Below are 144,179 nucleotides of genomic sequence, written 5' to 3'. Positions count from 1 at the left end.
GCTTATCTTGGAAAACTTCAGGATAGTTTGGTGCATATCTGAATGTGTAACTAGTTATTACAGCTCAGATTTAACTCTAGTCAAGAACAAAAATGTTCTCCTTAAATTACTTCCTGTATAAAGAAAGGGTAATCAAAGTTGGAGAATTGAATTACAGGTACATAAGATAACTGTGGCCATTCTCTCTCCTTCTGCATGTTGAGCCCTAAGACTTATTTATCAATAAAATACCTCTTTGGTAGTTTACTCTGAAACTATATTATTTGTCTCAGATTAATTAGAAGCCCATATAACAGAAGTCCAATGGGAAGAGCTTTTTCAAACTTGGTATTTGATGAAATTCTCAAATACTGTCACCTGAATGAGATGTCTCTCTCTCTCTCTCTCTCTCTCTCTCTCTCTTTCTCCCAAATGCCTTAGTAATTATCCCTGGGTGTTTTACTATATGTATAGTTCATTTCTTTATATCTAATATATGCACTTTTGCAAACAAAATCAAAGTTTATTCCAATTTTTCCAGCATAAGAAAAATGCACTTTTCCCTTTTTTATAATTAATCCATTTTTTGGTTTTCATAACCTTCTTAAAAGAAAAATCATAAAGTATCTTCCACAGTATTTCTATGTATGAAATTCCAATACATGAAATTATCAGAATGCCTTACCAACCATATCAAATAGGAGTTTTTCATCTTTATTAGGATCACTTATAAGATCTTGAATTTTTTATGAGTGTTCTGTTTTCCTCTTTTCAGATGTTGTAATTACCTATCTTTACTACTGCACCTTTTCCAGGTTGTGTCTATATCGATCTTTTCCAAACAATTTGTCTGCCTTGTATGTCCCATTAAGTAACCTTAATTTCATGTTATTGATGTATTATGAAGTTAAAATGTAAAAATATGATTTCATGGAACATTAAAGGTCTTAATAGCTCCATTAAAAGGAAAAAAAGAATCCTTACATTTCTTAGAACATTTAGTTTCATTATGGTTTTCCCTCAAGAAATCTACCTTTTGGAAAAAGTATTTCAGAAATTAGTAGGACATAGATTTTCAAGATGATATGTCCTTTTTCATTCAGTAAAAAGACTATTATACCAGACAGTCCTTTTGGAAAACCTCAAAAAGTAACTACCTTTTCAGGAAGGAAGGAAGGAAGAATGGGAGGGAGGAAGAAAGGAAAGTTTAAATAGAATACACAAATGTATATGAATTAAACTTTTAGGCTTTAACAAAAGAAGCTTTCTCCTTCTTACTACTACAGATGAGAGAAAGAAAGCCTTTGTAATATACTGGATTTTATTGTTGTCATCAGGGGGGCTGACAGAATTGCCAAGCCTCTGGACAACATGGCAAGGGCAGCTCCATACCACAGAAAGGAGTGGGGATTTGGGCAGAAGGGGTGGGGCTGGCACACCACCTCGCAGATTACATGATGCCCACCGGGCAGCCCTTAGTGCACCTGGATTGCACCACCTGGAGTTCCAGAGGCAATTTACAGAGCCCAGGGCTCCGGCCACCATCGTTGATGCAATACTAGCAGAGGCAGCCAGGAGCCCCAGGCTCTTTTGAATTACCAAGCTCTGGGGCAGTTTCCCCCTTTACCCCTGTACCCCTGGCAGTATGACCAATTGTCATAAATTTCACAGATTATTGGACTGGATCTTATTCTTGACTAGAAATCTAAAACAAACTGAGAAATCCTTATTATCCCTGTAACAGGAGCTAAATTAATCAAACACATAGAAGTTAGTCAGTGCCAAATGCATGCATTTCCTACCTCCACTAGCATATGTCAGAAAAGTACAGAGACAAGGTGGGTGAAGCATCCTGGAACCAACATGGCTACAACTATACCGCATATTTGTAGCCACACAGGAACCCCCCCCTGTAACATCCATTTTTGCTTGCCTGGAGCATACAGGGCACACAGAGCAGTAAAAGCCTTGAAGCAGAAGGCCCGGATATGCAGGCAGCTGTGACCCTGAATGGCTGTAAACAGGGATACGCCAATTGCTGACCAAGAGGCTGCCGAGGAGTGCCCTTGACTGAAATCTATATTGATACGAACACACAGCCGTCCTCAGGGGGAGGAATCTCTCGCCCAGTAAAAAAAATGTCCAGTACTCACAATTTAGTTATCGCTCTTGCAAGTGTAAATTAAGTTGAAACTTGCTTGTAAGAACTGGCGCCACAAAGACAGACCAGAACAATTTGGCGTCTTAGATAAGAAAGAGGATACGGGCCCCTATGGGTATAAAGATGGGTCCAGTGACACACTTACTTTGAGTATAAATCTACCATCTATCTGCTGGTCGGGTTAGGTGTTTGACCTGCCTAGGTTCCACAGGGACGCCCACCTCATATTCCTCTTTACTAGGAATTGAGGGACCGGCCCTGGCTTGACCCGCTGGAGTCGAGAGGCACAGAAGGGGGTAAAAATTGTACCTGGATGCGGTCCTTTGTCTTAAGTGTACACATAGATTTAGAGCTCTTTAAAGATTAAGCTGTCACTTGGTACCATTATGTCTATTTTCTATCTTTATTTTCTTTGTAACCAGTTTTAAGATCTATATTTGCTAACAGTTAAGAAATAGAACAATAGCCATTGTAATCATATGATTTATAAGCTTATTTAGTAAACCTGTAACTGTTTAAGCTTTAACCTGACTCCTTCAGTTGCTGTAACAGAACCAAGCACAATTTAAAAGAACTTCAGCCGGTCATAAGGGACAGATATAGGAAGAGCTGGGACATTTGGATCATGTCACTTCCAGAGGACAGATCTGTTGGGGCATCTCTCAGCCTTCCCTAGGCTGCCTACTGCGAAGGGATCCTGTATCTTAGCAGTTAAAATCTGAGTTGTAATAAGCTCTTCCTATAAATTCTGGGGCGTCTGTCAGCCTGTTGGCTGCCCTCCGCGATGGGACCCCGGTCCTAGCGGTAAAGACACAGACGTTAAACCTTTTCTCGGTAACATACACACACACACTGCCCTGACCGTCAGCTGACAATATTCCAAAATTTCTATTTTCTTTATTACCAAAGGTATACTTGAAAGTTGATTAGATATCTCTATTAGACATACAGTGCTGGCGTACTGGTCCATGCCAGTCGAGTTCTACCCATTATAAGTGAATAGCAACCCATGAGTTCCAACTTCCAGGGTTTGGTTTGATATTTTTTTTTCTGAGTGACAATAGGATTTGCCCTTCTATGGAAAATGTTAGGGTCTGAGATTCCAACCCCATCTTAAGTGGTGCAGGTTACCTCAAGAAACAGGCTGAGATATAGTGGATAGAAAATATCAACCAAAAAATAGGAAGTAGATAGTTTAAAGAAAAAAACAGCCTCTTTCTTTATGCTTGATAAAACTCCTTTTAAAGCTAACTCCTTTTAAAGAAGGAACCAACCTCAATAGCCCAATAGTTTGGAGGTGGTAGAAGAGTTAAAAGACAAATACAGACTTGATATTCACCATGTGTGATCCCAGTGAAACCAATGGGTTTTCTTGGGGTAAAATTGAGGGTATTATTGGTTATAATGGGACTACTGGTTCTCAAAGTTAAGGCACACGCTTAAGTGCCTTGCTGAATTGAGGCTTACTAGTAAATTGCTTCTGTACTACTTGGTTGTCTTTAGATCGTGTAATAAGCACAGCTCTGAAGTACAAGAGGAGGCCAGGCTATGAAAAATCCATACAACAGTAATCTGCAAGCCCTTTATTCATGGCTCTATGGTGGTTCTCTCCACAGCAACACAGAGGGTAGTCTGGACCCTGACAGGAATGAAGGAGTGAGGAATTGGTTGTACAAGCAAAAGGAAAGATCCGTAGATAGTGTAAATCATCATAACTTCATAGAAGTCAAAGAGTACAAACTCTGCTGGTTTCTTTCTCTACAAAACAACACCAGGATTCATACTGGACCATACAATAGTCACTGGTTAACTTCCATTTTCAGTACTGAAGTCATTTAAAGTTACAGAAGTAAAAAAACCCAAAAAATCAAAGTTCAGTAGCTTGTGCTATTTGAATATTTTTATAACTATGAAAACTAATTTAAAAATCAAAACATGGCTGCCTACTTAAATTTCCTTCTGATTTTTTTTTAAATCATAGGATTATTAGTAAATGTACCAGGTTTCATTTTAGAAAGAATCAGACTGTACTCTGGAGAGTCAGATTTTTGGTGGAAGCATTTAGAGATCATTAACTACAAGACCATGAGGAGGACAACCTTAATTACGCAGACAATTGTTCAGTAAAAAGTTGATTATTTTGTTGATAAAAATGAGCATTAGGTCCTAGGCGTACTATTTATTTTAGACGTGTGTCTGTCTCTCTGTCTGTGAGTCTGTTTGTTCAAGAACGCCTCCTAAACAGTAGCAGCTAGGACCACCAAATTTGGTATGCAGCTTCCTCTTATCGTAACTTAAAGCAAGGTCAGGATTTGATTCTTCCAAGACAATGGGTTGTGCCTGGAAATTGATTGTTTCTCATAAAATTGAAATGGAGGGGTCATGTAGAAGAGGGGCAACATGGGCCAGAGATGGGGACAGCTATAAACACATTGGGCTGGCAGAGGTGGAGAAAGGGACAGCTATGTACTATATATTTTAGAGAATACGTCTGTGTGTGTATCTGTTTGTCTGTATGTCTGTCTGTCCCCCAGCCAGGGCAGACATGCACCCCTCCTCCAGCTCTGCCACTGCAGATGCAGTAGCCGTGGACAAGTGCTTTTCACCTGGCCACAAGCTGCTGTCGTGAGAGAAGGCTGGGATTGTCCTCTCTCCCTGGAGCAGCCTGCGTACTGAACCTCTCATCCCTAGCTCCAGCCCAGAACAATGATTTAAATTAAGAAAAAAAATATTTAAGTTAAGGTCCCAGGCAACGCTGGGTAAATCTTCTTGTATTTTATATCTGAGAAAAGTGGTATTTATTTCTAGTCAGTTCTAGAACAGAATTTAGCAGAAAACAAGTCTCTAGAGCAAAGGGGAGAATGAGAATGTTAGCTGCAAGGGAGTTCTGAGATTAAACTGGTCATCAGTGCTATAATTTTGTATTTAATTTTATTTGAAAACAGAATCCATAGAATCATAGATGTTACAGATGACTGATACGTTGTCTATTTTTGTTAGCTGATCACCTGTTGTGCTTTCAACACTGTACAATGCTCCACATACTTTATATTCTAAGACATCATTAATTATTTTGTGAACATTCTCTTCTTTCCAGGGCAAGATTTTTCATTACATTGCAATCCATGTCCTATATGAAATAATCAACAATTTCCAACTCATGCCAAATTTTCTTTAGACTTTGATTTAGGAACTTTTTCATTCTCTTAAGATAGCCCATAGAAGTTCTATAATTAGACCATTATCACCATCAGTGGACCTTACTAAATTGAGTCAGTTTATTTATCTGAGTAGTGTACTGCCAAGTGATGTTTTCAAAGACTGTATTGCTTCAGAAGGTCTACTGTGGATTCAGAATCCAGAAACAAATTTGGAGCTAAAATAGAAGCAAGCTGAAAACCAAGTGAAAAGTGTTTATAACTATTGTTCAGAAATGAATCTTGGATGAGATGCTGCTCTCATGCCTGGAAATAGGCAAGATTCCATAAGCAATACCTGATATTTACATTTCTCTTACACAAAGGGAAAAAATACACAAATCAAACTGTGGGGATATCCCAAGTGTTCTTTTTCTGTGAGTTCATAGCATTTGAATGGAAAAAATGAGAAAGCCTTAAAAAAGCTTTTTCCAATTAATTAAATAGGATGTGCGCGCTCATACCCAGAAGACAAAGAATACAAGGACACTTGAGTATACACTTATGCGGTGCTGCTACCTTGTATGAACCAGTGAAGTAAGCTGTTGAAGAAGGGATATGCATGCAAACAAGACCACTGGCAACCATCTGACTCCAGATGGATGTCTGTTTAGAAATTATAGGAACTTAACTCTGTTTCATTGAACTAAAAAGACACATAATGGACAAAAATTACAGATGAAAAGATCTCATCTGTGCCCCCTCACCCACCACCCACATAAAAACAAAACAAAACCAAATATATGTATGAAGTCTAGAATAGCATAACAAACCAATATTCTAACAAAAACTAAATGTGGAGAAGGAGTATTGGCCAACATCTGGAGTTTCCGTATCCCTACCCAATATTAGCCATGACCACTGGTGCTTTTATTTATAATTTTTATAATAACAAAATGCCTTTTTGACTGTCTTTCTCAATATTTAAAGGACATTAGTTCCAATCTTTTTTTCCTCCCTACCAGGTACTTTATTTTTCCTGCATACTTTACAGTCACTTCTTCACCACTACAAATAGAAGTTTCCTACCGCTGACATGTCCTAACATCTAAATTAAAACGTAAACCTGGAAAATACCAATAAAACTGACATAAAACTTTTTTGATCTCTTGGATGTAAGGCAAAAAGAGTGTGGCTTCAGGGCAATATATTGTGCCTCAAGGCTCACACCACTCTTTATGTAGGGATACTATTACATTTTGTCTATTGACATAGCACCCTTGGGATTTTACAGGTCTTTGAACATGAATTGTAAGATTGTGCACATTTTAGCTAATGCAGACTAATATATTTTTGCTCTAATACTTAAGGGTAGGCCAAAAATACCAAGTCTTGTTTTGCATTGGCTACTGTGAGTATCAAATTAACAGCCTAAACCATGCAAAAGGGAATGCTAATTAAAAGGGCAGGATGTGTTCCAGTTGTTCTAATCAAAGAGAGCTTAATCCCTACATAAGCTGGCTGGCTTTGTTGTAGGAAATTCTGTACAACCTTGTTACTTTTGATAACTGTAAGCCACTGACTCATGGCCCCTTGACAGCTAGCTGAGCATGTAATAACATTTCTCTGTATTTGGGGACTGGCTTAGCTGGCTTTATAATAGATTATTGTGGATGTTAAAGTGAAATGTTAGTCTTTCTTTAAAGCTCGGTATTCCCTAGTAATTAAGGTTATAAAAAGGGCACTAAACACGATGCAGTTTCAAGGTCACCAGACATGGATGTAAAACTCTTCATTTTGTGTAAATAAGATATTAACTATTGGTAATGCTGCAGTGTCAGTAACCAAAGGGTGGTTCTTCCTTTACTAGTACAACATGATTTCACAGAAAGTCTTTTCTTTTTGCTTTTTTGTATGTTTATTTTTAAGAATGAACATGTGCATTTTGTTTTAATTACATTTCTAAGAAGACAGAAAAATGAAAGGAAACATGTGGACAAATTGTAGAAGGTCCAGAGACAAGCAGCAAAAATTATTAAAGGTCTAGAAACCGTGACCTATGAGTGAAGATTGAAAGAATTTAATTTGTTTAGTCTAGAAAAGAGAAGACTAAGAGTGGACATGATAACAGCTTTCAAGTACCTAAAAGGTTGTTACTGGGAGGAGAGAAAATAATTATTTTCCTTAAACTCTGATAATAGGACAAGAAGCAATGGGCTAAAATTGTGGTAAGGGAGGATTAGGCTGGAAGTTTGGAAAAACTTCCTGTCAGTGTGGTTAAGCACTGGAATAAATTTCCTAGGGAGTTTGTGGAGATTGGAGATTTTTAAGAGCAGGATAGATAAACAGTGGTCATGGATGATCTAGATGGTGCTGAGCCCTGCCATGAGTGCTGGGGACTAGACTTTGTTGTCCTTTTGAATCTCTTTCCATTTCTATGATTCTATGATTCAATGAAGTAAGAAGAATATTACTACATAAGGAGTACAACCAGACGACAGCACACAATTGCAGAGTATAACAAGAACCTTAGAGAAATCTCAACCTTTGGCACAGCAAATCGAGAGGGGCAGAATGGAGGAGAATCTCATTTTCCCTTCTCAGTTAATGACAGTTATTGATTGTTGGTGTTATTTACTCTGGGTATGTCTACACAGAAAAGTTATTTTGAAAAAACAGCTGTTATTTCTAAATAACTTTACCAGCATCTACACAGCCAAAACGCTATTTCAAAATTAATTTGAATAGCGGAGGGCTTATTTCGAAATTGGTAAACCTCATTCCATGAGGAATAGCGCCAATTTTGAAATTGCTATTTCGAAATAAGTGCTGTGTAGACACTTATATCAAAATAGGGGGCCTCCAGACCTTCCCAAGATGCCCTGGTGGCCACTGTGGGCACAACCAAGAAAACTCCTCTCCCTCCCAACCTCTCTGGAGTCCTTAAAGGGGTAGACTCTGGCCAGCTCCAAGCCTGCCAGCCCAGAGCCAGCAGTCACTGCACCTGACCCAGTGGCCCCAGCATGAGCAAGGCATCCAGTGCCAGCCAGCCCTCCACCACTCCCCAGGATCAGTCTGCCATATCCAAGGAGCCTGCCAGGGGCCAGAAAAGGCGGGCGTCTGCTTGGTCCAGTGTGGAAATCAGGGACCTAATTCAGGTTTGAGGGGATGCTTCCAACATCCATGATCTCCACACTAAATGGAGGAACACAACCATCTACAGGCGGATGGCTGCAATCCTGGCCACCAAAGCCACATGCAAACCCAGGATCAGGTTTGCATGAAAATCAAGGAGCTGCGGCAGGTGTATGCCAGGGCCCCAGGGGGCAGCTCCCAACCAGGGAAAGACCCAGATCCCTGCCTCTATTTTGATGCCATGGACCACATCCTGGGGGGCAGGACAGTCCATGCACCCCAGATGGTCATCGACCCTGGAGCAGAGCTTGCTGCCTCCTGCTGCTCCAGCCCCTGCTGCCCCCCAGCTACCGTTCCTCCTCTCCCTTCACATGTCCCCTCTACACGGAGGCAGGGGACATCTCCCCCCCCCGCCACCCCGGCCACACTATACATGGCACAGGGACATGGGTGCGGTCTTGGGGTAGCTCCCAGTCCCGGGGAGAGCCAGACATCCTGACCATGGCCTCTGTACAAGCACAGCGGCTCTGACGGTGCAGGGCATGGTCGCCCTCACGTCATGGGGGGGGGGGGAGGGGAAGAGGGCTGGGCATCATCCGCTGCGTCCCCAGGGAGAACTGACCACTTCTCTTCTTTCTCTACAGCTGCACCAGCTGCTCATGCAGGGCGCACCACCCCGCCCGGGACATGCTCCCGCACTCGTGGCCTGCTCCGGACCACCACCACGGAGCAGGAGTACTGGGACCAGCACCTGGGATCCTTGCGAGCCGGGCACCACACAGTGGAGGCCTGGATGCGGGCAGACCTCCAGCTCCACCAGGAGCAGCTGGCTGAGGTCTGAGGGCTGAACTCAAACCTTCAGGCCCTGCTGCAGAGCATGGTGCCCCGTGCTGGTCCTGCGCCTGCTGCCCCCCCAACTACTGTCCCTCCTCCCACTCCTGCCCCCCTCCCACCTATTCCTCCTCAACCCCCACACCCTCTTCCTCAATTTCCACACCCCCCACCTCAACCTCTGCACCCTCCACCCCGGGGATGCTGAGGCCCCCTTCCTTGCTGTGCTGGGAGGCGGTTGGCCCGGCGAGACCCCCACCCCAATCCCTGAGTTTCCCCTCCCCCTCCTTTCCCTTGCCTCCCTCTTCCAGCTCCCTCCTCCCAGTTTTCCCCCTCCCCTCTCCCACACTCTCTCCTGCCCTTTCCCACCTCCTCTCCCCCATCTTCCCACAGTTTTATTCGCCCCCCCATTTTTGTGAAATAAAGAGAGTTTCTATTTTTGAACTCGTGTCCTTTATTTTTTACATCAGGAAGGGGGGCTAGGGAGGGGTAAGTGGAAGGAGGTGAGGGAGGAATGGGGTACGAGCCCCCAATGGGGAGGACTGGGTTGGCTCTGCGGGCTCCTCGGGGTGGAAGCTCTCCTGAAGCCCCTCGATTGACCCCCCCTCCGGATGGCAGCCTGCGGCAAGTGCAGCCGGGCTGATGGCCGAGTGCTGTGATGTGCCAAGTGTGGGCACTCAGGGCACTCCAAGCCAGGACTGCTTTGCAAGCGGGGAACCCCTGAGAACTGTCTGTCTGGGGTGGGGGTCGGGTCCCTTTAAGCACAGCCCTCGGCTAGCCTGAGACAACAGCTCCACGCTCTAAGTCCTAACCTGATGCCCTGCCGGCACTGCTTCCGGCCATCCTTAACCTCAGTTCAGGGTCCACTCAGTGTGGACATGCTAGTTCGAATTAGCAAAACACTAATTCGAACTAGTTTTTACATCTAGATGCACTAATTCGAATTAGCTTAGTTCGAATTAACTAATTCGAATTAAGTTAGTTCGAATTAGTGCTGTAGTGTAGACATACCCTCAGATACTGCCTTAGTACAGAGTTGTTGCACCATTGCAAACCAAATCAATTTTACACTAGTTCTCTGCAACTACACAGAGGATTTCCATTTCTGCAGTTCCATCAGTGCAAAAGAAACCAAGTACTGAGGCTTTTCAAGTGAACGTTATGATGGTGAAGGAGGTTTATAAAGCTTTAAGTTACAGACAAGAGCAATGTGTCAATAACCTTCTTTAAACCTTAGCTACCTGCTAAGTAAAGATAAAAATTACATGTCTTGCAGATTTGGCAATGCTATCAATACATTTAAAACTTAATTACTACCTTAGTTCAGAAGACAAAAATAATCATGAATGGAACTCAATACACTCCCACTGTAGCATGTAATCATCCAAAGTGCAGTTAAAATAAAGGATGAACATCCTGCCAACACAGAAAATCTATTCCTTTTGTAACAAATCTGGTGCTTTGCTCTCACAGTTTCTGTAAGGCCTGATTCTTGTGTTCATGCCAGGTAAAGCAGGATTGGATCCAAGCTAATGGTTAATAAGAATAGGACCCAAGGTGGATTATATTTTATTTCAACTTTAAGTGGTTTAATATAGTAGCAGCAGACTTTTTAAGTAAATAGGTATCAGAAACATACTGGACTTAATAAGGTTAGAGTTCAGATTGTATCCGGTTTTGAAAATAATGGGTATATGCATTGTAGATAGTTTCTGTCTCATTTCTGTGTGGTTTTATGAGAAGCAATCCCATTCTAGGCACATCCCATTTTCCTAGAACAACCAAACCCTTACTTTGCTTTCATTTATGATAAGAGTGAACTGAATACCGAATCTGGTGGCTCTAGCTCTTACCACTTAGGAGGGGTTCCTGAATAAACAGACAGAAGGATGGATGGACAGACACACAGCCAGTCTCCCTCAAATATATAGTAGATGTTTCTGGAGGACCAATCACTGTAGTTTCCTATAAAAAGAACAATTATTTCCCCCATCTTACTATCTAAAGCCACTATATGTTCCTAACGGTGTATGTATGAGTATTTTATTTATAACTGTGTAGAGTATTCTAAGTGAGAACCCTATTTCCTATTAGCATTTCAATGAGGAATTCCTAGCTTGATTTACCTGCAGCAGAACTTCTATGCTCTAGGGCTGTAGCTATCTGCAGATAGACAGGGTATGTCTACACTACCCCGCTAGTTCGAACTAGCGGGGTAATGTATGCATACCGAACTTGCTAATGAAGCCCGGGATTTGAATTTCTCGGGCTTCATTAGCATAAAGCCGGCGCCGCCATTTTTAAAAGCCGGCTAGTGCGAACCCCGTGCCGTGCGGCTACACGCTGCACGGGCTAGATAGTTCGAACTACGTAGCCATTCCGAACTATCTGTACTCCTCGTGGAACGTGCCCGTGCCGCATCTAGCCCGTGCCGTGTGTAGCCGCGCGGCACGGGGTTCGCACTAGCCGGCTTTTAAAAATGGCGTGCCGGCTTTATGCTAATGAAGCCCGGGAAATTCAAATCCCGGGCTTCATTAGCAAGTTCGGTATTCATACATTACCCCGCTAGTTCGAACTAGCGGGGTAGTGTAGACATACCCACAGTGTCTTGTAATGTGTAACCAAAACAGGACAGGGAAGTACTCCTGAAATATATGAAGGGCCTGATCCCCAGCTAGTGTAAATTGGAATCTCTCAGTTGACTACAGTGGAGCTGTATTCATATCAAAGCTATTCTCATAGGCCTTTGTTTAGTTTTTATAGCTGTTGTGATACCTTCTTAGAAAGTATAAGCATTAAATTAAATGTATTAATAGAACACATTTGTTGAGATAATTAAATATTTACTCTAAGAAGTTAATGGTGAAGTCTTACATAAGAGTTTTCTATAGAATCGATGTATTTTCTATTTGACACACTGGTATTTCTATTACTTAATAATGGTTGGGTGTTTTTTCCCCCTCAGAATTTCATCAAGAAAGAAAATAAGCAGGAAAATATTAGTAGCAAGTTTCAAAGACTAGAAGAGTATGTTGGATAATTATAAATTATTTCCATCATTCATGTATATGCAATTGTTACAAGAAGAAGGTATGTAATTTAGCAGAAGAATCCAATGACAAAAAAAATCGTAGAGCTTTATTTATCCATTTCCTTAAGCTCTTATGAAAGCTTTCAGGACCCTGACCTATTTCACTTTTCCTCTCCCTTTTTTTACTAGGTTGAAGCTCAATCCACACCTTAAGGCCTAATCACTGTAACTCAAGTTCATGATCTCATTGTTCCCCTCAGATTGGTACCTGTACCCGTCTCCAGGAATATGATTGCAATTCCTGATGCTTTTGCTAAAAAGCATAGAAATAAAACATTTGGCTCTCTCTGGGATGGGTTTTTACGGATTATTTCTACCATTTTGCCATGTATTGCAGTGTACCTCAAAACAGTGCTGTTCTGATACAGAAGATGATCAGTGTGGGAGGGGACAAGGAATATGTAAAATTACTGGGTTTATTATGCAGGGAAAAGAATAAGAACAAAAGCACATTTTACTTCCTCATGACCTGATACTACTGTCCTCCCAGTTCAGAGGAAGACAGTCCTGGTTCAAGGAATTCAAGCAGAGTATAAATATATTGATCTTGACAGTTTATTAATATCAACATCTCCATCATTGGTGGGGAACCCACCGTTTCTTTCTCTCATTTGTGGAAAATGACCAATTATTCCTATCTTTTATTTCCTATCTTTGAACTACTTACTGATCACTTAGAGGACCTTGCCGCTTCTCCCATGACTGCTTACAAGGCTTTTGGTGAGATATCTCAGTGAAGGCTTTCTTGAAATATATATATCCCACATCAGTTGGATCAGCTTTGTCTAACTCTCTGCTGACATCTTCAGGTGAGTATGGGTGCAGGAATAGAGGGGGTCTCAGCGCTGGATCTGGCCTACAGGGAGCTGAAGGCAGGATCCAGGCATAAGAGCCTGCCTTCATAATTCTCCACAGAAACCCAACTTGGAGCAAGATGGCCCTCAGCTGCACAAGGGGCCCCTATGTAACAGGAAAGAGGGCAATACAAGCATTGCCTCAGGAGTAGTATCCTCTCGTAAATTAAAGCACAAAGTTCCCTAATTTGGGGGCTTTCCATAAATTAAGCCATCCAGTTACCCAATCTGCTGCCGTAAAATAAGGTTTCAAAATGCACCATATAAGGAATCAATAGATAGGGTCTGGGAAAAGGTAGCTTCTCCATATTAGGAAGCAAAGTGGTCGGGTCCAGGAAGGGGTGAACCTCACCATATTAGGAAACAAAAGGATGATTCGGAAAGAAAGGGATAGGGTGGGTACCAAGAGAAGGGTAGGAATAAAAGATGCTGTAACCATAACTCAGGGCTCACTTCATTGGTCGTGAGGCAGAGGGGAACAAGCGGTCTGGATGCTGTAACTGAATAAATCGCATCTTACCACTCCACCCAGCTTTGTCCACCATTCGGCCCTGAAACAGTGAGGTATGATTTGCCATTGCAAAAGCTGTGTTGATTCTTCCCCAGAATATCATATTCACCTATGTGTTTGATAACTCTGTTGTTTATTATGGTTTCAGCCCATTTGCCTTCTACTGAAAATAGGTATCATCAAAAGAAAAAAGCCAGTGCTATATTAGCTATCCTCCAGTCATAAATCAGCTGATCTATGCTGATTAATTTTTGTAATATTCTTGTAATCCTGTGATCAAAAGGGGTAGTTAAAAGCCCTGCTTTAACCCATCCATTGTTGGTAAAAGTCAGCCAGGTCCTGGAGTAGCCGATAAGACCATGTTTTGTGCCTGTGCTTTTCCAACAATGAGGCTGTATGTGAGAGTCAGCACATGAGACAGAACCTGCATTTTCTATCTTTGCTGGGGTGGGGGGTCTCTCCATTTGCATGTGCCTTGTTTTCTATTCTATGAAAAGGGATCAGTTTTTCACAGTAATAATGATAACTCCTGCCAATCACAACTAATATTTCCTATTTTTTCTTAGAAGGACAATTATTGCCAACATTAATACCATCTAAGAGACTTTCAGATGTGGAAGAGAGGAGGAGTTCTTTCTACAAACACTCTCTGGCTAATGGGAACAATGAAAGTTGTTAGAATGAAAGCCTTACTTAATGCTTAATAACATTTCAAATTCTTTAACAGTTTTTTTCTTCTTTTCTTCTTTTATGTCTATCAGATAAAAGATTAAAATGTTTAATAATATGTTTACCATGCAGCTAAGCAGGATTAGAACTCCATATATCAAACACCAAACCTTGTTTAAAACTGTTTAATGTCACACAATGAGTGGGTCATGTTAGCACTTTTCACTAGGTTCCCGAGCTTCCTATGCAATGAATTGGGAGAGATAAGTACCTAAGAATGTGATCCACAAAAGCCAGACAGCTAGGTGGGAAACGCCAAAGGCAGTCAATAGGACAGGGGTGAGCAAGAGGCAGCTAGCAGGCTGGATATGGCCAGCCAAGATGCCGGATCCAGCCCATGGCTGCCTCACTGGCACTCTTACAACAGAGCAGCTATAGCTGATTTGAACAGCAAGTTATTAATTGCTAAGTAGTCTGGGCAGGGAGGAGACTTTGTGCACTGTTCCCGCCCCCTAGAAAAATCTCTCAGCTCCCATTGGCCAGTTTCTAGCCAATAGGAGCTGAGAAATGTTGTTGAAGGCAGGGGCAGTGAATGAAGCCTACTCACTTCTTCCCTCCCTCCCTGTGCTGGATCAGAGCCATGTGGAGCAGCCACACAGGCAGGGAGCCTTTCTCAGGTTCTGGGGCACTATCACAAGGGGGGAATCATTCTGATATTTTATAAATTAAATTGTGCCTTCTATTTAAGTATTTTTGATCAAGAAGATGGTGTAGTGACAGTAGGTCTGAGGACCCAGTTAACTAGATTATATGCAACTTTTACAATTTGATTGAGAAATAAATCTTTATCTCTGAAATCCATTAAGCTGCCACATGGAGCTCTATTCTCACCCTTTGCTTAGTATCCCTCAGTTGGCTTAGAAGCTAAGTAACATACACCCCACCGGTGGACACCCTGAAGTCCCAGGGATACACAGTTGAGATTCAAGCCCTGCTGGAGCGGGCCTTGGGTGCATGGGACTCCCACAATGAGGAGGTACTGAAGGCCTGTGGCATCAGACATCATAACACACACCTCATGCGTCAGCTGATGGAGTCCGAAGCCAGCCGGTGGTCCCATGACATCTAAATGGAGCATGTCATGGACCACCACCAATACCTGGAGAAGTAACATTTCTTGATACACCTACACCCACCACAAAGGCTACCCACCCCAGAGACTCACAGGACTTTGACAGTTTGAATTAACTGTTACTCTTCATGGAATGAGGTTTAACAGTTAATTTGAACTAAGGGGTTTATCTCGGAATCCTGCTTCTCTGCCACGTATAGATGCGGGCAGTTACTTCAAGCTAGTCAGTTTCCAAAATGGCGACCAGCCGGGAATATGCTAATCAAGCGTGGGATATTTAAATCCCACGCTTCGTTAGCAATTTCGGTCGTCCTCATTAGCCTCCTTAGTTCGAACTAGTGGGCTAGTGTAGATATACCCTTAGAGTACGTCTAGACTACATGCCTCTGCTGACAGAGGCATGTAGATTAGACTACCCGGCATAGGAAAATGAAGCGGCGAGGTATACCTGGGAGGTCAACATCCCACGAGGCATACCTGGGAGGTCAACAAATGCCTTTGATGTCGACTGCAGAGCGTCCAGACTACCGCACTGAGCCGACAAACAGCTGATCGGCTCAGCGCAGCAGCCATGTAAATTTAAATGAAGCGGCAATTATTTAAATTGCTGCTTCATTTTCCTATGCCAGGTAGTCTAATCTACATGCCTCTGTCGCCAGAGGAATGTTGTATAGACGTATCCTTAGAGACTAAGATTCAGCCTTGCTCTATGGATCACACCCCCAAGGACACTGAGGGTATGTCTACACTACCACCCTCGTTCGAACTAGGGTGGTAATGTAGGCAACTGGAGTTGTAAATGAAGCCCGGGATTTGAATTTCCCGGGCTTCATTTGCATAAAGTCGGGCGCCGCCATTTTTAAATGTCCGCTAGTGCGGACTCCGTGCCGCGCGGCTACACGCGGCACGGACTAGGTAGTTCGGACTAGGCTTCCTAGTAAAACAAGGAGTAACTAGGCTTCCTAGTCTGAACAACCTAGTCCATGCCGCGTGTAGCCGCGCGACACAGAGTCCGCACTAGCGGACATTTAAAAATGGCGGTGCCCGACTTTATGCAAATGAAGCCCGGGAAATTCAAATCCCGGGCTTCATTTGCAACTCCCGTTGCCTACATTACCAGCCTAGTTCGAACTAGGGTGGTAGTGTAGACATACCCTTATTGACTGAGCTTTAAAAACCCGTCATCTACCCAGATGGACAACAAGGGGCAATGGTGCAGATGGACCATGCAGACTGACGATGGACCAGGTCGTGGGAAGCTTTGGCTTCTTTTACCTGATGGACTATGATCACTTCTTTGTCGTTTCAGTAAGACCACTGGATGGAAGAGGACGCAGGATGGACTGCACCGTGGAACCCCCTCAACCCATAGAATTATGGAGTATGCCAGAGACAAAGACACTGTTTTGCTTTATAGATGTTGCTCCCAATGACACATATGGACTACACTTTTAAATACCCCTTATCTTTATCTGGGACAAGACGGATTACAACTATAGCTTTTAAGCCTTGTTTGTTTCGTTGTCTTCATTTGAAACCCACCCTCAACACCCGGATTCACTGGTTTTGTTTTCAATTTGTTTCAAACGTTCACTTAATACAATGTTTCAATCTGTTCTTCTCTTTGGAGGGAGCTGTCCCTAATTATGTACTCCTTTAATCAAGCAAAATTCACTGCTGGTGCAAGAATTGGGATTTGCAGAGACAATTCTCAGTGGAGATCAGAGGTTACTCACCTGGAATCCTCTGGGGGTTTTAAGCCTGCAAATCTCCATACTCATCTCATCCATTGTCCTTCCTCTCTTTTCAAAGTCCTTAGCTGGTATTTCATATTCTGATGGCAGCTGAGGGTGAATGGGTGCTCTGTATCTTATGTATTCTAACACAATGCTGTCTGATTTGAGACAGGCATCCATCAGTCACTGCTTTCTAGATGTCTCTTTACTGTGGGTGCTGAGATGTATACTCTTCACTCGGAGCCAATATTCTAGGAGAACCCCAGCGCAGGACAGCAACTTCTCCAGGACATGAATTGGGAATCTTAAAAGAAGAACTACCAGCTCTACTTAACATTCACCTTTAGGCTATGACTCCACTACAGGTACAGACCTTACAGCGATAAAGCTGTTCTGCTGCAACTGCACCCTGTAAAGTCTCCTGTGTAGTCAAACCAGGCCAAAGCGCGGTGGTAGCAATGTCGATGGGAGAGAGTCTTTCACTGACATAGCACTGTCCACACTAGCATCTGTGTCAGTGAAGCTTATGTCGATCAAGGTTTGTTGTTTTTTTCACTGAGAACTTGAAGGAGTATAAATAGCAGTATAGCCAAGGTAGTAGAGGTAGCAGCAGTGGTGGCGTGGTTGAGAATTAATGTGCTTGAAACCTGCTTGAACTCTATGGCACAGCCACAGTGACTACACTATGATTTATGGTTGAAGTTGCTCTCTTCATGTATGCGTTTGTGAGATGGGAATCACCTCCCTAGCTCACAGCTGAAACAAAGCTTAAGATTGCATTGAAGTGCAGAATACTGGGAAGATTTCTTCACTATTCACTTTTGTGCCCCTTGGAGCATGTGCGGGCTTGTCCACGTTTTATCTGCACCGGGACTTGTTCCTTCCAGTAAAATTTTCATTGTTGCAGAACTGGCTTTCGTGAAACTGCAGTTTGGGAAAACGGATAGTCCAGAAGTAAAGTAGGTGTTTGGTATACTCATACTAATGAAGTTTAGCCCAAAGGTATTTCATGACAATACTAGTGTCTGGGTTCTGAGATCAAATAGAAAAGTTCTTCCTTGTGTTTTTGTTTTTGTCATTTTTGCATTGAGAATAACAGCAGGAGGTAAGCATTAAAACACTATGTATTGGAATACTTATAGAATTACAGGGGGTGATACTGACTAAGAGTAATGAATTGTCATCCATTATTGCAAGTAATGATGAGTCCCTTTGAAATTTCTTTTCACCACCGTCTCTTTCAGTTGAACTCTTTTTCTTTCCCTAGCAGTTACACAGTGGAAACCAGATGAGTGTAAGTTCAATTGATATCAATTTCAATTGATTAACTGTCTAGCAGATTTGATTTTCAGAACAGATACCCAAGAGAATGCCAATTCATTAGTGGTTGTCCACATGTGATTAGAAGCTGTGGGTGGGCTAGCCCCCTCCTTTCATTGATTCAATTTCATATTCCTTGTGGTCATTAAGTGTGTTAATGGCAGCTTAGCACCTGCATTAAGAAACCAAACTAACAACATCCTATAAATGACTTTAAGTCAGCAGGAGCCAAATTTGCAGGAAAAAAATTGACATGATTGCTGCTGTAATGTTACTGCAGGAGGGATGTAAAGTAATAAAATGTTGCAATTGTTTAATCCATCACAATCAAGCAGTCATCATTTGATGATTACATGATTGTGATATTATTACAGCTCTTTGGTCCTGATTGCCCCTTTTCCGCTCAAGGATTTTATCCCTTCTTTATGTTCATAACTGTGCTTTCATAAATACTGTTCAGGAAAAAAAAAACGAGATTCTCCCCTCCTTTTATTCATCCTAATGAACATACCATATGCAAATCACAGTCTGCATTAGAGGTAGGCTGAGCCAAAATTTTCTATGCTCATATGAAGTATGCTGAATTTATCCAGACCTTCTTGGTTGAAATTTTTATCTGTAAATCATCTGAAATGAAACTCAGTCTCGAACATGCACAAGATTTCCTATGGTTTGCTTTACAAATCCAGCTGGCTTGGCCATACTGTCAGAACAGATTAAGATTATAAAACAGTCCAGAATTTCTTTTGATTGTCCTGAACTCTAGCACTCTTTTCCTAAACTGAAGTTTTGGTGACACCAATATGTTGCCAGTTTCTGGGAAGCTACTTTTTGCTTCTTAAAATATATTTTAATGCAATATCTGATACTATGCTTTTTCATGGTCACAGTGACAAATACAGAGTTTGCTTTACTACAAAGCATGCAATGACTTTTGTGTTAATGCAGCTGGACAAAATTGGCTCCAATGGCTTTGTGGCTCACAGGATTTGTGGATCACAATGTTATTCTTATGTTATTTGCTGAACACTGCAATATCTAGGTCTCTTTGTGGATCCCACCCTTATCTCTGAAGCCAATGATGAAAAATTTAAGTTTGTGAATGTACACACACTAATGCTCATTCCTGTAGTGAACAGAAGAGAGGTTGGTTTTAACATCATTATATGTTCACAATCATTTTTCTTTCCTTTCCAGACCACCAGTTTACTGACTGCGGATTAATAATTGTTTACTTTGAACGTTTTTCATTTGACTTTCCTATGGCAAGTCCTCCTCTGGCATTCTCATCACGTTCCTCTTGTCCTCCTTTCTGTATTGGCTTAACCTAATTAGTGTTCACAGCTAATGTAATAGCCATTGGTTGTGATGGGCTGAAGCAGCCTACAAAACCTATGGCAGTCTCATCTTGTCAGTCTCTGATATCAATCCAGTTGAGCGTGGCAATCACACCAGAAAGGTGACCTTCATTTTGGTTTGTCCATTCTTTGAGGAACTTCTTTTCTAAGCTCCTTCTCTGATGAGCATCTTCTGGAATCTAACATAGGAGCAGACACAGTGAGAGACACAGAGTTAGAAATGAGGGAGGGGGGAAGTCTTTTCAAAAACATATTGTTGTATGAAGAGTGGGTTGGAAGAAAGAATCTGATAAGAGTTTCAAATACTCTACCAACATTATTTCCTTCCTGCTCTTCTAACCTGCCTATAAAAGAGACCAATGCACACAATGCTGTCATAATGAAAGCAGAAATGGTGGCTTCTAAAATGTCTGTTTTCAGGACTTTTGAAGGTCACAGCTAAGATAATGAAAAAGAGTGCCTAACAGGAGGAGATTGAAAAACACTGATCAGAAAGGACAAAGTCTCAAAAACACAGCAAAAAGGTTTAAAGAGACCCCCCCAAGCATGTTAGCACCAGGAAAAATATGCCATCATTAATTATTTTAAATACCAGATGATGGTTACAGAGAAGAAAGGGAATCTTAAAAAGGGGTTGAACATACTCTAAAATGGTAATCCACACTCTACAATAGTAATTATCTGTGGTTAGCAGTACCCTGAAGAAATGCAATTAGTTTATAATGAATGCTGCACTTTTAAAATATACATTTTAATGTCTTTATTTATTATTTATATTGACGATTAATAGTTCATTGTCCACTTAAACTAATGCCTAGTCCCCAGAAACAATCTGTTGGCTACATCCATAACAGGCAAGAGCTAAACCCTTAGAGATTAAAATAAAGAGATGATGTTTACTAGAAAACATATTCATTAGTTCCATTAATGGCCTATACAGTATAGCAAAAATGGAATATAGCCTTTCTATGAAAAAAGGTTCTCCCCAACAAATCAAATGTTCATAACAGCACAATAGAAAAGTAGTCTTTTCTAACAGGAGCAATGCTGAATTTCTTCCAAATGACTTTAATCACAATTACTTTATTATACTAGGAAAACGGAAATAGAGTTTAGCAACAAATATTGGGTTTGTGAATGCCTTTTAAAAATATAGGCAGCTCCATTCTTCAGTTTTGCTGTTACCATGTCATAACATTCACTATCATTATAGCATCAGTACCATGCTATAATGACCCCAATTTTTGATTGTGGCTTAGGAGATATCAGAGCAACTCAGGGGCAGCGGCGGATTTAGGGCAGGACGAGCGGGGTGGCTGCCCCAGTCCCCGCGCTTCCCGAGGCCCCGCGCATGCGCTTTAGCACCACGGCGCATGCGCTGTGTCAAAGGGGGGGCCCCGCGAAATTTTGCTGCCCGGGGCCCCGCGGCACTCTCATCCGCCCCTGCTCAGGGGAAAGGGGCAAAAGAAGCTTAAAGACTTCTCTGTGCTTTCTGGAGCCTGCTCCAGCTCTGGGATGGCCTCAGATCATATGTTAGAGCTGCACAGAGTGCAAAACAGATACAAAATGCTACTAATTCAGAATAAGAATTAGAGAATCAAGATTGTCAAGAAAGAGACAGTGAATCCTGCAAGAGACTCTCCAGAACAACAACATGCCCTATACAACTACATTTTATTTTATCTTAGGACTTTCTCACTACAAACTTAAGTCAACTTCACTGAATCTTAGGGAAGCTTTGAAAACCACTGTTAATACTGGCCTGCAATAATATGTGCTACTTTTCTGTATTGTGCCTTCCAATAATGAGAGCCTTTCTGTGACTGCTGGATTTTTGTCCCCTGCACATCCACTCAGTTGCATCTGTTTCTTTAACCCTCTCCTCCTTCTCATTTTATATTAATAAGGATTAATTCATTCTTAAAGCATGGACATTTGTTGCTCAAAAATACTGAAACTTAACGATCTCAAATAGAATATAACCTTGGAGAGACAGTTAAATATAATTCATAAGGAAAAACACATTCATGTAGTCTTTAAAAGCATAGTATCCTTGCCTGTAACACATTATTGTATATGTGGCTCTTATTCTTATGAACCTCCCTGAGGTTGAGTGGAAGGCATTTAGCCTCTCTGGAACATTTGGGCTGGAGGGGAGGGCAGATAGATAAATATTGGTGGCCATACAAGGGTTGCAGAAGGAGTCAAGCCTCAAGGTGGTTTCCCTGAAGGTCAACCAGACACCTAAACATATCTGTTTGTTCCTTCAGAATCCTCAGCATCTGGTATGCCTCCAGCAGTCCCTTGATTTCTATGTAGCACTGCTATGTGTCCCTGGTCTACCCTTCTCCTCAATGCCCTGGGCAATCTGCTCTTAGCTATCTATGATTCTATGGCTGGATCAGAGCTGTGCCTATAAAATCTGTTCTCCACAAAAAGGGAAGGGGCTATTTACTGATTTGAAAATATTAGAACAGTAACAGTGGAGCATTGGAGGCCACCTCCTGGAGGCCACGTAGGTCAACCTAAGGAGTGGAGTGGCTGCACTGCCTCTATGTTAACCTAACAACGTCGACCTAACAACATCAAATTAAGTACTGTGCTTCTTCCGAAGGTGGCATAATTAAGTTAACATAGCAGATAAGTTATGTCAGCAGAAAGGACCTGGTGGTATCAACATATCTATTATTAGATTAATGTAAGGCAGCTTATGTCAACCTAACTACATAGTTTAAACTAGGTCTAACTCTCCTGCAATATCCAAAAGCAAAGCATATGTACTTTAACGTAGGAGATCTACATTTGAGCTTAAACATCCCCTTTCACCTCATGATGATCCTCTTATATAAAGAGGCAGCTGTTCCAACATTACTCATACTAGGCCTATCTCAATCTCTCCGAACCAGCACATTCATCCCAGGCCCTCTTTTCCCATATCTGTCTAGCAAATCAATATTCAAAAGTTTAACAGCACAAAAGTTCTGATCACAAGGAAATAATAGAGAATTTCCAGGAGTCTCTCTGGAAGATGTTAATCAAAATATCTATATCATATCCACCAAACCAAAACCATTAACACTACCATCCTGCCTCACCAAAACATTCACCAAACAATCACTTATAATTTTAGAGAGAGGGAAGGTCCATCTTACCATTGCCATTGTACCTGATAGACTTAAAACATGGTTCTGATGACAAATTCTGTGCTTTCTTCCTAGGCACGGCATCTCTACTCACACCTGTAATTAAAGTTAATTGAGGCATCAGTTGATCCCAGTACTGATTAGTTTATAAATCAGTGTTCTACAAAAATACCTTGAACAGACCTGTGCCTGGAAGTTTGCCAAAGGACATCTCAGCAGAACACTAAGGGTATGTCTACACTACCCCCCAGTTCGAACTAGGGGGGGTAATGTAGTCATACGGAGTTGCAAATGAAGCCCAGAATTTGAATTTACCGGGCTTCATTTGCATAAAGCCGGCCGGCGCCATTTTTAAATGCTGGCTAGGTAGGACCCCGTGCCGCGCGGCTACATGCGGCACGGACTAGCTAGTTTGGATTAGGCTTCCTAATCCGAACTAGCTGTACACCTCATTCCACGAGGCGTACAGATAGTTCGGATAGGAAATCTAATCCGAACTAGCTAGTCCGTGCCACGTGTAGCCGCGCGGCACGGGGTCCGACCTAGCCCGCATTTAAAAATGGTGCCGGCCGGCTTTATGCAAATGAAGCCCGGGAAATTCAAATTCCGGGCTTCATTTCCAACTCCGTATGACTACATTACCCCCCCTACTTCGAACTAGGGGGGTAGTGTAGACATACCCTAAAAGATTAGGGTCTGTTATACAATGGTGTTTTGTTTTTAAGTGTGTTGAGTGTAATTACAAAGGGACTGGAAAATCTTAGTCATTCCTTTATTACCCAGAAACATGGATAGAGCTAGAGAGAGCACCCAAAACCATGTTGTGGTAACCTATATGGAATCAATTGTAAATCTGCAGAATCATTTTAAAAATATATATTTACATTCAGTGCCCTATTTCACTGCAATATATGATGAGTTATGCAGAAAATCATGGAAACTTTTATTGCAACATATTTTATACCTGCTCTAGGAAATATATAAATCTGTGGAAAGGTAGCAACACTGTTCAGCTATCTCCATTTACTTTTCTTTTAAGCAATATATTCATTTGGTTCAGATATTACATATGCTGCATGTTAGTATTTTACTACATGAACATATATGTATAAATACATAATTCACACAAGAGATGAGGGATAGATAGAAGATAGAAGACTGAAGATAGAAGATAGATAGAAGACAGATAGATAGAAAGAATCTGAAATGTTATCCTTGGAGCTAGATTCACTCTAAGGTACGCTCAAACTCTAAAATCATAGACTCTTCTAGACAGTGAAAAGTCAGCCCAGAGAAGAGGTTGCATTGACTGAAAATGAGGATAGGAAAATGACACACCAAGAGTACAGTGAGGAACAAGTATTACTGTAAAACGCAACACTGATTGTCAGGTAGGGGAAGTGAGTAATGCTACTATTGAGCTAGACCATATCTTGTAAAAAGAAATCCAAACTTGATGTAAAGACTTCAGATGATGAAGAATCAACCACGTCTCTAGATAAGTTGTCCTAATTGTTAATTACCCTCCTTGGTAAATTCTCGCACCATAATTTCTAGTTTGAATTAATCCACCTTCAGCTACCATCCACTAAATCTTTTTATGACTTTGTTAGATTCAAGAACCATCACTCTTAGGAACCTTTACCCTATGTAGGCAATAATAGACCAACCTTCTCTTTTATAAGCTAAAGGTATATCTATACTACGGGATAAAGTTGAATTAAGATATGCAACTTCAGCTACATTAATTACATAGCTGAAGTTGAAGTACCTTAACTCGAATTTTGGGGCTGTCCACACTGCAGGAAGTTTAAGGGAGAACACTCTCCCTTTGACTTCCCTTACTCATCATGGAAGCAGGACTACCAGCATTGACCGGAGCACTTCTCTCCGGTTCACTAGGTTTACTAGACCTGCTAATTCAAACCCTGAAAGAGCGACAGTGGCAGTAGTGTAGACAGCAGCAGTGTAAACATACCCCATATGTACCATATTTCAGGATCTGAGGGCTCAAAATCATTCTTGCTGCATTTTTTTAAACATTTCTTTTTAACATGTGGCCACCAGAGCTGGATTCAGTATTTTAAAAAATCTTCTCACTAATGTCATATGCAATGGGTTCATCTCAGGAACTGCTTCCGAATAAATGACTTCTTTAACAAAGGGAGTCATCAATATCACATCTATTTCACTCCCTCCCCACTTGACTCCAGCTTTGGATCTATCTTTTGGGGCCAAGTGTGCTTGTGGATACAGAGAGGTGTCATTTGTATTTCAAATTTAGTGTATCTGACTCTCAGGCCATGTCCAGACTCAGGGTTTTTTTCGGGAAAAGTAGCCTTTTCCTGAAAAAACTTCCCCTGCGTCCAGACTCAAGCCACGTTCTTTCGAAATTATTTCAAAAGAACGCGGCTTTTCTTTCGATGGCGGTAAACCTCGTTTCACGAGGAAGAACGCCTTCTTTCGAAAGTTCCTCTTTCGAAAGAAGGCGTTCTACAATGTAAAGAGGCCGTCTTCGAAAGAGAGCATCCAGACTCGCTGGGTGCTCTTTCGAAAAAGTGGATTTCCTCTATCGAAAGATCCGCCTGCAGTCTAGACGCGATCTTTCGAAAGAGCCTCTTTCGAAAGAAGCCTGCAGTCTAGACATAGCCTCAGTGTCTTGTGAAGATAGTTTTAAAAGACTTAAACTATAACAGACTAAAAGCAAAATGATTAATATAAATATAAAATCACAAATGAAACTAAAGTGCTATAACAATAGCTTTCTTTAAAACCTCCTTTCAATTAGGGCTTTTAATGCTTCATACCAACATGAAGTAGAACTCACATATCACATAATGTGTGTGTGTGTGTATGTTCTGAAAAGTTTCAGTTTTCTGAAACTTTTCACTATCATAAAACATACATACAGCTAATAAATTTTGAAACATTGAGAGGCATATTCCAAAAGTTCAATGAATCGTTCAAATTCCAGGCATACTTTCTCCATGTATCTGTAGATTCCCAGTGTCATGCTGTCAAATTCAGAAAGGTTGTGCTAGAATTAAATACTCTGGCTCAAGCTTTAACACAGGGATGAGAGTTGATCTAACCTGACAGTCCTCTAGAAATAATCATTCTGACTTGTCAAAGATGGTACATGCCAGGATATCTACATTTTTCAAAAATGAAGGAAGCAAGAGTAAAAAAATAGAAGCGATCTTAGAAAGCTCTATGGTCAAAAAATAAATTTGGCAAGGAAGAGAGACAAAACAAAACTGGAGCAAAAGAAATACAAAGAAGGTTATATTATGCATTGGTTCTGACACACTGGTTAGCTTTTAACCTTTAACTGTATCCAGAATGCTCTTCAAAAAGAAGAAGAGATACATGTCAAACAAGCATGATCATAGAATCATAGAACTAGAAGGAAATTCGAGATGTTATCAAGAACCATCTAGATAGTCTCTCACAAGTGTTTATGTAAATTGCTCTTTTAAATCTCTAATGATAGTGATTCCAGAACCACCTTAGGCAACTTATTCCAGTGCTTACCCACCTTCACAGGAATTTTTTTTCTAATGTCCAATATAAACCTTCCTTGCTGCAATTTAAGCCCATTGCTTCATGTCCTATCATCAAAGGTTAAGGTGAATATTTTTCTCTGTCCTCCTTGTAACAACTTTTAGGTACTTGAAAGCTGTTATCATGTCCCCTCTCCATCTTAACAAACAAACTCATTTGTTTTTCAATCTTTCCTTATCTGTCATGTTTTCTAGACCACTAATCCTTTTTGTTGATCTTCTCTTGACTTCTTCTAATTTATCCACATCTACCCTGAAATACAGTGCCTAGCACTGGACGCAATACTTCAGATGAAGCCTAATCAGTGCAGAGTAAATCGGAAGACTGCCTTCTCATGTCTTGCTCATTATGCTTCTGCTAATGCATCCCAGAATGATGTTTGCTTTTTTTGTAATAGTGTTATACTGTTGACTCACGACTAGCTTGTGGTCCGCTATGCCCCCTATATCTCTTTCTGCAATACTCCTTACTGGGATGCATTAACAGGAGTGTTGTGAGGAAGACCTGAGAAGTCATTCTTTTGTATATGTGTATTGGATTGTTTCTTCCTAAATTGAGTACTTTGCATTTGAATTTCATCTTATTTATCTCAGACCATTTCTCCAATTTGTCCAGATCATATTGAATTTTGATCTTACCCTCCAAAACACTTGTAATCCCTTCCAGCTTGGTATCAACAGTAAAGTTTATCAGTGTATTTTCTATTCCATTATCTAAAGTGCTGATAAAGGTATGGAACGGAACTGGTCCCAAAACTGATCTCGGTGGAACGCAACTTTTTATGCCCTTTCATCATGACTGTGAACCATTGATAACTATTCTCTGGGAATGGTTGTCAAACCAACTATTCACCCACCTTATAGTAGTCAATATGCAATCACCATCTGGGTTATATTTTCCCAGTTTATTAAGGAGAAGGTTGTGTGAGACTGTATCAAATGCTTTACTAACATATAGGTAAAGCACATCTACAACTTCCCCTAGCCACAAGCGTTGTTATCTTATCAGAGAAAGCTATCAGGTGGATGTGACATGATTTGTTCTTTACCAATCCATGCTGACTGTTATTTATCACCTAATTATCTTCCAGATGCTTGCAAATGGATTCCTTAATAATTTGCTCCATTTTCTTTCCTGGTATAGAAGTTAAGCTTATTGGTCTGTAGTTTTCTGATTTCCCTTTTTATAGATGGGCACTATATTTTTCCTTTTTGAGTCTTCTGGAATCCATCCCTTCTTCCATAACTTTTCAAAGATTATAGCTAATGGCTCATATATTACCTCAATCAGTTTCATGAATATTATAAGATGCATTTCATCAGGCTCTGTTGACTAAAGGCATTTAACTTGTCTAAGTAACTTTTAATTTGTTCTTTTCCTGTTTTAGCTTCTAAACCTAACTGATTTCATTGGCATTCACTGTGTTAGGAATCCAACACCAACAACCTTCTTTATGAAAACATTCATAAGAAATCATACAAAGAAATCATTAATCACATCTATGCTTTCCTCATTTTCTGTCATTGTTTTTCCCTCTTCACTGAATAATTGTTCTACCTTGTCCTTGGCCTTCCTCTTGCTTCTATATTTGTAGAATATATATATATATATATATATATCTTTTTTTTTACGAATTATGTATCTAGCTAATTTGAACTCATTTTGTGCCTTGGCATTTCTAATTTTGTTCCTACATATTTTTGTTGTGTGTGTTCATCCTTTGTCAGTTAAGCTAGTTACCACTTTTTGAAGGACTCCTTTTTGGTGTTTAGATCATTCAGGATCTCTTGACATACTTCCTATCGTTTCTACACAATGGAATAGTTTCCTTTTGTGCCTTTAATAATGTCTCTTTGAAAAACTGCCAACTGTCTTCATTTTTCTTCCTCTTAGACTTGCTTCTCATAGGATTTTACCTACCAAGTCTCTGAGTTTGCTAAACTCTGTCTTCTTGAAATCCTTCAACTTTATTTTGCTTTTCTCCCTCCTCCCATTCCTTACAATCATGAAATCTGTCTTACATTATCACTTTTATCCAAGCTGCTTTCCACTTTCCAATTCTCAACCAATTCCTTCATATTTATCAAAATCAAATCTAGAACAGCCTCATCTCTAGTAACTTTCTCCACCTTCTCAAATAAAAGCAAAATTGTCTCCACTATATTACAAGAATCTGTTGTATACTCTGTGTCCTGCTGTATTTCTTTCCCAACAGATGTTTGGATAGCTGAAATCCCACATTATCGCAAAATCCTGTATTTCAGATTATTTTGTTAGTGGTTTAAAAAAAGTATTATCCACTTCTTCCTCCTGGTTAGGTGGTCTGTCGTAGACTCTTACCATGACATCACCCTTGTTTTTATCCCAGAGCCTCTCAACAAGTCTGTCTTCTATTTCTATCTCAACCTCAGTCCAAGTGTATACTTTTAAATAAATAGGGCAACATCTTCTCCCTTTTTTCTCAGCCTATTTTCCTAAGCAAGCTATACCCTTCTATGCCAATATTCCGGTAAATTGTATTATCACACCAAGTCTCTGTGATGCCTCTTATGTCATCGTTGTGTTTATTTACTAGCAAATTCAAGTTATTTCTACTTATTCCCCATACTTCTTGCATTAGTATACAAACAAACGAGGTTCAGAGGGGTAGTCATGTTAGTCTGAATCTGCAAAAGCGACGAGGAGTCCTGTGGCACCTTATAGACTAACTGAAGTGTAGGAGCATAAGCTTTCGTGGGCAAAGACCCACTTCGTCAGATGCAAGACGAGGGTATGTCTACACTACAGAGCTAATTCAAACTAACTTAGTTCGAATTAGTTAATTCGAACTAAGCTAATTCGAACTAATGCATCCAGACTAAAAAACTAGTTCGAATTAGCGTTTTGCTAATTCAAACTAGCATGTCCACACAGAGTGGACCCTGAACCAGGGTTAAGGATGGCCGGAAGCAGTGCTGGCAGGGCATCAGATGAGGAGTTAGAGCGTGGAGCTGCTGTCTTAGGCTAGCCAAGGGCTGTGCTTAAAGGGACCCGACCCCCACCCCGGACAGACAATTCTCAGGGGTGCCCTGCTTGCAAAGCAGTCCTGGCTTGGAGTGCCCGGAGTACCCACACTGGGCACATCACAGCACTCGGCCATCAGACTGGCTGCACTTGCTGCAGGCTGCCATCTGGGGAGATGGGGCAATTGGGGGGCTGCAGGAGATCTTCCACTCCCAGAAGCCCACAGAGCCAGCCCAGTCCTCCCCATCAGGGGCTCGTACCCCATTCCTCCCTCACCTCCTTCCACTTACCCCTCCCTAGCCCCCCTTCCTGATGTACAAAATAAAGAAAACGTGTGTTCAAAAATAGAATCTCTCTTTATTGAACAAAACTGGGGGAGACTGGGAAAAGGAGGTGGGAGAGGGAAAGAGAGAGGGTGGGAGAGGGGAGGGCAACTACAATGATGAGAGGTTTAGAACAGGTCCCATATGAAGAGAGGCTAAACAGATTGGGACTTTTCAGCTTAGAAAAGAGGAGATGGAGGGGGGATATGGTAGAGGTCTATAAAAGCACAAGTGTGGTGAAGAGGGTGCATACAGAAAAGTTCTTCATTAGTTCCCATAATAGAAGGACTAGAGGACACCAAAGGAGAGGAATGGGTAGCAGGCTTCAAACTAGTAACAGAAAGTTGTTCTTCACAAAGCAAAGAGTCAGCCTGTGGAACTCCTTGCTGCAGGAGGCTGTGAATGCTAGAACTAGAACAGAGTTTAAAGAGAAGTGAGATAAAGTGATGGAGGTTGGGTCCATGGAGTGGTATTAGCCAGGGGGCAGGAGTGGTGTCCCTGCCCAAAGTTTGTGTAAGACTGGAGATGGATGGCACGAGACAAATGGCTTGGTCACTGTCTTTGGTCCATCCCCTCCAGGGTACCTAGGGTTGGCCGCTGTCGGCAGACAGACAACTGGGCTAGATGGACCTTTTGGTCTGACCCAGTACGGCCATTGTAAGCTCAGGGCTCAGGGTCGGGGGTCTCAGTGGACCACCTTGATTTTCATGCACACCTGCTCCTGGGTGGCCAGGCTGGTAGTTCTCCTGCCCTAGACGGCCACTTTCCTGTGCCTAGTATGGAGGTCGTGGACGAGGTCCACGATGTCAACACTAGACCAGGCGGGTGCTCGCCTCTTGTGGTCCCGGGCAAGCTCCCGGGAGCCGCCAGCCTGATCCCGGGAAGAGGAGGAGGGCTGGGGGGCATCGGGTGGCTGGCTCGAGCCCTGCTAGGAGCAGGGTCTGCTGGCTGGGTGTTGTCAGGCTTGCACCTGGCACGGGCATCGTAGCCAGCCCGTGCCCCTTTAAGGGCTCCGGGGTTGGGAGGGAGGCAGACGAGTTTCCCTGGTGTTGGCCAGAGTGGCCACCAGGGAAAGCTGGGGAGTGCTAGCCTCCCACTAGTTCGAATTAAGGGGCTTAGTCCTCGTAGAATGAGGTTTACCTAGTTCGAACTAAGCGCTCCGCTAGGTCAAATTAAGTTCGAACTAGCGGAGCGCTTGTGTAGCACCTATCAAAGTTAATTCGAACTAACGTCTGTTAGTTTGAATTAACTTTGTAGTGTAGACATACCTTGAGATACTGATTTGATTTTGCCCCTCAGTTCTATCTTATTTCTCCCTTATTCATGCTATTAAAGCCTCTGACTTTCTCATCCATCTCCCAGGTCACCATGGTTTTGATATATGTGGGCTTTGGCTAAGTGCCCCTTTAAACACTATTTAAAGACCTCCTCACTAGACTAGCCAGTCTATACCAAATACTCTCTTTTCCTTCCTTGATAGGTGGACTTCAACTCTGCTTAGCAGTCCTTCTTTCTGACTCAACATCCTGTGGTAAAGGAAGCCAAAGCCCTGAAAAGTACACCAGTTGCACTCCAAATTCCTTCACCTGTACTTCCTGTAGTCACTATTGATCTGTGCAAGCCATTCCTCACAGTATCATTTGTGCCCGCATGAATGAGTATCATAGGTGTAGTGTTAGTGCCTTGTTGGTTACTATCCTTGGGCTGTGGGCTGTGGGGGACCCCCACTGGCAGCTGTCTGTAAGCATGGCCCAGCAGGGGGTGCCTTACCATCCCAGGGCAGTGGCTAAAACCAGTTCTACAAGTTAAGGAAAGAGGCTGGACAAAGGAAGTGTGTGCAAGGCGAAGGGGAGTTTTTCAGGCTGAAGCCATGAAAGAGAGAGACTGAGGAAGAAGCTGGGGTAGTAGGGGCCCAGTCACCCCCATCTCAAGGGGGCCTGAGGCATCCTGGCCCTAATTCCTATAACCAGATTACATCTATGCTGTGCTGTACCCTGGAGAAGCAATAAACTCCATCTATTCTACTGGCTGGTGGAGTCTGCCTGCGGCTACGGGGGTGCAGGTTTGGATGGAACCCTAACTCGCCATCTCAATAGGCGAGAGTCAGATGATACTTGACAATCCCTCCATAACATCTCTGATACAGATCTCTGGCAGGCAGCATATCTCCTGAGATTACATGTCAGAGTGACAGAGGTGTGCCTCCATCCCCCTCAGAAGAGAGTCGCCAATCACCACCAGCCTACATTTCCTCTTCGGAGTAGTGGCTGCTGACCTTCCAGCATAAATGGCTTCTCCGCTTTTGTGCTAAGTCCTCGGGAAAATGGCCTTTCTTTTCTGCTCTTTGTATTTATGTATTTGTATATGTATATTCTTTTGAATGGGGGTGTGAGCAATGGGTGAGTAATGATTTACAACTATGTGTTAGCTGATTGCTGTTGACCCTAGGAAGGAGCCTAGAGATGAACAACTAAGTAGTTGATTCATAGAAACATAGGCCTGGAAGGGATCTCCACAAGTCATTTAATCCATTTCACTTTTCCAAGTCTAGACGTGTCCACTTTGCTACCATTCCATATGTAGCTGATAAGGTAAAATAATCAAATGGGCCATTTTGGTGAAGATTACATTGCCTGCCCCTCCAAACCAAGATGTCTTGCTGTGACTGCTCTGGTTTTTTCCTAAATATTTTAGAATACGTTTAGTGCTCCATTTCTACTCTATTCCAGCTTGAAAAACCCCATTGTTCCTGTTGTTGGTCTGCTTGTGTCACTGCTTGCATTCATTTTATTTTCACCATCAGTTACTGTTCAGAAATGCTGGAGGTGCGTGTCGGGGTGCCATTTAAAAAAATAACTAGTGCTTATGAAAAGTAGCAAATTGACATCCCTGAAGATTTCATCTCATTCAGCTAAATTAATTCAGGTGAGTTCTGGACACTTGTATATTGAGAATTAAGTGAGACCTATTCACGTGTTTTCTTAGAGAGGTATCAGACAGTAATAACTTTCTGTCATTTCAAGACCAAGGTATCATAGTTATGGCAGAGCTATGACATGCAATTAGTTCAATACATTTTAAAAATATAATTGCTTATTTTTCTATATATAGAATACTCAAGAGGATTTTGCAAGAAAAAAAGGGCTAAAAAGAAAAGCCATTTTCCTAAGGACTGAGCACAACGTTGAAAAAAGATCCTCTCTCCCCCAATGATCTGTGACCTATTTTTACCCCAGTAAACTTTGTCACTCTACCTAACTTATCTTTGCAACCTATTCAATTATAATTTATCTCAAATGAGTTAGCCCTTAGCGCCACCCAGAGTGCACAGCACCTCCAACGACTACCCTCAGAGCTGCTTGGAGCACATAAAGCACAGCTCTGCCAGCAATTTAAAGGGCCCGGAGCCCTGGCTGGTGACACAATAGTGGCATCAGCAGCCAAGAGCCCCGGGTCCTTTTCAATTGCCAGGCCCTCTTTGCCTCCTCATCTATCCCCATACGTGGGCCTGCAGCAGTGTAGCTGAAAAGAGAACAAAGTCCTATGCATGAAAATTTCTCTTCCAAAGTATTTATTTTCATAATAATGGCAGTGTCAATGCACTATGCATTTAATGGATTATTTTTGTTTTCCTTTAGAGACAGGTACATCAGACTACAGGCAGTCCCCGACTTACGCGGATCCGACTTACGTCGGATCCACACTTACGAACGGGGCTTTCTCGCCCCGGAGGTCGAGGTAGTGGATTGCTACCTGCGAGCTCCGGGGCGAGAAAGCCCCGTTCGTAAGCTGCTCCGGTGCCCCTGGTCTGCTGGAGACCGTCTCCAGCAGACCAGAGGCACCGGGCAGGTTCCCGTGCTTCTGAGGCTTTGCCAGAGCAAAGCCTCAGAAGCGCGGGGAACCGCCGCTGCTGCCGCTTGAGTCCAGGTGCCTGTGGTCTGCTGGGGACCGTCCGCAGCAGACCACAGGCACCGGGACTCAAGCGGCAGCAGCGGGCGGGTTCCCACGCCTCTGAGACTTTGCCAGAGCAAAGCCTTAGAGGCGCGGCACCCCGATGCCGCTGCGGCTCTGCTCCCCGTGTCCCTGGTCTGCTGGGGGGGGGGCGCGGCTAGTGTGCCCCCCCCCAGCAGACCAGGCTTTTGTTTTGGATCCTGGAGCAGAGCAGCTGGGGCTCTGCGGATTGGTCCTGCAGCGCCCGCTCTGGGCACTACTGGACCAACCCGGCAGCACCCCAGCTGCTCTGCCCCAGGTCCTGATTCAGCCGCTGCTGGTCAGTTTCAGCAGTGGCTGAATCAGGACGCCTGGGGCAGAGCAGCTGGGGTGCTGCTGGGTTGGTCCAGTAGCGCCAAGGAGTGGTGCTACTGGAGCAACCCAGCAGCACCCCAGCTGCTCTGCCCCAGGCGTCCCCAAGTCAGCCGCTGCTGAAACTGACCAGCGCTGACTACAGGAAGCCCGAGGCAGAGTTGCTCTGCCCCAGGCTTCCTGGAATCAGCGTGATCAGTTTCAGCAGCAGCTGACTTGGGGAAGCTTGGGGTTCTTAAGTTGAATCTGTATGTAAGTCAGAACTGGCGGTCAGTTTCAGCAGCGGCTGAATCTGGACGCCAGTTCCGACTTACATACAGATTCAACTTAAGAACAAACCTACAGTCCCTATCTTGTACGTAACCCGGGGACTGCCTGTATTTATATATTTTTCCACATTGGACCAAAATGTCAAAATGAATGGGAATATTAATGTCTAAAACAGAAAGTAAAATTATTGACAAATTTAGTCCTTATTTCAGTTCACAACTTGCTCCTAATTTCTGCTGTATTTCATTATTTCAAACTATTTGTAGCATTGTTTGGATGAGCCTTTTCTACCCAAGAATTGCTTGCAAACAGTTTCTTTGACTATTTGCTATCCTTTAATCAGGGTGGGTGAATGATCACCTATCCAATTAGGCACACTTTCTGAGCATTTTCCCAACAGTATTTAAGGCTCCATCTATTGCATTTATGATTTTGTCCCTTCGTTGATCACATGGATTCACCAAGGGTAAGTTATGCCTGACCAATCTGATTAGCTTCTCTGATAACTGGCTCTGTGGATATGGGACAGTTGGTGATATACTTATGATATACTTTGACTTTAGCAAAGCTTTTGATACGGTCTCCCACAATATTCTTGCCAGCAAGTTAAGGGAATATGAATTGGATAAATGGACTGTAAGGGTGCCTCATAGGATGAGCTTTACCGGGGAGATCGATAAAGGGCTTTCATGTCAGCAGGGGAGCATCCAGACTAGCGCGCTGAGCCGACAAACAGCTAATCAGCTGTTTGTCGGCTCAGCGTGGCAGCCATTTAAATTTAAATGAAGCCGCGATTATTTAAATCACGGCTTCATTTCCCTTTGCCAAACAAACAAATCTACATGGCTCCGTTAACGGAGCCATGTAGGTTAGACATACCCTTTCATGGATAGAAAGCTGGCTAAACTGTCGAGCCAAAGGGTAGAGATTAATGGCTCGATGTCAGATTGGTGGTCAGTTTCTAGAGGATGCCCCAAGGATTGGCTCTAGGGCCAGTTTTGATCAACATCTTTGTTAATGACCTAGATGAGGGGACAGATTGCACCCTCAGCAAGATTTCAGATGAACTAAGATAGGGAGAGAGATAGATACATTGGAGGACAGGGTTCGGGTCCAGAGTGACCTAGACAGATTAGAGGACTGGACCAAAAGAAATCTGATGCGATTCGATGAGGACAAGTGCAGAATCCTTCACTTGGGATGGAAGAATCCCAAGCATTGTTACAGGCTGGGGACCAAATGACTAGGTAGCAGTTCGGCAGAAAAGGACCTGGGGTTTACAGTAGATGAGAAGCTGGATATGAGTCAACAATATGCCCTTGTAGCCAAGAAGGCAAATGGAATTGAAGGAACAGAATCTGCATACCGTATGTGAAGCAAACAGGAGAGTTTATTACACACACAGCACTGTCGGACTGTCATGTCGCTTGTTAGAGCTCAGTGAACACTGCCAAACAATAGGTTACAACTAATTTTATAGGATACTCAACAGTCAGATCAAAGTGATGGGCAGATCAAATGGGCCGATCAAAGTAAGATCCTGGACCCCTGGACAGGTGCTAATTGTGAGACAAAATAAAAGTAGTAATATAAAGTTACATAGTGTTTCCAGTAAACAAAGCAGACATCAATTATTAATTATGTGTTAAGTGGTAATATGTCTGTCAGCGTCAAGAAGAGTGATAGAAACCAGACAACTCTCCAACACCACATTTTACAAACCTCTCTCCTCTGATCCTACCTCGGAATACCAAAAGAAATTACTCTGTCTCCTTAAAAGCCTCCCTACAGCTACTCCGGAACAAATCCACACAGAAACACCTTCTGACCCCCGACCAGGATTTTTCTATCTGCTTCCCAAGATCCATAAACCTGGACACCCCGGACGCCCCATCATCTCTGGTATTGGCACACTCACTACTGGTCTATCCAGCTATGTAGACTCTCTCCTCAAACCCTACGCAACCAACACCCCCAGCTCTCTCCAAGACACTACTGACTTCCTAAGGAAACTACAAAACATCGATTACCTCCCCAATAACACCATCCTTGCCACCATGGATGTAGAAGCACTATAAACCAACATCCCACATGAAGACGGATTACAAGCTATTAGAAACACTATCCCAGAGCACACCACTGCCAACCTGATAGCAGACCTATGTAACTTTGTTCTCACCCACAATTATTTCCAGTTTGAGAACAACTTATACCTCCAGATCAGTGGCACAGCCATGGGTACACGCATGGCCCCACAGTATGCTAATATCTTTATGGCTGACCTAGAACAATGTTTCCTCAACTCCCGTCCCCTTTTACCCCTTCTCTACTTACACTACATCGATGACATCTTTATGATCTGGACGCATGGCCAAGAAACACTGGAGACATTCCACAGAGATTTCAACAATCTACACCCCACCATCAACCTCAGCCTGGACCATTCCACACGGGAGATCCATTTCCTGGACACCACAGTACAAATCAACAATGGAAAATTAGACACCACCCTCTACAGAAAACCCACTGACTCATACAGTTACCTACATGCTTCCAGCTCCCATCCAGCACACACCATACGATCCATCATCTATAACCAAGCCCTTCGATACAACCGCATATGCTCTAATCCCACTGACAGAGACCAGAAACTTCAGGATCTCTACCAAGCATTTATAAATCTCAACTACCCACCCGGAGAAATAAAAAAGCAAATTGAAAGAGCCAAACGAATACCTAGAAACCATCTACTACAAGACAGACCCAAGAAAACCAACAATAGAACACCACTTGTCATCACCTACAGCTCCCAACTTAAACCTGTCCAACACATTATCAATCAATTACAGCCTATACTGGAACAGGACACTAAACTCCAAGAAGCTCTGGGAGACAGACCCATAGTCTCCTAGGGTATGTCTACACTACAGAGTTAGTTCGAACTAACGGACGTTAGTTCGAACTAACTTTAATAGGCGCTACACTAGCGCTCCGCTAGTTCGAATTTAATTCGAACTAGCGGAGCGCTTAGTTCGAACTAGGTAAACCTCATTTTACGAGGAGTAAGCCTAGTTCGAAATAGCTAGTCCGAATTAAGGGCTGTGTAGACCCTTAATTCGAACTAGTGGGAGGCTAAGGCTTCCCAGGTTTCCCTGGTGGCCACTCTGGCCAACACCAGGGAAACTCTATGCCCCCCTCCCGGCCCCAGACCCCTTAAAGGGGCACGGGCTGGCTACGGTGCCCGTGCCAGGTGCAAGCCTGCCAGCACCCAGCCAGCAGACCCTGCACCTGGCACGGATCGAGCCAGCCACCCGATGCCCCCTAGCCCTCCCCCTCTTCCCGGGACCAGGCTGACGGGGCTTTCTTACACAAAAAATTCCTGTCCTGTCTACACTGGCCCTCTTGCACAAGTATTCTTGCACAAGAGGGCTTATCCCTGAATGGGAGCATCATAGTATTTGCACAAGAACACTGACAATCTTACGTTAGATCGTCAGTGTTCTTACACAAATTCAAGCGGCCAGTGTAGACAGCTGATGCTTTTGCGCAAAAACTTGCCAGTCTAGATGTGAATCTATATGTGATTCCTGAAGCACTCAACCCACAGAGACAGCACAGTTGCTAGAAGAAGGTGGTTTATATTATTAAAATAGAGGGCACTGTGGGATTAATTTAAGAGGACTGAATGAATTGCCAGTGTTGCAATGATAGAGCCTTTGTCCACACTCACAAGAAATCATTGTTGTTACCATGGGTCAGCCAGGTCTGACCAAAAGACTTCCTTCCAAGTGCTGCAACAAACTATTACAAGCAAAACTAATAAAATGTCTAAAATAGCAGTGGCAAAATAGTTCATGTATTAAATCTTTCAGTTTTGTCTGCAACTGTCAGCTAGTGATAATTAACTTGGTGAAAGGGAAGAGGTGCCTGTCTATAACAAAATGGAGTGTCTTTCAATTCTCCTCCTAAAATAACCTCCAGAGGCCTTCCTTTTATAACTTCCCGTTCCCTTTGTCAGGAGACTTCCTGATCAAGCTTCTCAGGTGATCACAATTCCCCATTGGGTGATCTGTTGCTTAGTTACCATCCTGCATGGGCAAAAAGAGTTTTCTTGATTTGGCCTGGCACACTTAAAATGCCAGTGAGTCTGGATATTGTCAAACTTTATGTGGTTAACACAGAGTGCCTTATTCTGATAACGTTTACTGGAAGATGTTCTTGATAACCTGGCATTGAAGAGCAACTTTGTAAAATGAATGAACTACAAGAAACCTTGCCTACAAATGGTCTACAGTGAAAAAAAATGCTTGAATATTCCTTCCATGGGATATGTTATGTGACTTCTCTCTTGGTCTTTCAGTGTTCCTTCTAATATTTTCCATCCATGTATAGATTTTTTTGTTCCTTCCATGGGTAGATTTTTTCCATCCATGTGCAGAATAAATTTGTATGTGCACAGAGGTATGTGCAAATGTACACCACCAGTAGAAACAAAAAACCTAGGCATGGGTGCTCTGCTAATCAGCTGGATGGCATATGAATCTCTCCTGAGCGACCACAGAAGTACATAGCTTGCAGGGAACACTGGGCTTATGCTGAACACTCTTCTTTTTCTGCCCCTTCCATTTTCCTACCAGTACCTCCAAAAACCTTGTTTTACAATTATGCTTCCTCTGGCTGAGTATCTATAAATTACACACAGTGCATCAGCCTTCCTTGAAAAAAGTAAGACATTCCCTTCCAACCTTGAGGAGCAAGGGATGACCTGGCCACCAAATTTCAACCCCACAGATCTGTGTGATGCTGCTCATCTTTTACAACAGTTTTTGTCTACTGTTGAATGACAATTAGAAAACATGGTGCTGAATATGATTTATCCTTCTCCACACTCACCAGAAAGTCAGGGCCATAGTCATAACTCATAATATAACTCACATGCTCCCAATCATATTTAGACATGATCAGATATTTTTAGTGTAGAAAAGAGAATTAGGAACTACCTATTGAATATGGCCATTCCTTTCTACTAGGAATTTGTTTGACATATGAGCATGTAACCGCTAAAGCTTTTCCTAGGAGGAATAGCTCAATCCGAAGCATACCAAAGTAAATACCTGTTAACAGATCAGTTAAAGCTAATGCTTTACAATTAACAACTGTCATTTCTAACAATTGCTTAGAGAAAAAATGATGAAACTGTTGAAGAAATAAAATAGGAGGGAAGGGACTGGAATTCCCATAGCATTTTGGTGATGAATTCCACATCCATGTATCATACCGACATTTCATGTGCTCAAATATTCCATTGCATAGTGATATGAAATCTGAGTGAAGTTAGCACTCTATTAGAATTCTGGTGCAAGATTAATAATTCACATTATTAGCAGCTATTATGCCATTAACTTTTGCTAACACTATACAAAATTCACTAGCACCTTTTCTTGAGTTACTTTAACAAGTATTTCTTTTTTATTATTTCAGGGTGGTTGCTTTATTTACACTGTGTTCCTACACCTTTTTTTTAACAAAATGACTCTTAGAGCTTTAATTATCCCATGATGTAATTTGCTTTTCTAGTTTTAACCATGACAGTTCCCCCCCCCCCACACACACACACACTTTTCCTCTACTGCTGTGATATGTTTTTAAACAATTATTTTCCCCCATATAATCTTGGGAACCATTTCCTTCAATTAATTGTGTATAGGGTTTAAATGTCCTAATATTCTGTTTTGGAGATAAACATTTAGGAAAGCTGTTTTTGAGGTGAGTATTTGTTGTTATTAATTATTATTATTAATAATAATAATAATAATAATAATAATAATAATAATAATAATAATAATTGTAAGTGTCCTTTTTAAGCACATTTGCTATCTGTCTAGTTCTTGTCATGGTACTGTAGCTGGTCATTTTGAAGTCTTTTTATGTGTTTCTTTTCTATATTAATAGAAACAAAAGTTCTATACACTTTTTCTTCATTCTCCGTAACTATTCTTTAATGTTATCTGTTCTTAATACCACCAATATATGTAAAATCTAGATACAAGCTGGTTCTAGCAAAAAAACCAACAACCTTTTCTCCCTTAAATATAATATAAAAGCACAGATGATAAATTCTGGAGCTCAATGATGTTAAAAGATAAAACAGCTAAGAACTTTGTTCAAAGGCTAGAACTAGTTAGAAAGAGGAACATTCATTATAAGATATACAGTTCCTTAAAGGAAACCTATCTGAGGGTATGTCAACACTATAGAGCTTTTTCAGAAAAATGGCCGTTTTTCAAAAAAACCCTTCTTTTGCATCTACACTGCAATTGCATTCTTTCAAAAGAAAATTGAAAGAACAAAGGGGTTTTTCTGGCATTGATAATCCTCTTTCTACAACGAAGAAGCCTTTTTCTGAAAGAGCCCTATGAGGCCACCACCCCAGCAGCAAGGCTCTGTGTGGGTGGGACAGCACAACCCCCCGGGGATGGGGCTTCTCTCCACCCCAACTCCAACCCCACCCTTGGCCTCTTTCCTGAGTGTCCTCCTTTCCAGTACTTCCCCCACCGTTGGGCAGGGACTGCAGCCCAAGAGTGCCATACCTCCATGAGGATGGCACTGACTTCCCCACACCAAACTTCCATACGGCGATTGCGACCCACTTCACCAGGGGGATGGCAGGCCACAGGGGTGTTGCATCATTGGAGGGCAGGGGTGAGCCAGGCACACAGCTCCAAAAATGTGGCCTTCCACATTGCAGACGTCTTGAAGCCACTGCTGGTCATACCACTGTTCCATGACCAGCTGGTCCCACCAGTAAGAACTGGTGTCCAGCTTCCAGAAACACCTCTCCACAGTGGGTTGTCGTTGCAACTGTGTTGCTCCCACACCCTTGGAGAGGACCCCCAGAATGAATTTGGGGTCAAGCTTGTACAGGACCAGGAAGGCAGCTGGCACAAAGTACTGCAGAAACTGCAGCATGGCCCTGTGGGGCCATCGCATGCCCAGGGACAGCTCCGGCTTCATGGCACCAAGAGTAAAGCTGTGGCATCCAAAAAAGCAGGGCAACGACAGCACGCAGTGTGAGAGCTTTGCTGTCCCACAAAGAGGTAGGCAAGCATGCAGCAGAAGGAGATAAATGGCTTTCCAGGGAGGTCCCTTTAAGCGTGTGTCACTGTAAGGCTCCGGCACCAGCACTAGGGAGCAACTGGTGACGTAAAGACCTGCCTGAAGTGATTCCAGGTGGTCTTTTTGCGAGATAGCATCCGATCATCCTGGATGCTATCTTTAAAAAAAGCAGATCCCTTTTTGCGATCCATTTGACCAGTGTGGACACGCTCTTTCAAAAGACATTTTTTCGGAACATCTCTTCCGGAAAAGTTTCTTCCGAAAGAAGCCTGCAGTCTAGACGTAGCCTGAGAGATTTATCCTATCTATGGGCTTAAATGTGCCAAAATGAATATTGTTAATGTAAGACTATCATTGTAATGAAATGACTAAATAATAATATACTTCAAACGTATTAGAGTTAAAAATTGTGGAGACTGGGGAAATTTGTTTGGTCTTAGCAGAGTACTGATCTGTAAAGTTTGCGGCTGTTGTTAAAACTCTCAACAAAGCTTGCTAACAAGTAGTAAGGCTTTAAAAATATGTTGTATTGTGTGGACAAGCAATTTCCTTTGAAATCTCTTCAGTATCTTCCAGCCTGCTGTGCTTAATTTCAGAATTCAGCGTTATCATAAAATAAAGAAAATGGTTCATCCTTTCACTTGTACATCAGACTGCATCAATTTGCATCCAACATCAAAAATAATTGCGAGGAGAGCATGCTCACAGGCTTTTTAGAATTTCAGAGCATTGGCCCCTGCTGTAATTTTTTATCCTTTGTTATGTACTTCCTTGTCATTAAAGTATTATGCTGCTGTGGGCATTTAAATTCGTGACAGGTAAGGATTAAGGAATTGTGGCTGAAGGAATCTACCCAAAGGATGTCCATCCCAGGTGTCTGAATGAAAAAAATGAAAGGGGGGAAATATGATCATAATCATATCTTAAAGCAATTTAGGAAAGTGTTTTAAACAAGGTTCTGTTGAGATACAGATTGTTGAAGCATCAGAATCAAGAAAAATAATAAAAAGACAGGTTATTTCCCTGTGTGGTTCAGAGTTTAGTCAAGCCTGTAGCATAAATGAGAGCAAGTTAGCTGAAGCTCAACCCAGGTCAGACTGAGGTGTTGATGGGCAATTGAGAGGAATTAGCCAATGGAGTTGGGGGAAGTAAGAGTACCCCATTTAACTGAGGGAGTTATTCACTATGGTTCTCAATTTAGGAATGATCCTAGACCTCCAGCTGCTGTTGGATAGTCAAGCTATATCTAAACTACACCCCTTTGTCGGCAGAGGGATGTAAGTTAGATGTATCCAAAGTGCAAATGATTAAATTAAATCCAGGATTTAAATATCTTGCACTTCATTTGCATAATGGTGGCTGCTACTTTTTTTCGAAATGGGGCTTTTCGAAAAAAAGCCAGCAAATTAGGTGGGGCATTTTAGACAGATTTTTGAGGAGTACAGGATCTTTCAAAACGGGGCATTTCTGTTGAAAATGCCGCATCTAAACTGCCTGTTTTTTTCAAAAAGCCCCATTTTGAAAACAAGCGGCAGCCGCCATTATGCAAATGAAGTGCAGGATATTTAAATCCCGGCTTCATTTGCACTTTCAATACGTCTAATTTACATCCCTCTGCCTCATATTACAGCAGCATCCAGGTCAGATTTTTGCCATCTGAAGGCAGGTAGGTTGAGACCTTTTGCTTTCTGATGCAAATCCTGCCACAGTTATTCATGCTTTTGTCACCACAGAACCAGACTATTGCAATACACTGTACATAAGAATACATTTTGAAATTATTCAAATACTGAAGCTGGTGCAGAATGCAGCAGTTTGGTTGCAGAGCGGGCCTCCTCACTGGGAGCAAACTATACCACTGTCCTTGGATCTACGCTGAATGCCTGTCTGTCGCCTGGTAGAGTTTGATGTGTTGTTTGTGATCTTAAACCACTGAGTGGCCTGGAACTGGAGTAATTTAGGATTGCCTCTCTCATCAGGCCATACTATTGAAGATGAGGTGTCAGGGCTGTTCCCCACTCTGGTACTCCCCATGCAGAAGGTGAGCACCTGCAAGAGAGCTTAAAAACCTTGTCTCTACAGGCACTGGTTACCAAAAAACTTCCCCCTGGAATCACAATACACAGATTTGGGGGAATTACTGTCACCATCAAGTGATTTTATTCCTAAAACAGGGGTGAATATTGAACCCACCCCCAGGGGTACCCCAAGCTTTTTTGCCCCAAAAGAGCTTGAAAAAAGAAAAGAGAAAAACAAACGGCAGTCTCTGGTAACAGACTCCTCAATCTGAGGTATGCAGATACACACAGATAGACTTTCCAGAACACAAGAACCAAATCCTCCCCTTAAAAAAGTGATTTTATTACACAACAAAAGATAAAGTTGATAAAGCATACTTGGTTGCTAAATGTTACAGAGCAACAAAGGAAAACAAATTAAAACACAAACAAAAGTCTCTGGGCACAATGCAAGGTAGTAAATGGTGGGAGGGCATAGATTCACACAGAGCAGTTCAAACCAAACCAAAAAACAAAGAAAGAATACCCTGAATGCAACTAGATTCACATTTTTCCCTATACTTATTTCTAATCTTTTCTTGGTTTAGTCTACTTCCATGCCCTTGAATTCCTTGGAGACATGGTAGTCCTTCCTGGGTTTAAATCATTCTCTGTCTCGAAACTCCTGGGCTGCGTCTAGACTGGCATGATTTTGCGGAAATGCTTTTAACAGAAAAGTTTTTCCGTTAAAAGTATTTCCACAAAAGCGCGTCTAGATTGGCACGGATGCTTTTGCGCAAAAAGTGCTTTTGCGCAAAAGCATCCATGGCCAGTCTAGATGTGATTTTACGCAAGAAAGCCCCGATCGCCATTTAAGCTATCGGGGCTTTTTTGTGCAAAACAGTTCTTCCCTGTCTACTCTGGCCCTCTTACACAAGTATTCTTGCACAAGAGGGCTTTTTCCCGAGCGGGAGTGTGAAAGTATTTGAGCAAGAAGCACTGATTTTGTACGTTACAAAGTCAGTGCTCTTGCACAAATTCAAGCAGCCAGTGTAGACAGCTGGCAAGTTTTTGCAAAATCTTGCCAGTCTAGATGCACCCCTGGTTTATCTCTCCCACATAAATAAAGCTGACAAGGAATCTATATCCAATTCAAATTTCAACACCCTATCTTGATTGGTTCTCCTGGCCCTCTGGTCAACACCTTTGCTAGCTACCCAAGTTTAACCCCTTTGTCACTGGGTAATGGTCAACACTCCTCTGTCCATTACATGGATTTAGCAAGAAACACTCAAGCTTAATACCCTTAATTATAAAAGAGAGGAAGATGCCAGTGTGAGGGTCTCTCTCTGAGGTCTCTTTGACTTTGTTCCCCACTTTTTCTCACTTCCCTTAATTTTGACCCTGTCTCACTTGGACTGAAATACACTAGTTTTTATGATCTCCTAGGCATGCTGTTTGGGTGTGGTGGTAAAATGGTTATATTGCTTTTTTAATTACGATTTTTGTTTTCTGGTGTTCTGTTGCAGTAGCAATTATGAGTTAGCCGTGGTAGCTAGATCCTTATTTTAAACTTATTTACATTGAAGTAATTAATTAAATAAATGGGTGAATAATCAATAACATTCTCCATATGTGCCATGCTTTATATGTCATCAGCCCATGGAAAAGTCACAAAGCAACTACGTCGTATTTAACTCATCAACTAAGGATCATCCAAATGTACCAGCCTCCAACAAATGTCTATTCAACCCTGCCTCAAAGAAGCCTAACTGAAACTTGGAATAGAGATGTAGCAGACATTTTTAATTTGATCAATTTTAGTGCTCTTACTAAGAAGACGAGATTGAGAACTGTTGGTGAGTGAGCTAATAAGAAAAGAAGCTAAAACATACAGTCTGTCATTGAAGAGACCAGAATTCAATTTCCTGCACTGGCACAAACTTCCTGTGTGTGTTTGGGCAACTCATGTAATCCCCATGTGCCTCAGTTCCCCATCTGTAAAGTATGAATATGACATGTAGTAGGGACACTGTGAGGCTAAACACATTAAAGACTGTGAAGTCCTCAGATCCTATGTGAATGTAAGTACATAAAATAGATAATTACAACACTGTCATATTAACCATGAGAATTACATTAGAAGAAAATTCCTGAGAATTAGCTATATCTTGTGAAGTTCCAAAATATTAAGTCTGTGGTCTCTAGAGTAACAACTGACCCAAGCAGACAACCCACCCGCTAATGAAAGTGTCCTTTTTATTAATGGAAAAATAACTGGTGGAGTGAGCAGGATTCCCTTGAGGACATTGCAATGCAACCCTTCTGCCAGGTAGTGCCAGCAGCAGACACATCCAAGTACAGTATATAGGAATTCCTCTCTATCTATCCAACACAGAACTGGCTCGAGCCACCACCCAGTAACCCGGGAAATTCACACAACACTCCTGGGTGCCTCTGAGAGGCAATGTTTCCCCACTCGCAAATACAGAGTTTGAGTGTAGAAAATAAACCTTTAATAAAAAAGGGGAAGGAAGTAACATGGCATTAATTTGGGAAAACACCACAAACAAAGTTCATAACCAAAACCATAAGTAACATCCCCACCCGAAGTAGGTTGGGTAATGTCCTTTTCCTCTCCGTTTCCTCCAGCAACGTAAACATCCCCTTCACATGCCCAGCCCTTCTCTGCACCCAACTCATAATTACTGTCCTTGGTCAGGGCAAACCTAGAGTTCAGAGGTGCATCTTCAGAGTTCATCTCCCATCCTGAGCGTGGGGAGGTGGGGAAGGAAGGAGGCATCTAACTGTCTTGATCACTCGCCATTCACCTGCTCACTGCTTTCTGCCACTCTCTGCTGCTGCTTTGTTGGTCATTCACCTCTCCTGACTGCTGCTGCTCTGCTAGCTGCTCATCATGTCACTGCCGCTCTGCTGACTCCTCATTGCACCTCTCAATCACTGCCCTGCTGGCTGCTTATCATGCTGCTGCCGGCCACTCATTGCACCTTTGCTGGCTTATGGCGAATTTGGCTCCGTGCCAAATCTAGTGATTTCAGCTCTCAGTGTTTCTTGGCCAAAACAGTCCAGCCACAAGAAATTCTGGCATCCATTGGAGTAAATTTAAAAATCATAAAAAGACTCCTTGTGGAGTCTGCTCTAGTTCTATCACTAAAAAGTGGGGGTGGTGAGAGAAAAAAGTTGAACCAATTTTACAGCTTATGCCTAGAGGACATGCAGCCTGCTGATTCAGAGTCCTGTCATTCCCCCAGTTAACTTCCCGGACTTTTGGCCTCTCTTTCACGCTAGCAAGTCAACTTCCAATCTCCCTCTCACTCAGGTCTCTAAACCCAGAGGTCTAAATCTCAGGCCTTCCTTGACACTCTGCTCCAGCTGCACTCGTGATCATTTCTCCTTCCCTAATTTGGCAGTATGTCTATTTCCACCTCACTCTTCTGATACACAGCTGTTTCTGCTTTCTTAGTGCACCCTGAAAGATGGAATCTAGTTGGAATTATTGGCAAAACAATCACAAAGCTGGCTAAGACTCACAAACTGCGTAACAGCCCCATACCTACAATGGAGGTAGGTCTTTGGGGGCCTCTCACTAATTCTGTATATTGTGTAGGAGAAGGTGGTAACAATTCACAGACTACCCATGAACACAAGCAGACAATATGAATGTAAATTCAGCCACAAAATCTTGAAGCTATAAAATACCTGATAAGGAAGAATGAGATTTGACATTCACTTTGAGTGGAGAAATGAACACCATATTTTAATATGTTCAGGTCACAAGGAAGATTTTATTTAAAGGAAATGCTTCTTGTTAGGTCCAGTTCACCTTCCTCCTCCATTGTTTCATAGTTATTCCATATGTGGGTGAAGTACTGTACATTTCTGGAATTGGAATTTGCACAAAAGTTCTCAAAACTATCAACAGCTTTAATAACATAGCGATATCCACAGTGAAAGGGAAGCAGCAGGACAGGCAGTAGTAATACAGAGAGATTAGTGTGATATGTATAGATATAGTTGTACACTGTCAAAACAAATTTAATCTGCATCTGCAGTAGTAGAGAAATATGTACATGGTCAAAGCCTATCAGCAAAAATGGAAGTCATGAATCGGGAAAAAGAGAAGCAGGATGAGGCCAAGAAAATTGTAGGTTTCTATATAAAATGTGATCTGTTCAATATGTACTCAATATTTAGTCTCAGAGGAGTCTCTGTATCTTTAAAAACAATGAGTAGTCTTGTGGCCTAACAGAAATATATAGTGTTCATCTGATGAAGTGGGTTTTGCTGACCAAAACTCATTATAGTTTATATTTTTGTTAGTCTCTGAGGGTATGTCTACACTACCCTCCTAGTTCGAACTAACGGGGTAATGTAGGCATACCGCACTTGCAAATGAAGCCCGGGATTTGAATTTCCCGGGCTTCATTTGCATAAGCGGGGAGCCGCCATTTTTAAAACCCCGCTGGTTCGAACCCCGTGCAGCGCGGCTACACGGGGCACGAACTAGGTAGTTCGAACTAGGCTTCCTAGTTCGAACTACCGTTACTCCTCGTGAAATGAGGGTTCGAACCAGCGGGGTTTTAAAAATGGCGGCTCCCCGCTTATGCAAATGAAACCCGGGAAATTCAAATCCCGGGCTTCATTTGCAAGTGCGGTATGCCTACATTACCCTCCTAGTTCGAACTAGGAGGGTAGTGTAGACATACCCTGAGGGTGTGTCTAGACTACATCCCTCTTTTAACAGAGGGATGTAAATTAGATACTTCAAAATTGCAAATGAAGCCGGGATTTGAATTTCCCGTGCTTCATTTGCATAACTGCGTCACGGTGCTCTTTCAGAAAAAAGCTATTTTGAAATTGAAACCGCAGTCTAGACCAACAGGCCAGAGTTTCCAATAGCTAAAATGCTATGATTACTAGCAGTCATGAGCAATAGTAATGCTTATATGTTCAATACTGTATGAATTGCACTGCTGCCTAATCATCTACCAATGCTAATCAAGTCTTAGGTACTGATGATGACCTAGAGATCTAAATTTAAGTGCAAAATAATTTCAATTATTAAACCTTTTGGCTCTTTTCAGTAATGCAATTCTGACAGCTTCTGTGATAAATTATTTTTGGGTGTGAGAGGAGACAATAAACTGGGCTAAATACAAAAGAAACCACTGTTCAGTAAGGAACTAGATACATTCATGGAGGTTAAGTTGATTAATTACTATTAGCCAGGATGGGAAAGGAATGGTGTCCCTAGCCTCTGTTTGTCAGAGGCTGGAGATGTTTTTGAGTCAATTTGAAATCTGGATCCAAATTCTTTGTCTTCTATCTAGACACAATCCACCACTTTCAATGGAAATAGGATTCTTTGACCTTTGATCTGATTCTTTGCCCCTTGATTTTTGAGCAACATATTCTAGGTGTTATGGATCATTCCCATCTCTAATATGAATCTTCATCAAAGCAATACTTTCATCATGGGTTGTGCAATGTTATTATAAGAGGAAAATATTCTGCAGAGTAGACAGATATACAGGTTGGAGCACCCTGGTCCGGCACCCTTAGGACTTCACTGGTCCCAGATTTTGTTAGACCAGATGCCCCCCCACACCCCAACCCTGGACCAGATGCCAGCCTTCTGGCTGACATCCCCTTGCCACCAGCCTCACTGCCCTGCTGGTCCCCCCACCTCCTTTCCTGCTATGCCAGGAAGCCCACCTCCAGACCAGCTCTCTTCACACTGGGCTCCTGTCCCCTCCAGGCAGTCCCACTACAGCACACAGGGCTCCTGGACCTGGCGGGCAGCCCTGCTGCAGTGCCTCAGGCTCCTGCCCATCCCAAGCAGGCTCGCTATGATGCACCAAGCCTCTGGCCCCACTGGGTTCCCCACTGCAGCACACTGGGCTCCTGGCCCCATTGGGCAGCCTGTTGCAGCATGCTGGGCTCCTGGGCCTGCTAGATTGTGCCTGGCTGCCCAGATATGGAGCACTGGGCAATCCAGCTGTGGGGAGATAGGCAGCTCAGCTGTGGGGAGCCCATCCAGCAGCCATCCACTGGGAACCTCTGGTCCTGGAACATCTGTGGTCCTGCTGGATGCCGGATGTTGCCAGACCAGGGAGTCCCAGATTACAGAGGTTCAACCTGTAATGTGATTAAGAGACCCAGCTAAATATTTTTTGTTAAGCTGTTATCATTAAACTTCTTCCATACTTTGCCTTTCAGATTCATAACCCATTTATATTTAAGGCATGTTTTATTAAGAAAGGTAAATATTTAAATCACATTTGAATACAGTACATGCTAACAATAAGAACTTTATATTCATAATATTAAAACTTTAAAATATGAGTACTACATATCCTATTAGGGTCTTTGTAAATATTTCATCATAAGATGGAAAACTATAGTGCAGCTAGCTTTAACAAGCTAGTAGTGTTTGCTTTGAAACAAAAGGAGAAAAACCAGAGGTGACATCATAGTTGGAATCCTCTATGGACCACCAAAAAGCAGGAGGAAGAGATGGATGTGGAATTTACTGATCACAATATCCAAAACACAAGGCCTGGGTTTAATGGGGGACTTTAGCTACCCAGAAATCTGATTGAAAAATGATATGGCAAAAAATTCCTAGGATATGTTGGGGACAACTTCATGTTTCCAAAGGAAATAACCAGAGTTTTTATTCATGGAGAGAGGAGAAGGAGGAGGAGGACGCTGAAGGAAGATTAAGTAGGCATTGGGAGAGATTGCAATAGTGGAAGGACACAAATAGGAGGCCATGGACAGCAGTTTGGTGCAGGCCAGGAGGGTTGAAGTGAGGGAGAAGGGATCAATTTCACAAACCTGGGAGTGGGGAGAAGGACTTTTCTGGAGATCCTGGAGTGGAAAAAGATATGCAAATTACTGTTCTAAATTTGTGTATCTTTTTCTGATATAACTCTGCAGTCTAGATATAGCCTTAGGCTACGTCTACACTGGCCCCCAAATTCCGGAAAAGGGATGTAAAGCAGGTAAGTCAGCATAGGGAAATCCGCGGGGGATTTAAATATCCCCGCGGATTTAAATAAACATGTCCGCTGCTTTTTTTTCGGCTTGGGGAAAAGCCGGAAAAAAAGCGTCTAGACTGGCGCGATCCTCCGGAATAAAGCCCTTTTCCAGAGGATCTCTTATTCCTACTTGAAAGTATTTAAATCCCCCGCGGATTTCCCTATGCTGACTTACCTGCTTTGCATCCCTTTTCCGGAATTTGGGGCCAGTGTAGATGTAGCCTTAGAGTGGAACGGAAAACTAGAACTGACCAACTGTACATAGAGGAGGGAAAGAAGTAATGCAGAATTCTGGATCAATGCATTGACCAATATATTGGAAGAATCTGATCATTTATTGGTTCAAGTCCCTTTGACTTTGTACACAGGTATTCTGTTTGGGAAATGTATTTAGAAATTGAACCTGATGATCTTGTAAGTAATGAACAGTAGTTACCAGGGAGACTGGATGAAGGGATGGAAGGGAACTGAATTTTTCACTTCCTTTCAATAACTGGGGATTTTCCCTCCTTGGTGGTCTGGCTGGCAAATAGAAAGGAGGAACCGGAGCAGTTTTTCATGATTGTTTTTAATTCCAGGCAGATTCAGAAAATGGAGATACATTGACTACACAGGCAGAGGCTGAACAGCTTGGCACGGCAGAGGCAAGAAGACTGAAAAAAGATGGAATGGATAAAGAAGGAACCAGCAGAGTTAGAAGTATTGCTCTTGTAGCATCAGGAGAGGGTGCAGAATCTTAACAGTCCCCTTAGAACCTGTGTCTAAACCATCTCTTTTTTTTCCTGTGAAGGAACTTTTTTCTGAGTTCTAAGAAGCCAAACTTGTGTTCAGGCACTGAGAGGATGCCAGAAGTAGAGTCTTTAGCATTATACAATGGACTTTCTACAAAGGGATGAAGTAGTTATGGGGATGAGCCAAGACTTATATGTTCTGATTTAATTGAACTTTTACCATGAAGGATATGGGAAGTTTTCAGTGTCGACATTCTCCTTTCAACAGAATGCCAGACAATGGCGGATATAAGGCAGGACGAGCGGGGCAGCTGCCCCAGGTCCTGCACTTCAATAGGCCCCACGCTTGTGCCAGGGGCAGACTGGCCTGGTGGGATACCGGGAATTTCCCGGTGGGCCATCCACCGAAGGGCCGACCGGTGGCTGCTGGAGGAGGAAGGAGGGGATTGTGGCGGGGCACCGCAACCCTGCTGTGACGGACCGCAGCAGGTCCGCACTAGAGTGGGGGCCGCCGGCGCCCCCTGGAGGCCGCCGGATGGACCGGCAGGTAGCCCTGGGAGCAGGGGAGAGCGGGCCAGGGAGGAAACCCCGCAGGGGGAGGGGCGTCTAACTCCCCGATGGGGAAGGAGGGGCCAGGGACGGCCCCATCTGAGGGGCGAGGAGCCCGAACGGCGCTCCGCGCGGCCAGAGCCGCGCGGAGCCAACGTCAGGCCGGGACGCCCGGGCCGTGACGTCAGCGGACGCCAGGACGCCCAGGGGGTGGAACGGGCGTCCCTGACGTCATCACCCGGGCCGGTTGAAAAGCGGCCCGGTGGAGCAGGACGGGGCGGCACTCAAGGGAGCTGCCGCCACCACCGCCGCCCCAGCCGCCAAGGGGAACCCCCCCCCCCGCGTTGGAGGAGACGAGGGAACGACCCCGAACCCCCACGACGGCCGCGGGACGAGACCGACGCCTCAGGCGGGGTAAGTGACGGCCTGTCTGTAGGTCGGATCTCCGTCAGGGCAGTCCAAGTGAAAGGGTCTTCGCCCTTTTAGCTAGTCACCCCTGCGGGGTCACGTGGGTTGGGATCTCGTGGTAGGGAGGGGGGACGTGGGGGACCCAGGCCCGCCCTCTCCACCGGGTCCCAGCCCGGGGCCCTAAGTGGGGGGAGAACAAAGTGGACGTTCCTCCCACGACAGGTGGGGTTTATCCCCGTAACGCACCTGTCCACGGGCGCCAAAAGGCCCCCGCCCCGGGCTGCTTCCACTCCCCGCTACCCTCCGCCCTGGCGACCCCGTCTCATCGCCTGGACCCCGGGCAGACTGGTACCCCGGGACAGCCCCGAGGAAACGGAACCACGAGTTCGCTGATCCCCGGTCCGGACTCGTGGCCGGGTGATCGCACTCAAACAGCTAGACGGCGGGTCCGCTGAACCCCCTTGCCCCGCCGGGAGGGGGCGTTCGCACCCACACAGGCCGTCACACCCGCACTTTTGAAATTCCCCGGCACCGGCCAGTACAAGCCACGTGGGGCTGAGGGAGCGCATACACGGCGTACTGAAATGCCATGCAGCAGCTGAGAGGGAAGACACCTGGGCGTGGCATGGCGTGGCATGGTGTGACGTCACAGCCTGGGACTTTAAAACCACATGGCCCAGCATTGCACCAGATGGTTCAGCACGTGGCCTGGAGCCTGGGCCGGGGCCACGGCCGCTGCCGCCCTGCACACTGGAAGACAGAAGGTGTATGGCAGAGGAAGGGGCTTGTGCTGAGGGGAGGGGGGCAGGTTAGGAGAAGAAAGAGGAGGAGAGACAAATGCCAGGGGGCCAAGTGGAGACAATGAGGAAAAGGGCAGGAGGGGAGGTGTTAGTGGGAGGGGGGACAGGGAGATGCTCGGAGAGGAGAGGGTAAGGGCATTGGAGGCTATAGGAGGGAGGGGAGGTTCTGGGAGAAGGCTTGAAAGAAGGGGTGGGCGTGAGGAAGGTGGGAATGGAGCAAGGCCTCTGTGAGGGCACAGGGGCATGAGGGGAATGGGGGCAGAGGGAGGTGAGGGGGTGGGCATCAGGGAAAAAGAGGGCAAAGGGTGCAGGGACAGAGAGGGAAGGGGGAGGCACCAGAAGGGTGAAAGGGTAAGGGAAGGTGCAGGTGCCAGAGGATTCTGGCGGTGAAGCAGAAGGGCAGACACCTGCAGGGGAGGGACCAGCACCAGGAGGAGAAAGGCAGGGCAGGTGTGTAGAGGGAGGTGTTAGGAGAGGGGATGAGGAGGGGGTAGCTTACATGATCAGTGTGGGGCTACTGGAGGAGTGGGCACGGGGGGGACCCCTTTTTTCTGTTTTTTCTCCAAAGGGGGAGGGGCGTGATATTGTGCTGCCCTGGGCCCCACAAAACTCTCATCCACCCCTGAGGCCAGACATTAGAAGGAAGAAGTGGGTGGTATTCTCTGGCATCACTTTGATTGGTTTTGACCTTCCTATTTTGTGTTTTTGATGTTTCTTTTGTGTTTTCTAGAATGTTTTGGTTTCCAGGTTGGTTACTGTATTTAATAACAAATCTCAAAGGGCCAGCTGCTCTGTGACAGAATGAAATATGATATTTTTCACACAAGTTTTCTTTCTATTATTTGTTAGCATTAACTTGGACTCTACTAAACAGTGTTACAACACTGAAGTAAACTCTGTATTCAGAATTTATCTATTGGACCCACAATGCCATTCTTTTTTAACAACTTGAATGCACATTTGACATGCTACTCAAATAGAAGAAGTTCATATGGTTGCTTCTTTAATTAATGTGTAGGATATCTGAAGTTTACTGAGGTCTCAGTGAAAAAAATCTGCAGCAGTGCAAAACCATTGATGAAAAGAAGCCAAGCCAGCAACTAAAGTGAAGTTAATTGGCCCAGATGGAGTGCTTTAGACAAGATTGATCAAGATGTGTCAAAGTCTTAGAATATTGTTGCAGAAGTCAGTTGACCTTTGGACATATCTGATGACACATGCAATGCTGATTCATTTGAACATAGCTTCAAGCTGCTAAACCACCACATTTTCTTTTAAAACTCTTCTCTATTCTATAAGTGGGATAAATACTTCAATGACAAATCTGTAAGTACTAGTGGTAAATTCATGTGGTAAGCAAGTGATTCCCTTATAAAAATCCCTTTGCTGCTCAGAAGTTTATATTATAGCATTTTTATCTCACTATATGTATGTGTGCTTTAAGCAAGCAGTTTTGAATAATACCATATTAAAGTGAACTATGGAACTTTCAGTGTGTATTATCATGATTTACATGGATAGTTAGTGCATGACATGTAGGTGCACAGTAGAATTTGTATACCGCATCTGGTATGTACCAGCATATCGTGTAGATATTTCCTGAGATTAACAGATTTAATTTTGTATTCAAACACCAGTATATTTGCTTTTCAGCTACCAAAGTATATTACCAACCATAATATTCAGTAAGAAAAGACTGACTCAAAATATAAATAAAATATTAAACTGCTTTACCTCTAGAATTGTATGGTGGTAACAGAACAGAAGAATATACATCAAATATACTTGGAGAGATGAATGTATCTTCAGCAAGGAGACCAACCTTAACAGAATGGTTTCCAGCTGTGTAAATCATTTAAAATTAAGAAACAAGAAGGCTCTTTAAGATAGGGATCATATTCTCTGTGTGCTTGCACATTACCTATTCCTTACTGGGCCTTTTGGCACAAACACAGTATAAAGTAAAAACAGCAAGTAATTAAGTATTCATGTAACTGGGACTTAAGAGAATAAAGTCAAAAACATCCCCAGAAGAAGAACATCTCTTTAGGCCTTCCCAGGGGAGGGGGGAATTATTCTTTATGTAACTAAGATTGTAAAGATCTTTATTTCTGTGCTTCAAATGCAGTAGTAATCCCCTTTCTTCTAGTTTCAGAGGCTGAGGACTGGAGAGTTCAGTCAGTGCCAATTACACTAGAGTTACTAGGCATCCAAAAAGCAACCACTTAAAGCAGTGATGCCACCCATTTGCGAGAAAGGATTGCTTTGGAATAAAAGGCACAGAACATTCTTTCATAGTTCTCCCAGGTACTTGATGTTTAAGCTGAACTTGTTTCTGAATGCCCTTATTATGCTTTTAACCCCCCTTTTAAAAGGTTTCTCTCAAATTCACTCTAGTTCTTAGATATCCGCTTGCAAGTGCAGACATATATCTGTGCCTCTTACACCCAAATACCAGATAAAAGACTGGCATCTCATATTGCTCTCAGGTGTTTGTTTATTGTTCCTCATTTTATGTTATGACACAACATGACATTTCTTCCATGGCATTTTTGGATAAAGTCAAATAGAAGTGAGAAATACTGTAATTTTAGTTGGATTTTTTTTCTTTCCCTCAGATATGGAATGATTCAAATTAAGTGCAAAAAAATCTGAAAGGGATTCTAGTTGACATCTACAGACAATAAGATAAGACTACAAAGGATACATTTCCTATGTAGCAGCAAAGTGCTCACCTGTTGGTTCGAGTGCTTGCAATATGCTGCTGTATTATCTTGTCATCTTTAGCATCAAAAGATAAACTATGAATATAAAAGAGCCAATCAAAAAAGTAGAGTTTTTTCAAATTAATTATTCACACAAAGCAATACACTGTACAGCATATCTTTTAAATTAATAAGTTGGAAGCCAAAACACTTACAATAGTACAAAGAAGAGTTTTTACTAAAGAGCTAACAGGGATACACCTGCCACATTAAAACATCTGTTTGGCAATAAGGTTATGCAGAAAACCTTTTCATGAATAATCTAAAGGTAAGTTTGAGTAAAAAAAAAAGTGCAGCTTACACTCATGACTTAATCACAAAGTCTACAGGGGTAAGGGCATACAAACATGTATTCCTTTTTAGACCACCATATATTTCTGGGGAGGGGAAATAGTTACAAATTTAATAGGCATTAATAAGAGTCAGAGTTATATACAGATTAACACTGACAAAAATGATTGCTACAATGTATTTTTAAACTGTTATGCTGGAAGCTGTTAATAATTCCCATCTGTAGACAACATAGACATGATAAAAACAGAAGGGTATGCTAAACTTCCTACTTTTAGGCTAAATTAGTCTCTTTTAGATAGTGAGATAGATGGAAACAATAGAACCCACCACCAAAATCAATAATATGGCAAGTCCTCATCAGAAGCTAAACTTTATGGGCTGAGGTTAGGATTTTGTTTGGCAAATGGTGTGTGTGCTAAAGGAAGAAAGCCAGCAGGCAATGAGAAGTAGCACTCATGAGCATGATGCTGAGAAGGATCAGAAAGACAAGAGTTCACTGGGAACAGAGAGGTATGGAGAGGTAGATTTGCAAATCATTCACAAGGAAACTGCCTTCTGGTGTTTCTTCTTCAGTTCAGGTAAACAGGACTCTGTGTACACCCTGAGCAAGCAAACAAAATTGCACCACAGAAATACTTAACTCATCATCTCTTTGTCCTCCTAATGGCAAGGTGCTGCATATTGATTAATAGCTCAGGTCAAAGGAGTAACACAATAATTAATATTACCTCTTACCTGACAGCACTTGTATAATTTGGTCAAACAACTACGATGCATTATGAAACCCACCAATTTATTCCTGCATTAAAAAAAACCCTTATTTAAAATCCACAGGAAGACAAGAGTGGACATGTAGAATAAAAGGATTGTCCTCATCCTTAATTCTAGACCCATTGGCCCAGAACCAAAAAGAGATTTAAGCACTGAAAAACCCAGCTTTTGATTGTCTAGCCACTCAGTGGATTCCTCTCACCAGGGGTCAGGCACTCAGTCCCCTTGTACAATATGTAGGCACACTTCTCTGAGCTATCCTTATTAGACTGGCCTACCGCAGTGCAGTGGAGGTGGACATCCTCTGGGACTAGATTTAGTTTCTTGGATCATAGACAGAGGAAAGGGTCGGCAGTCTCCATTTTGGGGGCAGGTAGTTAGAACAAAGAACTACTGCTGTTTGTTGAGTCAGGGTGAAACAAAAGCAATGGTTACAAACATGAAAATGGCCATGCTGGGCCAGACAAAAGGTCCATCTAGCGTAGTATCCTGACTTCTGACAGTAGCTAATATCAGATGTCCCAGAGGGAGTGAACAGAACAAGTAATCATTAAGTGATCCCTCTCCTGCCACCCATTTCCAGCCTCTGACAAACATAGGCTAGGGACACCATTCCTACCCAACCTGGCTAATAAGCATTGATGGACCTATCCTCCGTGAATTGATCTAGTTCTTTTTTGAACCCTGTTAAATCTTCACAACATCTTCTGGCAAGGAGTTCCACAGGCTGACTATTGTTGAGTTGCTGGAGTCGAAGTCCCATGATCAGAGTTAAGACTATGTGACAATTGATAGTTGGTCGGTACTGAGCCCTAGCTCATGTACTCTTCCACAGTTAGACTTTGAGAGCAGAAGCTGGAGACTGTTGACTTTGCAGCAGATATGAATTAGACAATTGAGGAAAGAGCAAGTCACTCAGGGGCTATGTCATTCTAATATAACTATTACTGTCAGTTGGTACTGTGCAATTTAAGCTGCTCACATACAAAACTGCGTCACTTTTTGTTTCACCTGGACTACTTGTGCCCAACTTACTAAAGCGCTTGCCTGAACTCCTGTTCCCTGTGTACACAAACACAAGAGAAGGCCCAGGGCTATAAGTGAGAGTGCACATTCAGAGCTGTGGTGTCTCTTCATATAATATTAAGAGTGTTAGTTTGGTTTACATTATAACTTGCTGCCAAACACTGAAGCCATTACCTGAGTTACTGCAGCACAACTTGCTGATCTGGTATTAACATAACAATTTAATCTATATTAATCTGTTGCATTTTTATCACATTGGCTTTCTTTTGGGTGTTTGCATGAAAGGACAACTTCAGAGGAGAGACTAAAAGATACCTAACTAAGTCCCTGTCTCAGCTAGGACAACCAGGATCTCCATTATCCTTAATGAACTAAGGTACTCTGGCAAAAGGTGAGAGTTGCCTGTTCCAGAGTAACCCAAGAAGGAAACGGGATTAGCAAATCATGGGGAAAAATAGAAACTTGAGACTTGTGATCCACAAAAGCGAGCACAATAGGTAGGAATTAAAGCCAATAGCAGATATTCTAAACCTATGAACCTCTTCAGGCTGAAGGAAGACACCTATCTTTGCTTCAACTAGGCCAGGGTTGGGCAATAAGTGGTTCACCAGGGTTAGTCCCTAGTGGGCTACCACTATATTTACTTGCACTGCAGATATCTGTTATTACAGCTTCCACTGGCCGTGGATCTCCATTCCTGGCCAGGGGGAGCAGCGGGAAGCAGTGTCAACTGGGACACCACTTTCCGCTGCTCCCGTTGGCCAGCAACAGAGATCCATATCCAACAGGAGCTGCGATGGCTGGTACATGAGTCCATGCAGCTAAATATAGCAGAGGGACATGCCTGAAGCTAACCCTGATGGACAGGAGCCAGCCTGCAGGTTGGTATTTGCCCATTCCTGCACTAGATAAATCATTCTCCCTCTCTCTTTCTCTCTTTCAACCAGTGCATATTATGTAATCAATCTATATATTTTAGAAATGTGCATCTGACTGTCTGTCTGTCTGGCTATGAGTCCATTTGTTCAGGAACTTCTCCTAAACTGTAAGAGCTAGGGCCACCAAATTTGGTAAATAGTTTCTTCTTCTGATAACTTAAAGCAAGGCCAGAGTTTGGTTGTGCCAGGGTAATGGTAGAATGTGTGTAGAATGTGTGTAGAATGTGATTGCTTCATATCAAATGGAAAGGGAGGGGTATGAGAGCAAGCACAATTATACTCACCCATGACCACAGGAGGGCAGCAGGCATGGGAAGAAGAATGAACACAGGGGTACAGCAAGTGCCCCAGCAAGCAACTGCTTGCCAGCAGCACCTTTCACCTTGGTGAGCAGCTGCTAACTGCCGGCCTGCCCCAGAGAACAGCTGCCGGCCTCTGCGCTGCCCCTCTGCCCCTGGGCTATCACTGGGAAGTGCCAGTGGGCGGCCTGTGCACCCAACCTTCACCCTTGGCCAGGTCCGGGAAGAAGCTGGTGTCCATCCCCAAACCCTGCCCTAAGCCCCCACTCCCTTCCTTGAACTCCTCCTCCTTCCAACTCCCTGCTCTGAGCCCTATCTCACATCCTAACCCTGACTCCCTCACCCCCCCGACACTATCTCAGCTTTCTGCCCTGAGCCCTTCCTCAGTCCCCAAGCCCACCTCCTTCACACCCACTGCTCTGGCCTCCTCCCCCGAACCCCCCAAATATGCAAGCCCCTGCCCTGACTCCTACTCCCCACATACACCACCAGGCACTGGCCCTGAAAGACTTGAGCAATTCTGGGTAAGTTTTCTAGTTAATTATATAAAATTGAATGGCTTACACAGAAGGGACTGAAAGACCTATATCAAACCAGTGGTCAGGTCACTCACCTGTTTAAATCCCTTCTCTCCTGTCAATAAACGGGGAAATGAAGTGGGGTCTCCCACATCCGGGATGAATTCTCTAACCTCTAGGCTGCTAAAGGTTATTAGGGAGGTCCCTCTGCTCTTCAGCATCATCATCATCCCCTGTGACTTTGTGTGGAGTGAGATGTGCTCAGAAAATGCATGCTAGATCAGAGTCCATGGGTAAAATAAATGGGGAAACATCTAGTTTTGCATGGTTTGAGGATCATACTAGGACTCTTCATCCCTGACATCATCTACTTGTGTAGTAGGAGCAGGGTTAATGGGGTCCACGGGCTTTCCCCTAACCCCTTCCTTGCCAGTGAGGAGCCCTCTTCAACCACTTCATTGTCAATATGGGGTCTCTCTGCCTCATTTTATCTTCATATCATAGACGGGGATGTCATGGCTCCTTCGCCACTCTGGCATGATAAATGCAGAAGTGGGGGCCAGCAAAAATACCCCAAAACCTTATCTACTAGGCTTTGGTATAAAACTCCTCCCACCCCCAAAATCTTAAAACCCTAGATTTTGGGGATAAAAACTTCGCTGCCACCACCCAAGTAATGATAAGAAAACCAGGGAAGAGATCACGTGGGAAATCTTACCCCTAAAGTAAAAACCAGGACAAAAAAAATTAACCAATACCAGGTTAATAAAAGAAAAGAGAAAGAACTTTTATTATCACCACAATATTCCTGTTGCAAGCATCATGACTAGATGGCAAAGTCATAAAGTAATACTCATGGGCTACATCTACACTGGCATGATTTTCCGAAAATGCTTTTAACGGAAAACTTTTCCGTTAAAAGCATTTTCGGAAAAGCACGTCTAGATTGGCAGGATGCTCTTCCGCAAAAGCACTTTTTGTGGAAAAGCGTCCGTGGCCAATCTAAATGCGGTTTTCCACAAAAATGCCCCGATCGCCATTTTCGCGATCGGGGCTTTTTTGTGGAAAACACTACTGTGCTGTTTACACTGGCCCTTTTGCACAAAAGTCTTTCGGAAAAAGACTTTTGACCAAACGGGAGCAGCATAGTATTTCCGGAAAATCACTGATGATCTTACATGAGATCGTCAGTGCTTTTCCAGAAATTCAAGCGGAAATTCAAGATGATTTTGCGGAAAAACTTGCCAGTCTAGACACAGCCACGGTGGGGGAACCCCACAATGGGCCTATAACTTAGTTATACAAGAGAGCAAAGCCCATTTTTAAATGCACAGACATCAGATCCCATTTCCCAAATCATAAAACAATAAAACCTAATGGATTTATCTAAACTTTACCCTACTTGAAGACTGAAGGGTCTATTCTTGGAGGAAGACATTCTGCCTGTCTCCCTCAGTAGATTGAGAGAAACTGCCCAGGACAAAGGAAGGAAACTCCAAAATTCCTTTGTCCCAGTTTGAAATTCCTACCTACATGCCTACTGACCAACTCTACCTGGATTAGGCATGTTAACCCCTTAGTCCCCAGTCTAACCTTCATGATCATGACAGGGGAATTGAAACACGTGTCTTTGTTGAAGCAAACAATTTGATGAAACCCTCACAAGTTTGTGAAAGTGTTCAGAGTCATTGAATCTACATTCTTCACTGAAAAAAATGTGTGGTCAAAATATGTCACCCGGCTCTATTAGGGTATGTCTACACTACCCCCCTAGTTCGAACTAGGGGGGTAATGTATGCACACCGAACTTGCTAATGAAGCCCGGGATTTGAATTTCCCGGGCTTCATTAGCATAAAGCCGGCGCCGCCATTTTTAAAAGCCGGCTAGTGCGAACCCTGTGCCGCGCGGCTACACGCGGTATGGACTAGATAGTTCGGATTAGGCTTCCTAATCCGAACTATCTAGTCCGTGCCGCGTGTAGCCGCGCGGCACGGGGTTCGCACTAGCCGGCTTTTAAAAATGGCGGCGCCGGCTTTATGCTAATGAAGCCCGGGAAATTCAAATCCCGGGCTTCATTAGCAAGTTCGGTGTGCATACATTACCCCCCTAGTTCGAACTAGGGGGGTAGTGTAGACATACCCTTATTGAGTTCCATTATGATGCTTAAAAGAACTCTTAAAGGACTCCTGTGTATTTTTTAAAGATATTTTCACCTACTAAGAGATCTAACCTAAGTTTCATAAATATTTACAATTTTAAACTCAGTCCTACATAAATCCCAGTACCTTAGTACTAACCATACATGAGAGTAGGCATTGTAATAAAACACTCTTTGTAAGAGTGAGTCACTTTTTTTTTCTTTTCATTCTCACAAATATCTAAACTCAGCTCTTTAAGGCATACGGAATATAACACTTGTCAGCATAAAGACTCCAGAGATCTTATGATTATGAACACCACACTACAAATGCCAACAAATCTTCAACTACAAAAGCTATTGAACCTCAAATAAGTCATTACTTTTAGCTTCAGCAAAAAAGGTTGTTCTTCTCAAATAACAAAATAGCTGTATGTATTGTAAGATAGGACCACACAAAAATATACGGAAGATATTTGTTTCCTTCACTTACAGTTGGCTGCATCAATATCAGTGTTCATTTTGTATTTTGTAGATATTTTATTTTCATCAGTCAGCCTGACAGAGTAAAGATCATAAAGTTTCTTCTCTATTTGAACATGAATGGAATTTACTTATTTGAGCCAAAGAACTTGTGAAATAGCAGTTTTAAAGTGCTATGCCAAACATTTACATATAAACCTTTACATCCATCTCTCTCTGTCTCTCCATACTTTCCTGTTACCATATTAGAAGACTATGTCATAATTAACGATGTTGTATTAGGCAACTTGGGACATGAAAGATTCTGTAAAAGGGATACTGGTAATGATCTATTTGGTTTATTGTGGTTCAGCTGACTTTTCATGGATAATAATGAGGCTACCTCTTTTCTATTTGTATCCATTTATGCCGCCTTGTACAACTGGGTGTGCTGGACTGAAAACAGTAACTTTGACTGACACGGTCTACACCATTTAGGACTTAAAGTGTGTCAAGTACATTTTAAAATTGTATACATGTCACATCCCTTTTAAACTAAACTTTTAAATGAAAAGTTTAGGGGAAGATTAGACTTAACTAAAGCTTAAACTTTTAAACTAAAGTCTTATAGGTAGATCAGACTTTTTCATACTAATTTTATTTGCTTCAAATTATTAAAGAGCATAATTTATTCTTATTTGTTATTTTGAATATTCCCCTTCTTCAGTCTTCTCTAAATTACACTAATTTCCATGCTAACCCCATGATTTAGTCTTCTTCCTTAACAATTCTGGCACTTGCGCTGTCTGAATGGGTAGTCCATCTATTAGTAGTTCCAAAAGACAGTAAATATAACTGTAATATGATCACTGGATTATACTGGCTTCAATAATTTACTGTTATTTTCTTAGGCACTGGCTAGAATTCAATCTAGATTATCAAAAACTATTCGTTGTATGGTTGTTTACAGTTGTTCAAGGAAGTTATCATTTAATAAATTCTATATCCTTCTTTTCTATCTCCATTTGACAGCAGTCTCAAAAACACCTCCATTAATAATGGAGAGATTGGAATGGGTTGAAATCAAAAGAATCCATAATTATAAGTTTGTTAATGTAGCCTGCCCTCCTTATTTCATCATACAATAACCTTATTTCATTTTTGTTTCTCTTACCTGTCCATGGTGTTCCATTGTACAGTGCACCTGTTTTATTATCCCTTTAATGTTCCATTGTATAGAGCAGACTTGTTTATTTCATGTTTTGGGATGCTAACAATTTGATTACTTCATGAGCTAAATTTTTGTAACCCCTAGTCTACATAAGCCCTGGTCTACACTAGGGAGATATTTTGAAATACCCCCCTTATTTCAAAATAATAAGCAAATCACCTACACTACCAAACCCGTTATTTTGAAATAGCCATCTGGTTATTTCTAAATCTGTACTTTTGCTTTCCTTGGGGAATATCGCTTATTTCAAAATTGTTATTTTGAAACAGCATTAGTATAGGCAATCCAATGCTGCTAATTCGAAATAATTGGCCTCTAGAAGCCTCTCACAGCTGCACTTGTAAGTGCTCTTGCCACACCTGCCATCTCCACTGTTCCCCTTCGCCTGCAGAACTTTAAACTCCAGGCTGCAGCAGATGGCTCATGCCATGTACTGACTTTGCAAGCGCTGAGCCACACAGGAGCATCCCAACCCTCCCCCAGAGACTTCCCTAGCTGTCAGCACTCCTGCTGCTCCCTCAGATGCCACTGGCTAGGGATGCAAGAAAGTTTTGGCCTGGACTGGTGCAGATATCCTGGACCTCATCAAGGTTTGCGGGGAGGAAACCAACCTACAGAATCTCTGCACCAGAAAGAGGAATGTGGACATGTATGGTCAGATCACCACCAGCCTGGCTGACAAAGGGCACACTCAGGCTCGGGACCAGGTCCGCATGAAGATGAAGGAGCTCTGGTAAGCCTACCACAAGGCCAGGGAGGAGAAAAAATGTTCTGGGTGACATTGCACAACTTCTAGTACTTTGACCAGCTGAATGCCATCCTGGGAGGGGGCCAGTCACCTTCTCCCACCCTCTTCATCCTAAAGTCAGCCAGGACACACCTGGAATCAGCCTCCAGAAGGGCAGGGTTGTGGTGGGGTAGTGTCCACCAGCTAGGACCTATTCCTCATGCTGGAGACAGCCCTCCCAGCCTTCCCAAGATGTCTCCCAGGCACTTCAGGTGAGTTCTGTAACTTTCCCTATCTACATACACAGGCAGGTGTTGGGCTCTGAGGGGCTGTGTGCTCCCCACTCAGCCTATCTTCTGAGGAGGAGGCTTGCACCACCACTACCACCACACCGCCTCACCCTTTCTTTCCCTGGGGAGCACCATTCCAACCATTCACACCCCTCCTGGAACAATAGCCTGAGAGCACCATACCTGCATGAGCAGGGCCTTGATGGTTGATCTCTCCATGCCGAATGTGCAGTGTAGATGTAGCCTTGGTGTCTCTGAAGTAATAAAGTGCAAGACAGATTTTTTACATAGATAACATAACCACCAGAGCTGGTCAAAAAATCATCCCTTTCAATTTTCATAGCAAATATGAATTTTTCATCTAAAATATAAAAATAAAAACATTCTCATTCACAAATATTACTGGGTACTTCATTGTTGCTGTAGAGTAGGTGTCTCATGTTCCCATCCATTTGTACAGCGCATCTCCCTCATTAGATGACATTTCCCTAAAATGTATCATAATCTCTCTGCTTGGAGGGGGGAGCAGTATATCAAGGGAGTCCCTGTGAAATGTAATCTGTCTCAGGAGTCAGTCCCATAGAAGAAAATGGATAGTCTTTCTACAGCTCCCAAGAAGCATTGCAACAGTATTTCCAAATGAATACTGTTGATGAGGTTGGTGAGGCTAAAAAGCCTAATTTTGGAGGAATCTGGTTTTTCTATTACAAAAAATCTTGGAGATAAGAAATTGGTTATTTTTTTGACAATTTTCTGTCAAAAGTCATCAGCCAGCCATTATCATTACAAATGATGTGGCTCATATAAAAAAGTTGTACTGATGAGAAAATGAACAGTCTTGTACAGCTGTGGCATAGTTGCTCAGGAAGATTACAACCTTTATTGCACATTTCACCAGGACATAGATAGACCCTATTTCCTTTCTCTTCTTGCTTTGAGAACAGAGCTCAGTTTCCATTCAGAATGCCATCCTGTAACATTTCCAGATAGAACAGTCAATGTACATTTCAGATTATATGACAGGAAATAAGAACTAGCAATGACCAGGAGAGAGAGAAAATAGACAATATCCATAGAACTCCAGCAGTCTTTTTGTTTCTGTCCCCTCTACATTACTGATTAGCAGGGTAAATTCCTTTATACAGATAATTCCCATTGTAGTCAATCTGATGGCAGAATTTGGGTTTAAGTTTCCTTTCCGTTTTCATATAGGTCATCTCCTTTTCTCCCTAGGTCTTATTTCTCAAATTCAATCAAAATCAATATTTTTAATTGTGTTACTTCATCTTTTGTCTTTTCACTTGAATGCCTCAAGACACTTTGCCCCCATCTAATTTTGCTACTTTCATTGTCCTTCATTACTTACTTCTGTTTACCTGGTTTTTTTGCGCCTGTCCCTCCTATCTACAGATTGTGCAAAATGAAGTCTTCTCCAACTTCTGTTTTTCCAGTTCATCCAGTGCAGGATTGTCGCTTGATAGTATGCCAGCAAGAATCAACCTCCTTTCTAGCTCAGCTATTCATTTTTATGGGCAGCACATTCTAATTCACCAATGTTTTAATAAGCACGTAACCTATCATACCTTGTACACTGAGATATTAATGGCATATTACAATTCAGAATCCATTGAATAAGAAGTATGAATCAGTATAGATGCACTATTTTTCCTCATTGTTACAATTGCAGTACAATAAAATATATGTAAAGTATAAAACCATAATTGCTTTAGAATTGGACTACATACTTAAGACATGAACTAAAATGAAATTTTAAATACACATTCCCAACACAAAACAGCATACTTTAATCCATTATTCTTGAGCTCTAGCATAAAAACACTAATTACTCTATGCAAACAATAATAAATGAGGGTAATAGTTTTGATGGCCTGCTACTACATGTTTCACATAAGCAGGATATATTTTTATTTTATATTTCAAATGAGCTTTTCCTGATTTAAAGAAGGCAAGAAAGTGGTGATGTTTCCAAATTTTCTGGTAGGGGTAATTTCAAAGATATATTTCTTCTGTCAGTACACACCACTAATCGCTGTAATTGATGTTTCGTCCATTACACTACTGGATTTCTCAGACTGTGGATAATTAGCTAGTCTCTACTTCTAGATGATTATTTCTCTCCTCTGAGGAACCTCATGGTATAATGGACAAAATGTCAAGAATAATATGAAATAATGGTGGCGACAGCAACTATACCACTAGACCTTAAAGTGTGCACTATCTTGTCTCGAGAGTGCAAGAGGAGGAGAGGGAGAATCCGTTTGGGAATTTTATAATCACATCAATGTTCTATCTTCCTTGGGACAATGTTAACATCAAAAAATAAAATGCAGAGAAAATGGGCTGTATATAGCAAATCCACTGATTTAAATTACTAAAGAGTGAATCATATTAAAATATCTTAACATTTTCAGACACATTCGATATGTATTTATTCATTAAATCATAACATGATTTATTATGATTTAGTATTAGATCATAACATGCATCTATTATTTTATTGTTTGTGCAATAAATCACACACACAATAGCATTTCGTGTATAATGTTAGATGGGAGATATTTATGTAATTATCTCATGATTTTGCCTTTAATTTCAAAGGAAATCGTTTATCTATTTCTAAAATAGAAACATGACCATCTGTTACAAATATTGATGCTTTGCATCTTGCTGTGGGATGCTTCGAGCTCAGCTATAGAGAAATTATGGGTCTAATCTAAACCAAAATGAAGTCAATAGAAAGACTTCAAAATTACAAAAACACTAAGCCTTATTAGAGTGAATGTGTCTAGCAAATGTCCCTAGCTATAATATTTAGGTTGTTTTATTGGAGTAAGTGGGTGGAGATATACACAATATTCAGGCACCATTCAACTTTTTCTATTCCAAATGTGCCAGTGCTGTCAAATCACATAGGACTGTGTGTGATGAATCAGTTGTGCACTGCTGACAAAGCTGAGACAGATAATAATTTTTCCCCAATTGTCCCCTTCTTTTTGATGTGTGGCACTTTGACATATGGACAAGAGTGAAGACATCCTTGAGGTTCTTGTGCAGATGGGGAAATTAATCTCCACCCCACATTTTCATTTTCCCCTTACTCTCACTTCCTTCATAGTAAGGGGAACATTTTCCCTCCCTCCCCCAGGAACAGTACCTCATTGGCATCCTGGAAGAATCAGAGGAGTCACCCTTCAGAGGGAATAAATAGCCTTCCTTTTGGTTTCTTCCCCCGCCATCCTTAGCTAGGACGAAGTGAAACTGTGGATTCAGGGTATATGGCGGGCATCAAGTCAGTCATTTGTTTTGTGGTTACTTTACTGTGTTTGTATCCTTAGGCTTGTAGTGCCTCTATCAATAATAAATAATGAGATGGAAATCATGGTATAGACCAGTTGACAGTCAACATAACAAATTCCCTTATTGGTCTACTGTTACATAATAAAAGTAAGTACCACTTGCAAAAATAATTATTTTCCCTTAAATGTCAGGGAAACTATCATAAAATGCTACCATTCATGTTTAATCACATCTAATCAAATTATAAATATAAATATGCCTGCTGAATTCTGAGGTGATTTTGTATGCACAGTGAAATAACATGGAAGTGGTAGCAGCAACTTCATAGTTAAAGGTTGTAATGTGATTTCTATTTAAAGCATTAGCAATATGAAGTTCAAATTTCATGGTTCCTCCCTTCTCCATCAACAAGAAGATTACTTCCTCAGAGAATCCACATCAGAAGATGACACAGGATATGCAAAAAGCCTCTTTTCAGGATAATAATTGTGGATTTCTTTACATGGGACTTGCTATGTATCGTGGGAAAATTACTTTATCTGCATTTTATATATACTTCATTACGTCATATATGGGGAAAAGAAGTAAATATATTTAGAGAACAAAGTGAGAATATTAAAGTTTATAATGGGTATAAACTCTGGGGCATCTGGTATTGGCCACTGTCGGTAGAGAGGATACTGAGCTAGATGGACCTTTGGTCTGACCCAGTATGGCTGTTCTTATATTCTTATAAAGGTAAGAATATATTTACCCTGAACTCTTTTTGCCATTTATTGTTGTGAAAAAAAGGAGCAGCAGTTTGGAGCTAAAAACATACACTGGTCAAACTGATAATATAAGGGTACTGGATTATTAGAAGAATGGGAGGAGACATTGGCCTTATCTTCATCTCCACCAACTTGTTCTTAGCCGTATTAAAAATTGTTTGAAAACTTAAATACTTTTTATAGATTTTCTTACTTAATGATTAATAATTAACATTCTCAGTGTAAAGAGGGAAGCAGAAGCTGCGCAGGTGCTACAGTTGGGATTATTAATAATTTACAAGGAGTCTAATTCTGCTAACTTGACTTTTGCAGTGGCTTGAGGATTTTGTTTATTTTGTCTTGGTGTCCTAAATTTTTATAATTTTTTTTGTTCAATCCTGCTTCTTTGCAGAGCAATACTTTTGGACTGAAAATTCAGTAAAAACACAGGTTACCTTTTTTAAGTTGTCTGGCTGGAAAAGTTCTGCTCCATTATTCCCAAAGAAGAAGACTCGGTAGAGATATTTGGGATTTGTTTCCATATTTTTAAGCTTTTTTTTCTTCATTATACCTCTACATCTCATACTTTGAAGTCCAAACAAAAAAAAATTATGTATAGTGATACACCTTAAATCTGCTCACAATTAAAGATCAATAACAATGACCCAGACAGCAATGGGGGATGTATTTTTTTAAGGCAAAACCTTTTTTTTTAACATGTTTTTTCCTTATAGGTTTTTCTTCCTATTTTGGAAACAACTGCATACAATGAGCCCCATTGCATATTATCCTGGGACCATTGAATTGCTGGGTAATGGTTCTAGAGGTAGCTACCAGTGCCAATTATCAGGCTGTAGTGTCCAGTGAAGCAGGCAGCCTGTAGTTCAGCAAGCTAAGCTACTGAATAGTGAGTGAGTTTAGCAAAAACAGAAAAACTCTTTGTAACTTTGTGAACTTTGGGAGACTTTTTTAGTTTCTTCCTCATAAATTTTCAAAGCATCATGCAAGATTTTTAGCTGTTTGCTTCTCATTGACTTTCATGGGAGTCGCTGGCATACACTTTGAAAATTTAGCTGTTAATTACAAGTATTGTAGAACAAATAGCTGACAAAAATGCCTCCCACAGATGTAACAAATATACTTAAAGAACTTCATGGAATCTTTTGCAGAGAGGTAAGACAAAATGCCACATTTATTGGTACTACATGTATCAATCAATACCTTATCATAAGCATATGATATATTACTCATGCACTGATGCACTCAAATATACACAAGCGCACTCCGGCTACGCCTAGACTGGCATAATTTTCTGGAAATGCTTTTAACAGAAAAGTTTTCCGTTAAAAGCATTTTCGGAAAAGAGCATCTAGATTTGCACAGACGCTTTTCCGCAAAAGCACTTTTTGCAGATGTGACGGCGCGTTGGGGGTCCCCCGCCTCCTGCAGCCCTGAAATGGCACGAACAGACTCCACCAGCCAGTAGAATAGAGGTGGTTTATTGCTTCTCCAGGATACAGCACAGCACAGATGTCATCAGGTTACAGGGCAGGCCTAGGATGCCTCCGCCCCCCTTGATATGGGGGAGGGGGTCTCGGCTTCTAAACCCCCCAGCCTGTTGCTGAGGCTGCTTCCTCCATGCTCCCAGACAGAAACTAACTAACCCTTCTCCAGCCCTGCCCCCCAGCCAGGGCAGCATTCCACCTTCCTTTGTTTCTCTCCATGGGGGATAGCTGGTCGGGCAGGTTGAGAGACCCCTTTGCATAATGACTCATCCCTTGTCCTTCTGGGCTGTGGTACCGGTGGCAGCCAGTGGGGGTTACCACAGTCCCATAGTAACCAGCAAGTTCCCCCCTCTACGTCACAGTTCTCCCCCCTCCGAGAGCGAACTGAGCAGGGTCACTCCACTCATGACCTTGGGAAGTTCGGGTCCTCTGCGTGGGAACCCACCCTGGGTTATATGGGTGCTCCCCTAGACTCGGGCTGGCCGCGGCGAGGCCCCACATGAATTGGCTTCCCTCTGTCCACTCGCTGCACCTCTCCAGGGGGACTGGAACAGGCCTGTCCCCTGTGGTCGCACCTACCTTTCCGCTGGCCTTGATCTCTGGCCAGGGTCATAAGCTTGGGCCGGGGCCATAAGCTCAGCGAGCCTTCTCTGGACAGCCAGGGTGGCTTCCACACCCGACGCTCCATCCAGGGAGGCCTTCCCCTCCCATAACTCTCTCAGCAAGCCCAGAGGCTCCTCCATATGGGGTAGGGGCCCCCATGCAGCTTTCCTCCTGTCTTGGGCCTTCCCGCCCCTCTGGCAGGAGTTGCAGGACCGGCAGTACCGCTGCACGGCTGCAAACATCCCCGGCCAGTAGAAGTGTTGGAGCAGCCTCAGCCGAGTGCTCCGGATCCCCTGGTGGCCCGCAACGGGGACGTCATGGGCCAAATACAGCAGCTTGAGGCGATGCTTTTGGGGGACTACCAGCTGCCGCTGGATCCCCCATGCCTTCACCTTCCCGGGGGGAAGCCATTCCCGGAACAGGAATCCCCGCTCCCACAGGAATCTCTCCTGGCCACCTCCCCCCAGGGGCTGAGCTGCATGGAGGTCAGCCTGGTCCCTCAGCCTCTGCAAGGAGGGGTCTGCCTGCACCTCATCCTGGAATTCAGCCGCTGAGGCAGGGATCGGGACCCGCTCCTCACCTTTGCCTAGGTCCGGAGTCCCAGCCTGGCTGGATCCCGTGTCCACTGTGATGGTACCTTGAGGACCCTGTCGGGAGACCTCCCCTGAATCCAAGTTGCCCGCCCCTCATTGGCTCTGGCTCTGGGTGGTGGCTAGAGCCTGCTGGGATTCATGGGGCCACTCCTCTAGGTCATTCCCCATCAGCACCTCCGTGGGCAAGTGCGGGTGCACCCCCACTTCCTTGAGACCTTCCTTGGCCCCCCATTTCAGATGCACCCTGGCTACGGGCACCTTAAACGGGGACCCATTTATGCCCTTCAGGGTTAGCTGGGTGTGGGGTAGTATCCGGTCTGGGGCCACTATATCGGATCGGGCCAGCATCACCTCCACCCCCGTGTCCCAGAAGCCCATCACCTTCCTACCATCCACCTCCAGGGGTATGAGGCACTCACTCCGCAGGGGCCGCCCTGCCCCCACCCGGTACACGGAAAAATCCACCTCCCGAGGGTCAGGCCTCCCAGGGGAGGTGCACTGAGCATCCTTCCCCTCTCTCTGAGCTGAGGTTTGCCGGCCAGCCCCTGCCTCTGGGGTAGCCTGCCCTTTCTCCCGCCCCAGCCAGTTAACCCTGGCAAGTCCCAGGTCATGGGACCTGGTGCACTGAGCCCTCTTGTGGCCTTTTTGCCCACAGCAATGGCAAGTTAGGCCTTGGGCTGTCTCTGTCCAGGCCCTGGCTGGTTCTCTGGGGCACAGACGACCTGTTCCTTGGGCTCGCCTCGTAGTTGACTCCCTCCGTCGCTCAGCCGAGATCCGGTCTCTGCGCGATTCCCTTTCTCTCCAGGACTTCCGTTCACACCCGGACTGGCTCTCCGTGAACTCATCTGCCAGCCTCCCAGCCTCCTGGGGGGTCTTCGGTCCTTGAGCCACAGCCTCAGTTTGGGTGTGCATGCTTCGTAGAACTGCTCCGTCATGAACAGCTTGAGCAGCTCCTCTGCGGTCTGGTCTCCGACTCCAGACACCCACTTGCGGCACTATTGCGCCAGGCGGGAGGCCAGATCCACATAGGTCTCCTGTGGCTCCTTCTGCACCCCCCGGAACTTCTTCCTGTACATCTCGGGGGTCAGCCCGAACTTGTGCAGCAGGACCTCCTTGACTCAGTTGTAATCCCCTGGCTGTAGGTCCTCCAGCTGACTGAGCACTCCGGCTGCCTCCTGGTTCAGTGTGGGGATGAGCTCCTGCAGCCAGTCAGCTGGGGAGACCCGTTGCAGTCCACAGGCCCTCTCAAAGTAGCTGAGGAACCCGTCTATGTCGCCCATGTCCTTCAATTGGGCCACCACGAGCCTCTCCAAGAGTCTGGCAGTCCCGGGACCCTGGGGCCCATCCACTCTTGGCACAGCCAGTGCCCCGCCGGTTCTCCGCTCTGCCATGGCCAACTCATGCTGTCGCTGCCTCTCTCGATCTTGGCGTTCTTTCTCTCAGTCCTGTACTTCCAATTCCTTGATCCACAGCTGGATCTCCAGCCGCCGCAGCTCCGCTGGGCTGGCCCCTGCCCTAGATGGGCTACAGTTTGCAGGCCTCCTGGGGGAAGCTGTCCCATCTCTTCAGTGGGTTCCAGCGCTCCTCCCCCTCTCTGAGCCTGACACACTCTCAGGAGGGGTCTGGCTGCTTTCCCTGGGGACAAGATCCTGGTCCTGTGGCTGGTCATTCTCTTCCAGCTGGGCAATCAGCTGGGCCTTGGTTGCTTTCTGCACAGGCAAGCCCCTCTCTCTGCACAGCTTCACCAGCTCTGCCTTCAAGAGTCGGGCGTAGGCCATCTGCCCGCTGGTCCCCTCAGTGCAGACTCACCAGTCTAGTGCTGCAGTGCCCCACGATTCCCAGGAACCGCTTCGCTTTGTCTCCTGAATGCCTGCTCCAGGGCTCTTGCTTCTACTGCGCCTTGTCACTCGCTGCTGGAAGCTCCATCCAAGGGGTGCAGTGCATCCCGCTCCTGACACCAGTGTGAAAGCATGTTGGGGGTCCCCCGCCTCCTGCAGCCCCGAAATGGCACGAACAGACTCCACCAGCCAGTAGAATAGAGGTGGTTTATTGCTTCTCCAGGATATTGCGAACAGGTGATTGCTAACTTGCCAACAGGTGATTGCTAACAGGGAGTTTGGAGAGGGAGTTCTCCAGGTGAAGGAGAAGCAGATACAGGACTCTTGAGGGAAGTGTGTTTTGTTATTGGGGCTTTCTTACTGTGTGCAAAGCTTGTGTTTGTTTGTTGTGTGGTGGTGTTGGTTTTTTTTTCCCCCTGTTTGAGTGAGGCTTTAGAGAGGGAGTTCTCCAGGTAGAGGAGAAGCAGATACAGGAGTCTTGAGGGAAGTGGGTGTTGTGTTTGGGGCTTTCTTGCTGTGTGCTGAGCTTGTGTTTGTGAGTGAGGGTTGGTGTGTGTTCTTTTTTGCTTTTTTTGTTTGTTTATTTATTTATTTATTTTACCCTGTGTTTGAGAGTGAGGCTTTTTTTTTCTTTCTTTCCCCCCCCCCCCCCTTGATTGGCTGTGATTGGCAGGTGGAAACTGTTGGCTTCTAATTAAAGTTTGAATTCTAGAAGCTTCTGCTGATTGGCTGAGCGTTGGTAGGGGGAGGGGCTTTATAAGGCAGAGGGCAAGCGACCAAGGAGTGTTGTCCTCAATTCTGGGTGTTGTCCTCAATTCTGCCACATTTATCTTAAAAGAGGGTTTTTTAATTTGCTTCTGACTCCCAAGGCCATCAATATGTCTGATCTTTTCTCGATGAGCCCACCTGACAGGTCTTAGTGTCCTTGGGTTTTGCTCCTATTCCCCTATCAAACTGTTCCTGCTGTTTGTAGGTGCTTGCCTCATTCGTTCACACTTCATTCATTCAACAGGGCCACATTCAGGTCAAAGGGGAGAGATCTATTCTATTTCTAATACAAAGACATTTTCTTTACCTTAATTATTCCTAAGGACTATAACATTATAAAAAGACCTAATACAAAGTTTCTACAATATAAAGCATTATAAGAAGACTACATTATACGGCTAATACAAAGTTTCCATAAGACATTATGAAAAGACTTAGTACAAAGTTAAAAGACATACAAAGTTGCAGTGGGGGAGGTCTAGGTTGGATATTAGAAAACAACTATTTCACTAGCAGGGTGGTGAAGCACTGGAATGGGTTACCTAGGGAGGTGGTGGAAACTCCATCCCTAGAGGTTTTTAAGTCTCAGCTTCACAAAGCCCTGGCTGGGTTGATTTAGTTGGAATTGGTCCTGCTTTGGGCAAAGGGATGGACTTGATGATTTCCTGAGATCTCTTTCAGCCCTATGATTCTATGATTCTATTATTCAAAGTTCCTGTATTATAAAATGACTAATATAAAGATTTAGCTACAGAAATCTAACATTATTAGTAATAACACAAATAAGGATGATGCAGCAAACCATCACTGGCAGATATTCATTGATTTCAATGGTGCTATGACAATTTACAACAGCTGGGACTCTGTCCCTTAGCTCCATGAGTCCTGATTTTAATCACACTCCAGAAGCAACTTAAATAGAGGTTCTTCCTGATTTACACCATGTCACTGAGTAGAATCAGGTTCAATAAATTCATGAATAAAATTAGACATCTGTACACTAGGCCTCTAAATTTATGCCTGCTGTTTTGCTTGCACAATTTTTAGTATGCCCAGGAACTAAGATTTGCCCAGGCAAACAAACCAAACATTGAGATACCCATCAACCTGACTGGTACACGCAAAATCTGTTTACATGTGTGAATAGCTATTTGGGATTTCCAAAATATGTTCACTTTTAAAATCTTGCATGCACAAAGGGTAGATGGCATGCTAAAGATGGATTACTTGGCCCAATTGCCAATTTCGCAAATCAGCTACCATCCCAGCACAACCTCCCTAGACACAAATCCATCCACACACCCACATAACAACCCTAAACACACACTGCATCAGCCCACCTTGTGTGCCACCAACACAACTCTCCCAGCACGATACAATCATCCACATGACAACACAACCATTCACATGCCAGAATATCTGTTGAGTCAATAGTAAGTAATGGAAATAGCTACATGCATGATGGAGATCTCTTTTTGTTTTAAATATCACCAGGTTCAATCCACCATTTTTAATGTACCCATTACACGTGTGTGACATCGACTTTCAGCTACTAGTTCATGATATGAACAGGTACCAAGTAATGCCATTGAGAATAATTCTTGATATTGTATATCAAAACATAGCATATCTTAGGTGTATTGATCAACTCATACCTGAAACCATCACAAGATGCATTGGACTCTAATAACTAGTCATGCCTTTCTCAGTCCATTCAAAACTCAGGGGTTTTGTATATTAGTCCATATGACTATGTGCTCCAGCTATCACTCAATGGTAAAAAATGCCTCTGTTAAAACTAATGATCATTTCTTTTGCTGCACCAAAAAGGACCCATACTTTGGCTTGCAGCTTTTGGAACCTTATTTTAGCTACATATCACTTTAAATATATTGCAGCCTCTAAAGACAGAGTAATTTCTCTGTCAGGTCAGAAGACACATTTTTCTGCAAATTGTTCTTAATTTTTTTCAGTTAGGAGGAAATAAAGGAATGTAATTTTTGTGTTTCTTTGGCTTTGTCAACATTAGCTGCTTATGGCAAATCTTGCGTTATTATTCATGTCCACTGATGATAGCACTTTTTGTGATCTAAGACCACAGGTGTCTACTGGTGTTTCCCACCATGCCATATAGGCCTGCTCTGAACTAGGTTAGCCAATACGGTGAAAAAAACAGTACCACTGACACTATTGCTATGCCTTCAATAGTGAAGCAGAAGATTTCCCTAAAAGATATAGCATAATTATGATAAATTTTATGCAAGTTAGATCATGTAAGATGTCACTGGAAAACTTACCATTTGCTGAATGTGATTATCCTATTTGCATACATGTACCATTTTTGTTTCTGAAGTTATGGATATTGACTGTATATGTGTGATTCAAATGTAGTTATACCTGGGTTACACTAGACAGGATACTATCAGCTCAGATGGGGGAAGGGAGATATTCAGAGCCATTAGAAAAAAACATACATCTTAGGAGAAGAGTGTCCATCACCTGATGAGCTTTCATGTAAATATTCAAGACAACCTCAAAGTGATGGCTGCTATGACTCAGCAAGGTATGCAAAAGCCTATGACCAGGCTGCATCTCTCAGTATCAGTGTTGTTCCACAAACTAGGGTTTCAGACCAAGGATTACTGACATATGACAAAGCTATATAAGGCAAGGAATGGTGTCATTTTTTGTTCTGCACTCCACACATAAGAAGACTCCTGGAAACAATTGAGAAACAAAGACTGAATTGGAAGAAATGCTTGAAGCAGGCTAAAAGGATTTCAAGCCTGTGTATACAATGTATGGGGAATTCCGCACTGTAAAGCGAGTGGTTTGTTCCTTAAGAATCTGCAAGCCTGCTTGTACCATCGCTCAGGGTCAAAATCCGCTAATTCATATCCAGACATCTAGTATGTTAAGCTTAGTTTGCATTTTTTTGATTATTTACTATATTTATCTGTTTGCTGTCACCTACAATCATGTAAAATCCATATTTTATAGTTAAACCTTTCTTATGTTTTAAATTAAACCCAGTGTGCCTTTAAGTGAAGCATTTCAGGAAATGCTTGATTTTACACAAACACAGTGTATTCCTTCTTTACACTGAGGGAGAGGCAAAGTCTGTGATCTTACATTGTACAGTTCCCTGTGCTGCACGAGACCATATAATTTGGGGTTTATACACCAGAGGCTACGTCTAGACTGGCATGATTTTCCGCAAATGCTTTTAACGGAAAAGTTTTCTGTTAAAAGCATTTGCAGAAAAGAGAGTCTAGATTGGCACGGACGCTTTTCCGCAAAATCACTTTTTGCGGAAAAGTGTCCGTGCCAATCTAGACGCGATTTTGCACAAGAAAGCCCTGATCACCATTTTCACCATCGGGGCTTTTTTGTGCAAAACAGTTTTCAGCTGTTCCGGAAAAGGGCTTTTGCCCAAACAGGAGCAACATAGCATTTCCAAAAGAAGCACTGATTTCAGACAGTAGGAAGTCAGTGTTCTTGCGGAAATTCAAGCGGCCAGTGTAGACAGCTGGCATGTTTTTCCGCAAAAGCAGCTGCTTTTGTGGAAAAACTTGCCAGTCTAGATGCAGCCCAGAGTGTCTGGGGAGATTAGAGTTACTGTGGCTGTGGCCTTTCTCTTATTTGTACATGAGGTGGCTGACCAGGAAGACTGCATGAAACTTCAGCTGGGTGTGTCCCTATCAGTGTGAATACTGATGGAAGCCTAGGACTGGGAGTGAGTCTGCATCTTGTCACAGCAACATAATGTAAGAAGGAGCTCAGTCTGATGGGTCAGAGAACTCAGTGGTACCCCAGTTCCTGGTGACACTCTGGGGGGTAACCTGTCACATAACGTATTACAACAATTTTCCTCAGAGATATTTCTCATTTTTGATGCATTCCCACGCTTCTAACTGCCAGCCATGGCCACAAATGGAAGAGCTAAATAACAGGATCTAAGATTGTATTTAAAGTATTCCTGGCCCAACTGCAAGAAATAAGCATTGAAAAACTTATAAGAAAGCTTATTATTTACAAATTTGCAAATCCATGTGATTCACATAGCCCATATAAGCATTAAACATAAAATATCAAAACATATGACATCAAGCTGTATTTTTATTGAAAATGTCCATGTTACAGACCCTGGTTGTTAAACTGCCGAGTTCTTGAAAAGAAAATCTGTCGTATCCAGTTTCACAAAGCTGGAATGTACTGTTTTGTCCAACTGTTACAAGATGTCACACAAAGTCCAAATAATCTATTGCCCCTGGACACTACACGAAACAAGCCATCAGGAGTGTGGTTTAACTAGGTCACAACTTAATTTAACTAGCACATATGGGAATTATCTGGCAGTAATTCATCCAGTGCATGTCATCTTTCCTGTTATAATCCTTATTACCTGGTGGAGGGCTGCCATCTGTCCTCTCATCTCTCATCTATCTACCTGGTGAGAGTCTACTGCCAGCCTCCACTCCATTTACTTGGTCCTAGCACTGTCCTCTCAATCAAAGATTAAGGAGGTCACAAAGAGGTCTCCTAACTGTGCCAGTCATTAGGAGCCCCACTGTGATACCTCACCTTCTTTATGAGATAACTTATCCTAATCAACTTCCAATTCTAGTTTATCAGGAAATGTACCTCCCTCCCCACCTCCGCCCCACAGGCTACATCTAGACTGCAAGCCTCTTTCGAAAAAGAGCATCTAGACTACAACCAGTACTTTCGAAAAAGCAAGCCACTTTTCTGAAAGAGAACACCCTGACAGTCTGGACGCTCTTTTTTGAAAAAGCATAGTTTGCATTACATAGCACCTTTTTTCGAAAGAGCACTTTCAAAAAAAGGCATTCTTCCTTGTAAAACAAGGTTTTCCACAGTCGAAAAAACTGCCGCGTTCTTTCGATTTACTTTCGAAAGAATGCAGCAGCAGTCTAGATGCATGGGACGTTTTTTCAAAAAAAACCTGTAGTCTAGACACACCGAGTATGTCTAGATTGCATCCCTCTGTCGGCAGAGGGATGCAGATTAGGCAAATTGACATAGCAAATGAAGTGGGGATTTAAATATCATGCGCTTAAGTTGCATAAAAATGGCTGCCATTTGCCAACTCAGCACTTTGTCGGCAAAAAGTGGCAGTCTAGAGGGGGATCTGTTGAGAAAGAAAGCCTTTTTTGACAGATCCTGTAAACCTCCTTGCAGAAGGCATAAGGGATCTGTCGAAAAAGGCTTTCTTTCTCGACGGATCCCCCTCCAGACTTCCTCTTTTTGCAGACAAAGTGCAGAGTCTGCAAAAACGGTGGCCATTTTTATGCAAGTTAAGTGTGGGATGTTTAAATCCCCGCTTCATTTGCAATGTCGACTTGCCTAATCTGCATCCCTCTGCCGACAGAGGGATGCAGTCTAGACATACCCATCCACACTGAATAATTACTTGTACAATTGCTTGCGCTGGGCACCTGCCATTATTGGACCTGGGAGCAATTTGTTTGGCTGACTCTCCTTCCACCCTGCCAGATTCTGAGTCATTAACCATTCCTTCCCCAATATCAACCAAAATAATCTCCACTCCCCAGTTGAAAAGATGTACCGCTTCTTCCTTAAAATAACTCAGGTACTGGATATGCAATTCCATAATGTTTAACAATCTTTCCTGCTCACATAATTGAGCCCCCAGCTATATCTGTTCCTGGCCAATTTACTCCTCTCCTGGCTTTCTCCACCAGCACAGGCCAGGCAGTCACCTTGGCAGACCTGTCATTGTGGCATCTCAGGCCAAGTAGCAATTATTTCAGGAACAGGATGTGGCTCTTCTCCTAATCACTTCTAAACATTTTAGAATAATCTTCATGCCGAAATCCTTAACTCCTCTTTACTAATCCCCAAATGCTTTCCTTGTGTGCACCAATCCAAGCATGTGACCCTGTCCTATTCAAAAAATGGAGGAAGGCACTATTGATCCCATAGCAAGTCCCTCCTTTGTTGCCAACTCAGAACTGCCTCATGGCTGGTGCCCAGTTGTAAAATTCTGGTGAAAACTGATCATCCGCCTGTGGACCAAATACATATCCACTTACCAACTTCTGTTAGTTTTTCTCCTGACCTTGACCGAAGAGAGGAACACAAAAAGAGATGGGGGTTACAACTCTGTGCTCCCAAAATGGGTAGGGCCAGGGCAGGGAGCCCACCACATCAGCCCCCCCCCCCTCCCCACACACACAACTCTCAGCACTACCTGGAGCACAACACCTCCCCCCAGTCCTTTACAGCTGTCTGGATTGTGCTGCACAGCACTCCAGTGGTAATTTAAAGGGCTCCAGGAGTTGCTACTGCTGCTGCTGCTGCTGCTTTTCAGAATTTCCAGGCCTGGGGGGCAGGAGTTGCCCATTTTGCTCCTCCACCCCCACTGGAAAGTCTCGATGCTCCCACAAATAGCCAGAAAAAACAGGGCTCCTATTCTAGGCTGTACTTTAGATACAGTCTTTACAAATGTTATGATTAAAAAACAGCACCTAACAGGCTGAGTGGAGTAGCCAGAAAACTGCTTAAAGTCTTGCTCTTGAACAACAAGACCTCACCATGTTTAAAATAGGGCAAAGAAAGAATAAGCGTATTTCACATCATTCACAAACTTCCTCTTTTGTACGTAGTGGCTCAAGTGATAATTCTCCAGATACCTTTTTTGATTAGATTTTTTATTCTGAATGGGCCTACAGCTTTTTTATCCCCTTTTCAATAAATGTTATCCTCGGGAAGTTTGGAATCATTCTATTAAATCTACCTCTTCATATGATATCTTTCCTCTTATAGGTCTCTCCCCTTTTTTAACCTCCGCATTTGTATTTGTCTAATTTCCAACAACATTTGCCTGAAAGGCATCATAGTTGTTTGCTAAGTTTATGTCTCCTCTTAGGCCAGTGGCTCCCAACCTTTTCAAGCAAATGGACCCTTTGTCAATCTATTACAATTTTACTGACCCCCCCCAATCAATATAGCTGAGCCTACACATCCCTCAGCCCTCACTGCTTCCCAAGCCGTGTCCCTCAGCCCACTTGGGAAGCAGCGTGGGCTGAGGGACTAGCTGGCTACCGGCATGGAGCCTCTCAGCTGAGCTGAGAGGCTTTGTGCTGGCAACCAGTATGTCCCTCAGCCAGCACTGCTTCCTGAGCTGCAGGCAGCAACACAGGTTGAAGGATGTGCTGACTATGAGAGTCTATGTATAATTATTTTAATTTCTATTTTAAACTTTCCGGGGACCCCCTACAGCACCGTCATGGACCACCAGTGGTTCACGGACCACAGGTTGGGAACCACTATCTTAAACTTCCATTGAACAATAAGCCACCAGCTGTACAAAGGTTAATGGATGAGTCATTGTCAAATATTGTTTCAATATCAGACTTGCCCCAGTTCATTACCATGCACATTGCAGCCATCAATCCAAATTCCTCTGCATGATCCACACCATGATTCTAAATGTACGGTTGACTAAACAGACCAATTTGCTGTATTTTGACAATGCCGAGCTTTCCTCCTGACATTTATGTGAGCCCTCCCCAGACCCATCTGAATGGGATGATGATCCTTAAAGAAGCCAAAGGATTTCTTTCCCTTGCTGACACAAAGAAAGCTTCCCGGCCTCTAAGACAAGAGAAAGTTCACAGTCATAATTTTGTGTAATTTTTCTTTAAGTTTGTATTACTGACTGACAGGTGAGGCCATTTTATTTTGTAGAGTTTGATCATCTGTGAAAAGTACATCTAATCCCGTGTCCCATCTTTTGACAGCAACAAGGTGTTTTATACATAGTTATGCTGGATAATATTCTTATTAATTATATAAATATCTAATCCTTGTTTTGCCATACTAAGTTCTTCATCAAAATAATATCTTATGGCAGTGAGTCCAACAGGATAATTATATGTTGTGTGATAAAACATTTCCTTCCACCAGTTTTAAAATTACTGTCCTTCAGGTGAATTGAATGTCCCTTTGTTCCTGCAGCATAAGAAAAGGTAAAATAGCAGCTCCTGGTTAACATTGATGTCCCCCTGACATCAGTCCCAGGCGAATAATGAAGCAGTTGACATGGGACTCAATTAATAAAGAACTAAAGGACAGTAACATAATTAATGCACATCAACATATATTTATGAAAAATAGATCCTGTCAAACTAACTTGATATTATTAATGAGATTACAAAGTTGGTTGATAAAGTGATAGTGTTGGTACAGTTTCATAGAATCATAGAAGATTGGGGTTGGGAGAGCTCTCAAGAGGTCATCTAATCCCACCTGCAGTTTACAGCAGGAACACCCCAAATAAATCTTCCCTGACAGTCCTTAAAATCTGTAAGGATGGAAATTCCATCTCCTACCTAGGTAACCATTTAATACATTTTGGTAACTATAATACATTTAGACTTTTCTAAGTCATTGGAGTTGGTACTGCACAACACTTAGGTTAACATAGCACACATTGAATGGATTAAAAAGTTACTGATAATCTTCAAAATGCAACTGTAAAAGGGGAATCATTATCTAGCAAATCCATTTTCAGTGGGATCCCGCTACATTCTTGGACCCATAACCAGGAAGAAAACATAAAATCATCACTGATAAAGTCAACAGGTGACACAAAAATTGGGGGAGTGGTAAATAATACAGAAGACATATCACTAATTCAAAGGAGTAAGGAGTATGAACTGAGCACAAACAGGGAAAAAGAATGCAGGCCATACTTCCAGAATAGGGGAGCAGTGACTGAAAAATATTTAGGGGTCATAGTGGATCTGTTAAACGTGCACTCCATGTACAACATAGTGGCCAAAGAGCAAATGCAATCCTGGGATACATAAACAGGGGAATCTTGAGTGGGAGAGGAAGTCATTTTATTTCATGCCTGCAATGGCTCCTATAAAACTGTGCCCTGTTCTTGTGCTCAGAATTCAAGAAGGATGTTGATCAGCTGGAGAAGGTTCAGAGAAGATTATTTAAGGATTAGACAATTGTGCTTTATGACAGACCCAAGAAACTCAATCTGTTTAGCTTAATAAAGCGAAAGTAAAGGGGCGACTTCATTATAATCTGTAAGTAAATACTATGTAAGATTATAATTTAGAGATATTTCCTTATAAGGGATGGTATTGTGAATATAAAAGTTGAGTATGTTGTTAAGTGCCTTGGATTGGCACTGGTGATTTGGGGTGCCTAATTTAAGAGAGTTTAGAAGGATGGGATTCAGAGTAAGAGTGCTCAGCACCTTTTTGAAAATCAGTCTTTTCAATTTTCAGCAAGTTGGACACACAGAAAATGAGGCAACTAGAACACTGTATTACTCTTGTCTGAAAACCTCGGGTTTACTCTCTTTAACCTTTCCCGTAAAGGTATTTGTTACTCTTCTCTGACCATTTTCTATTTTTGTTTCATCCTGGTGATGAGGTTTTCAAGGTGATATATAATAGCATTCTGTTTAAATATTACTATTTGCCTTTTAATGCAGACTAATATCTTGTTTGCTATTTTTGACTGCCTCTCCATATTGAGCAGAGGTTTTCATTGAGCTGTCCATAATGATGCCTAGGACATTTTCCTGAGCAGTCACAGTTAATTTAGAGCTGATCAATGTCTGTGTATGAGTAGTTCACATTATTCCTTGCAACATGCATTTGACTGCACTGAATTTGCTCTCTGATTGTGTTACAATGTCACATAGGTTTGTTAGATCCTTCAAAAATTCTTTGCTATTGACTTGAGACCTTATATACCTACACTTTGCTACCACACTTCTTCCCCCTTCTTACAGCTCAAAAATATGTCAAATAACACTATTTCTAGAATGATTCATGGGGACACTACGATTAATCTCCTTCTATATTGAAAATCGATTAAATATGTTTCCCTTTTGTATATTGTGCTTTCTGACTTTTATCTGCTTTGTTATCTTGGATGTAACTGTGACCATCACCATATAATCAACAAGGCTTTCTAAAACTATTTTGAGCCAAGGGTGGCAGAGACTCTTCAAAGGCTTTTGGAACCAAATAAAATATATCTCTTGGTTATTCTTTATTTACTATTGTGTTGAGCCATTCACAGAAATGTAGTAGGCTGAAAAGACATGATTTTCTTTTGCAGAAATCTCTCTTTGAGTTTTATAACACTTGACGGATTGAACTTTTTTGCCTGGTGTTGAAATAGGGATTACTGCTTTGTAATTTCAAGAATCATGTGGTCATTGATGGTGTCATTCTGCTGGGCACAGTTAAAGTTCCTTGAGTGACTTAACTGAACATTTATGCCTTTAGATCGGGGCAGGAAACCTCTGGCACACCATCAGGGTTAACCCCAGGAAGGCCTCCAGATGGTTTATATACTTGAGCATCTGCAAGCATGGAGCCCTGCAGCTCTCAGTGTCCAGGATTTGCTGTCCCCAGCTGATGGGAGCTGCAAGAAGCAGTGGGCTGCTCTGTACCACTTCCTGCAGCTCCCTTTGCCCAGGAAAGGTGAACTGTGGCCACTGGGAACTGCAGGGCGGACACTCGGGTAAACAAACTGTAGAGGCTTGCCAACAGCTAACCCTGATAGCCTCATGTGGCTGGTGTAGCAGGTTTAAAACTAATAAAAGAAAGTTCTTCTTCACACAGCGTGTAGTGAACCTGTGGAACTCCTTGCCAGAGGAGGCGGTGAAGGCTAGGACTATAATAGAGTTTAAAGAGAAGCTAGATAATTTCATGGAGGTTAGGTCCATAAAAGGCTATTAGCCAGGGGATAAAATGGTGTCCTTGGCCTCTGTTTGTCAGAGGCTGGAGAGGGATGGCAGGAGACAAATTGCTTGATCATTGTCTTCGGTCCACCCTTTCTGGGGCACCTAGTGCTGGCCACTGTCGATAGACAGGATATTGGGCTAGATGGACCTTTGGTCTGACCCAGTACGGCCGTTCTTATGTTCTTATGTGTGACAGAGGTTGCCCACCCCTGATTTTGATTATTAGATTTATTTTAAGTTTAATCTTAACTTAAGATGAATTTTATGGGTGTATAATATCCACTTTAAAGATATTTGCAATATCTCTGCATTTTACCACAAGTTATGTATGTGTACTCTCAATTCTAACTCCATTTTAGGGTGGTTTTCATTGGGGAATACAACTAAAGCTAATAGCATACACAGTGCAGGGCATTTGAGCTTTAAGAAAATAGTCATGGTTTCTGTAGTTTTCAAACTTATATCATGATGTGCAATTGATGTCTCAAGTATATAATAAAGGGTACAAATAAATGAAATCTATAAATCCCACAGCTACAACCCAAGAAATGCTTGTGTATATGTGGTGGCAGCAAAAGAATTCATTTTCTAAGTTTCTCTTCCCCTCTTACAAAAAGGATACTGTTCTATAATCTTGGAAGAACATTGGCATCATGATAAAACCATATGCACACAATACCCTTTAATTTATTAGGAAATGAGACAGCAGCTGGTTAGTGTGAACGACATTTTCTGTTATGCACCAGATTTGCATGCCCTCCAGTATTTATTCCAAGGGTGTATTTAGACATGTCGTCAGTATTGTTACAGATCAAAGAACATTGCTAAGGCTAGAAAATATTTAATGTATCAGTTTCCTGCAAATTAATCTAAAATCTTTACTAATTATAAATCTTCTCCTTTGACTTTCTGCTCACAGGAAGACTGCCATGCTGATAATGAGCACAGATTAATTAAAGTAATGGACTAAGACTGACTTTTGGAAACAGCTGTACGTATCTAAATTGTGCTGTGGTAGTGCAGTGCACATAAACAGCAAGGTGTCATTGTTCTTAATTAGCATAGACCAAATTCATTTATTTGTGGTGGTTCAGAGTCCTATTTGTTTTAACATCTTTAAATCAAACTAATCTAAATGCCTTCTGCTCTGTTTTTGTTTGTTTTTGCTGTATTGTTACCAACCTCCCTTTGTATGTTTTGTTGTCATTGTCCTCCAGCAATCACATCCTATTAGGTTAGTAAAACAGCTTTTAAAGCTGTAGCTTTCAAGTGCACCAGATGTTTTCTATTTTCCCATTTTCATTCAGACAAGTCTGCCAAATGGGAGGACCACGAAATGCTTCCCCGTGACTATGACTAGCTGGGAGACTTCACCCTATCATATCAGTGACCGGTTCACAATGCTCAATACCTTTGTGACCTCCTGGCTGTACAATTACTAGAATCCGCCTGAGATTCCAGCTGGTGTCAGCAGCTGCAAAAGCAGTTAAAATGGCACACTGAATAAAACTATGCCCAGCCAGAGCCACCCTCCATCTCTGGGGAAACTAACACCCAGGGAGTGCCTCACTATATGGCCTTGGGGAAAACAGCAGAGAGGAGCCAGCCAGTGAGTTTATTGCAGGGGTGAGGAACATTTTGGGGGTCAGAGGTTGCTGTCCCACATTAAAATCAGTCAGGGTCCACACACAAGTGAGAAGTAGCAAAAACAAACAAACAAACAAACAAAACCCCTTCACTGATATGGCCCCCAACTGAGAAGGAGAAAGGCACCCCCAACGTTCTCACACCAGAGCCTAGGAGGGCCCCAGCCCAGTAGATGTTGTGCGCTCAGGCCCTGTGTTAGGGCAGCAAGGTGGGGGCTCCCCAACGCCAGGGGGCCCTGAGCCTCAGGGGCTGGATTCAGACAAGCATCCAGCTCCTGGGCCTGAGATTCCCCACCTCTGGTTCACTGAGTAGAAGCAGGAGAAGCCAATGTAGAGACCTTTGGACAGTCAAAGAACTTTCTGCAGTTTAGACTGGTCTTCTGTCCTAGACCGATTGGTTTTCTCCAACCCTCCACCTTCCTCAGAGTCTCTCCATTTCAGCTTCACTCACAACTTCCTCTTTTAACCTTTTCTTCCTGGACCTGTCCCATTCACAAATCTCCCATTACTTTACATTGCATTTAGCGTATCCCTTTCTAAACCCACCCATGGAAAACAAGGAACTAACCTGATATCTGTGGCTGTCACATTGTTTTCACTGTTTATGTTATATTCCCCCTGCCTTCAGTGTCTGTCTTGTTAGAATGGGTGGTGGGTGTAAGAGGCATGGGGAGGCAATGCCTTCTCTAGGTCTTTGTGCGCAACCCTTCCCTCTCTTCTTCCAGGAGGGATCTAGCACTGAAAAGTGAAAAGGCTTCCAGCTTGCTAGATCTATTGGCATAACATTGAACCTGTGAAAGAGCCATTAAGGGGTAATGAAGCCATTTAACAGGCACAGGCCACAGGAGAGGTATATAATGTTAGTTTTTGAATGTATTTATAGTTGTGCATTACTGTAATATGTCTACAAGAACTTAGCTTAAAATTTGCTTCCAGCATTTCATTAGTTTTTTGCTAAAGATTATAAAATCCTGCCTCTAAAAAAATCCTTGCATAGATTTTTAGATGTACAATCTGAATATTCAGTTTTAGCCTTAGATGCTTGGAACTTCAGGCACATAGGCTATGTCCAGTCTGCAGGCTTCTTTTGAAAAAAAGGGTTTTTTGGAAAGATCTTCCGAAAGAACTTCTTTCGAAAGAGCTCATCTACACACAAAAGCGCATTGAAAAAGTGATCTGCTTTTTTGAAAGAGAGTGTCCAGACTGATTGCACGCTTCCTTGCATAAAAGGCCACCCAGAACCACTTCAGGCAGGGCTTTAGGTCACCAGTTGCTTCCAAATACTAGTGCCGGAGTCTTGCAGAGACATGTGCTTAAAGGGATCCCCTGGACAGCCATTTCTCTGCTTCTGCTGAGTGCTTGCTTACCTTTGAGGCACAGCAAAGCTCTCGCAGGGCCTGTTGTGCTTGCCCTGCTTTTTTTGTTTGGTTTTGGTTTTTGTTTTTGTTTTTTTGGACGCCACAGCTTTTCTCTTGGTTCCATGGAGCTGGAGCTATCCTTGAGCATGCAATGACCCCACACAGCCATGCTGCAGTTTTGCAGCACTTTTTGCCAGCTGCTTTCCTGGTCCTGCAGGAGCTTGACCCTGAGCTCATTCTTGGGACCTTCTTCATGGCTCTGGGAGCTACCCTCTGGCAACTGCATCCCACAATGGAGAGGCATTTTGGGAGGCTCGACATCAGTTTGGACCGGTGGAACCAACTGGTCATGGAGCGGTGGGATGACCAGCAGTGGTTCCAAAATTTCCACATGTGGAAGGCCACATTTTTGGAGCTATGTGCCTGGCTCACCCCCACCCTCTGGAGATGCACCATCCACCTGTGGCCCGCCACCCCCCTGGGGAAGCGGGTAGCAATCATCATCTGATAATAGGAGCAGGAGTGGGATCCTGCCCCTGAGTGCGAGCTGCACTCTCCGGCCCTCACATATCCCTGACAGAGCTCTTTCACCTTATTCCGGACCTCTTCCAAGGTCTGGGGTGGATGTCCACGCTCCGTTAGGGATTCGGCCATGTGCTCAAAGATCACAGCATTGCAGTGCTTGGAGCAGAGATCCCGCAATGTCTCCTCGCCCCATAGCTCAAGGAGGAACAGGATCTCTGCTCCAAACTAAGAGGGTGGCCACCTCTTGGTCCGCCTGGGTGGGTCCTGGAATCCCGGTGCTACTCCCTATGAGGGCCAGAGGAAGTCGCAGCTTGTAGCTCCACCATGGATGGCAAGGCATGTGGCAGGGAAAGATGCATGGTCAGGGTGCTGCTCTGAGACCAGCTTCCTGCCACAAGGCTTGTCCAGGGTACCTGCAGCTTTAAGAGCTGGCAGGAGACAGGAACTATAGAGTTCTGATTAGTGTGGATGGAGTGTCCACCAGGGCACCTGTGCTTTTTCCTGGAGGCCTCTTCTTTCAAAAGAAAACCCTTCTCCCCGTCCACCCTTTGGAAAAATGCTTCTTCCTTGTAGAAAGAGGAGTACTACTGTCAGAAAAAACCCTCTGTTCTTTCAGTTTACTTTTGAAAGAACGCAATTGCAGTGTGGACATAACATAACTCTGTAGTGTAGACATACCCATAGTTTATAACATAAATCCTTTACATTTCTAAATATCTAAAAGGCACATTTTTATTTTAATTAATATAGTCTAAAAAAGCTTGTTTCCAAAGTCTTCCAAAGTCTTCCTATCCTTTCAGTCCAGCCCTGCTGCAATTTCACCCTCCTCTTCCCCCTCCCCATTGATGACAGCCCTTCATTGGGCAACATATCTTTTCTCTCAGGTAGCTGGACGAATGAGTTTCCCTTTCTTTACTTCTAACTACTTGATGAATTAGTTTTAAGAGGACCCTCCATTGAAATTAATATCTTACTAAGATATGAAATCCTTTGTTATGTCTAAAATCTTCGCAAACAATGCTGATCACACAAACAAATTGGTATTTCCTTTTCCTAAAAGCAATGAACTTTATGAATAACCACTCTGACTTATTAATTTAAAATAGTGTCTTTGTTTCAGTGCATTAAATATGTAGTAATATGGAATGATTACTTTATGAAGGCTTATGAGTACATTTAAAATATAATATCAGCTTGGAAATACTGATTAATAAATATAAAACAGAGAAGAGCTGCATCATGTATTCCATAATTTTTAATGTTGTATATAACAGGACAGCTGACGTGCCCTTACTGCAGAGTTTTTTAAAAATAAATCTCTGACAAATTTCAGAGTATATCAAAAAACCTGTGACTGACATTTTTTATTCCCACATGTAGAGATTTTAATTAGGCATCTTCTGCATGTCCAATCTTCTCAAATAGGCATGTAGTGGAAAACATACTCCATTTTCTTTAGAAAGAAATTTTACAAGAGCTTTTGGGTTTTTTTTCCAAATGTCATTTGCTATAATTGGGTTCAGGGATTTAGCTGGAAAGGGTAAGGGGAGAGGGAGAGGGAAGAGAAGAGACAGACAATGGGACGGGAGTGGAGCCTAGGCAGAATAGGGGCAGGGCTTGGGTGGAACAGGGGTGGAGTATGAATGGGGCCACAGGCTGTGGAGTTTGCCTTCCCAAGCAGAAGCTTCACCCCACTGCCCATGTTTGTTGGTTTAGGTTGTGACCCATCGAGGCAGGGATGCCCAAACTCTTTGTCAAGAATGAAATCTGTCTGTGCCTCCCCTCCACTACAGCACAGTTGGGACATCAGAAGAGCTTGGGCTGAAGGTGGATCTGGGGACAGAACTGGGAGTGGGGCAGGATCTGGGACTAGAGGCAGAGATGGCCTGGGGCAGAGAGGGAATGAGGGCAGAGGGGGCAGAACAGGGGCCAAAGTAGAGCAGTGGCTGGGGCTGTAGCTGGACTAGATCAGGGGACAGAATAGAATTGTGGCTGAGACCGTAGCTGAGCTGGGGGCAGGGCAGGTTGGGTAACACTCCCATCCTACCTCCTTTAAGGTCTAGTCCAGGCCCTGCCCCCCTGAATGTTCCTTTGCAATGATCTAAAGGAGCACTCCCTACAGCTAGGGTACCACTGTTTTTAAAGGCAGGGACTTTCTTCTATTTTCTGTTTGTACTAAAACTATACATCCTACTAAAAGAAAACAAAAGCATTCTCACAATTACATGAAAAAAAGAGAAGTAATAAGTGAATGCAAGAAGAAACAGTGAGAAAGGAGCTGGGCTAAAACACAATAAATCAACAAATATATCCCTCTCTCCAATTGCCTCAGGAGGAGAGAGGAAAACTGGACCACTAGCCACTTGTGATACTGGACATTATTTCCTGAGATGCTTCAGTGATGGACACTTCCATAAGAACTAGCAGCTAGCAAGATAGAGAGAAGTCATTAAAATAATGTGTGACCTGACTTCAATGGCAGCAGGATCAAGTTTTTAGTTAACAGACATCTGATTAGAAACCTAAGATCTCTTTAAAAGTTTTTTGTTTAGTGTTTGTTAACTACTTTTTTGTAATAGTTCACTCTTTCAATCTGATCCGGAAATAATAACATAATCAGAAACAACAATTAGAACAGGAACAGACCAGGGGCATAGCCCTGGGTGGATCTGGGTGGTCCATACTCCACCTACTTAGCACTGAGGCCCACCCTTCAGAAAGCTATACTCCAAAAACTTTGTCTAGCCATTTTCTGAACTGCCCCAAGCACACGCCCAGCTTGGCAGGTGAAGTCTTGTGTCTAAGGTCACCAAGGCTAGGAAGACAGTGAGACATCAAAGGATAAATTAAGCTAGCCCAGTCTGTCATTGGCTGTACTCCCCAAAGTGAAGCACACCAAAATTTGCACTCTTAACTATGCCACTGGAGTAAACACTGTTTACAAATGTAATCCTTCTGCTGGTAGCAATCGGCAGCCAGAAGAATTGGGTTCGGTGTCTAGGGAGGTTTTTTCAACAAGGTAAAATGGGTAAATTGGGAAAATTCTAACCTACCCACTGGGCACGTTTAGAGGCAATTCTTCCCCTCTCCAAGCACTGAGTCAATGATATAAACAGTCTATTTAATAGCAGCAATTTAGCATCAACCTTCAGGAACATGCATAAACAAAGAAAACCCATAAGCAAGGTACCATCCCTCGAGTCCACAGAGCAGTCTTTTGCTTAAAGATCTTTGGTCAACCCTCCAGCTCATATAGTGTAGTTTCCCCCCACTTCAAACAGCCCACTCACGGATCTGTCCAGTCATTTCAGACTGAGACTCCATAGGTACATCATCCTGATGTCTCCTCTCATTGAACATGTGGCAATGCCACTTACCTGCTGCTCCTGCCTGCCACCTTCTCCTGCCAACTGGCCTGCTGGCTGCCCGCTACTCCTGCCAGCCACCTGCCAGTTGCTCCTCCCAGCCACCCCACTGGCTGCCTGCCACTGCTCCTGCTGGTCACCTGCTGGATGCTTGCTCCTGCCACCCACCCCTCTGGCCACCTGCTACTCCCACTGGCCGCCTGCTGGCACTCTAATGGATTTGGCTCTAGGGAAAATTTAGTGATTTCAACTCTTGGCCCACAGCACAGGCCGTCCAAAAGATTCCAGCATTCACTGGAATAACATTTTAAAACAATAAAGAGACAATTTATGGAGTCTATTTTAGTTCTATCATTGGAGGGGGCAGGAGGGAGAGAAACAAAGGTTGAACCAGTTTCACTGCGAACACCTGGAGGACATGTAGCCTGCTGATTCAGAGCTCTGCTCTTCCCCCCAATTGACTTTACAGAGACTGGAAGAGAAAGCCTTGTCCATCCAAGATTCTTTACAATGACAGTGTCTCTGCTTTGAACAGAGTTAAATGCAGTCTGCTTTTGTGCATTCCCAATAACTACAAGCATTGGTGGCCATATTTTATAATTCCTACATTTAGGGTTAACATGGTTTGTGACCCCAGAAAAGCCACATTAGTTACAATACGCAAAATACCATTCTAACAATCGAATATCAGGCCTATAGAAACTGACTGAACTGTATAACCACACCCAGTATTTTTCCCCATTCCAGCATGAATTGTGTTTACTTAATAACAGTTGAATACCTTACAGGACCAAACAATGGAGTGAGTATAACCACACCCAGGAGTCCTTTCCCCTTCCAGCTGGCTGTAATGGAAGCATTGATTCAGACCTACTTGCACAAATAGTCATGTGACTAAATCATAAACACAATGTGTAGCCCTATTATAGGTCAATTGTACTGACCTATGACAGACACTTGAAATGTCCATTTCTTTTTATACTTTGGCAAAAATTATATAGTTTGTTATACCAATAAAGTTTCATTGACTGAACGGCATTCCTCAGGACCCCAAATTCCAGTTATAGTTCCAACTGAATCATGAGGAGGAGTGTGTGTAAAAGACAGACACAGAGGGTATGTCTAGACTGCATCCCTCTGTTGGCAGAGGGATGCAGATTAGGCAGGTCAACATTGCAAATGAAGCAGGGATTTAAATATCCCATGCCTAATTTGCATAAAATGGCCGACACATTTTGCCAACTCAGCACTTTGTCAGCAAAAAGTGGCAGTCTAGAGGGGGAAATCTGTTGAGAAAGAAAGCCTATTTCAACAGATCTCTTATGCTTCCTGCAAGGAGGTTTACAGGATCTGTCAAAAAAGGCTTTCTTTCTTGACAGATCCCCCTCTAGCCTGCCGCTTTTTGCTGACAAAGTGCTTAGACTGCAAAACACGGTAGCCATTTTTATGCAAATTAGGTGCGGGATATTTAAATCCCTCCCTCATTTGCAATATCAACCTGCCTAATCTACATCCCTCTGCCGACAGAGGGATGCAGTCTAGACATACCCAGAGTGTTTAATTCAAACACAGAATATATTGGTGGGTTTTAAGAAAACAACCACAGCTTAATTATGAACTAAAAAATGGCTGCTATGAATTTACAGTAACTATTTTTCTAAATTAATTACATTATACATGCATGGCATTTATAGAACAGATACTACACTTAGCTTTCAACAGACCAAGAAGAGATACACTGCTACACTGATAATAGACCAACTACCATTGATTTCAATAGGCTTTATACTACAAAACACATATTATTCTTAATCTACATTAACATTTTACAAAGAAATTGCTCCAGGAGAAGTGTGCATATGCATGCTGTCAATGTCTGTTAATTATAATTTACAAAAGCCATCCAAATGTGTGCATACTAGTCTCAAAAAATGCATCTATAGCATTAGTTGGTGTGTCACTAAAGGCCTTGAGGATCATGCTGTAAACGTATGTGCAGAGTGGTTTTGGAAATTTACCAGGGCTGAGCCTCAGTGTTAGGAGCTGTTGCAGAAAGCTACACAGTGGAAGCCATTTGCAGAGTGGCCACCAGGGAAAGCTGGGGAGGGCTAGCCTCCAACTAGTTCGAATTAAGTGGCTACACAGCTCTTAATTTGAATTACTTAATTCGAACTAGGCGTTAGTCCTCATAGAATGAGGTTTACCTAGTTCGAATTAAGCGCTCCGCTAGTTCGAATTAAGTTCGAACTAGTGGTTTGCCTGTGTAGCGCCTATCAAAGTAAATTCGAACTAACGTCTGTTAGTTCGAATTAACTTTGTAGTGTAGACATACCCTCAGTGCTTTTTGCGGAAATACTATGCTGCTCCCATTTGGGCAAAAGTCTCTCTTGCGCAAAACTTTTGTGCAAAAGGGCCAGTGTAGACAGCTGAGATTTGTTTTCCACAAAAAAGTCCCGATCGCGAAAATGGCGATCGGGGCTTTTTTGTGGAAAAGCGCATCTAGATTGGCCATGGACGCTTTTCTGCAAAAAGTGCTTTTGCGGAAAAGTGTCCGTGCCAATCTACATGCTCTTTTCTGAAAATGCTTTTAACGGAAAACTTTTCCGTTAAAAGCATTTCCAGAAAATCATGCCAGTCTAGACGTAGCCAAAGATTGATATATTTTATATATCTATATCCATATAATTATAAAAAACAGCTTGCATTTTTTGAGTACTAAGAGTCTGCTAGATATGTTTTTCCCTGCACCTCTAGAGATTTAATTTTGTATGTATGTGTGGGGGTAGGTAACAGTAGCAGATGTTCAAAACTCCCCAGCTGGGAATTGCCCCAGTTGGTGACAGTTCCTAGTGGTATGGAGTTAATATAAATGTTTCCTGTTCCTCTTTACTATCAGCACCCACTGCAGAGAGTATCTCAAGAATGGAGAAGATATAAGTGACCAACAAGATGTGCTCCAGCTATCCACGGATGGTATCTGATTGGTTAAGAACTACTACCAGCAGGCAGAGCTTAGAGGAAGCCTCCAGGCTGCCATAACCTCCAACAGGTCCAAGACTGGGTCCTGACATCCGTCCACTCTGCTGCATGCATCAGAAATTGAGTGCAGTAGAGAGTCTGGCCTTATATTGTTATACACAGTGCAAAATGAAAGGCAGCAATCGGTTCTAAAGTCTCTGAAAAAAATACTATGATCTCAGATCTGTTCAGGCTCATATTCCACACAACCTTCTTAACTGGAAATAAAAGGATCTGTATGGAATGCTAAGCAAAGCAGAAGTTAGCCACGTCTTAAAAGAAATCCTAGTACTTATCATTTTATTAGAAGACCAATATCCTTCAAAAACTGTAAATTCAACTCAAAAGAAATCAATAGCAAAATAAATAAGTATTAAACAAAAGGAAACTAAGAAATATGAAGAGTAAATTGCCAAAAATATACACACACATAACTAGGAACTCCTAAAATAAATCAGACTTAGCAGGCCAGTCAATGGTTCTGCTAAACTACTTATGAATTGCAAGTTGGTTAGAGCATTTAGATACAAATCACCACTGATTTCACTGGGCACCACAGTATACAATATCGAAAATAAAGAGATCACTGAAGGAGTCTAGGTTTCTTTCAGAAAAGCTAAGTGCCTTCTGCTCATTAGTCCTCATCAAAGCCATTCATTCTTCCCTTCCTATGAGCCAAAAAACAAAGCTCAACCCAAGCAAAGGTGAAAGATGCATCTTTTCAAAACTATATTAAATTGGTTCCCTTTGAACCAAGAGAGGAGCATGAAAAGAGTGATCAGGGTACTCACTGTCCCTTGCTCTGAAATGAGTCCTATGGCTCATTGTATTGCAAGAAAAAACAAGGAGTCTAACAAATTTATTAGGGCATAAGCTTTTGTGAGATACAACTCAATTCCTCATTTGTTTTTGCTGAAACAGGGTAGCCCAGCTACCTCTCTGAAACCTATCATCATGCAAGATACTGTACTAAAAGAGTTATTATACTCATTCCAGTCTATTTGATTTTACAATATTATTTGAAATTATGTGAACTTTATATCACTACGCACAAATTAATGTGTTACCCCCTCTTGAAAACAGATTAAAGTCTTTACTACAGTTTACTACATGGCTGCGTCTAGACTGGCATGATTTTCCGCAAAAGTTTTTCTGTTAAAAGGATTTGCGGAAAAGAGAATCTAGATTGGCACAGATGCTTTTGCGCAAAAGCACTTTTTGTGGAAAAGCGTCCGTGCCAATCTAGATGCGGTTTTGCTCAAGAAAGCCCCAATCGCCATTTTCGCCATCGGGGCTTTTTTACGCAAAACAGTTTTTACCTGTCTACACTGGCCCTCTTGTGCAAAAGCATTTGCGCAAGAGGGCTTTTTCCTGAGTGGGAGCATCATAGTATTTGCGCAAGAACACTGACGATCTTACATTAGATCGTCAGTGTTCTTGCGCAAATTCAAGTGGCCAGTGTAGATAGCTGGCAAGTTTTTCCACAAAAGTTTTCTGCTTTTGTGGAAAAACTTGCCAGTCTAGACACAGCCCATGAGTATACTCTGGTGATATATTTGTATTAAATAAGATTTAAAAATAAATTCTCAATGTGAACTAAGCTTAAAAGCTATTATGTCCAACAGGTTCTCCCCAACCCACTTCCATCCTCTATACCCAGTACAGGCAGTCCCCGGATTACGTACAAGATAGGGACTGTAGGTTTGTTCTTAAGTTGAATTTGTATGTAAGTCGGAACTGGTGTCCAGATTCAGCCAGTGTTGAAACTGACCAGCGGCTGACTACAGGAAGCCCGAGGCAAAGCTGCTCTGCCCCAGGCTTCCTGGAATCAGCCGCTGATCAGTTTCAACAGCGGCTGAGTCTGGACACCTGGGACAGAGCAGCTGGGGTGCTGCCGGGTTGGTCCCGCAGCACCGCTCCTCAGCGCTAATGGACCAACCGGGCAGTGCCCCAGCTGCTCTACCCCAGGCGTCGGTGAGAAAACCCTGGTTTGCTGGGGGGGAGGCGCACTAGCTGCAAAGCCTCTGAGGACCCGGGTGGTCTGCTGCGGCGGAGCAAAGCCTCTGAGGACCCGGGTGGCGGGACCGCGCGGCGCCTCTCTGTGGTCCCGCCGCCCGCGTCTCCCTGGTCTGCTGGGGGGGTACAGCTAGTGCCCCCCCCTCAGCAGACCAGGCTTTTCTCACCACGGAGGACGCGGGCAGTCCTGCCGCCTGCGTCGTCCGCGGCGAGAAAAGCCGCTCCGTGTCTCCCTGGTCTGCTGGGAGACGCGGAGCGGCTTTTCTCGCCGCGGCTTTGCTCCGCATCTCCCTAGTCTGCTGGGGGCCCCCCCAGCAGACCAGGGAGGCGCAGAGCGGCTTTTCTCGCCGCGGAGGACGCGGGCGGCGGGACCTCAGCACGTCTGGGCAGTCCGCCACCCGAGCCCTCCGCAACGAGAAAAGCCCCGTTCGTATCTAGGGATACGACATAAGTCGGATCCCCGTTAGTCGGGGACTGCCTGTATCTGTTTTCAGATGTATTGGGACTGAATATGTGTAAGGTACATTGATGCTGGAGTTTGCAAACCAACTTCTTCTGTGGCCAAAGGCAAGAGAAGGGTAACCAAATTAGCACTCAGATTCCATGGCTGAAGGTCAATAAAGCATTGCCTTGTCTATCTTGTTACATGTGATTTTCCTCAGTCAGGAGCAACTTTCTGCTTTTCTAGGACTCCTTGGGTTGTACTAACAGGGTTCCAATCAGCTAGATACTCCTGCCTTAATGGCTGTTTTGACAAGTTGTTGACCCTGCAATCTATTTGGCATGGTCTGTAGTCTTGGCACAGTTGCTAAAATAACTATAGATTTGGCATGTCACCCTGAACTTATTTTAAGAACTAAGATACTCACATAGGAAATCAATGGCTATTAACTTCTCTATGTATCTGCATAAACGTATCTACATGCTGTATATCTACAGACACATCAGTGATTTTACAGGGTTGGCAACTTTAATATAGGAAAAAATAAGTCTGAAGGATTCAATGTAATCTATCAAAAAGCCCCATCAATGGCTGCAACATGCCAAATATTTATACACACAGCTCATACAGTACTGGAATGTGTCCATATACATTTTCAGCTTACAATTTGCCAGATATTAGTGTCATTACAAATGAATGATGACATCATGTTAATTGCCATCATGCTGACTGAGGAGGTATTTATTATTATTACACATAATAAGCCTGTATAATCTCAGATTTGCCTACAAAAAGGCACATTCTTACTAGGCAACATAACATTCTGGGTTTTTTCTCATTGGCTTTTAACTTCTAAAGACAACATATCACATATTCTACAGTGCTTAGGACCTGATTATGCACAGAGATCTGCAAGTGAGAATTCAAATTCACATGAAAGTTCCATTAAATTCATCATGGCATTAGTTACTAGTTGCTACTGTGGGGAAAAAAAATATCCCCTTAAATATATAAAAAGCCAGATAACCACTTGGCTGTCAGTTGCCACCAAAACATACATCCACCAGGCAAATACTGAGATGGTTTACTTTAAGCTAGTAGCCATTTTTAATTAAAAAATAGTTGTATCCTGTTCCCTTTGGACCAGGGTTAAACCCCAAATAGATGTTATTGCAGCATCTTCAGATTTGTGGATTTGAAACATACTATACATCAGTGTAACATTATAAAAGAGGCATCCCAGCCTACGAGTGATAGGAGAAGGGGATGTTGACCTTGGGAGGTGTCAGAATGATGGGTATAGATCATGATGGGAAAGGCAATGGTGTCGAGGAAGATGATGGACAGCACTTCAGGTAGTTCTAGAAGGAATGGTGTGACTATGTGGAAATACAGAAGTACATTCCCTGCCTATTGTCCTATTTTATGGGTGTTTGTGACCATGCTAAATGTATTAATAAACTAGTTTTGTAAATCTGCAAGAGTTCCTATAGTGAACATGTTGCAACGGTGCACACCAGGGGTTACAACTAGAGAATAATTTAAATACTGGGCCTGGGCCTGGAACAAGAACCTGTCAACTCTCAAAGTGATAATGGAAAAATTAATAAATAATCATTATAATTATACATAACTGAAATTCATGCAATATCCTGACATAACATTTGTTGAAAATCCTCACAGTCTTGAAATATGAAAATGAGGTAATGGCACAGGCTGCTGTGAGCTGTATGTTTTCCCCCCACCAGCTGGCAATGATGTTTTGGGCATATTCATGAATTATAGCTCTATTCCCTCAACTTATTTATTGTAACATATTTATCTTATAAAATATGCACACTTTATAGTTCTCTGTGTTTCACAGAAACCTTGCAATATAGCAAATATACATTGAATAAATTACTCTGAACAATTTTTTTCATGCATCTTCTCTTACTTTGAGAAGAAAATTCTGTTAAAATCCAGCTTATTTTATCAGAGCAACAATTTTACAGAAGGATGTGGAACATTCCATTAATGAATTCTTACTGATCATCTGAAGGAGTGCAAGAGATATTGAAGGAGTTGTTTATAGTTGGCACACTGTAGTACTTTGCATGCTGCTATTTGAACTCACTGCCAATTGATACACCGGTTCAAGACAGCCTCCGTGGTCACTGCTGCTTAACAAGGGATCTTCTTTAATTGATGTCTAGAAAACAGGTAAGCTACGTAAAGGGGTAAAATGGAGATTTCTATGATACTTTTTAGAGGACATTGATAACTATAAAAACAATCAGAAAACTGTTCCAAGATTCAGGTACTGTGAAGAATGAGTACTACATCATTTAGATGAAAATATAATTCTCAGACGGAATGGTTCAAGACACTCTGTGCCACTAGTTCAGAGCCTGGCCAAGATATTAGTATAGTATTTGGTCATACTCTGCTGGCTGTATGAAAATGAGACTGATAGTTTGAAGATCTCACTTTAGTTCTTAATGGGCACTTCTCCACAGCACAGATATTATCAGAACATTTGGCATTCACCCCTAGCTGATTATGACTAATAGTGTATGAAAGAACAACACTAATAAACATTACATTTATATTTGGCCACAGTTAAAGTAGAAGAAATAGAAGAATGGATGTATATTATGTAACAACTGTAGCTTGGTTTATAATAGGTGTGTATATATATTTCTTTTCCTCTTTTTTCAGTACAACATGGTAATCTAATATGAGGAGCAGGAACAAGAGTAGGTGAGGTTTGGTTGAGAAACCAATTAGCAATTTGTTATTATTATAAGCTATATTCACATTTAAAAAATGGAAGAAGAGAACAGGCTTCCTCTCAAGTTTAATATACTTAATTTCAATCTATTTCTTTAATATTGGTGTCTGTTTCCATATCCCTGCTGCTTTGTGTGTATTTTTTTAAATTTAGCCCTAGGTTGTGACTGGCCGTTGTATGGATAGACAGCAGGAAAGCAAAATGTGTACCCTATAAAGGCACATTAATACATTTTCCGTGCTTGGGGAACACATGGGTTGTCCCTTCAATACATCTCCTGCACCACTCCATATGCGCCCACAGAGAGGACATGAGGCATTAAAGGGAGTATTCTTTCCCAGCTGATGGATGCACCTTCACCACGAAGTTTTCGGATAAAATAATATCAGTGGGTACGTCTACACTACAGCGCTAGTTCGAACTAACTTAGTTCGAATTAGTTAATTCGAACTAAGCTAGTTCGAACTAACGCATCTAGAACTAAAAACTAGTTCGAACTAGCGTTTTGCTAGTTCGAACTAGCGCGTCCACACTGATTGGACGCAGGGGGGCATTTAAGGGCAGCTGAAACCGGTTCTGGCAGGGCATCAGGTCAGCAGTTGCTTTGTGTGGCTGCTGTCTGAGGCTATCTGAGGCTCGTGCTTAAAGGGACCCCCCTGGACAGCCGGTTCTCAGCTTTTCCTGCTTGCTTGCCAACCTCGCCGAGGGACAGCAAAGAGTCGGTCTCTGTGCCCGTCTATGTCGGTGCTTCCCTTCGGGGGGGAACGCCGCAGGTGGCAACATGGAGCCACGGCTCGCCCTGCACCTTCTGGTGCACGTTTTGGACTTGCTGCTGCAAGCCTGCCAGCAATGGCTCGAGGCTGCCTGGCACCACCTGGGTAACGTCATCCCCCTGCCTCTCTGCCTGGCCGCCTCGGGGGCTGTGGAGGAGCCGCGGCGGCGCCCTGGCACTGGCGTGCCCCGCCGCGTCTGGCGTCTGGACACCAGCAGCGACTGGTGGGACCGCATAATCCTGGAGCGCTGGGACGACCGACAGTGGACCCAGAACTTTAGGATGAGGAGGGACAACTTCCTGGAGCTCTCCGAGTGGCTCGCCCCTGCCCTGCAAAGAAGGGACATTTGCATGAGACCCGCCATCCCCCTCCAGAAGCAGGTGGCCATCGCCCTATGGAAGCTCTCCACGCCGGACAGCTACCGATCCGTCGGGAACAAGTTCGGCGTGGGGAGATCCACCGTCGGAGCGGCGCTCATGCAGGTACGGCGCTCATCAGCCACCGAGCCGGGGGGGAGGGGGGCTGCGAGGAAGGGAATGGGCCGCCCCAGGGACAAAGGGGGGGCGGGAGGAGGCGAAAGCGCCCTGCACCGGAGGGGTCGGGCTGTCCCGGCCGTACTACACGCCGCCAGGGGGGTTGCTTCCGGGAGTGGGGCGCGGGGCACTGCCAGGACATGCACGCTCCCAGCCACCCGGGCGCCCCACTGATTGGCGCTTTGCTGTGTCTCTCTCTGCAGGTGGTCAAGGCCATCAACCGGGTGCTGCTCCGCAGGGTGGTCCGCCTCGCCGACCAGGACGCCGTCATCTGGGGATTCGGTGCCCTCGGCTTCCCCAACTGCGGGGGGGCCATCGACGGGACGCACATCTCCATCCGTGCCCCGGAACACCAGGCGTCCCATTACGTGAACCGCAAGGGGTACTTCTCCGTCATCCTGCAGGCCGTGTGTGACCACCGGGGACAGTTCACGGACATAAATGTGGGCTGGTCAGGCAAAGCACACGACGCACGGGTGTACCGGAACTCCTACGTGTGCCAGCGGCTGCAGGACGGGACCTTCTTCCCCGACCGCCACATCAGGGTCGGGGACGTGGACATGCCCATCTGCCTGGTGGGGGATGCCGCCTACCCACTGCAGCCGTGGCTCATGAAGCCCTACACGGGGCACCTCAATCCCTCCCGCCAGGCCTTCAATGCCAGGCTGAGCAGGGCCCGCATCGTGGTGGAGGGGGCCTTCGGGCGACTGAAAGCCCGCTTTCGATGCCTCCTCACCCGTCTGGACCTGGCCGAGCACAACATCCCTCCCGTGGTGGCGGCATGTTGTGTGCTCCACAATTTGTGTGAGCGGAAGGGGGAGGCTTTCCTGCCAGCCTGGATGGCTGAGGCTGACCGCGTGGCTGGACATTACGGTCAGCCCCGCACCGCCGCCGTCCGGGAAGCCCAGCGGGGGGCCATCCGGATCCGGGAAGCCCTGTGGGAGAGCTTCCAGGTGGAGGAGGAGGAGGACTGACCTCTCCCTGCATGCCCCACTGGGGCCTTCTTCCACCCTACCCCCCCTTCCCCTTTCCCCTCCCTACCTACTGTCAAATAAAGACACCTGTTTTTCAAACAAAAACATCTGTTTATTTCACAGAACTGGGGTGGGGGGAGGGAGGAATGAAGGTGGGAGAAGGGAGGGGGAAACCTGGGACGAGGGAGCTGGAAGGGGAGGGGAGGGAAGGGAGGAAGGGAAAGGAAAGCTCAGGGGTGGGAGTCCGGCTGCCTCTCCCGTCTTGCCACACTGGGGTCCGGGGGCGTCGGTGGGGAATGGTTGTGGAGGGGGGGGCAGAGGGGACAGGGGGTGTGGAGGAAGCAGGAGCGGAAGCAGGAGCGGAAGCAGGAGGAGCAGGAGGAGCAGGGGGAGCAGGGGAAGCAGGGGGAGCAAGAGGGAGAGCAAGAGGGGGAGCAGGGGGAGGAGGAAATGGAAAGCCGTCCAGCAGGCTCTGGAGGTGGCCTCGCAGGGCAGGGCCCTGCTCCTCCAGGGCCTCCAGACTCCTCCGGCGCAGCCTGAGGTCCTCCTGGACCCAGTGGTCCTGGAGACGGAGCTGTCGGTCCAGGAACCGGAGATGCTGCCTCTGGTAGTCCTCCTGGTTCCTGGCTGTCCTGCTTGCCCGGGCACGGGCGGCTGCTGCAGGCGGGGTGGTGCGCCCCGCAGGCCCAGGTGCTGCAGCTGTGGTGCAACAAGACCAGCGGTCAATTTCCCCAGGGGCCCAGGTGTGTGAAACCCAGCTCCCCTCAGCAAGGCCAGGGCCCCTGCAGGATCCCCAGCTGCTGCTCCGTGGTGGGCAAGGCCCAGGCGCACGGTCCCGGGGCTCCCTCTCGCCCCAGCCCCCCGTACACATAAGGGGAACACGAGGGTACTCACAGGTGGACGCCTCCCCGGCCTCTGACGATGCAGGCGAGCGGCTCTGTGGTGTGCCTCGGGGGTCCCGGGTCCTGGGCAGGCTGGCGGCAGGCTCCTGGCTCTCAGAGCCCTCTTCCTCCTCCTCTGTCTCCAGGAGCGGTCCCTCTGCCCCAGGGTCAATCACGTCCCGGGGGGCAGGGACGGCATGAGGCCCCAGGATGCGGTCCAGGGCATGGAAGTGGGGGCAGGCCTCCGGGTCGGCCCCTGGCAGGCAGGCCCGGGAGTAGGACTGCCGCAAGTCCTTTATTTTGCAGCGCACCTGCTCCCGGCTGCGCTGGTGGCCCCTGGCGGCCAGACTGGCAGCCATGCGTCCGTAGACGGCCGCGTTCCGGTGGCTAGTGCGGAGATTGTGAACATTGGAGGCTTCCCCCCAAACCTCGATGAGGTCCACGATCTCCGCACTTGACCAGGCGGGCGCCCGCCTTTTGTGCCCCCGGGCAGGCTCCCGGGAGCCGCCAGGCTGGTCCTGGGGAGCAGTGGAGGGCTGGGAGCCCTCGGATGGCTGGCTCATGGTGTGGCAGGTGCAGGCTGTGCAGGCACGGGTGCTTGCAGCCTTGCAACTGGCACAAAGTGAGTAGCCAGCCCGTGGCCCTTTAAGGGCTTCGGGGCCGGGAGGGGGGCAATAGAGTTTCCCTGGTGTTGGCCAGAGTGGCCACCAGGGAAACCTGGGAAGCCTTAGCCTCCCACTAGTTCGAACTAAAGGGCTACACAGCCCTTAGTTCAAACTAGCTAGTTCGAACTAGGGGTTAGTCCTCGTAAAATGAGGTTTACCTAGTTCGAACTAAGCGCTCCGTTAGTTCGAATTAAGTTCGAACTAACGGAGCGCTAGTGTAGCGCCTAGGAAAGTTAGTTCGAACTAACGTCCGTTAGTTCGAACTAACTTTCTAGTGTAGACATACCCTATTAGTTTAACTAAAAAAGGATTCCTGGGCCAGATTTCCTTCTGGAATTCCCACTGGGATGGTGCATCTCTGTACTTCATGCTTATTGAGCCCTTATTCGGTAATCTCTTCAGGACAGAGACCTTGTACTTTTCTCCACTCCATGCACTAAAGGCGACACATCTACTTAATAATGTCATCTACTTGGTTTGTTGCATCAGATGTTATCAGTGCTTTTCCTCAAGAAAACTGAAAGAGCTACTTGTCTAGGACTGATGAAGTGTTTTGAAAATGCAAAGATTAGGCTTCGCCAAATGTGTTTCCAAGAGCCACGTTTAAATCCCAAACTCCCTTCTCCGCCCTACACTTATCTCCTCCATTAATTTCATAGAAGAGTGCAGATTGTGATCGCTTACCAAATTCTTGGTGTAGCCCCCCATAAAAAATTATTGTCCACACCTGCATTAGTGCCTAAGTCTGAAGTGATCTCTGATCCTGATCACAAAGCTTAACATTGTTCTTTGCTATAGATCATTGTTCAGTGTAACAAAGCACAGCAGAAGAAAAAGAGCAACATGCAAGAGAGCATTACTGGAGAGGGGAGTCCTTTTAAAAAGTCTTTTAAATAGTGCTGTTTAGAATTTTCACAACTGTCTTTTTAAAGGACTTTTCAATGAGCTGATTTTATTGATCTTACCAGTAACCTCTCAGGTGCTACGCTTCTGTTTTGTTTCTATCACCTACTTTGAATGGTGCCCTAGAGTTCAGGAGATATCAGTCCCAAGTACTGAAATCAGAAGGCAGACAGGACACATACAAATGTATTAATCCATCATACTCCATTTGAACGCTCTACTTAATTCCGCAGGGAATTGCCAGTGTGCTTATAAAGCAAACTCTTTCAATTCCAAGCTGGATTCATCTCACAGGACTTCACATTTCTATGTTTATATTGTTTCCATGTGTTCTTCCTGAAGATGGGCAGCACATATCCAGAGAATTCAGTGAGTAAATATATGTGCAAATATATAGAGAAAGGCTCTCATTTTAAGGCTAAGGTTCTTTTCAGAGAAAAATTCTCCTGGGTAATCAGAAGGTTTGGAACCTAGATCCACCACACAAACCTTTCCCACTTGAGCTAATGGAATAATGGATGGTCGTGATGAGTTGTCATCCTCTGTGAAGACTAGCACTAACGGGCGATGGGGCACTTTGCCCACAGTTTAGTCGTCAGCTGGAATGGTGAGAATCAGGAATCTTGGGTTCTATTCCAGGTTCTGGAGGGAAGAGAGCACATATTGTCCTGCCCATTTCCCAAAAGTTTCAACCTTTCTGCTGCATCCCCCATCCTCCACCCTCCCGCCCCCCCCCCCACATCTGTCCCTGTCTAAATTCTGTCTCCTACTCCTGTCCCCTATCTCACCACTAGATTCCCTACTTCTCATTCTGTTCTCCTCATTTTGCCATTCCAGAAACCCTAATCTCATCCCTCTGGACTCTCCATCTCTGTCCCAGTCTCTCCCAATGATACTTGTCCCAATTTACTTCAGAATCCATCCACCCTGTCCCCTCTTCCTTTGTCCAGTTCTTATCCCATCTCCATTCAAACTAGGCATTCAAGGCCGTCCCTAGGGAAGTGCAAGATCTGGGCTCTAGGGCACCCCTTCTGCCACAGCCCCCCCACGTCTGCTCTAACCCCCCCATGCCCCTGCCATTCCCCTTCCTGCCCCTACTGCACACTCTTGACCCTTGCCCCATAAAATGGAGGATTATCGGGGGGATTATTGGGGGTTCAGAAGCAGCATCTTTCATGGGTAAAACCCACTTCCTCAAATGAGAGTGGAGAAAAAAGGGAAAACCTTTCAATTTAAAACAGAAAAAGAAGGGAGAAGGAATAAAAAATACCCTGTTAATTTTAGTGCTGGCGCTAATGCGGCTGTGTGGGCTGTAAGTGTCCCATACTTAGTTTTTTATTTAATTTGGAAGAGAAGGTGCGAGTACCTGATTACCTATTGTAATGAGAGAACCACTCAGTGGGTGCATCTAGACTGGCAAGATTTTGCGCAAAAGCAGATGCTTTTGCGCAAAAACTTGCTAGCTGTTTACACTGGCCGCTTGAATTTGCGCAAGAGCACTGACGTTCTAATGTAAGAATTCAGTGCTTCTTGCGCAAATACTTTGACTCTCCCGCTCAGGGATAAGCCCTCTTGCGCAAGAATACTTGTACAAGAGGGCCAGTGTAGACAGGCACCTTAATTTTTTGCACAAGAAAGCCCGATGGCTAAAATGGCCATCGGAGCTTTCTTGCGCAAAAGCACATCTATACCTGGCACGGATGCTTTTGCGCAAAAGCACTTTTTGCGCAAAAGCATCCGTGCCAATCTAGACGCTCTTTTGCGGAAATACTTTTAACGGAAAAACGTTTCCGTTAAAAGTTTTTCCACAAAATCATGCCAGTCTAGACGCAGCCAATGTGTCTATTTAAACCTTGGTTTAGGGCAGGGTTTCACAACCTATGGGTTGAGACCCAAATTTGGGTCACCATTAAATTTCAAAAGGGTCGCCAAGTGTCTCCCTAGGGGTGTGTCTAGACTACATGCCTCCTTCGACGGAGGCATGTAGATTAGCCAGATCGGAAGAGGGAAATGAAGCCGCGATTAAAATAATCGCGGCTTCATTTAAATTTAAATGGCTGCCCCGATCTGCCGATCAGCTGTTTGTCGGCAGATCGGGGCAGTCTGGACGCGATGCGCCGACAAAGAAGCCTTTCTTCATCGGCACAGGTAAACCTGGTTTCACGAGGCTTACCTGTGCCGATGAAGAAAGGCTTCTTTGTCGGCGCATCGCGTCCAGACTGCCCCGATCTGCCGACAAACAGCTGATCGGCAGATCGGGGCAGCCATTTAAATTTAAATGAAGCCGCGATTATTTTAATCGCGGCTTCATTTCCCTCTTCCGATCTGGCTAATCTACATGCCTCCGTCGAAGGAGGCATGTAGTCTAGACACACCCTAGGTGGCTATGCCCTCTCTCCTCCCCCCGTTTTTGAATTGCCTTGGGTCACCAAGTCTTCCTGAAGTGTCAAAATGGGTCCCCATCTGGAAAAGGTTGGAAACCACTGCTTTAGGGTGTCACGTTTGCATATGAACTCCAGCTCAGCAGTTTTCAGTTACAGTCTTTTTTTTTTCTTTTTTTTGTTATTATTATTTTTCCTGAGAATGGCAACTTGCAAGTCCAAAACTGTGTCCAGAGAGGTTAAAGTGCTCCCACACAGATTTTAGATGTTGCTGTTTTTAATGTCTGATTTGTGTCCATTTATTCTTTCATGTAGACATAGTCCAGTTTGTCCAATGTACATGGCAGAGGGGCATGGTTGGCAGATGATGGCATATATTAGAATGATTGGATTTCAGTGGATTTCAAGTGAGGCCCCTCTCCTAAAGTGTGACTCAAGTGTGCTTTCTTGTGCTTGATGCTTCAAGTGATATCTTCCCCACCCCTGCATGCACTGAGTTCTAGATTCTTTCTATTACCGATGAAGATTTTATTACATGTTTCATTCTCCAAAAACATTTTAAGCTAGCACCGCCAACCAAGGTGACTCCTCAGTGTGCCTGAGACACAGTGGGTGCTGTCTTTTAGGAAAATCAATAATGCTACCATGGGTAATAGAGTATAAAATCTAGTAAACAAGGAACAATAATTTACATCAACACAAATGAATGACACTAATAGTCTAATAAAGGGGACTTTTTTGAAGGATGAGGAAGATAGGATAATTTTTGAGGAATAAGGATTCTTGCGCAAAAGGGTTTTTTGTGCAAAATGGCCCATCTACACTGCGTTTTTGTGTGCAAAAGCCTCTTCCACAAAAAGGATCAGAAGTGAATGTGCAAATGAGAGCATGAGAAATGCTAATGAGCACTTCATTTGCATTTCCTCTTCCGCAAAAATAGTGCAGTTTAGGCGTAGCCGTAGTGGTAACCTTTGCACATAGTCTCCATTCTCAGTCTTCTGGAGTTCCTTTGCATCACTCCACTGGCACAAAGAGCCGTAAACATTGTGAAACTGACCATTTGGAAATTCAATATTTAATCCAGTAAAAAATTCTGCTAGAGAATATACCTGAAGCTGTCAATGAGTTAATGGGTATCCTGGTGTAGGGTTCTTGTTACAGAGTTTAACTTTTATTTGATACAGAGCATATGAAGCTTTGATCTTGGCGAATCACCTAGTGAGGTACTAATTTGTTCCTAGGCCCTAGCTCTCCTGAAAACTAGAGTGAAGCAAATGCTGTCCTGAATTATTTGGAGAAAATTTTGAGTCACTTAAAATCCTGAGTTTGAATTTTCAGTTCCAAAGTTAAAGTAGTACAACAGTTGGGGTTGCTGTTGTTGTTTTCTTTTTCTTTTTTCAAACTAAGGGCTTGTCTACAGTGCCTCTTTACTGTGTTGTAACATTTTTGCTCAGAAGTGTGAACACATATGCACTCATACACACACACACAAATCTGAATGATCCTATTAGTTAAATATTTTTCAAGTACTACTGGAAAAATATTCAGAAGGATTAAGATCTATAGGGTTAATACTACTTTACTGCAAACATAGCTATAAATTAACTTACCTCATTTTAGATTACCCCTTACATCTGTGATTGCAGCACATTACACTTAGCTTTTGAAAGCGGTACAAATGTGGAGAAAATTCCCATTTGAAGTAAAAAGCGATGTGGGTTTTTTTTTTTAATTCCTCAAAAGGAACTTTGAAGCCATCCTCATGGGATCTCTGCGAAGCAATGCCAGACTTTCCATGGAAGATAGGAACTATAGAGAAGTGACAGTAAAACATTTTGCTTTCATTTGGACTTGCTCTATGGCATATCAGATGCCAGAGTTACTCCAGTTCCTCTGAAAGTAAACTAGTGTTAGATGGAAGTAGGCTAAGATTGGTAACGAAAGATTGAATTAGTCACAGTCTAAAAAAGATCAAATCAAAAGGTTACGCTTGCTAAAAGTGATGGCAAATATCCACAAAACTTGAGAATGTTTTAAAGTGATGGACAATGTGTTTACAAATGATGATTGTTATAAAATATTCATATATTCATTTATTTATTGACACTACAGCAGTGGAATCAATTTACAATGAGGCTTGTTTCAAATGCCTCTTGATGTTTTGTCAAGCATGCACATGCAGGCATAATGCTTTTTTGTTGTCTGTATCACCAATAAAATACGTATACATACATAAAGTAACACCATTTTAAGTAAACTTTCAATTATCTTAATATATTTAAAACTGTTGAACATGGAAAATCTCAGAACTTCCAGATATGCTCATCAATTTTTATTTATTTATTTATGTATTACATGATCACCATACTGATTAATCTTCGCTTTTTAAATAATACTACAAAGTATTTTTTCACATGCACTATGAAGCTACTGTAATATTTACCAGGTTCCATGCACTGTTTTATCTATACAGTAAATGGAATACACATTTTAGATTTTTTTGTTCACTTCCTGAAATACACTACATTCCATAGGGCTCTGGTCTCTCCAGATTTTGTTAAGCATTTTAATAGAATCATAGAATACTAGGACTGGAAGGGACCTTGAAAGGTCATCAAGTCCAGTCCCCTGCCCTCATGGCAGGACCAAATACTGTCTAGACTATCCCTGATAGACATTTATCTAACCTACTCTTAAATATATCCAGAGATGGAGATTCCACAACCTCCCTGGGCAATTTATTCCAGTGTTTGACTATCCTGACAGTTAGGAACTTTTTCCTAATGTCCAACCTAAACCTCATGGACATCTTCCTTCCAATGTATGAAGGCGAAGCATTTCTGTACAAAGTGAATACAGCAGTTGCTTATCATGGGAAAATAACAATAGCATCTGATTTACTGCATTTAATAATTGAGTGCAGTTAATGCTCTTTAACATTTTATACCTTTTGAAAAAAATTAACCATGCTATCTCCTTTTGCTCTTGATTTTATGTCCTTCTCATTAGTTCTGTCATTCTCTCTCTCCCTGTGAACATCTTTCACTGCCAGATGGTTCCCTTCTTTCCAGTATCTTTCAACATGCTGCTCAGCCACCCTGTTCTTTTCTCTCCTAGACCTGCTGTTCATATGTCTGGCTCCTTTTTTCCATGAACATTTCACTTCCACTAGCAACTGTGGTCCCATTGTCAACTGCTGGCAGCATCTGCTGACAGCTAGCAATTCCAATAATAATGGTGGTAATGATTAATTACTGAGGGTAGCTTAAGTTTACTCTCTTCAAAGAAGCAGCCTTTTTTTCTTTGTATTCTTTCTTCGATGGGCTTCTTTGAAATAAAGATCCCAAGCCTCTAAAATCAGATGAGAACAAGAAGACACAAATGCCATAAGACTTGTCAGCTACATGGAACTCCATCTTCTCTGCTAAAGGTGGGTGGAATTTTGGGGCCAAAACTTTTTTCCATTTAAAGTCAGATCAACCAAAACATTTTGTGATTTTTTATCAAATTTGCCACATTGTCTCAGATAAAGGAAACAACTGTTTTGATCTTTTAATTTAAAATGTAAAAAACCTCGTCAGTTTTACTTAAAGGTAAAAACACTTCAAATAATGAAATGAAATGTTTTGTTTGACCCGAAGCAATTTATTATTTGTATAGTTCTAATCTCTACCACTGCTGCTTTCTCACTCTTTCATATCTCTCTACTGACCTTCTCTACTATCCTCCTCCTTTGAAATTAATTATTACCTATTGGTTACATTAAGCTGTTCATATTAAATAAAGCACATCTTAAGATATTTCACGACCAAGATTAGATGAACTGTAATCTACTCCTTGCAGCTCCCTGAACATATAGGCTGCGTCTAGACTGGCAAGTTTTTCTGCAAAAACATATGCTTTTGCGGAAAAACTTGCCAGCTGTCTACACTGGCCGCTTGAATTTGCGAAAGAACACTGATCTAATGTCAGATTGTCAGTGTTCTTGCGCAAATACTATGATGCTCCCGCTCAGGGATAAGCCCTCTTGCGCAAATTCTTTTACATGAGAGGGCCAGTATAGACAGGTAAAAACTGTTTTGCGCAAAAAAGCCCCAGTGGCGAAAATGGCGATCGGGGCTTTCTTGCACAAAACTGTGTCTAGATTGGCACGGATGCTTTTCCGCAAAAAGTGTTTTTGAGCAAAAGCATCTGTGCCAATCTAGACGCACTTTTCTGCAAATGCTTTTAACAGAAAAACTTTTCCGTTAAAAGTATTTGTGGAAAATCATGCCAGTCTAGACGCAGCCATACAGTAATGGAGTTTGCATTTAAAAATCAACTCTGCAGAGCATTAACCTATGTCATATGAGTACATATTTCCCTTATATGAATACTGTTGTGGAGGATCAAGACTTGCCTACCCAGTGTGAAGATTGCAAACCTCAAAATACAACTAGACAGAATTATTTGCAATTCTGTGAAGGCTGGGGAGGAATGATACAGGTGGATATGAATGATAGGGAAAGGAAGCAAAGAAATCTGGGCAGACAAATTTAGAGATAAGAGATTACAGCCCACAACCTCTACCATGGCATTCTCTGAAATGCTTCCAGTTCCTGGTGCAGGGCCAGGAAAACAACGAAACAGGCAGAACTGCAGTGTCTCAGTTTGTGGACAAGATGGTGGTGGAGAAGTCTCTAAAGGAAGGATGAGTTCCACCTACACTAAAAATGGAACCTGATTGCTGGAATGTAAAATACCAAAGATTGTAGGGGTTTTTTTTAAACTAAGGGCGGGGGGACTAATGTGCAGAGGAGTATACAATTTGGGTGGGGACATCCCATGCGGATTAATTTGTTTCATTCCCTTTGAAGTATTTGGCACTGTCAACAGACAGGAAATGGACCATTGATCTGACTCAATATGTTCTGAAGACTTGGTATTTTGAAAGCAGGGTGCAAAGAATCGCATATTATATAGCACTCTCCAGTGTTATAAATTACTAGCATTACCTGGAGGCTGGGGCAGGGAGCCAGGTACTATGCCTCCACTTTGCCAACCCCGCCCCCCCAGGATTGGGAGCCCCTGTGTGCTGACATCACAAACACCCCGGGACCTGCCCCGGGCCCTGACTCCACCCCTCCTCCTGCGGGGCAGGCCCAGGGCTGTTCTGCACACGCTGGAGCTGGGGCAGTTTCCTGTAGCCAGACACGAACCCCATCTTGTTCCCCCCCCCCCCCAGAGAGCAAGAGAAAGGCAGTCAGCCTTTGATGCCCTGGGAACACAGGTGTGGTGCCTGTCCCTGACTCTACCATAAACAGAAACCAGACAGTAAATGGGCTAGGTGATGACTGGGAGGCCTCCTGTCACCCTGATGGCTAGTATCAGTAATTGACACGCCTGCACTGTCTCAGGAGAGGAATCTTCACCCATCACATACCAGAGGTGCCCATTGTCTGCATTTTCCCAGGTGTGAATTATGCTTTGCACCCTTCGTGGGAAACTTGGCATTCAAAGCCATTTTTCCTAATTGGCCACTTGAGACCAGGAAGAAGGCTACGTGACCCAAGGGGTATAAAGAGGGGTTTAGTAGCCCACCCCCTTTGAGCTCCAATCACCTACACCTGCTGGCAGGTATTGATTGTCTCCCGAGGTCCGTGGGACGCCCAACCTCATCCTACTTCTTCCCGAGAGATTGAGAGAAAGACACTGGACATGCCAAGTCTGGAACGCAGGGGTGAGAATTGTACCTGCAATGTGTTTCCTTTATGTGTACACTTTAATTGTCACTCTGTTATAAGTTTAGTTACTTTATTATAGTTTCTTAAGGCAAACTGCATCATTTCTATTGTAAACTGCTTTTGGTAAGGTGATTTAGCTATAAACTTTGGGAATAAGTGGGGTGCCCTCATTCACTTATAAATATATATATACACTGAACCAAGTTTCTTTATTTTATTTCTCTTTCTTTCTCCTATAAATAAGCCAGTGAGTGTCAAGCTTCTGACTTGAACCCATGCTGCTGTACCTGAACCGAACACAAAACAAAAGAACTTCAGCTGGTCAAAAAGGACAGGTATAGGGAGAGCTTGGGCATTTTGGATTGTGTCACTCCCAGGTGGCAGATCCATTGAGGCACCTCTCAGCCTCCCCAGGCTGCCCGCTGTGAAGGGATTTCTGTATCCTAGCAGCTAAAATCTGTGGTGTAATAAGCTCTTTCTATAAACTCAGGGCATCTGAGAGCCTGTTGGCTGCCCTCTGCGACGGGACCCCAGTCCTAGTAGTAAAGTCACAGACGTTAAACTATTTTTCGGGGCGCCCTTCAGCCTCCTAGGCTTCCCACTGCAATGAGACTTTGCATCTCAGCAGTTGAAGACTTGGGTGTAACACACACGCACACACTGCCCTGACCATTTCGGCTGACACTCACCCTGTGTGCACAGCCTCATCCCCTCCCTGGGCCAGTTGCTGCTCCATTCACTGCAGCCAGAGCAAGTGGCTCCATGGCTCCAGAACCAGCTGCTCACCACTGCCGGCTCCAGAGTAATCTCAAATGTTCTCTGTGACAGACGATGTGACAGACACCTCTTCTTTTACAATAGGCTAGATTACAATAGCCATCATTCGTATGGCATAAGTATATCCTAGACGATGCCCCCTAGCACTATGAGCAGCTATTTACATCTATTATAAACAAACATGCCTGCTGACACCAGCAGCAAAACACACAGACAGCTCCCAGCAAACCATAGCCTACAACAGAAGCCCGAAAGTCTCACCATCATAGTGGCTTGTGAATCTCTGGCTGGGGAAGGCTAGTCCCCCAGCCCTGCCCTTTCTTTCCAAAGCGCCACCTTCTGGGCACCCTGGAACCCAGGCCCCCCCATGGCCACCAGCCTTCACCCCAGGCTGGCTAGTGCCCATAATGCCTCCCCCACCCTTGAATGTCAGGTGGGAGAGCAGATGTCGGTACTACTGCAGCCTCCATTCCCCAGCCTTGGAAGGCTAGGAGGTCCTGCTGCAGCCTCCCAAATCCCGGGAAGGTAAACAGCATGGGCCCAGTCCCTGGAGCCCAGCAGCAACACCTGGAGTGTGTAGATCCACACCTAGCTGTTTGAGGAAGCTCAACTTCTCCAAGCCTCCCTTACCTGCTGTTCATCTCCATACATATCTCAGCTATTTCAAGTACCATCTCCCCCAAAGCATGAATATCCAGATACAGCATCTGCAGCATCCTCTGAGATACTTTGAGAACATCCTAGTATCAGCTCCCCATTCTTCCAAATCCAGGACAATCCAGTTCAATCTATGGTAGTATGGTCCAGAAGGTGAGGCATTTTTTCAGGTCTGAAGATCTCCAGTCGCTTTCAGCTCTAGAGGTCAAAAACTCTATGTCAGATTCAACCCAGAGATGGACTGGCAGCAAGTTCAGATAATGGAAGTCAGTGTAATCTCCACACCTAAGCTACTTCTACACTGCACCTCTCTTGTGCAAAAGCCTATGCAAATGAAGTGTGGATTAGCATATTACCACACTTCATTTGCATAATTAATTAGGGGCCATTTTTGCAAAGAGGCTTTTGCACAAAAAGGAGCTGTGTAGTTGGCGTCTTTTAGTGCAAAACCCTTCTCTTGAGCAAGAGCCGTTCTTCCTCATTTTTTCAGGAAGAACAGCTCTTGCACAAAAAAGGGTTTTAGCGCAAAAAGGAGCCATTTACACAGCTCCTTCTTGCGCAAAAGCTTGCACAAAAACATCTCCTAATTAATTATGCAAATGATGTGCAGCAATATGCTAATCCACACTTCATTTGCATAGGATTTTGTGCAAGTGAGATGCAGTGTACACCTAGACTTAGTGTGGTCACCACCCCATGCAGTGGCACGTAGACCACTTACAGAGAACAAGGGAACACTTACATAAGAACAAGGGAACTCTACAGCCTAAGCTAAGAGCCAGCTTTATAACTCAAGCTATTGAGACTCCTACACTAAGCTCCAGAGGTTTCAGGTTCAAATTTGCCTGCAGATGGTTACATCTGCAATGGAAGTGGGAAGCACTAATTAATTAGTGAGCTACCACAGTTTGCAGCAGCTTCAGTGTCTTGTGTTGATTTCAGGTGTAATAACATAGAAGCAGTAATCTCGCTGAAGTGACAGAAAATGTTTCACAGTATGAAGGTGTGTCTCACAATGAAACTAATATTACTCTCTCCTACTTAGGTAGCTGGAGGAAAAGCATGCTTGGACACTAGTGCCATGTGATCTTCTAACATCAGCTGATCTAGGATTACCTCCAGACTATGCACGCATGTGAAAAAGGTCAGATATACACCATCAATTATAACACTACTATACTAAACACATCCCCCTACTAGCCTCATTGTTGTCTTATCTGTATCTAACATCAACCTGCTCACTCTAAATCCAGACACTGACTTAGGTGTGGCCAAAAGAACTCTATTATCCACCAATACAGCATATAACCTGTCTCTGCTCAATCCTTGCATGCCAGTATGGCCCACTGCCTCAGGACAAGGGACTGCCATTTACCCGTATGTGCTCAAAGGAATAGTTTCATCAGAGGGAAGGGGATTTCAGTACAGGTGATAGGAAGCATGATATCATCACCATCACCATCCTTCCCAAGCATTCTATTTAGGGAGGGCTGCTTTAAGCCCCAGCTCTGGTTCTACGTAGACTTTCCATCAGAGTGTTGAATCTGGACATTTCTCAATTAGCTCTGCCCTGCTGTCTGTGCACCAAATGGTACATGGGTTGGTGGACAGGCCCACCAATTGGGTGTGAGGGCAAAAGGGGCAACTGTACCTTGCTATTCAAAAGGGCTCATGGCTCCCTGCTGCTGCTGCCACTACTGCAGAGCACTGAGCAGGGCCATCTGCCTTGGCGACATGGATGCCATCATTACTGGGTTTGCTGACATGGGCTTCCTCAACTGCAGGGGGGCTATTGACAGGACCCATATCCTCATCTGGGCCCCCGACCACCAGGCATCTCTGTATATCAACCACAAAGGATATTTTTCAATGGTCCTGCAGGCCATCACAGACCACCGGGGCCAGTTCACCAACAACTATGTTGAGTGGCTGGGGAAGGCACATGACAGACGTGTCTTTAGGAACTCTAGTGTGTTCCAGAAGCCGCACGCCAGAACTTTCTTCCCCAACCGCACCATTAGGGTCGGGGACGTGGACATGCCCATCTGCATGCTGGGGGATGCGGCCTACTCTCTGCTGCCTTAGATCATAAAGTCATACACTGGCTACCTCAACCCCTCTCGGGAACGGTACAATTCCAGGCTCAGCAGTGTCTCTATTGCCGTGGAAGGCGCCTTCAGCCATTTGAAGGCGTGCTTCAGATGCCTTCTCACCCAGCTGGACCTCGGGGAGCACAACATTACATATATGGTGAATGCGTGTTGTGTTCTCCACAATGTGTATTAGCGAAAGGGGGAGGCATTCCTTCCAGGGTGGGGGTGGGGGTTGACCACATCAGTAGGACCTTCAAACAGCTGTGCACTGCTGCCAAATGGTAGGCCCATTAGGGAGCTGTGTGCATTTGGAGGCCCTGAGGGAGAGTTTCTTTCCAAGGGCCCAGTGACAGTCTCCCCAGGCTGCCCAACTAGGGGCTTCTGCTTTGCCCCTCACTGCCTTTCCTCCAACAACCCCTCCCTTCCCTCCTTCCTCCCTTCCCTGCTGACACAATAAACAAAAATGTTTTTGAAAGACTGAACACTCTGTATCTTTTTATTTGGGGTCAAAGAAACTGGAGAGAGCCCAAGGAAAGAACCTGGAAGAGCGGAGGAGGGGGCGGGATGAGAACCTTGGAGGAGAGAGCTGGAAGGTTTAGGAAGAGGGGTGAGGAGAGTCTCAGGGCTGGGGCTGGGAATGGCACCTGGCTCTGCTGATCTCACCACCACAGATGCAGGGGCCTTGGTGGCCATGGGGGTGGGGGTGAGGGGAGAAGCTGGAAGGGGAGTAGGAAGAGGAGCTACAGCAATGGCAGGAGTGGGAGCAGAAGCAGGAGCAGGAGCAGGCATCATGCTGGCAACAAGTTTGTGCACAGCCACACACAAGTAGCAGCTCTGCTCCAGCAGCTCCTGCCAGGTGACTCTCCACATCTAGATGTCTTCCTGGAGCCTGTGGTCAATGGTCTACTCTAGGGATCAGAGTGCTGTGAGGTGCTTTCTTTGGAGACCATGGGTCTCCAGTGCCTGTGAGTCCCTCAGGTTCTGGATGCTATTACGGGTGGTGTCGACTGCCCTCTTCTCACAGCTGGTTTTGCTGTGGAGAATAAATAGGGGACACTGCGCCTGAAGCCTTACACTTATCTGTGAGCCGAAAGTGACAGTTCTTGGCTCAGTCAAAGGCGATGTGCACTATGGCTAGTGGGCCCATTCCTACACAGGCCCAGATGTCCCTGGGAGTGGGTGCTGCCTCAAGAGCGTGGGCATGCCCATGTGCAGGTGCGGGACTGCTGAGTGTGTGTCAATGTCCCCAGCCTCCTTCTAGAGGTGGCTTGTGGAGAGAGGGTGTCCCACTCCGGGTCACAAGCATGGCAGGCCTCTCCAGACACCCTATGGCCAATAGCACAAGGGTCCTCTGTGGCAGCCTCCTGGGACTCTGTGGCTAGGAGCGACACGGCACATGCTCCCATGTGCACAGGCTAATGTGCGATCCCTGGGCTGCAAGGGCTAAGCAAGGACCACCCAGCTACCCCTCGCTGTTCACCTCAGAGTGAAAGGAATGGGATGGCACTCACATGATGTTCCTTCCCCAGCCTCAGACAATGTCTAGGACATGTCCACAGGGACGGGTACTGGCTCCAGTGTCAGGAGAGTGCTGGTGCTGGCCTCGTCTGGCTCCTCCTCCACCTCGTCTCTCCTCCCCACGAGGATGATGATGGGCGTCTCAAGCCCGGAGTCCACAACTGAAGGGAGGGGGAGTGAACGGACTGAAAATAAGGGCAGGTGTGAGGTTCTGCCCCGGAGAAAGAGCTGCCCTCCCTGGCCTTAGCATATGCCTGGCGGACCTCTTTTACCTTCATCTGCACCTGCTCCTGTGTTCAGATGTGCCACTTGTTGGCCAGGCTCTTGGCCATCTGGCCATAGACATCTGCATTCCTGCATCTGGTGCAAAGATCTTGAAAGTTGGTCTTATCACCCCAGACCTCAATGAGGTCCAGAATCTCTGTACCAGACCAAGAGATTGGCCTCTGACAGGCTTTTGGCCTCTGGCAGGCTCCTGGGAGCTGTCTGACTGCTCCTTGGGAGCAATGGAAGACTGGGTGGGAGCAGCAGACTAGTTCATTTTTAGGGAAAAGCGAGGCACATGCAGCTGTAGGGTGGCTCAGGGCTGTCAGGGCCTCCTGCTAGCCACAAGCTCTTTCTGCTCAGGCTTCAGCTTTAAGGACTCCAGGGGAAGTGTGTGTGTTTGGGGGGGGGGGGTGATAGAGTTTGGCTGAGTGAGGACAGACTGGTCAGCAGGGCACCCTGGGAAGGGCTGGATCCCCTTATTTTGAAATAACAGCTGCTGCACTGTCTACACAGCTCCTATTTGGAAATAACTATTTTGGAATAGGCATTATTCTCCGCAGAATGAGCTTTACAGAAGTTGGAAAATAACTGTTATCCCAAAATAACTTTGCTGCATAGATGCACACTATGTCATTATCTAACTCAGATGAAGATAGTGAACAAAACCATATCCAGAATTGATAGACGTAGGACTTCATTCTGATATGCCCTTACAGCTTGACTGTAAAGCACTAATAAGAACAGGCAGTCCCCAGGTTACGTACAAGATAGGGACTGTAGGTTTGTTCTTAAGTTGAATCTGTATGTAAGTCGGAACTGGCATCAGCCGCTGCTGAAACTGATCAGTTTCAACAGCGGCTGAATCTGGACGCCAGTTCTGACTTACATATGGATTCAACTTAAGAAACCCAGGCGTCCCCAAGTCAGCTGCTGCTGAAACTGATCAGCATCTGATTCCAGGAAGCCCGGGGCAAAGCAACTCTGCCTCGGGCTTCCTGTAGTCAGCCCCTGGTCAGTATCAGCAGCGGCTGACTTGGGGACGCCTGGGACAGAGCAGCTGGGGTGCTACTGGGTTGCTCCAGTAGCGCTGCTCCTCGGCGCTACTGGAGCAACCCAGCAGCACCCCAGCTGCTCTGCCCCAGGCGTCCTGATTCAGCCACTGCTGAAACTGACCAGCAGCGGCTGAATCAGGACGCCTGGGGCAGAGCAGCTGGGGTGCTGCCGGGTTGGTATAGTAGCGACGAGGAGCGGCGCTGCAGGACCAACCTGGCAGCGCCCCAGCTGCTCTACCCCAGGCGTAGGCAAGAAAAGCCTGGTCTGCTGGGGAGGGGGAGAGGGGCACTAGCTGCACCCCCCCCCCCCGCCAGCAGACCAGGGAGACGCGGGGTCTGCTGACCAGGGAGATGGGGAGCAAAGCCTTGGAGCATGCCTGCAGCGGGACAGCCCAGGCGCACCCGGGCTGTCCCACTGCGGGCATGCTCCGCGGCTTTGCTCTGCATCTCCCTGGTCTGCAGGGAGATGGGGAGCAAAGCCTTGGAGCACGCCCGCAGCGGGACAGCCCAGGCTCGCCTGGACTCTCCTGCTGCGGTCGTGCTCCGCGGCTTTGCTCCTGTCCCCCTGGTCTGCTGGGGGGATCCAGCAAAGCTGCTGGACCCCCCCCCCCCCCCCAGCAGACCAGGGACACCAGAGCAAAGCCGCCGCTCGGGTGTCCCTGGTCTGCTGGGGGGGTCCAGAGGCTTTGCTGGACCCCCCCAGCAGACCAGGGGGACAGGAGCCAAGATGCCCAGGCGGCAGGGGTCCCACTGCCTGGGCGGCTTTGCTCCCGGGCAAACGAGCAAAGCCGCCCAGGCGGCGGCTTTGCTCGGGTGTCCCTCGTCTGCTGGGGGGGAGGGGGTCCAGCAGCTTTTCTGGACACGCCCAGCAGACCAGGGAGACCGGGAGAAGCTTTTCTTGCCCCGGAGGACACGAGTGGCGACCCACCGCCCGTGAGCTCCGGGGCGAGAAAAGCCCCGTTCGTAAGTGCTGATCTGACATAAGTCGGATCCGCGTAAGTCGGGGACTGCCTGTACTCTCTGAGGGTATGTCTACACTACAGCACTAATTCGAACTAACTTAATTCGAACTAGGCATTACTCCTCGTAGAATAAGGTTTACCTAGTTCAAATTAAGTGCTCTGCTAGTTCGATTTAAATTCAGACTAACAGTTTGTATCTGTAGGCCCTATTAAAGATAATTCGAACTAACGCCTGTTAGTTCGAATTAACTTTGTAGTGTAGACATACCCTAAGGATGGCTTTCCAAACAATTATGCACCCACTTTGTTGGTTCCTTCCTCTAGGTTGTGCTTTTCTAGTTTGTTTAAAAAAGGTCATTATGTGAGCCAGTATTAAACACTTTACTAGACTCAAGAAATACCGCACCTTCTAGAAAAACTCTCTACCCATAGCAAAGGAACATTACACCACTGTTACAGCAAAGGAACATTGCTTTCTTTATACACAGATAAGCCTGGGAGCTATGTGATATCTCTGCAAACACAACAGACTTTTTCTTCCATTAAAATATTCTCAATCCTTACCAGGCAAAAATATCCTCAAGTTAAGAGTTCTCATTACTACCTTCATTAAGCATTATTTTACCTTCCAATTTACATAATAAAGAATTAGGCATTAACATGTGAAACAAATGACCTTTCCTCTATCACCTTCCCTCACACACCAGTACACATGATCTAGAGATTGAAATGTGAATCTGTTTCAATTTCACTTTACCCATTTAAGGAGTGCCATCAAAAAGAAAGAAATCGTTTATTTTTTGTCTGAAAGAAGAAGGTAAAGTTATTTAAATGTTCCTAATTAGAACTAGCATTTGGAACTACTATTTCTTTCCTTTATAAGAATCAAAGAAGCATTCTCAGGGGTTTGGGGGTTTGTTTGTTTTTTTGGGGGGAGGGCTGTTTTTGTTGGCTGGGGATTTTTTAGTCCTGTGTTTTTAACTCCCCTCTTCTTAATATAGAATTCGTTATCCACACAATTGTATGACACAAAAATTACTTGGAAAATTTGTCTCTGTAAAAAAGGTAGAAAATGCTTTTTGATCTGATTATCTCCTCTTGCATTAATTTTTTTTTTTTGCAGATTTCTTCATTATGCCTGAAGCATGTCCTTGTTTCCAGTGCCTGCTGTGTAGCTCTAATGTCCCTCAACACAGTATCTTAGGCCTGGGAGTCTGATGTTGTATTTACAGCATGAACAACAACTTAATTAAGTGGTTCTTTAGAAATATCATCAGTGCTTTGTTGCTGGTATTGCACTTGGGCATGTATCACATTGTTTTGACAAACGCATTGGGAGAATCGCTTTGTAGTTAGTCATGTTTCTGGAACACTACTGGCTAAGAACCCAGGAACAAATTATTTCTATCACACAAATAGGGATAATACTTTCAGTTCCAAAATGAGCACAAAAGACACAGGATGAAGACGAAGGTTCTTCAGAGGCGGTACAAAATCTTACTTCACTTTCATTGACTTCTCACATGCCTGCTGTAGGAGATTAATTTTCTCTTTCTAATACTTTAATAACACAAAAAACCCAGATGTTTCCCTGTCCCCCCATATTCCCACAGCCATGGGATGCAGAAAAAAAAAATAGCAGCAAAGAAATGACATTATTTCTAGCTCTGCACAAGCAAGTTCCAGCAATTTAAACTCAAGTGGCCTGACTCTCCAGTGCCTTGAACTTCGTGTTTTCTTTTTACCTATGAAACATGAATGTAAAATACTACTTAATAAGAAAATTAGATCCTGATTCTTCGTTGTGTTGCAGCCTGTGTAATCATTCACACCTATGAAGAGCGAGTGCCCAGAAAATGCATTTGTAACTCAATCAGAATGGCAGCATTTTTACAGTTACAGGACACTCTGTGGATGATATAAAGAAGCACAGTGCTTACAATGATCAAAACTGGGGATCCCTGAAAAGGAAGTCCCAATCGGGTGTCCATCTGTTGCTTAAACTGTTGACATTCTGAAAGAAGAATTGGGGTATGTGAACATCTGTGTAATAAAACTCACAGTACCATTGTCCTGATATAAATAAAACAAAACCAAAACCAAAAAAAGGAGATGCCTTGCTTTTTCGAAGATAGATGAGGTGATGCTCAAAGCAGTGCTCATATTTTATGGTGTAACCCTCGTGGCTAACTAGGCATACTCTGTTCTGATGTTTCACTGTTTCTTCTTTGCAAAATCAAGACTGAATATTTTTTTATCTATAAAATCTTACCATATTTTTAATGTTACTGTTTTAACTGTAGGGCTAGCTACTTCTCTGACTGGATTTCAGCTGCCACACCAAGCAGCCCCACCACCTCCATGCACCGGTCTCTTGCTGCAGCATCGGCAGCTCCACTGCTTCTGCATGCCAGGCTCCTACTGCCCTACTGGGTAGCCTCACTACCATGCATTAGGCTCCTGCTGCCCTGCCAGCCTGACCAGAGAGTCCTGGTTGCTGGACCAGAGAGTCCTGGTTAAGAAAGTTTCATCCTGTATATCAGCTATACTTAACCAGCAGGCCTACCTGAGTTCTTTCCTCTGGGCGTCTATGACCGGTGATGTCTATACGTAGGGTTGCCAATCTTTTAATGGCACAAAATAAATACTTCCATGCCCACACACTACCATGCCCCTAGGCCCTGCTCCTGTCCCACCCATTCCTCAAGGTCCTATTCCCTTCACTCCATCCTTACCAACCATCTCTAACATTTACAAGACAGAGGTGGGGAGCTGGGGAGCAGAAGGAGCTGAAGGCTACAGTTGGGGTGCAGGTTCTGGGATGGGGCTGGAGATGAGGAGTTTGGGTGCAGCAAGCAGCTCAAGACTATAGAAGGAGGTTGGGGTGTAAGAGGGTGAGAACTCTGATGACTGGGAAGTGTGGGCTCTGGGGTGGGTCTGTGAATGAGAAGTTTGTCATGTGGGAGGTGGCTCAGGGCTGGGGTAAGGGATCGCAGTGCAAGGGAGGGGGGGTGTCATGAGGGCTCCAGCTTGGGGAGATGGCTCTGGGTGGGATTGGAGATGAAGGTTTTTGGAGTGTTGGAAGGGGCTCTGGGTTGAGGCCAAAGAAGTGCAGGAGAGGGTGTGGGCTAGGGGAAGGAGTTTGGGTGTTGGAGAGGGCTGGGGCAGAGGGTTAACATGCAGAGGATGCACAGGTTCTGGAAAAGTGTTCAGAATGAGAGGGAGCTCTGGGCTGAGGCCAAGATTTTATGGTGAAAGAAGGGGCTCAGAGTTGGGACAGTGAGGTTGCAGCATGGAAGGGAGTGCACAGTCTGGGCGGCATTTACATAAGGCAGCTCTTTAAAAATGGCCAGCAGGTCCCTGTGGCTCCTAGATGTAAGGAAGGTCAAAGAGGCTCCACATGCTGCCCATGCCTGCAGGCACTTCCCCCACAAATCCCATTGGTTGTGATTCTTGGCCAATGGGAGCTGCAGAACCGGTGTTCTTGGCAGAGGCATTCTGTGGAGTCTTCCTAGCCTCCCCACATGCCTAGGAGTGGCAGAGACCTGAGAGTCACTTTTTGGGAGCTGTGTGAAGCCAGGGAAGGTAGGAAGTCTGCTTTAGGGCCACTGTACTGTCACCTGACCAGAGCCACAAGGTGCCCTTTTCAATTTGGCATTCCAGTCAAAAACTGAAGGCCTGGCCACCCTATCTATATAGTGATCTAATAGCCTTCTGAAATGACTGTATTTTTTTATCTTCTAGTCAAAACAAAGGAATTAGAGAGAGAAGAAAATTGGATTTTTTTAAAACAGTCTACACATATCTATCCCACCTCAAAATTTACAATCTCGTGATGGCAAACTAGGCAGGCCTAACTTCTTCCGCCTGGTTGCCCCAAACAATTCTGAGAGAGAGAGAGATGGCGAGCGAGCGAGGGGGAGAGGGGAGGCTCTTATAAAACTTCCACAGTCCTTCTGTTCTGCTGCCTCCCCAGACTGTGGCCCTTCTGGACAAAACTAGCTTTTCAGATTGTTGGGGGAAGGTAAAATCTTCAAGGCTAATAGTTTGGACACAATCTCTTAACAATCTATGAGTTTTTGCTTAAGGTTGGCTTATCTTGAACCATTCTTTAGCTTTTCTACTTTTTTTTTCTTTGAGCCTCCCATTAAACTAAACCAATATATTTATATAGTAAAATTCCCAATAACTAGGTTAAGGTGCACTATTAAAAACTTATTACAAAGCAACTCCTATTCTGTACAATTCCCGCTATTCATTTGTGTTTGACTTATGTGCTAGAATCACTTCATCTAATCAAGCAGTTAGTTGTCAAGTTCAGTTCCTTTTGTTGGGTTTACCTTGAGATTTTCACTTCATGTTGGCTTTTCAATCTGTAAAACAAACATTTCCTCCATATTTTGATAGCGATCTTTTCTTATTATCTACAAAGTATGTTAATTAATCATCTATCACTCATTTCTTAACTCCATTTACCATATAAAATGAATAGAAAAATGTTATGGCATTTTGAATTACGATTTTCTAGCAATAGAACTTGCTCTTAAGCAGCCTCTCCTCATTTCCAGGGATCTGTGTCCTGTATATTTAGTTTAGATACACTTAATTCTCCATTTATTTTCTCAAACTTATTCATTCCTTTTGCTTACATAAGGTTGACATCCTATCAACATTTCTTATCAAATGAGTAATATGATAAATGTAAATAATATAATACTGAACAAATACTTTTGGTCCACCTCAGGCTTTTGAATGCTAGCCAATCAAATAAATTAATGGGTGTGCAAAGCTGTTCTCTTTTGTTCCAAATGTTAGCACAGCTAAGTCTCTTTTGACATATCATCTAGACACAAAGGAAAATGTGTCTAGTTCGTGAAGCTACCATGGTATTCCAGATTCCAATGAAGGGTGTAGATACTGGTTTCATGCCTTGTGAGTTAGTGGCAGTACATACAATGAGGACGGAAGGAGAAAAGGAGTATAATGAAGGAGAAACAGAGACACGGTTATTTCTTGGCCACAGTAGTCTTGGGAGCTCTGTCTTAGCATTTCTCCAAAGACAGTGTGCTACTTTACCTATATTTATAATTGCATGAATAACATTTTAATTAATAATAATTTTGATGGTAAATAAAAACAGTAAAACAAAATATTATTTTCAAAATTTTCGGCAAATAAAAAAATAAAAAAATAATTTGGGGTTGAACAAAATGTTTCATTTTTACATTTTCTAAATGAAATTATTCCATTTTGAGCACTTTATTTATTTCAATATAAAGCCATACAATTATGTTATTTTTTAAATAAAATAGTTGTTTTGAAGATTTGACTTGTGAATTTTTCCTAACTCTAAACAGAAGTAGTACTTCTCTATTTCTTCCACTGTCTGGATATAATTTTTGTAAATCTTTGTATACACCATATTGTATCACCTAAGTGCGTGTCATTGATTTCTCATAAAAATGTAGCCACCATTTCAACTTTTCATTTAATCCAAGAGGGAACACTGAGGGTACGTCTACACTAGCTCGTTAGTTCGAGCTAGGTAGGGTAATGAGGGCAAGTGGAGTTGCAAATGAAGCCTGAGATTTAAATATCCTGGGCTTCATTTGCATGTGCCCGGGTGCCGCCATTTTTAAATCCCCCTTAGTCCGAACTCCGTGCCCGCGGCTACACACGGCACGGAATAGGTAGTTCGAATTAAAGATCCTAATTCGAACTACTGTTACTCCTCATTCCACGAGGAGTAACGGTAGTTCAAATTAGGATCTTTAATTTGAACTACCTACTCCATGCCGCGTGTAGCCGCGGGCACGGAGTTCGAACTAAGGGGGATTTAAAAATGGCGGCGCCCGGGAACATGCAAATGAAGCCCAGGATATTTAAATCATTTGCAACTCCACTTGCCCTCATTACCCTACTTAGCTCGGACTAACGAGCTAGTGTAGACGTACCCTAATTGCCTTACATGTTCTCTTAACAAGAAAAAATTATTAATTATTTATAAATTATTATTTAAAATTATTTAATTTTTTTTAAATAGCTATAGATAAGAAGAATTTCCTGTCATTTTTATGTCTTAAACAATTCTTTTTCCAGTCTAAAACATCTTTTCAGAAACATAGAAATAGGATTGTTATTTAATCTGGAAGAAGTTTGTGTTCTTATACTATGTACAAAATTGATATACTTAACTGTCATGATGATAATACTTAGAAAGTGTGTGTCATGATGATGATAATAAACTTACAAAATAAGACTCTCAAAAATGTCTGGAAAGTCAAAGAAATAACTGACACTAACTCAGCTATTTTGCAAAGGCAACACTTTCTATTTCTTTCTCTTTTAGAATCTAACCATTAATACATTGCCCTTTGTTATTAATAAACACCAGAAAATACAGCAGATTTGTAACTGTTGCATTAATACTTCAAGATCAAGCATAACTTTGTGTATTTTATCTTGTAACAGTCAGATAGCATGAACAATACTGGTAGATGTTTGTTAAGCATTAGCTGTTAACACAAGACTGCAAAAAATTACAAAAAAAATATGCTTTTTTCTTTTTCAGCTGCCTGGGCAGATCTGGTGGATGTATTCAAATATGCATCGGAGACTATCAGCAAAGCTTTTATGGTGTACTTTAAGATGCTGCACATTTTGGCTTTGAGGAGCTTTGCCCTGAAGGAGAAATCCTTCAGAGATAAGAAGAGAGGGAACACAAGGACTCTGAAAAAGTTTTGCAACTGCAGAGAATGATTAGTACCAGAGAGGAAGGAGGAGGAGACATCTGTTGGTGAAATGGTTTTTAGAGATAATTAAGTGCATTCATCCAGAAATAACAAACATTATACATCATTTGCAAGCACACGTGGATTTCTTGAAAACAAGAGAGACTTTAAAGGAGCCCATAAAAGTAATCAAGCAGCTTGGGGCCAGTCAAAACTATGTTACTGGAATGACCTTCCCATCCCTTCCACTTCCACAGCTGTGATTTTGTCTGTACTTCTATGAATCAATGAGCGCTACAGGGTCCTCTGTCTGAAAAAAAAAATCAGGCCATCCAGTCAGGTTTTTAAATATGAACATAATGGGTTGCCTTTGGACACTTATTTTGAAAAGGTTAGCCAGCTTGGTACTGACCACTAGCTAGCACGGGTCAGAACCTCAAGGAAGTGTTAAGTCTACCAATTCACTTGTTAGAACAGAACAAAAGGGGATGTTATCACATTACCTGTGCTTGGCATGTGTCTGGTAATTACATTTGCTTAAAATATATAAAAGCTAGTGACATAATAATGTTATCTTCACATGATTGTTTCCTAGGATTGCTGTCTTTATACTTAATTGACCCTAGATCAAAGGATATTTAGCATTTAGATGTGAATGTATTTGATGTGAAATTATTTGATGTGCAAACTGCATATTAGCTAATGAAGGATTTTTCCTGTCACATTGTTTATGAAAACTTAAGAGTCTGAATGCCTGTTATTAAGTGCATTATGTGGGTCCCTGCAATTTAATGGCCCATCAACCAGGATTGAAGCGTTTGAGCTTTAAATGAAAAGGTTGTTAATTTCAAGGCATGGGTCATGGTATAACAGGAGGGAAGAACCACAACATTCCTCTGCATTGGGGCAACAAAGCAAGAACCAATGCTGGGCTCTGAACACTTGCCAGACTGTTTTCAAATTTTAAGTCACCTGCAATGTACCTACTTACCTACATTTCTAATTTTTTTTCTTAGTTTTCTAATAATTGGTTATCAGTATTGTCTTTGGTGAGATTTATCATAAATGACTGACTGTATGGGTCTGGAAGAACTTGTGAATTGGTTTTTTACATTTATTTTAATAACTTTTTATCACAAGACTAGAGGGTCTATGGGGATTGTCTGAAGTTCCATGTTAAACTAATGTGGTTATCCAGGAGCACATATTGGTTGCTGTTTTGGTGTATTTGCCTTGTTTTCTGAGAGTCTGATGTGAGATTCTCTCTCTCAGCTGTGACTCATTCCAGGCACTTGTCACAACTAGTATTTTCTTCATCATTTCATTCCTGAATATATGACATAATGATACCACAATGCAGATCACCTCAGTCATTCTCAATTCACAGGAGTCTTCTCTGGTTCACAAAAGTGTTCGTTCCTTTTCCTATGGAATTCTTGAATCTGAGAAGAGGTTGCTGATGTAATTAATCTGACAGATGTATGAAAATTAAGATGCAATCTGGGGTCGTCCTGAGGAGTCTACCATTTTGCTCTAGAATTCAGGTCACTGCATAGTTTAAAAGAAAAACAGGTCCAACTGTACATTTACAATGAAACTGATCACCATTCAAGAAAGATGTAACTTCCTTTCTTTAGGTTACTTGTGAGAGGTTAAGGTTTGATGCTTATTTCTTGTATGACTTCAGGGGGGCCAAAAGAATTGCCTGGCCCCTGGGAAAGGTGGGCAGGAGTTTGGTCCAACACTCGCAGAAAGGGCAGAGCCTTGAGCAGAAGGAGAAGAGCTGGAGGCAGCCAGCCCTCAGTGCCACCCAGACTGTGCCATGCCCACCCCAGCCAGCCTGTAGTGTTGCCTGGAGCACACACCACTCACGGGTCTGGTGAAGATATAAGGGGTCCAGGGTTTCAGCCACTGCTGCTGCTGCATTAGCAGTGGCAGTGGCTGGAAGCTCTGGATCTTTCTGAATTGCCAGACCCTAGGACAGTTGTCCCCATGGCCCCCGATCCTTTCCTCTGTTGGTGGGTTTATATGATCTAAATTAATAGTAATTAAAGTAGCATTTTAATGTAGTATTAGAACCACAGTTTTGTTTCTCTCATTCTTGAAATTCACAGTCATTTGCTTTATTGGCCAACAGTTCATGTTTCTATGCATTAGTCTGGCAACCTCTATCTGGTTCAGCATGTCACTGGATTTCCACAGGTGCAATGACTACGTTTGTATGCTTCAGAGAGAAGAATTTTGCCCTACATTTCTCATGCCAGTTGCCTGATAATGGTGAATTTAAAAAAAACCCAAACATTCAGCCAAGCACTAAACACACAAAGTATGGTATTTAAATATGCACATTATTGCAAATCTGCTTTATAAATCCTCCAGCACTGGAATCCTAATGTCTATTGTTCTACAATGATGAGTGAATTTGAAACAGAACTGAGAAAAGCACTAAAATAGTCCTTCCGTCATTACCTGTATAACTTCAAATGAAGTTGTGTGTATAGCAGGACTTCAGGATCAAGTTCTGTTTAGCATATAAATTGACTTTTTATTTGAGTGTGGTTAGAATTGTTATTGTGATACTGACCTGATTATACTGGAAATAAGGATAGCCTACATTGAAGGACTCAGATTTTCTTTGCTTCTCACAACTTCAGAAAAGGATAACTAATATAAAAATTAAGTAATATTTTAGACATCTGGCAAATCAGAGTGATCAATATGACAGATATGGCCATTTTCTTCATTATCCTGAACAAATCTTAGGAATTAAATTTAAGTATCTTAAGAGTTCATTGGATTCAATATGTAAAGTGTGTATATCGTGGGATTGTGTGTAATTTCTCTATTGGAAATGGGGTAGGGATACATGGTCAATGTAAACCTTTTAAACTTTTCTAAATGGTCCTTTGAAGCTCATTGCATTGTACCAGATAAACAAAGTTAAATGGAGTTCTTTGGAAATGTATTAGGGGATGTGAATGTAAATGACCACTTGCAAAGACACAAACTTTTGAAGCTATTCCCTGAGGAAAGGACCATAGTCTGGTTATTTACCTATTCATGGTCTCTGCAGATTAAAGACCAAAACTGTAAAGGATTACAGGTTCAAGGGAGTGCTTGCTCTGAGCGAGCAGCTGATAGGGACTTGTAGTGATAGTCAAACACTTAGTGGGGTTTGAAGGACTGATGATCTGCGATCTTGATGGACTTGGGAATGATCTGTAGAAGGTCTATCAGCCTGTGTGCTCCTTCTTTTATTGTTTTAATATGTTTTCTCTGTAATTAAAGTAATTATTAAATGTGCTTGCTTGGTTATATCATAACTTGAAGCAATTGGCAATAGTGTTATTTATAGCCTCTGAGGAGAAAAGCAAAGCAGGCTTGCTTAGGCAGTCTGGAGAACGCTAAGACTGAATTTTCCTCTTCATATATAAGACATAGTAAATTAGATGTCAAAATCACACAATTGTATTTTTCAAAAAATTGTTGCCTGCGCAGAGTTGTATTTTTGACACACTTAATTCTGTCAAAATTTGTATCATATTTGCTACTTGAGGATTTCAGCATAACTATTTAACTTAATCCCTCCGATTTGGTGATGGTTACAGGCAAAAATTATAAATATTGCATGGACATGACCTGAATATCTTTGTCCCCTTGGCCTGTAATATAATAGAATTCAAAGGTGCCTAATATTCCTTCATTAATTCATCATAAAAATAATAACATCATGGAATCTAGAGATGGAAAAGAGCATTTTGTGCATCTTTTTTCAATACTTTTGTGGGAATAGGCTTTTCCGAAATGTGGCCCATCTAGACTGGGACAAATTTCAGAAAAAAATCCCTCTTTCAAAAGCCCCCTTCTTCCTCATGGAACAAGGAATACAGGGGCTTCCAAAAGAGTGTGTTTGTTCTTCCACAAAAAAAAGTGGAAGAGCAAATGCATTCCGTGGACATGGTGGAGTTTTTTTCAGGATACCTTTGGTATCCTGAAAACCCCATGCAGGCTAGCCGTACCCTATAGGGATTTGTTCCAGCTCTTTCTTTGTGCAATACCATAGCCTAGTAGGTTGAATCTCACTACTAGAAAATTTGATCCTGATCGTTCCTTAATTTCATCACAGTTGAGTCCTACTATCATTTTTTGTGAAACCATCTCTGGTATTGACACCCTTTCAGACTGCTCTCATGCCTCCTCTTTTATTGTCTCTTAGCCAAGCTGCAAATACTTAGCTCTTTTAATCTGTGCTTATCATAAGTCAATCACTTCAGTCCCCTGATCTTTTTTGTTGTTATGCTCCTTTCAATTCATCAATATATTTCTGGTAATGAAGTGACCCAGAATTGAACACAGAATCTTATCACTCTATATTTAAAGTAGATTTATGAGATAGTGAAAAGCTAAGTGAACAAAGCTTCCATAATGAGAAATCGGTCAAGCTGAAGTATTAAGAAGGTTACATTTAGCTCCTTAGAAATTTTCCATTTGTTTACAAAGAAAAAGAGCTGAATTTTAAAGGAAATAAAGACTAAATTTAATCTGAACAAGCTGATTCAGACACTGCATCTTCCAATTCTTGTAACTGAGACAAGCTGTAAGAGGACTTCTACCATAAAAGCTGAGAAAAATGAATCAAATCTACATGTTTTAAAAAGCAAAAGAGGAAGGAAAAGAGGGGAGAAAGCATGGTCAGTATGATGACGCTGAAGTCCACAATACAAATTCATGCTAACACAGCTGCACTGTGGTGGCTGCATTGCAGTTGCACATTAGGGGTGTGTCTAGACTACAGGGTTTTTGAAAAAAAGTGGCCTTTTTTTAAAAAAAAAAAACTTCCCCTGCATTTAGACTGCTGCTGCTTTCTTTCAAAAGTAAATTGAAAAAATGTGGCAGTTTTTTCGACCTCAGAAAACTTCATTTTACAAGGAATAACGCCTTTTTCGAAAGTGCTCTTTTGAAAAAAGACACTATGTAATGCAAACTGTGCTTTTTTGAAAGACTGCCTGGGTGCTTTTTCGAAAAAGCGGCTTGCTTTTTTGAAAGTACTGATTGTAGTCTAGATGCTCTTTTTCAAAAGAGACTTTTTCAAAAGTGTCTTTCGGAAAGCCTCATTCGAAAGAGGCTTGCAGTCTAGACGTAGCCTTGGTGAAGAAGCTCTAAGTTAGGGGTGGGGAGCCTAAGGCTCAGGGGCCGTATGTGGCACCTGGCTTGCCTGGATCTGGCCCCCGAGGTTCAGGTCTCTCCCCCCCTCCAGTATTAAGAAGCCCTATTGCAGGTCTGGAGCCCACAAATCTACTCACCTTGGTCCCCTAGGCTCTGGGGAATGTGGGGAGTATCTTTCTCCTTCTCAGTCAGGGCTCATGTTAGTAAAGATTTTGCCGGGTGGAGGGGGGGGGCATCTCACTTGTGTGCTGCCCCTGACTGATTTTTCTGTGGTTTAACGGTCCTGACACAAAAAAGATTCCCCACCCCTGACTTAGAGCTCTGAGTCGCTGGGTGAGAGCTTTCCCGATGGCTTAATAACTCCACCTCCCCAAGAGAGGCAGGAGCTATGTCCACAGGAGAAGCTCTCCTGCCAGCACAGCACTTTCTTCACAGAAGGTTATGATCTGGATAAGTGTCTCTCTCAGGGGTATGGATTTTTTTTCATCCCTGAGTAGTAGTTATACCAAAGTAAGTGTGTAGTATACCAATGCCTTATTATTACTGCATTAGGGCTCAGACATGCATCACACTTAACTCCTGTTAGTGGGAGATGAGGGAACTCATCACCCCTTTGAAAGCAGTGAGCACCTTGCAAAGTCTATTCTTAACAGCCAAATAGTTAAGTACTATGTGAACTCCTTGCAGTTCCCACTAGGCCAAATCCCCAGAGGTTCTGGACACCAATCATTTTTCTGGAAGTTTCAGTGATCAGAAGGCGCTTAGAATTTGAGCATTTATTAATGTTTGTAGAGTGCTTTAAAGATTCACAATGCTATGTTAATAGTAAATGATATTATGATCTGTATGTGCCAGTCATAGAAATAAGAATAATATGGTTCAAAAAGCAGACTCAACAAAATGTTGACCAAGAAGATTAACAAGTCGTTTGACTATGTTCTGTATAATTTCTATAGCATTCTATATCTCTCTTCAGTATATCTAATCCTATTTTACCACCCACTGTAGTACAGCATCCTGCCACCAAATCTAGGAGCCTTTCACTCCAGCTGGGTATTGAGATTGAAGGCAATGTTCTGATTTACTCATAGTGGGGTTGTAGTGTCACGGGTTGTCATAACACTGTTCCTTGTCACAAAGCATTGAGCTTTTTGCCACTGTCACCAAATGAGGATTTGGACAGGAATTCTAATAGGTCCCTAGAACTGCAAAGGCTCCTGAAAAGGCTCCTGCAAATCAGTGGTGAGCTTCACAGTGGCACATACATCTCCATCCTGTGATGTGATGAGATAAAATAAAAGTTTTACCCTCCTGAGTTTATCCCCTGGCACACTGACATGTGCATACAGATTCATCCTCTTCTTTTTCAGTGCTTCGGCTAGGATCTTCTCAGAAAAATCCAGGGTTCCCAAGGCTTCCAGGCTATGTTCCATGCTTCAGCACAGTTGGGTCACTCTGGAACGCAGGGAGTCAAATCTATGCCACCATCTGTTACCAGATTTGCCCAATATTCTGAGGTATGCTCATTTATTAGGGTTACTCTTATGGGACTGGGGGGAGGTTAACAATTCTATCAGTGTGCTGTTTGTGCTAACTTGTGCTCTTATATGGCACTGAATTCTCCCTGCTGACAATTCCCCCTCCCACTGAAGCCCTCCTGCAGGAACTAGGTTCCTCAGGATGGGGCTCTTCCCACCTTAGCAACACACACAGACACTCACACCCACCAATAGAGCACACCTGAAAGGAGTAGGTAATCAGCACTCACAAACTGATCCCTCATATGTCTCTGGATTCAGCAGGCTGGGTTTAACAGCAATGCCACACTGCACCCTCATGAGCCTTTGGAATCAGTGGGCTGGATTAAACAGCACTTTAAGCTGCCATCCTCATAAGCTCCCAGGTTCAGCACTTCCCTAGCCCCACTTTCACACCACAATCATTCACTGGTAAACCACATGATGAGCAAACCCCACAGGATTTTGGGCACAACAGGGATCTTTAGCTTGGGTACAAGAAGCGTTGTTGCATAGCGAATGGGGAATCCAAAACGACACCCCTTCAGGAAGAGTGAGCGAAAGAGAAAGAAAGAGAGAGAAGCAGTCAGCTTAACAATGAAAGTTATTTATTTCTGGGTAGTGATAGGAAGCCAAACACACATAACAGTTACAATATTAAATCTAAATTGAAACTGATTACAAATGTTAGGGATAGCTAACCATATAACAGTTTACATAGGTCAGAGTCAGGAAGCTATGCTTGGGGGGGGGGGGGGGAGAGAGAGAAAGAGAGACCTCACCACTCCGTGGAGCTTGCTCTGATCGGGGTTCCCAGATGGTGATGGTAGCCAGGGGTCCAGAGGGCAGGAGACAAGCAGAGCAGAGCCCCCAACATGATCAGACAGGAGATGAAGAAGTCTCAATGGAACTGATACAGTTTAAATCTAGGTTTCAGAACAGTTTTTCTTGGGCAAGGGTAGGAGTTTTTATAGGGATAGTACAATAGCTCAAACAGAACACTGGATTTTTTTATGAATAAACAGAGACGAAAAAATAGAGACTGATCACCCCTCGTTATGGGTGATGTTCCTTGAACAAGCTCACAATGCAACTAGTCAGTTTCGGTATTTTGGATGTCATTAAGATCATTACTAGAATTGGTCTGATAATGACTAATTTGGATATGAGCAGGCCTGGGTTCAGTAGCATCTGGAGCAGAGATTTCCCATCAGGCAATGCTTCTCTGCTTTTGGTATCCCATAATTCAGTGCAGTTCCTGCTTTGGAAGAGCTGGTCTCCATTCTATATGCTAATGAGATGTCCCTCTGTTCTATCTTCAATGTAGATGCGGCTGGCGTTTTTCCTTAATTAGTTTAGATGTGTCTTCCCTGGCCTTTTCCTTGCTTTGTCTGATTCTAGCAGAGGCCGATAGGAAGAGGGGGATGGTTTTCCATGAATGTCACTCCCTGGCTCCCCAAGAGCACAGGGCTGGTAGGTAACAATCTGTGTTATCAAAAAAGGATGAAACAAATAAGCAAAGTGGTAGAAATGGGGTTTTAAGTTTGGTATTGCATGTCTGGCTATGCTCACCCAGGAGTATCCTCAAGGATTCTCTCCCACAGCCTCTTATCCATAACAATATATGACCATGCTTAAAAATGGAATCCATTTTTCCAGTTCCCTTTTGTTATATTTCATTCATTAGAGTGATCTGTATTTCTGTGGGCACGAATGGTTTTTGACGGGGTGAATGAAATACTATAGAAACATGGCTGAGCTCTTGCAAAGTGTCTTTAAAGTAATCCTAATCAACCCTTCTGTTTAGTGGCAACACCTGAAAATGGGTTTTCATGAATGGACAGCCTCCTTCAGACCATCAGTTCCTCCTGATAGCTTGCAGGAGATTTTTCCTCATCAAGAATGTCTTGTTCCAAGCTCCAGTGACCTTTATTCTAGTATCAGCATCTGCATTATAAATGATGACTGCAATATGCAAACTTTACACTCCCTTGACTTTACTGTAAGGATTGCATTTGAGTGCTGCAATGACTGTGCTGTAAAATGGGGTTTGCCCATGAATGCTGATGGTACTAGATTATAGATATAGATATAGATATAGATATAGATATAGATATAGATATAGATATAGATATAGAGAGAGTTAATATCTAAGATGCTACAGGACTACTCGTGCTGTAAAAATGATTATTTCTGTTTACACAGTGAAGAGGCAGAAATGCAAGCTTTCTTTTCAAGCCTGAAATCAACATTTCTAAGAAGGTAAGGACAGTTTATTCTCCAAATCCATTCCATCCCTTTCTTCTTTAATAAACTATACATTCTGACAAAAAAATTTTCACTGTGCTTACTAAAGACTGGACTGAAACCAATAATGCATTTCACATAAACTATTAAATAGCCATCAGATGATAAACACTCTATGTTCATCTTCTGAAATCGGAACATAACTAGCGTTGGACAAACTGTACTTGTGGTAGAGCTGTGTTTGATAATACATTTACCATAGGCATAGAGAATGGAAATCCACTCTTTATAAACCATTTAGTCTTTGGATTCTCTGCTGTTGGGTGCCAATAAACGGTGCCAACTAGTGACAATCAAAATGGCACTTTTAGACTAAGTTTAGACTTCCCTCTTTTGCCCCCCCAAAATGCAAATGAGGCAAAGCGTGTAATATTGCCACACCTCCTAATATACATAATGAATGAGGCTCCATTTTTGCGCAAGAGACTTTTGCGCAAAAAGGAGCCGTCTAATGGCTCCTTTCTGTGGACAACCACCCTCTTGCGCAAGAACCGTTCTTCCTCTTTTTTTTCCTGAAAAAAATGGAGCCTCGTTAATTATGCAAATGAAGTGTGGCGATATTCCACACTTTACCTCATTTGCATAGTTTTTGCACAAGCGGACGCAGTCTAGACATAGCCTTAGGCTACATCTAGATTGCATCCCTTTTTCGTAAAAGGGATGCAAATTAGATGTATCACTATTGCTAATGAAGCGGGGATTTAAAACTCCCCCGCTTCATTAGCATAAAAATGGCTGCCGCTTCTTTTCGGCATGGAGCTTTGCCGGAAAAAAGCGCCAGTCTAGACGCGGATCTTTCGGAAAATAAAGCCTTTTCTGAAAGATCCCTTATCCCTTATTTTAAGAGGGATAAGGGATCTTTCAGAAAAGGCTTTATTTTCCGAAAGATCTGCATCTAGACTGGCGCTTTTTTCCGGCAAAGCTCCATGCCGAAAAGAAGCAGCAGCCATTTTTATGCTAATGAAGCCGGGGAGATTTAAATCCCCACTTCATTAGCAATTGCAATACGTCTAATTTGCATCCCTTTTACAAAAAAGGGATGCAATCTAGACGTAGCCTTAGTGTTTATTGTGGAGATTTTTGTTTACATGTGTGTATTGTGAAGATTCATTCACCAGGATCTATCTGAGACCTCCAATTACTTTTGAACAAATTGCAACAAAGGTCTCACATGCTAAGAATTTTGGCTCACCACCAACTTACACTATATTAAAATCAGTAACTTAGAGGAGAAAGGCTTTGTAGTCTGTTGCCAATCCAGGATTCAATCAGCTCAATTATTAAAAAAATATTTCTTATTTGAAAGTCAGCTACGTACATATTTTGAAATGTATTTAATACAGCTGTTCAAAATGTATTAATAAAAAAACCTGTTGGAAATAATTTCAATAACTTTCAACCATCTCTAGTTTTCAAATGCACATATGACTTGTGAAATGCACATGGAATAAATTCCATCCTTTGGGTAGCACCACTGAATTCAGTGCAGCTACTCAGTTGAATGGTGGTTATAGGAGTAGGCTCTAGGTCTAACTTAAATCATTAGCTTAGAATAACACTATAGTATGTTCCAGATGATACTATGCTTTTCACACTGCAGTGCACAGCTTTGCAAATATCTGTAGAAATATTTGATCCACACTTTGCAAAGACTAAGAGCACAGTAGAATTTGATAGTTCATAGAATGGTCAAAAACTTGAAAATGCGTGATATAATTAAGAAACAATGAGTTTGGACAGCTACAGAATGCCACAATATATAAAAAATGTTGTCTTCCTTCCTTCTGTGAGTTTGAAATTGCCCTGCTACCTTGCTCTGAGTTCTAATGAATCACATAATAATAGACCATTTTACATTTTCTATGTATGTTGCATCCATTAGCTAACTAATAGAGCTGGTTTAATAATGGCAATTTTTTATCAGAAAATTTATGAAGACAAATACCCTGCTCCAAAAAGTTTACAGTCTTTGTCTCTGAGCCTGCAAAAATGTAAACATGAGTAAATTTACATATTTGTGTAATTACATTAAAGCTAATGCAATTGTTTGTGTATGATGACTGGTGCCTCCCAATAATGGGAGGGGGCCACAAACTAGAGGGGAGGACACATGAACTCCTCAAATGTCTCCTTCCTGTACTGCCCCTAGTCCTGGGGTCCCTGCACACTCCCCACTCCTTCCCACCTGAGGTTATCTATCTGGAGAGGAGGCCTAGGGGATAGGGTGCCCCCTTCCTGGGGAGGGGAGGGTACTGGTTCTAATACATTTCCCTGCCCCTCCCCCCCCCAGGAAGAGGTGGGATAAAGCGTGCCCTGAAGAAGGGTCTCTGTTCTCTTCTACACTGGCTCTTCCTGCCCCCCCCCAGCATGTTTGCTGCTCTCCCTGGCAGCCAGGTAGGTGGGGTGTGGGATGGTGCCACTTCTAGTCACAGTTCTGCACAGCATAGCCAGCTGCCCGGGACAGAGTGTGGCTGACAAACAGCTCCCTGTCTGGCCTCAGTAGCCCAACTTTTTTCTAGGAGGCTCCGGCTTGCTTGGCTGCTGTCCCTGGAAGCTGAGCCTTAACAGAAAGCAACCAGCCACAGCCAGTTACTTTTGGAGGCAGCTGCAGTGCTTCACCAGGCAGAGTCCAGCAGCTGGAGGAGGCTCTGATCACATCCCTTCTGCTCCAGTTCTAGTTCTGCCCCTTCCATTCTCCATCTAGTGGGACCCTTGACCCTACATGTCCCCTTGACACATTTCTTCTACCTGTCGACGTAGCATTGTCAGTATAACTTGTGTGTCCCAGGGAGTTAAATATTCACACTCCTGAGCAACATACGTTTTCCCACAAAGGTAGTAGAATAGATACAACCTAAGGCCTAGTTCCTGCAATGAGCTCCTCACAAGAAGAAGACTGTCCCCAAATCAGGCCCACTGATTTCTATGAGGAATTCTCCATCACAGATCAATTTTAGAGCTTATATAGGCAAGAGTTTAGGCAACAAGCACAAATAAAATAACCAGGTGGGATTTTTTTCACCAGAATAGTTTTCCAATGGATAATGTCTTTCTCGTAATATCAAAATGTTCACTGAAAAAAATCAGTTTTCATCCAGAACACTTAAATTTTCTGGCAAAATCAAAATGACTTCTCCCTGAGAGAATGCCTAGAAGAATCGCATCAATTTCACCTTCCCTGTTCTAGGAGAAAGTGAAATTGAAAAGAGCCTTCCAGGTGAGCAACCCATCAGCTAAAATCGCCACTTGGGGTTTCCTGAAATGTAATTTCTCTGGGAATCTTTTGCTACCAAAAATACACCTTTTTCACTCTTCAGCCTGGCTTAGGATGGAAAAAATTTAGATAAGAAGACATTTTGCATGTGTGTGGATTGGTTTCCTATTTTCCAGTCCATTCCTAAAAAAAGAAACGCAAAGTAAAATAAGCAAATAAAAACAATGTGAACAAAAGGTGAATATAGCCAGGTATCATCATTTTATTTGCAATATTTTGGCTTATATCTTGTTTGCCCATCTTGAAGTTAACTAAGCTACTATGCACTTAATTAGGTTTCCTTCTCCAAAGAACCTTTATATAAGAACATAAGACTAGCCATAGTTGCTCAGGCTAATTGTCCATCTAGTCCAGTATCCTTTGTCAGCCAGTGGTCAAAGCCAGGTGCTCCAGAGGGAATGAATACAACAGCAAGCTTAAAATGGATATTTCCTTTATAATTTTCCAAAATGTAGCAAGTACCACTGAATAATAGACTAAAGGCCCTTTCTTTAGACCGATTTAGTCAACCTATGTTGTTCTAGTGAAGCAAACAGGATTGCTTACAAAACTAGTACTATTCATGTGAATCAAGTATTTGTAGGTTCGGGGCCAGGCAGAGAGGCTTCAATACAGGTTAAGCAAAATCTCAGGTAAAGGATAAAGGGCTTAGGGTAAACATTTCAGTAGCTCCTAAATTCCATTTTCAAGAGTGACCTAGGCACTCTGGGCCAGATCCTCAAAGGCAAGTAGGTGCCAAAAGTTGCAGATGGGAGTCTTGTTGGGTTTTCAAAAGTGCTGAGAGTCCTAGAAAGGCAGCACCGTTGGTGTAGCCTTTGTTGGTAAATGCTTCTTGACCGACCTTCACTGCAGCATTCAGAATGGCAAATATTAATATCTTCTATTCAATAGCTCAACAGAATAGTGTTGTGGCAGTAAGTTAGTTTAACTTCTGTTTTGGGACCGGCTCTGTTCAATATCTCATCAACTATTTAGATATTGGCATAGAAAGTACGCTTATTAAGTTTGCAGATGATACCAAGCTGAGAAGGGTTGTGACTGCTCTGGAGGATAGGGTCATAATTCAAAATGATCTGGACAAATTGGAGAAATGGTCTGAGGTAAACAGGATGAAGTTTAATATAGACAAATGTAAAGCGTTCCACTTAGGAAGGAACAATCAGTTTCACACATACAGAATGGGAAATGACTGTCTAGGAAGGAATGAGGCAGAAAGGGATCTAGGGGTAATAGTGGACCACAAGCTGAATATGAGTCAGCAGTGTGATGCTGTTGCAAAAAAAGCAAACATGATCCTGGGAAGCATTAACAGGTGTGTTGTGAGCAAGACACGAGAAGTCATTCCTCCGCTCTACTCTGCGCTGGTTAGGCCTCAGTTGGAGTATTGTGTCCAGTTCTGGGCACTTCATTTCAAGAAAGCTGTGGAGAAATTGGAGAGGGTCCAGAGAAGAGCAACAAGAATGATTAAAGGTCTAGAGAACATGACCTATGAAGGAAGGCTGAAAGAATTGGGTTTGTTTAGTTTAGAAAAGAGAAGACTGAGGGGGGACATGATAGCTGTTTTCAGGTATCTAAAAGGGTGTCATAAGGAGGAGGGAGAAAACTTGTTCATCTTGGCCTCTGGGGACAGAACAAGAAGCAATGGGCTTAAACTGCAGTAAGGATGGACATTAGGAAAAAGTTCCTAACTGTCAGGCTAGTCAAACACTGGAATAAATTGCCCAGGGAGGTTGTGGAATCTCCATCTCTGGATATATTTAAGAGTAGGTTAGATAAATGTCTATCAGGGATGATCTAGGCAGTATTAGGTCCTGCCATGAGGGCAGAGGACTGGACTCGATGACCTTTCAAAGTCCCTTCCAGCCCTAGGATTCTAGGATTCTATGTGAGGCTGTCTAGAAGACACAGTGAAGTCTGGATACTAATGCTTATTTTTGCAACAATACTGGTATGAGTGTGAGGCCAGATTTAACAGAACAGCTGAAACATTAGCTTTTGCAGTGCAAACCAAGATGCTTATCTGTCAACCAAATGAAAAAAGCTCTGATGTCAATATATGCCGCATGAAGAGGATGGTTAAATTCTCATTAGAAGCATGCCACATGTGCTGTCAGTGTCATTTCTGGATCATAAATCGATTTGACTTTCTGAAATCATCATAATCTTGCAAAGATCTTGCAAAGATCTGGCCTTCAATCACTCATTATATTCAAAAGCAGCATTGCATGCTCCTTTGCCAAGACTTCAGGATGCATGAAAACATCCCAGCACATCACGCTTTCAACCTCTTCATTGATGTGCAACATGGTGCATGTCTTCATTCTACTCTGTCCCCCCCCCCCCCCCCCGCAGGGCTGGCCAGAAGATTGATACCTCCATACAATTGAGCCAGATCTGAAAACTTCACTACATGATGCTGGCACAATGCCATCAATAATGGTCACCCTGGTTGGTGGTCTAATCCTACGGTTGATGTTGACTAAGCACCTGACTTCCATTGAAGTCAACTTGGATTTAGGTATCTAGGTACTTTTAGGAATCCCATTAGGTTCCTTTCTGTATCTGTAGGCATGTCAGTACCTTTAAAAAGGTGGTCTTTCTGAATTTCAATGAGACTTAAACTGTGGGAAAAGATTTAAAAGGAGCGTCAGGCTTGTGCTGACTCTGTGTACAGGGTGATTTGTACCCGAGATGAAAGATTAAGAGTAAAATTTTCAAAAGTGACTGAGGCACTTAGGAGTTTAAGTGGGATGTAAGCAGTGGTGGTTCTCAGTACCAGAGTGAATTTCGCCCATCAGAAATCATGTTTACAACCACTGTACTATTGTTGTCTTTCTCATGATATACAGCTGAGATATATTATTCTCTCAGCTTGAAAAACAATCAAAACGTGAGATGCTCTGCACAGAATAAAATAAAGGGAGCAATAATAATAAAAATTATGTTACCAGATAAAGTACAGAATTAATGGATTGGGCTGCAACAGAAAGTAACGCACGAATGTGACGGTCCAGAGCAACAAATGGCAATGTGCAAGAAGTGTCACTAACAGAAAAGATGACAGATTGATGAAGACAATTCTGGAATGCATGCCAAGGACTTCAAATCCCAACAGAGGTGAAAAAAACCCTGCACCATGAAGAGAAAGAACTTGGAAAAATATTGAGAGCAGCAGGAATGCAGGATTAAACAGATATAAGATGTAGGGAGTCTTCTGTCCAGCAATGAATTGATAGTGGCAGATACTCTAAAAATGTTATATTTGTGCTTCTAATGCACCCATGTGATGCTGCCGTATTAGATTATGCTGCTTCACACTGAGTTAATGTCACATATTCCAAGTTCATGTGAGCTGCATGGTGCACCATAAAGGGACATATGGAGCAGAATTGTTGTTGTTGTTGTTGTTTTAATGGATTCCCTGTCAGTTTGGATAACAAATATTTAATTCAATTTTATACTGACTGCATGGTGAATGATTATATATGAATGTAATGAACAGAAAATGGATTCTATTACTTTACAAGGCCATTTCTATTTTCTCTTCACTGAATTCTGATTTTATCCTCAATGTAACTCCCATAGGCTTTTCCAGGAATTTTGCCTACATTACGACTGTGAAAGCCTGGAGGACTGACCCAAAGCCTGCTGAAGTCAATAGGCTTTTCTACTAACTCTAAAATAATTTGGATTAGACCCTATACACATACTCTTTTAAAAGCTTCTTTCTATTTCAATTATTTGAAAGGAGGTTGATAATCATTGTGTAAATATATTATCCTTTGATGTATGAAATGTAGTTTTATAGTGATCTAACTTTTATTCTTCAAAGTGTATTTTTATAGTGTGTATGCATGTGTTTCACTTTAAGAATACGCTTAACTCCCATTGATATCAATGGGATTTAAGCACATGATTAACTTTAAATATATGCTTTTTGTGCTCTCTTGAATATAGATATTAAGTAGTGCCATTTTAATATGCAGTCATTTGCCCTTTCTTCTTAGGTAAAACGGCACTGAAATAATAATTTCAGGTTGGACTAACAATCAACACAACATTTTAAAAAATTCTGCAAATGGTGACTATTGTACATGATCCACCAAAACAAAAATGCAAAGTCTTAGTGAAACATAACACGTTTGCAAAATTGGATCATAAATGGATGTCTTCAATCCCTGTGAAAGGGGAGAAAAAAACCTAAGTGCTATAAGAAAACTCACAAAAGCAGGGGTATACATTTTTCGTCAATGCAGACATTTAAAATGATCTCAGATCAGGGCTCTAAGAAAAAGCAAAATAGCACAAACCTGTAAAACCGAACACTAGCAAGTAACATTTGAAAGCATTTTGATATATTGAGCAGTTTTAAATGCTCCCTTCAGTTTTAGAAGAGGAGTCAAAATGGCAACGAAACCCAAGGCACCTAGCACATTCCTCAGCCCACCTATTCTTCTCTATAAAAGCTACAATGAGAAAACCCTGCTGACATAGGGATTTAATTTGAAATAAGCTACATAAAATTTGATGTCTCCTCATAGGTTTTTTTAACCCTGACACAGATCTGCTATATTCTACATACTGTATAAACACAGTTCTGAGGGTATTTCTCACACTAAAATTAGAAAAAAGAATGGCATACACATTTAATACCTCCCTGAAGTGTTTTACTTCAGCAATAAAACATAGCATTAAGGCAAGAAAAAGCTTGCACTTGCTTTCCTGTGCAATTCGCCCAAAAGGGATTACATTGCAGCATTTGTTTTATGTTGTGGAAGTGAATTCATTATAATGGAAATTTGCCGTTCAGCACCCACTCATTTAACAAAGCACCCAGTTTACACAGTCCATGGATAAGATTTGATCTTGGCCATTTGGATTTAGATAGAGGGTAGCCTTGGAAAAAGCAATCTGTCTTCAATTTAAACTCTAGGATATGCTCTTAACAAGCCTTCTCTTTTAGAATCAAATGTGAAAAACGGGTTGTTGAACTCCCTCTCCAGTTACTGTATTATATCAAGTGTAATTTAATTAAAGTAATGGTGCAAAAAGAGAGACCCATGTATTACTTATTACCCATATTTTTTTCTGGACTCA

The sequence above is a fragment of the Pelodiscus sinensis genome, chromosome 1 (genome assembly GCF_049634645.1).
Source record: "Pelodiscus sinensis isolate JC-2024 chromosome 1, ASM4963464v1, whole genome shotgun sequence".
In the NCBI taxonomy this organism is placed as follows: domain Eukaryota; kingdom Metazoa; phylum Chordata; order Testudines; family Trionychidae; genus Pelodiscus; species Pelodiscus sinensis.
Note: the sequence above shows the minus strand (reverse complement) of the source record.